The sequence below is a fragment of the Ursus americanus genome, chromosome 27 (genome assembly GCF_024610735.1).
Source record: "Ursus americanus isolate L20-20 chromosome 27, mUrsAme1.1.p, whole genome shotgun sequence".
NCBI classification, from domain to species: Eukaryota; Metazoa; Chordata; class Mammalia; order Carnivora; family Ursidae; genus Ursus; species Ursus americanus.
In genome coordinates, this window is record NC_142153.1 from 9,690,189 (window position 1) to 9,817,349 (window position 127,161).

General features: G+C 36.5%; 1 protein-coding gene across 1 annotated transcript; it reads right to left on the reverse strand.

The window, feature by feature from the left end:
* Positions 1-465: 465 nt before the first annotated feature.
* LOC123780383 (A disintegrin and metallopeptidase domain 3-like) lies at positions 466-119,414 on the reverse strand. Its single transcript, XM_087856328.1, has 20 exons — positions 119,357-119,414; positions 118,841-118,923; positions 108,028-108,083; positions 105,305-105,383; positions 87,898-87,974; positions 87,250-87,427; positions 78,811-78,876; positions 70,176-70,247; positions 69,775-69,941; positions 68,602-68,683; positions 66,432-66,568; positions 56,027-56,213; positions 36,952-37,050; positions 35,179-35,374; positions 34,630-34,717; positions 34,187-34,376; positions 23,588-23,674; positions 21,807-21,921; positions 3,822-3,984; positions 466-514 (listed from the first exon to the last, which is right to left on the reverse strand). Exons 1-20 carry the CDS (start codon positions 119,412-119,414, stop codon positions 466-468), a joined length of 2,229 nt encoding a protein of 742 aa, XP_087712454.1.
* Positions 119,415-127,161: the final 7,747 nt, after the last annotated feature.

Below are 127,161 nucleotides of genomic sequence, written 5' to 3' on the forward strand. Positions count from 1 at the left end.
GGGTAATCAGAGGGGAAATGAAGCATGAGAGACTATGGACTCTGAGAAACAAACTGAGCACTTCAGAGGGGAGGGGGTGGGGGAATGGGATAGGCTGGTGATGGGTAGTAAGGAGGGCACGTATTGCATGGTGCACTGGGTGTTATACACAACTAATGAATCATCGAACTTTACATCAAAAACCATGGATGTACTGTATGGTGACTAACATAATAAAAATAAAATAAAATAAAATGGAACAAACTACTCATACAAAAAAAATTTTAGCTAACACTAAATATTTGCAAATTAATGTAAAACAAAATTTTCAAATTCTTTCATTCTTTGTCTTAGTATACGATACTGATAAATAGGAATCAAGATGATGGAATATGGAATAATAGCGTGTTTACACTAAGGTATTAAAATTTTTAAATTATTTTATGAATTATACCATTTTCACTCATTTGATTCCTCAATTTACCTTTAACTTGATGACTGGTTGCTGTTACTACTGCCGTCTTCTGATACAGATCTGTAAAAAAGAAATGGCATTACTTTAGGGTTAGAAAACATTGTAATTTTATTTTTCTGTTTGAGTACAACTTAATTATTTGACAAGTTTATGCATTATGCTATATTCACCACAAGTGTGGCTACCACCTGTCCGATTATAGCACTATTACAATGCCATTGACTGTATTCTCTATGCTGTATCTTTTATTGCCTCGTCTTATTCATTCCATTACTAGAAGCCTACATCTTCCTCTCCTTTTCACCCATTTTACCCAACCCTCCACCTCACTCCCCTCTGACAACCAGCAATTTGATCTCTGTATTTATAGATCTGATTCTGCTGTTTGTTTGTTTATTCATTATTTTTTCCATTCATAAGTGGAATCATATGGTATTTGTCTCAGTCTGACTTATTTTATTTAGCATAATACTCTCCAGGTATTTTAAATTTTTGAGAAACCTCCATAATGTTTTGCACAGTAGCTGCTCCAATTTACATTCCCACCAACAGTGCACAAGATTTTTGTTTTGTTTCGTTTTCCTTCACATCTTTACCAACACTTGCTATTTCTCGGTTTTTGGATTCTAGCCATTATGACAGGTGTAAGTTCATATCTCACTGTGGTTTTGAGTTGCATTTTCCTAATGATTAGTGATGTTGAGCATCTTTTCATGTGTCTGTTTGGTATTTGTATATCTTCTTTGGAAAAATGTCTATTCAGGTCCTTTGCCCAAATTTAAATCAGATTATTTGTGGGGTTTTTTGGTGTTGAAATGTTCAAATTCTTTATATACTTTAGAGATTAACCCCTTATCTAACATATCATTTGCAAATCTCTTCTCACATGCAGTAGATTTCCTTTTTGTTTTCTTCATGGCTTACTTCACTGTGCATAAGTTTATTTTGGTGTAGTCCCAATATTTTATTTTTGCTTTTATCTCTTTTGTCTGAAGAGACATATCTAGAAAAATGTTTCTACCACCAATGTCAAAGTAATTACTGCCTGTGTTTTCTTGTAGGATTTTTATTGTTTCAGGTCTCACATTTAGGTCTTTCATTCATTTCGAGTTTATTTTTGTGTATGGTGTAAGGAAGTGGTCATTTTGTTCTGTTTTGTTTTAATTTATTTTATTTTATTTGCATGTCTTTTTCTCATTGCATATTCTTGCCTCCTTTGTCGCAAATTAATTGACCATATAGTTTTGGGTCCATTTCTGGGTCTCTTCCATTGATTGATGTGTCTATTTTGGTGCCAGGACCATACTCTTTTGATTACTACAACTTTGTACTTATATCTTGAAATCTTGGATACCTCTAGCTTTGTTCTTTTTCAAGATTGCTTTGACTCTTTGGGGTCTTTTGTGGTTCTATAAAAACTTCAGGATTATTTGTTCTGGTTCTGCAAAAAATGCCACTGGTAGTTTGAGGGAGATTATATTTAATCTGTAGACAGTTTTAGGTAGTATGGATACTAACAATATAATTAATATTAACAATATTAATTCTTCCAATCCCTGAGCATGACGTATCTTTCCATTTGTGTCACCTTCAATTTCTGTCATCAATGTCTTATTGTTTTCTGAGTAAAGGTCACTTGCTTCCTTGGTTAAGTTTATTCCTAGGTATTTTATTCTTTTTGTTCCAATCGTATATGGAATAGTTTTCTTGACTTCTCTGATACTTCATTAGGAGTGTATAGAACCACAACTGATTTCTGTGCATTAATTTTGTATATTTCAGCATTGCTGAATTCATTTATTAGTTCTAATAGTTTTTTCTGTAAGTTTTTCTATGCAGACTATCCTGTCATCCGCAAATAGTGACAGTTTTATTTCTTCCTTATCAATCTGGATATTTTTTTATATCTTTCTGTTTCCTAATTCCTATGGTTAAGACTTTCAGTACTATGTTGAAAACAGTGGCAAGAGCAGACATCCTTGTCTTGTTCCTGATCCTCAAGGAAGAGTTTTCAAAGTTTCATCTTTGAGTATGATGTTAGCGATGGGTTTTTCAGATATGCTCTTTTTTATGTTGAGGCACGTTCCTCATAAGTCCATGTTCTTGAGAGTTTTTTTGATGGAAGCTTTATTTCATTATGTTATCTTTATTTCTGCAAGTGGGAAACAGAGACATTTTCCTTTAGCATAGAAAATGAGACCCATTTATTTATTCTTTCTTCCACATTCCCTTTTCCCTAAATATCCCTGACTGAGCAAATTTGTGACTTGTATGGTGATATGGTAAAAAAAAAAAAAACTGTATGTAAGTGAAAGGAGTTAGATAAAGACAACTACCATATGATCTCACTTATGTGTGGGATCTAAATTTTTTTAAAATTTTATTTATTCATTTGACAGAGAGGGAGAACACAAGCAGGGGGAGCAGCAGGCAGAGGGAGAAGCAGACTCCCTGCCAATGTGGGGCTCCATCCCAGGACCCTGGGATCATGACCTGAGCAGAAGGCAGACCCTCAACCGACTGAGCCACCCAGTTTTTTTTTTGTTTGTTTTTTAAAACAAAAAATAAGCTCATAGATACAGATAATAAGTTGATGGTTATCAAAGGTGGGTTTGTGGGGTGAGTGAAATGAATGAAGGAGATCAAAGGTACAAACTTCCAGTTACAAAACAATTAAGTAATGAGTATATAATGTATAACATGGTGACTATAATTAATACTAAAATACTGCATATTTGAAACTTACTCAGACAATAGATTTTAAAAGTCCTCATCACAAGAAAATAAAATTTCAAAACTATCTATGGAGACAGATATTAAGTAGAATTTTTGTGGTGCCCATTTCAAGTACCTTAATTCTAATTTTAGAAATATATGAACAACACTAATTAAGTGTAAAATGTGCATTGTCCTATCTGTATTCTCCTTTTCATATGGGTTTTTTAAAAAACATTTTTCTCACCTTCTACATATTCAATTCACAAAATTTGTTTCCTTATCTCTATTAATTGCCTTGGTACAACTGAATGTCAATGCGAAAAAAATAAATAAATAAATGAGGTTGCTTAGGTGGTGGTCAGAGCCTGCTGATGCAATAGCACCCAGAATGGCTTTCAATTTGAAAGGCACTGTGAACTTACTGAGTAATTTCAGTTATTTCTGGACCTATAAGAACAAGAAAGATAACTTCTACATGAAATCTGAAAAAAAATTAGTATATATCAAGACTCAATATTTCTTTTTAACCCAATTCACCCAATATCCAAACACAACACTTTTAAGTCCTGTTTACAATATTCTGAATTACATTTTACTTCTTCCTCAATTGGATTTTAAAATTAATTTTACAAATAATTAATTTACTTACTCTCCACTTACTGTTCCCTCTCTGTTCCAAAATCTTATTTTATCCCATTTAAAAACGATGATGGCAGTTAAAATAAGGATGGGTAGAAAAATGTAGAAACTGATCAAGAGGCCATTTCTTTGAGGAGCAGCATATCGTTTTCTAAGTAAGCTTTCACCTTGAGCTGAAAACATGAAAGTACATTTTAAATTTATCAAAATGGAAGAGTTGGGGAAGAAAAAAGATGTCTGAGGAGTAGGGGACATTTTTTCAGCTGGTCCCCTGAATTGAGCCGGATATCTACCAGATCATCCTGAATATCCACAAAATCAGCCACAGACATAGGTAGATACATTTAGATCTCTACAAACCAATATCTCCAGTGCTGAGTATTGAGGTATGAAGCGGGGAGTGGTGAATCTGTGCACAGATATTGGAAGATAAACGGAAGGGGGAGGGAGCTGCCATGCTCAGGGGCCAGGAAGCAGTAGTCTCCTGCACCGGAGAGTGGGCAGGATTCATGGACTGGTAGCTCGTGAGAAAGCCAACTGAGACCGGGAGCTAGGGAGCACGTGCGTGACCAGACTGAAAACCAGGGATCCAGAGCACGCGTGAACCACACTGAAACAGGGATCTCAGTGGTGCGTGTGGGAACTGGGGGTGGCTGTAGGTGTTAGAAGCATAAAGGACAGAGACAGGCCAGCCCTGGGAGTGAGGTTTGGGAGAGAGGCTGTGGGGTGCGCAATCCAGGATACTGTGGGGTTTTTAGCAGCACCAACAGAAACAGAGTTAAAGGGGCCAGGAGAGCTGAGTGGAGAGCAGACTGCAAGACTGAGACAGTGGCTTGGATATGGCTACTGTGGCTCTGAGTCTCAGAGGAGTCACTGAAAACCACCAGGGAAAGCTGCCAAAGAACAAAAGCCTGAAAATACCAGTTCTCAATGTACCCATCCCCACCCCCTCTCAAAGGGGATGGGGCAACTCTATCCAAACAGGGTTGCCTGAGTATCAGTGTGGCAGGCCCCTTTCCCAGAAGACAGGCTGAAAAATCAAGAAGCACACATTGCTAAGGTCCCTAATAAAACAAATGCATATTGCTTGGGTCCTGGTCAATAATTTGGGCTCTGTGCATCCTTGCAACCTCTCCTCATCAGAATGACAAGGAGGAGGAATCCCTCCCAACAAAGAAAAGAAACAGAGACTGCGGCCTCTGCCACAGAACTAATGAATATGGATATAACCAAATTGTCAGAAATGGAGTTCAGAGTAACAATGGTCAAGATGATGTGTAGGCTTGAAAAAAATACTAGCGAAAATATTAACGAGAGTATAGAATCTCTAAGGGTGGAAATGAGAGCGAATCTGGCAGAAATTTAAAATGCTATGGATCAAATGCAGTCTAAACTGGATGCTCTGAGGGCCAGGGTAAAAGAGGCAGTAATACGAATTACTGAATTGGAAGATGAGATGAAAGAAAAGAACGAAAAAATGGGAACTTGACTCAATAAAATCCAATCTCAAGAATATACAGTATAGGAGATTACTAACTCAATGAAACGTTTAAATGTCAGAATCATCAGCATACCCAAGGGATGGAAAACGAGAGAGATCTAAAGAGATATTTGAACAATTATAGCTGAGAACTTCCCTAATCTGGCAAAGGAAACAAGCATTCATGTCCAAGAGGCAGAGAAGACCCCTCTCAAGATCAGTGAGAACAGACCAACACCATGGCACATAATAGTACAATTCACAAATCTTAGATGAAGGAAAAAATCTTGAAAGTAGCCAGGGGGAAGAGAATCCTCACCTACAGAGGGAAGAACATCAGAATAATGTCAGACCTGTATACAGAGACCTGGCAAGCCAGAAAAAAACTGGCAAGGCATATTCAGAGCACTAAGTGAGAAGAACATGCAGCCAAGGATCCTTTATACAGCAAGGCAGTCATTCAGAATGGATGGAGAGACAAGGACATTCCAAGAATGGCAGAAACTGAAAGAATATGTGACCACCAAGCCAGCCCTACAAGAAATATTAAGGGGGGTTCTATAAAAGTAAAAAGACCCCAAGAGTGATACACAACAGAGATTTACAATCTATGGAAACAAAGACTTCACAGGCAACATGACATCATTAAAATCATATCTCTCAATAATCACTCTCAATGTGAATGGCCTAAATGCCCCCATAAACACCACAGGGTTGCAGATTGGATAAAAAGACATGACCTAGCCATACGTTGTCTACAAGAGATTCATTTTGAACCTAAAGATACATCCAGACTGAAAGTGAAGGGAGGGAGAACCATTTTTCATGCCAACGGAACTCAAAAGAAAGCTGGGGTGGTGATTCTCCTATCAGACAGATTAGATTTTAAGCTAAAGACAGTAGTTAGAGATACAGAGGACACTATATTATTCTTAAAGGGTGTATCCAACAAGTGGATATGACAATTATAAATATCTATGCCCACAAAAGGGGAACAGCTAGATACACAAGCCAACCCTAAAACAGAATAAAGAGACATATGGATAATAATATATTAATAGTAGGGGACCTCAACACTCCACTCTCAGCAATGGAAAGATCACCTAAGCAGAGAATCAACAAAGAAACAAGAGCTTTGAATCACATACTGGACCAGATGGACCTCATAGATATATACAGAACACTACACATGAAAACAAAAGAATAATTCTTTTTGAATGCACATGGAACTTTCTCCAGAATAGACCATATACTGGGTCACAAAACAGGTCTCCACCGATACCAAAAGGCTGACATTATTCCCTGCATATTCTCAGACCACAATGCTTTGAAACTGGAACTCAATCACAAGGAAAAATTTGGAAGAAACTTAAACACTTGGAAACTAAGAACCATCCTGCATAAGAATGATTGGGTAAACCAGGGAATTAAGGATGAGCTTAAGCAATTTATGGAAACCAAAGAGAATGAAAACACATCAGTCCAAAACCTATGGGACACTGCAAAGGCAGTCCTAAGGGGAAAATACATGGCCATCCAAGCCTCATACAAAAGAACAGGAAAATCTAAAATACAGTTTTTATATTCTCATCTTAAGAAGGTGGAGCTGGAACAGAAGAACAGGCCTAACCCATGCACGAGAAGGTAGTTGATCAAGATTAGAGCAGAGATCAATGAATTGGAAATCAGGAGCACGGTAGAGCACATCAATGAAACTAGAAGGTGGTTCTTTGAAAGTATAAATAAGATTAATAAGCCACTGGCAAGACTTATTCAAAAAAACAGAGAAAGGACCCGAATTAATAAAATTATGAATGAAAAGGGAGAGGTCACAACCAACACCAATGAAATAGGAAGGATCATTAGAAACTTTTATCAACAGCTTTATGCTAATAAATTAAACAACTTGGAAGAAATGGATGCCTTCCTGGAAACCTATAAACTACCATGTCTGATGAGGCCAGCATTACCTTGATCAAAAAACCAGACAAAGGCCCACCAAAAAGGAGAATTACAGATCAATATCGTTAATGAATATGGATGCAAAAATTTTCACCAAAATACTAGCCAATAGGATCCAACAGTACATTAAAAGGATTATTCTCCATGACCAAGTGGGATTTATTCCTGGGCTTCAAGGGTGGTCCAACAGCTGCAAATCAATCAAAATGACACTCTACATTAATAAAAGAAAGGACAAGAACTATATGATCCTCTCAATAGATGCAGAAAAGCATTTGACAAATTACAGCATCCATTCTTGATTAAAACTCTGCACAGTGTAGGTGGAGAAGGAATATATCATAAAAGCCATATTTGAAAAGCAATGGCAAATAACATTCTCACAGAAAAGACTGAGAGCTTTTACCCTAAGGTCAGGAAAGGGATGTCCACTCTTACCACTGTTGTTCAACATAGTAATAGAAATGCTAGCCCCAGCAGACAGCAAAAAGAAATAAAAGGCATCAAATAAGCAAAGAAGAGATCAAACACTCAGTCTTCACAGATGACATGATACTCTGTGTGAAAAAAACAAAAGGCTCCAACTGAAAATTGTTAGAACTCATAAAGGAATTTGGCAAAGTGGCAAGATATAAAATTGATGCACAGAAATCAGTTGCATTTCTATACAGAAACAATAAGACAGAAGAAAGAGAAGTTAAGGACTAGATCCCGTTTACAATTGCACTGAAAACCGTAAGATACCTAGGAATAAACCTTACCAAAGAGGCAAAGGATCTGTACTCAGAAAACTTTAGAACACTCATGAAAGAAATTGAGGAAGACAAAAGAAATGGAAAAATATTTCATGCTCATGGATTGGTAAAACAAATAATTGTTGAAATGTCTATGCTACCTAGAGCAATCTAGACATTCAATGCAATCTTTATCAAAATACTATTAACATTTTTCTCAGAGAGGGAACAAATAATCTTAAAATTTGTATGGAAAAAGAAAAGACCCCAAATAGCCAAAAGTTGAAAAAGAAAGCCAAATTTGATGGCATCACAATTCCAGATTTCAAGCTATGTTACAAAGCTGTAATCATCAAGATGGTATGGTACTGGCACAAAAACAGACACATAGATCAATGGAACAGAATACAGAACCCAGAAATGGACCTTCAACTCTATGCTCAACTAATGTTTGACAAAGGAGGAAAGACTATTCAAGGGAAAAAAGACAGTTTCTGCAATAAATGGTGTTGGGAAAATTGGAAGGCCACATGCAGAAGAACGAAACTGGACCATTTCCTTACACCATACAGAAAAATAGACTCAAAATGGATGAAAGATGTAAATGTGAGACAGTAATCCATCAAAATCCTAGAAGAGAACATAGGCAGCAACCTCTTTGACCTTAGCTACAGAAACATCTGGGTAGACATGACTCCAAAGGCAAGGGAAACAAAGGCAAAAATGAACCATTGGGACTTCATCAAGATAAAAAGCTTTTGCAAAGCATAGGAAACATTCGACAAAACCAAAAGACAACCTACAGAATGGGAGAAGAATTTTGTAATATTTTATCAGATAAATGGCTAGCATCCAAAATCTATCAAGAACTTGTCAAACTCAATACCCCAAAAGCAAATAATCCAGCCAAGAAATGGGCAGAAGACATGAACAGACATTTCTCCAAAGAAGACATACAAGTGGCCAACATACACATGAAATAATGCTCAACATCACTCGACATCAGGGAAATACAAATCAAAATCACAGTAAGATATCATCTCATGCCAGTCTAAACGGCTTAAATTAACAAGTCAGGAAATAACAAATATTGATGAGGAGGGGGAGAATGTGGAACCCCCTTACACTGCTGGTGGGAATGCATGGTGGTATAGCCACTCTTGAAAACAGTATGGAGGTTCCTCAAAAAGGTGAAAATATAGCTACCCTGTGACCGAGCAATTGCACTACTAGGTATATACCCCAAAGATACAAATGTAGTGATTCGAAGGGATACCTGCACCCCAATGTTTATAGCCACAATGTCCACAATAGCCAAAGTATGGAAAGAGCCCAGATGTCCATCTACAGATAAATGGATACAGAAGCTGTGATGTATGATATATGATATCATAGAATCTTACTCAGCCATCAAAAAAATGAAATCTTGCCATTTGCAAAGACATGGATGGAACTATAGGTTATTATGGTAGGCAAAATAAGTTAATCAGAGAAAGAGAATTATCATATGGTTTCCCTCATATGTGGAATTTATGAAACAAAACAAAGAAGCATAGAAGAAGAGAGGAAAAATAAAACAAGACGTAATCAGAGAGGGAGACAAACCCTAAGAGACCCTTAACCATAGGAAACAAACTGAGGGTTGCTTGGAGGGATGGAGGTGGAGGGGATGGGGTAATAGGGTGATAGGCATTATGGAGGGCACGTGATGTAATAAGCACTGAGTGTTATACATAACTGATGAATCACTGAACTCACCTCTGAAACTAATAATACACTGTATGTTAATTAATTGAATTTAAATTTAAAAAATAGAGTAAAAAATTATTAAAAATGATATAATAAAGTTTTTGTGTAAGGTGATATTGTTCTAATTAGGAGTATACTAATTAGAAAACAGATATTCCCCTAAGTGTTATGAAGGCATTATGGGAAATTGGGAAAATGAATGAAATCTCAATTCCATTAGTCAAAAGAAATAAGCCAGATGACTAAAATACGATTAACTAAATTAAGGAATCAGAATTACCACCAAACAACTATGAGGATATTAAATACAAATGAATTTAATGCCCCCCAAAACAAAAATGCATTAATTTTAAATGCAGGCACAATCCAATTATAAGAATTGGTTTATCCAAAAAAAAAGTGACTCATGATGTTTTATGAATTATAGAAAATTGGCAAATATATGCAAAAATATTGAAATTAAGCAAATATGTAGCAGGCTTAACCTATGGTAAAACTCAATACTTTTAAAATTCTTCCTTGCCTCATCCATCAGAGAAGATCAACTCTCCATCAATTCACCTCAACGAAAAATTATATCATATTGGAAGTGGAGCTTCCTTATGTGCATAATTACTTCAGAGGCTGATTTAAGAAATTGGACTAATCATTACTGGATTAAATGGGCAATATCCATTTTTCTAAGGAAGAAAAAAAAGGCTTCCACTTTGGTCAAGATAAAGTGTTTTCATTAAATGGTGCCAAGCTAGTCCTGTATAATAAAATGATAAAATAGGACAAAACACACGAAGGAAATGATTTCTGGAAGTCAATAGGAAATGCAAAACTTTATGTGAAGGAAGGAAAACACGACATTGATTTTATGAAAATCCAATTCTACCAATAGACAATTTGCTCAGCTCAGCTCAGAGAATTGGAGTTGAGGGCAAACTACAGCATTTCCACTGAGCCGAGGAGGCAGAGGAAAGAATTCACAACAGTCGAAAAGGTTAGACTCTACAGGGTGTGGCACTGACAAAAAGATGCTCTATAGGTTAGAGACAGCAGAAGGGTTAAGAAGGAGCCTCCCAGGAGTTTTTGGCAAGAAAGATAAGATAGATGGATAGACAAAGAGATTATATATATAGAGAGAGAGAGAGAGAGGGAAAGAGACAGATTATCTATCTATCTATTTAGATAGATAGATGATGATAGATAGATAGATGATAGATAGATAGATAGATAGATATAATATATTATATATATAATATATAGCAGCCTAAAGCTAATTATACAGCTGATTACTGGGTTGAGAGTGGAAGAAGATACCAGAGTTGGAGCTGTGCTGGAGAGAGAGCACCAAGGAGAGTTCAATTTCTTCACATGCTAACACATGTTGCCTATATTTTTTATTATGATGATTCTAATGAGTGTCAAGTTGTATTCATTGTGGTTTTGATTTTCATTTTCCTAGAATGTTCACCATCTTTTCATGGGCTTATGGCCATTTATGTATCTTCTATGGAGATGTGTTTATTTAAGCCTTTTCCAATTTTATTTGGGTTGTCTTTTTATTATGAATTTATGTTCTTTATATATTCTGAATACAAATCCTATATGAGATACAAGATTTGCAAATACATTCTCCCATTTTGTAGTTGGTATTTCACTTCTTGTTGTATCATTTTCAGCACAGAAGTTTTTAATTTTGAGATTGCAGGAGATGGCAACAGTGTGGGAGGACCTTAGGCTTCCATTATCCCACAAACTCAACTAGATAACTATCAAATCATCCTAAATATCCCAGAAATCTATCTGAAGACAGATAGAACAAACTCCACAACTAAAGGTAAAGAAGAGGTCACACTGAAGAAGGTAGGAAGTACGGAGATTCAACTTCAGAGAGAAATGGATCATGGCCATTGGCGGGGGCATGAGGGAGCCAAGGATGAGGAGAACGGTGAGTGAATCTCCATAGCAATTGGCTTGGAAAGTGAGAGGGCCTGAATTTCATGAAATCTTGCAACCAGCAAGGCTTAAAGCCTATAGTTTTAACGGTCAGCATGTTTAGCTCTGGGAGAGTCCAGATCCATTGGGTCTGCTCTTGGAGAAAAGGCAGGACAAACAGCCTACAGACATACAAAACAGAAACTTTGATCTGAAGAATGCCTGGGGCACACAGTGGGAAGGTTAGTTGCTCATTTCTGAGCATGTTCCAAAGAAGCGCCATTAATGGATAGACCTTTCTGGGAACAAAGGAACTGGCAAGTGCCTTTTCCCTCCCCCATCCCTCAGCATAAAAACAAAGCCACTTGCAGAACCAGCACCAATACTTGCTACATAACTGGCTTATACAAAGCTCCACTTCCCTATGCTCCTTAAGAAATGCACTTCCCACTCATGCTAGCCTCAGTCCCAGCACAATGGGCCTCTTTCCCCAGAATACCAGCCCAAACCCCTGCCAACAGCTCTTCTTCTGATCCAGGAGTTTTGCAAGACCTTAGTTCCATTAGGGGCAATGACAGGTCTCATTTTACAAGCAGACCAGAGCACAACTAGTTAAAATTTGCCACATTCAGGCCAGGGACCAAACACTGCCTGCAACAGGCAAAGAGAGCTTCTGCAGATGATTGACCTAAAGGATGAAAGTGGCCAGCAGAGCACATGCAGCACACATTAGAGATACTCCTAGATGTGCCAGGCCCTGAAGAACAAGGAGACACTAAATTGCAGGGTATTACAGGACATCTTCTTCATAAAGCCCTTACCTGCAAGAACAGGAGACCTAGCTGACATTCCTAACAGAGAAACAGGCACAGAGACTTAGACAACATGAGAGGACAGAAGAATTTGTGTCAGATGAAAGAACAGGACAAGGCCATGGCTGGAGATGTAAGCAAAACAGATATAAGTAACATGCCTGATAGAGAGATTAAACAACAATCTAAGGATACTCACTGGACCTAAGAAAAGAGTGGAGGATATCAGCAAGACCATTAACAATGAGATGAGAAATACAAGCAGAGATAAAAGGCTCAATAAATGAAATGAGAAACAGGGTTGATGGAATGAAAAGCAGGTTGGAACAAGTGAAGGAACAAATTAATGACCTAGAAGACAGTAATGGAAGTTAATTAAGTTGAAAAAAAAGTTAAAAAAAAAAGAATTATACAAAACTAGAATAGACGTTGAGAATTCAGTGACTTAGTGACTTCATCAAATTTAATAACATTCAGACTAGGAGTTCCAGAAGAAGAGAAAGAAAAATGGGCAGAGAATTTATTTTAAGAAATAATAGCTGAAAACTTCCCTAATCTGGAAAAGAAAACAGATATCCAGATCCAGGAGGTACAGAAACCCCCCAACAAAATCAACAAAAGTAGACCCACAACAAGGGATATTGTAATTAAAGGGACAAAATATACTGAATAAAAAAATACTAGCCAGAGCAAGCAACAGAAGAAAGCTACATACAAAGATATACCATAAGGCTATCAGCAGTACTTTCAGCAGAAGCTGAATCAGTCAAGGAGGGGCACCTGGGTGGCTCAGTTGGTTAAGCATCCAACTCTTGGTTTCAGCTCAGGTCATGATCTCAGAGTCATAAGATCCAGCCCCACGTCAGGCTCTGCTCTCAGTGCAGAGTCTCCTTGGGATTCTCTCTCTCTTCCTCTTCCGCTCTCCTTCTCTCTCTCTTTCTTACTCTAAAATAAAATAAATCTTTAACATAAATTGGTCAAAGAACTCACAAAATAAAGAATGTAAAAATATGACACCATATATCGAAAATATGGAGAGAAAAGGAGTAAGAATGGGTTCAAACTTAAATGACCGTGAACATAATATAGATTGCTATATGTAGAAGATATTATATACAAACCTAAAGGTAATGACAAATCAAAAACCATTAATACGTAGGTAAAAAATAAAGAGAAAGAAATCCGAATATATACCTAAAGGTAACCAGCAAACCATGAAAGACAGAAAGACAAGAAATCATCAGACAAAATCCTCAAAAACAAAGACAAAAGAAGTAATAAAATGCCAATATCTATCAATAATTACTTTTAATTTAAATGGACTAAATGCTCTAATCAAAAGATAAAGGTGGGGCGCCTAGGTGGCGCAGTCGTTAAGCGTCTGCCTTCGGCTCAGGGCGTGATCCCGGTGTTCAGGGATCGAGCCCCACATCAGGCTCCTCCGCTAGGAGCCTGCTTCTCCCTCTTCCACTCCCCCTGCTTGTGTTCCCTCTCTCGCTGGCTATCTCTGTCAAATAAATAAATAAAAATCTTTAAAAAAAAATTAAAAAAATAAAAAAAAAAACAAAAGATATAGGTGACAGAATGAATAAAGAAAAAAAGACCCATTTGTGTGCTGCCTACAAGAGATTCATTTCAGACCTAAAGACACCGGCACATTGAAAGTGAGAGGATAGACAAATATTGAACATGCAAATGGATGTGAAAAGAAAGCCATGGTAGCAATACAATATATGGGACAAAATAAACTTTAAAACAAAGACTATATCAAGAGACAAAGAAGGACACTATGTCATCATAAAGGGAACACTCCCACAAGAAGATATAACAAATGTAAATATTTATGAGCCCAACGTGGGAGCACCCAAATACATAAAAAATTAATAATAAACATAGAGGAATTCATTGATAATGATACAATAATAGTAGGGGAATTTAGCACCACACATACAGCAATGGACAGATCATCCAAACAGAAAATCAATAAGAAAACAATGACTTTAAGTGACAAACTGGGACCAGATGGACGTAACAGATATGTTTAAAACATTACATCCTAAAACAGCAGAATACACATTCAAGTACACCTGGGACATTCTCCAGAATAGATCACGTGTTAGGCTACAAAACGAGTCTCAACAAATTCAAAAAGATCAAAATCACACTGTGCATCTTTTCTGACCACAACACTGTGAAACTAGAAATCAACAAGAAAACATCTGGAAAGATGACAAATACACGGAAGTTCAATAACATGTCACTAAACAATGAATGGGTCAACCAGAAATAAAACAAGATATCAAAAAGTAGATAGAAACAAATGAATATGAAAACACACCAGTTTGAAACTTTGGGACATAGCAAAAACTGTTCTAAGAGAGAAGTTTATAGCAATAAGGGCAAGAAAGACACAAGAAAAACATCAAATAAAGAGAGAAGTTCAGATGGCAGAGTAGTTGGAGGACTTTATGCTTGCCTCCTCCCTTGAACTCAGCTAGATAATTATCAAATCATTCTAAACACCCAGGAAATTGATCTGGGAGACACAGTTGGAGTGCATTTGTGAGAGGCAGCACAGCCTTTCAGGGGACAAGAAAGATGGCATGCACCATTGATCTGCCCTGTTCATTAGCATAAGGGCAGAGATGCCAGCTAAGGGCAGCTAACCCCGGATGCTCACTTTTTGCTACACTTTACTAGAAAATCCGAGCACCTGCATGGTCATGTGACTGCTTTTCTGGGACAAACCAGTATCAGCTGCAGTGTGATGAAACCCTCCCCCAGAGGATCAGTGTGGGTCCTGCCACACCATGTCCTTAAATATGGAGTTTTGAAACCAGCTGTGTGCCTGAGATAAAACACAGGAGCACTGGGCAGATGGCTAGGACATAGACAGGGTGAAGGCAGGGATCTGATGCAAGCCTGGGGCAAAGAGGTGAGATTTTTCACTCTTCTGTGAGGGCTTCCTAAACAACAGGAGGCACAAACTCCCCTCTCCAGGAAAGAGGGTGGGAAGATGACATTTTTCACCCTTCCCGTCAGCACAGAGGGACTTCAGCTAGCAGCACGGCACACACAGTGAAGGCTTGAGTTGCATGCACCAAGCCATGCCCCATTGTGCTCTTCAGGTGCCTTTTTTACTAGATAAAGCATGATTGAGAGTCTGAGCAGTAGCAGGCTCCTCCCACAGAAGACAAACACAACCATCCACACATACATGCACCGGGTCTTCAGTTTCTTTCCTGACTAAGGGTCTGTTCAAATTTTCTTTTTTCCTGTTTTAGTTTTAGCAGTTTGTATGTTTCTAGGAATTTATCCACAATTTCTTCTAGATTGCCCAGTTTGTTAGCATATAATTTTTCATAATATTCTCATAATTCCTGTGGCGATCATTCTGATCTCTCTTTTCTCATTCATAATTTTATTTATTTGGGTACTCTCAAAGTGCTACAAAGCTTCAGCTCTAGAAGAAATACATACAATCAGACACAGGCTTTCCTAACACACAAAAGACAGACCCATAGACAAAAATTGAGGAATTCGTACCAAGAGAAAGAACAAGAAAAGGTCATGGCCAGGGATCTAATCAAAATAGATATAAGTAATATGCCTGAACCAGAATTTAAAACAACAAACATAAGATACTAGCTTGGTTGAGAAAACCATAGAAGAAACCAGAGAGACCCTTACCATAGAGATAAAAGACCTAAAAACTGGCCAGGCCAAAATAAAAAATGCTATTACCAAGATTCAAAGCCAACTGGATGTAATGACTGCAAGGAATAAATAAATGACACAGAAGATAAAATTATGGAAAACAATGAAGGCAAAAAGAAGAGATAAAGAAAAAGATTGGATCACAAACGTAGACTTAGTGAACTCAGTGACTCTGTAAAGCTTAATAACATCCATATTATGGGGGTCCCAGAAGAAGAAGAAAGGGAGGGAAACAGGCAGAAGTTTTATTTGAGAAGATTATAGCTGAAAATTTCCTTAATCTGGGTAAAGAAACAGACATCCAAATCCGGGAGGCACAGAGAACTCACATCAAAATCTACAAAAGATAGCCAACACCAAGACAAATCTTAGCAAAATTTGTAAAATACCGAGATAAGGAAAGAATCCTGAAAGCAGCAAGGGAAAAGAAATCCCTGACCTATAAGGGAAGACAAATCTGGTTAGCTGCAGATCTCTCCACAGAAACTGGCAGGCAAAGAAGTGGCATGATATACTCAACGTGCTGAATGGGAAAAAACGTGAAGCCAAGAATACTCTATCCAACAAGGGTCATTAAGAATAGAGGGAGAGATAAAGAGTTTTCCAGACAAACGAAAACTAAAAGAGATTGTGACCACAAACCCAGCCCTGCAAGAAAATTAAAGGGGACTCTTTGAGTGGGAAAGAAAGACCAATACCAACAAAGACTAGAAAGGAACAGAGAAATTCTTCAGAAACAACTTTACAGGTAATACCATGGCACTAAGTTCATATCTATCAATAATCACTCTGAATGTAAATGGACTATATGCTCCACTCAAAAGACACAGGGTATTGGAATGGATAACAAAATAAGACCTATGTATATGCTGCCTACAAGAGACTCATTTTAGACCTAAAGACACCTACAGGTTGAAAGTGAGGGGATGGAGAACCATCTGTGATGCTAATCTCATCAAAGGAAAGTTGGAGTACCCATACTTAAATCAGACAAACTAGATCTTTTTTTTTAAGATTTTATTTATTTATTTGACAGAAAGAGACAGCCAGCGAGAGAGGGAACACAAGCAGGGGGAGTGGGAGAGGAAGAAGCAAGCTCCCAGCAGAGAAGCCTGATGTGGGGCTCGATCCCAGAACACTGGGATCACGCCCTGAGCCGAAGGTGGGCGCTTAACAACTGTGCCACCCAGGTGCCCCTGTGACAAACTAGATCTTAAACCAAAGACTTAAACAAGAGATGAAGAGGGACACTATATGGAAAACAAGAAGATCTAAAAATTGGAAATATTTATCCCCCAATTTGGGAGCACCAAAATATATAAAACAATAACAAACATAGAGGAACTCATTGATAATGATACAATAATATAGAGGATTTTAACACCACACATACACCAATGGACATACCATCTAAACAGATAATCAACATAGAAAACAATGGCTTTAAATGACACACTGGACCAGATGGACCTAACAGATATATTCAGAGTATTTCATCTTAAAGCAACAGAATGCACATTCTTTTCATGTGTACACAAGACATTCTCCAGAATAGATCACATACCGTGTCATAAATCAGCCCTTAATAAGTACAAAAAGACTGAGATCATACCACGCATATTTTCAGATCACTCGCTATGAAACTTGAAATCAACCACAAGAAAAATTGGGTGAGACCACAAATACATGGAGATTAAAGAATATCCTACTGAAGAATGTATGGGTGAACCAGGAAATTAAAGTAGAACTTAAAAAACATACAGAAGCAAATGACAATGAAAACACCATAGTCCAGAACGTTTGGGATGGAACCAAGGCAGTCCTAAGACGGAAGTATATAGCTGGTGTAAGGTGGTATCTCAATGTGGTTTTGATTTGAATTTCCCTGATGGCTAATGTCATTGAACATTTTTTCATGTGTCTGTTAGCCATTCGTATGTCTTCATTGGAAAAGTGTCTGTTCATATCTTCTGCCCATTTTCTGATTTGATTATTTGTTTCTTGGGTATTAAGTTTGAGAAGTTCTCGTAGATCTTGGATACCAGCCTTTTATCTGTAGTGTCATTTGCAAAGAAGATGTGGTCCCTATATACGATGGAATATTACTCAGTCATCAGAAAAAATGATTACCCAACATTTGCATCAATATGGATGGGACTGAAGGAGATTATGCTAAGTGAAATAACTCAAGCAGAGAAAGACAATTATCATATGGTTTCATTCATTTGTGAAACATAAGGAATAGCAGGGAGATGGTTAGGAGAAGGAAGGGAAAAATGAAGGAGGGGTAAAGAGAGGGGGAAATGAACCAGAAGAGACTATGGATTCCAGGAAACAAACTGAAGGTTTTGGGAGTGGGGATGGGCTAGCCCGGTGAAGGGTATTTAAGGAGGGCAAATATTGCATTTAGCACTGGGTGTTATATGCAAACAATGAATCATGAAAAACGACATCAAAAACTAATGATGTACTGTATGGTGAATAATATATCCTAAAAAAAAAAAAAAGGAAGTATATAACAATACAGGCCTACCTCAAGAAGCAAGAAAATTTTCACATACACAGCCTAACTTTACACCTAAATGAGCTAGAAAAGAACAGCAAAAGAAGCCTAAAGTCAGAAGCAAAAGGGAAATAATAAAGATTGGAACAAAAATAAATGATATAAAACAAACAAAAAAATGTAGAACAGATTGATGAAACTTAAGAGTTATTTCTTTGAAAGAATTAATAAAAATTGATAAACCCCTCCCCAGACATATCAAAAAAAAAAAGAGGAAGGACCCAAATAAATAAAATCATGAATGAAAGAAGAGAGATCACAATGACCACCACAGAAATGTAAACAATTAAAGGAGAATATTATGAAAAATTATATACCAACCAACTGGGCAATTTAGAAGAAATAATGGATAAATTCCTAGAAACATACAAACTGCTAAAACTAAAACAGGAAAAAAGAAAATTTGAACAGACCCTTAGCCAGCAAAGAAATTGAATCAGTAATCAAAAATCTTCCAACAAACAAAAGTCGAGGGCCAGATGGCTTCCAGGGGAGTTTTACCAGACATTGAAAGAATTAATACCTATCCTTTTCAAACTGTTCCAAAAAATAGAAATGGCAGGAGTATTTTCAAACTCATTCTACAAGGCCAGCGTTTCCTTGACTCCAAAACCAAAGACTCCATTAAAAGGGAGAATTATGGGCCAATATCCCTGATGAACATGGATGCAAAGATTCTCAAGAAGGTACTAGCAAATCGAATTCAACAATACATTAAATTAATTATTCACCACAATAAAGTGGGATTTATTTCTGAGCTGCAGGGGTGCTTCAGTACTTGCAAATCAATGAACATGAAATGCCACACTAATAAAAGAAAGGATAAGAACCACATGCTCCTCTCAATATATTCAGAAAAAGCATTTGACAAAGTACAGCATCCATTCCTGATAAAAATCCTCAACAAAGTGGGGATAGATGGAACATATCTCAACATCATAAAGGCCAAAGACAAAAAACACACGGCTAATATTATCCTCAATGGGGAAAAACTGAGATCTTTTCCTCTATGGTCAGGGACAAGACAGGTATGTCCACTCTCATCATTCTTATTCAATATACTACTAGAAGTCTTAGACTCAGCAATCAGAGAACAAAAAAAAAATAAAAGGCATTCAGATCGCCGAGGAAGAAGTCAACTTTCACTATTTGCAGACAACATGATACTCTATGTAGAAAACTCAAAAGACTCTACCCAAAAATTGCTGAAACTGATACAGGAATTCAGCAAAAATGCAGGATATAAAATCAACACACAGAAATCTGTTGCATTCCTATATACCAATAGTGAAGAATCAGATAGAGATCAAGGAACTGACCCATTTATTTACAATCACACCAAAAACAATAACGTACCTAGGAATATACCTAACCAAAGAGGTGAGAGACCTATACTCTGAAAACTATAGAACACTGATGAAAGAAATTGAAGAGGACGCAAATGGAAAAGCATTCCATGCTCATGGGTTGCAATAACAACTATTGTTAAAATGTCTATTCTGCCCAAGGCAATCTACACATTTAATGCAATCCCTATCAAAATACCAACAGGATTTTTCACAGAGGTAGAACAAACAATCCTAAAATTCGTATGGAACCCCAAAAGACCCCAAATAGCCAAAGCAATCTTGAAAAAGAAAAGAAAACCTGGAGGCATCACAATTCCAGACTTCAAGTTATATTACAAAGCTGTAGTGAAGACAGTATGGTACTGGCACAAAAAGAGAGAGTACTGGCACAAAAAGAGAGACATACATCAGTGGAAAAGAATAGAGAATCCAGAAATGGACCCACAACTCTGTGGTCAACTAATCTTCGACAAGCAGGAAAGAATATCCAATGGAAAAAAGACAGTCTCTTCAACAAATGGGTCAGGAGTACTGCACAGCAACATGCAGAAGAATGACACCATACCCAAAAATAAATTCAAAATAGATGAAGACCTAAAATGAAACTAAGGATACAATTGAATTACATCTTTGAGCTGCTGAAAGTAAAAATTCTCAATGCAGAATTCTCCTTCCAGTGAGAATATACTTCACAATTTGAGACATTTTTATAAAAACATTTTAAAGACAAAAGCTGAGAATAATTGGTCACCACAAGGTACATATATATATTGTATAACACATGTAATATATATATTATATAAAATATGAAGTGATATATATATATACATATATATATATATATATAGGAAGTTTTTCAGTGAGAAAGAAAATAACCCACATGGAAATTTGAACATGCCAGAAGTGTTGAAATGCCCTTGAAAACAGTAAATGGATGGGATGATGGAAATATTTATATTAAAAAATCTTTACCTTTCCATTGGCTATTTAAGGCACATGTTATAGTGTATTGTCATGTTTATATAAATATATAAGCATAAATACAAAAGCACAAATGATGGAAAGACATTAATGGAATTATATTCTAATGAGATTTTTATATTATAATATTTAGAAAACATGAATATTCTATGAAGAACATGAATACGTTTGTGAATGTTCACTAAGTAAATTTAAAATGTTTCATATCATTTACTATCCATATGCTATGGATATAGATTTTGTTACTTTTACCTTTCAATAGTATGGTCATTTGAATGATGCAACTACACATTACAATATTTAACATGTTAAACATTTAGCACATTACAGTAGTTAACATCCTTGGAATATACAGAGTATATAATAAAACTATCAGCTATTCTGTAATTTAACTGTATTTATCTATAAAACTCTGCTGTATAAACAGAAATGTTTGGGAACCATGGTTAAAATTAAAGGTAGGCTTTTAGCATGTTCACTTCTTGATTGGAACTAAAAGCATATACAAAATTTTGATTGATAGTATGATCTGGAGCTGTACTGTTTAATATAGTTGTCACTGGCTACAAATGGCTACTTAAATTTAAATTAAATAAAGTAAGAAATTTTAGTTCTTTAGTTGCACTATCGACATGTCAAGTGCTCAACAGCCACATAGTCAGTGGGCACCATTTCTATAAGTAGAGAAAGCTCTACTGAAGCACAGTGATCTAGATACTAACCCTGTGGATACCAAAACCCATCATCATAACTTCCTCCTGGTGATAATGGTGCTGGTTCACAAATTGGAGGAGAATATCCAACATCACAGTGACAATTAAGCAAATTATTGCAAACCTAAAACAAAAAAACAAACAAAAAATTATAAACATTTTAGGTACAATGCAAAAATTAAATACATCATTTGTGACTGTTAGTCAATGTAAGTTATTTAAAAATGATCACTTCATACATTATAGTTTTTATTTTAATGTGGAAATTAATTTTTACAATAAAATGTAATATAATAAATGTCTTTGCAATATCTTTTCAATGTCATAGACACTTCCTCTTTGTCTCTTCTATTTTTAAATAGCAATAAATAACACTCTGATACGATGAAAATGCCTTATTCTACAAAGGCATAGAAATTATGAATCTAGAAATTATAAAATAATGGGAGTTGGCATATATTATGAATTGTGCTAGATTTTTAAAAAATGCCTGTGGTAAGAGCCAACTTTTACAAAATATTGGGGGGGAAAACATAAAGGAAAAAACTTGCTTAACTAACACAGATAACAAAATGTATTTTGCTAGAAATAGAAAGGCCAGAAAATATCTATAAATGTGATCAGGTGGATGAATCAAAACGGTCAGAAGCAGAAGAGAGAATCTAGAAATAGATTCATGCAGAAATTAAATTTAAACTAAGTAAGAAAGGAAAGAAACAGAAAGGAAACTGTTAATGATAGGACATGTAAGTGATTTGGGAGAAAATTTTGATACAAATCATGCAGGGAGGTCAATGTTTTCCTACATTATTATATAAAATGTGAAGCAACAATATGGCAGGAGACACCAGTCACAAAGTTAAAGCCAAATGCAGACTTGGGAAAATCTACAAAATTTCTATACCCTGGTAGATAATTTCACAACGGTAAATATGAGGATCCTCCATACATGCTTAAGACCTGTAGCTTTATTTCTTACCTAATGCAAATTAACAATAGGTTTAGAATGTGAGAAGAGATTTTAAAAACTGAGAAGCTAGTCTGGCTAGAAGTTGAGAAAATGCACATTTTCATTCATGACAGTTGAGAGCAAAAACTGGTATAACATTTAAAAAAAAAATAATATTTCTGAAAATTTAAATGGTGCATAAATTTGACCCATCAGATTTCATTGCTAATAATTTAAGAAACCAGGTAATTGTGCAAGGGTGAATGTACAACAATGTCCATTACACCATTATTTCCATTAATTAAGTAAAAATTTGACATTATCTAAAAGTCCATTGGTAAATGAGGTTTCAAATATAGTATGGAAGAGACATACATGGAAATAAATTGAAGCTATTAAAGGACAAAAGAGATCTGAGTGGACAAGAAAGTCTTCTCTCACAAAAATATTAGATTATAATATGTGTAATATAAATATATTAAGTCTGTGTGTTTAAACATATCAGTACACATACATTCAATTATAAGCAAAATTTATATAAGCATGTATAAATAAACATTTGTAATGTTCAATAAACCCATTTCCAAAATTCATACTGGAGTATGTGCATACTGCCCTTTAGTACAAAGTTTGACATTTATTAACCGATGAGGCCTATAATAATCTGAACACATGAATCATATGCATACGTATATGTAATGGAATCCACTTTCCTTATTTAACTGTAAGTTTCTAAAAGAAATTTCCACATCAAATAATTCTGAACTTTATTACTATCCTGGAAAAAGTTCTGACATGGATATTAAACGTTATACGTAAAAATAAAGGAAATATTACATACCCCATGTCCACTGCAATTTCTTTCTGATTGACAGTTGGGTCTATTTGGGTAGCTACTGGCCTCTTGGCAGACTCCACGATAACAATACTAAAATGTTAAAACAAGCAACAACAAAATTTTAAAGTGAAGAGTTGAGCAATTGTACTTGGTACAAAAATCAGATGCACAAGATAGATAAAGATACAACACACACCCCCAACACACACACACACACACACACACACACACCAGATGAATCTGGATTTCATGACACCTACTCCTTCTAATAAAAGACACTGGGAGTCCAAATGGCATGTCATTACACTACCACATATAGAATTCTGAGAATGAGATACTATTTTTTCCCCATGAGGGAACACAGCTGTGAGTTTACTGATACTAATCGGCATAAGAACAAATATAGCCAACTTTTACTGACCATTTGTAATGAGCTAGGATCTGTCTCTGCATTTTCTATGCACTTTTATAATATATACTCAGATTGGCCCTATGAATAAGATGTTTTTATCCTCATTTTATATTTGATAAAAATAAATGTACTCTTTTAAGGTCATGCATGAGTTACTGACAGGCCCAACATTCAGTGCAAGAACCACTTTAGTCTCAGAGCCACATATTTATTGATCAATGCTAAATATCAGTGTTCCTGTCATTTTTATATTTATTTCCAACATTAACGACAGTGTCTCTTATCTTTCACATTAGCGGTGTGACCCAGTGCAAGTTATTTAATCCCAGCAATTTGTTAGACAGAAAAGGATAAAAGCAATGTTTGGCACATAGTAAATGCTCACTAATACAAGATACTGTTTAACTATTTGTTTATTTCCTTCATTTTCATGTAGACTTTAAGTGCTTATTCCTCTATCCAAATTTTAGTTTAATCTGAATATCTTTGGGGTATTTTCTAAGATTATCTGCTGGTTTTTCTCAGGTTATCTGATAGAGTATCCACTATACGATAAACAGTCTCAAAAATCATTATTTTCTATTACCATTAACTATTATCATCATAAAGAACAGAATATCAGCTTGTTCATTAACTGAAAGGGCTCTGATGAAGACAGCAAGAATAACAAAATGTTGGACAAGCCAGCATTACCTGTTCACAAAACCATCTTCATTCTAGTTCTCCTTTAACATGGTCATGAGGCAATAATAAACTAGTCATATTTCACTGGGTTGTCTTTAGGGGAAAAACAATCCAGGGAAAGTTAAGACCCATGCTTCTGATACAATTTCCTTCAAGTAAACAGTTTCTAGCTGGTTCCTTTGTAATGACAGCAAAAGCAAGAGACACTATAAAAGTACTTAGCCCTGGGCAATGGTTGGGGTGATGTTTTGAATATAAACTAATCTAGGAGACTTCCTTTTTGAACAAGAGACACAAAGAGTGTCCCAGAAGCAGTCACAACATGGTTCAAAGAAAAGGAAAAACAACAACAACAGCATAAGTAAATACATATTTCCTAAAGAGAAATGTCTAGATTATATAAGCATATTTTCTTATAGTCCCAGGTATGAGTAAGAAAAAGGCAGTTAATTTTATTTACTTATTCAATGATTAGCTTATCTAACTTTGGACAATTAAATGCCCCAAACATACCCTTCTTCAAGTTTAAAATGAATGTGCTGAGGTGTGTTTATTTTCCCTACCCTACTTATGTGAGCTAGAAATCACTTTGATAAAATATTCTTCTAAATCTTACAAATAATAAATAGAAAATAAAAAAAGCTTTCTATCATATCCAATATTAAGCAAACTTGCATTGTTGAAATAATGCTTATCTCCATGTAATGTACTTTTAAATGCTTTTAAATATTATCAATGCCACAATATCATGCTAGGACTCCTTCTAAAAACTTCATTTTTTACCTACTTCCAAAGCTAGAATTTCAAAGACACAAAGTCACAGTGCTGCTACAATCTTGGCTTGGGAAGGACCAGCAAGACAACTTAAGCCAAAAAACACAATCTACATCTTAGTAAAAATCACAATCCACAAAATTTCCATATGCAATCCAAACCATAGAAATGCATGTTTTGTAGGTTTTGCCCTGATTTCTCACTCATTATATTGGAAATATATGGCCACATCATTAAAATTATTCACAAATGTCACTGTACAAAGAAATGTAGTGTTCTGTTATCTTACCAACCTACAGTTGGCATTTAATGTCTTTGCTTTATTTTCTATTGTATGTCACATCATAATTGCTCTATACAAATGCATATTTCCTAATATCTAAAAATTTATTTATTATTACATTAGAAATGCATTGAAAAGTATGTTAATATATTAACTCTTTACACATTTTTTTAGGTAGGCTCCATGCCAAGGACAGGGCTAGAACTGGTGATCCTGGGATCACCCCAAGCTGAGATCATGAGTCATATGCTTACCTGACTGACCCACCCAGAAGCCCCACTCTTGACACATTTCTAAATCACTTCTCAGAAAGCTAATTTATACTTCTTTTAGGATGATAGTAAGTTATGCTTCTCACCATGAAATATTATTTTCAATGCCCAAATAACACAAAAATAATGGTTGGATATTCATTTGCTTTGTATTTATTTAATAACAAGTTAGGTGGAACATTTTCATATTCCTTAGTCATATGCTCAATTTCATGAGTTTTTTTTTTGCACTGATATGTATTGGGGTGTGTGTGTTTGTGCAAATGCACATATACATAATTTACACACATGCTGATATATATATATAGAGAGAGAGAGAGATATGTATATATATAAATATTATGATATACATATATGTTATGTAGTGTTTTCTTTGACACTAGCTGGGTGTCCAACAATTCCAAGTAACTCAATTCTGACACTATTTGGAGTTAAAATCACATTCCACAACTTAAAAACTCGGTGCCACAAGACTCACTCCATTTCAGATACCACATGCAAATCCCAGACTACCTGCATTTGTGACCATCTGGCTATAAACTGGAGGTTCCCATGGTGCCCTGCTCAGGTTTGATAATTTCCTTATTTGGCTCACAGACTCAAGAAATCATTTTACTTATGTTTACCAGTTTATTATATAGCATACAACTCAGCAACAGCTAAATGGAAGAAATGCATATATTGGGTGCCAGAGGGCAAGGAAGATGTCATAGCGTCCAGGACATCTGTAAACATCTCATCATTGCAGGAAGTTGATTTGTTCACCAACTTAGAAAGTCTCTGAATTTCAGTGTTCAAAACTTACTTTTTATCAAGTTCAATCTCCAGCCACACCACTTTTCCTACTTAGAGGTCTGTGAGTGCAGATAAAAGAGCCAACTCTCTAACATTTGGTCTTTTTGATAACCAGCCCATCCTAAAGCAATCTAGAGGTTCCACCCTAAGTCACCTCATTAGCATAAACTCAGGTTTGGTTGGGAGCAGACAAATAACAGAAAACATTCCTATCACACAGGAAGTTCCAAGGGGATTTAGATGCTCTATGCCAGAAACCAGGGACAAAGACCAAATTATTTTATTATTTTTATTTTATTTTATTTTATTTTATTTTATTTTATTTTTTTTTATTTTTTTTATTTTATTCTAATTATACAGCAATACTTGCCCTCCTTACTACCCATCACGGGGCCAAACCATCCACCACCCACCTCTCCTCTGAAACCCTCAGTTGGTTTCCCAGAGTCCATAGTATCTCATGGTTCATCTCACTCTTTGATTCCCCCCCTTCATTTTCCCCTTCCTCTCTTAATGTCCTCCATGCTATTTCTTATGTTCCACATATAAGTGAAACCATATGATAATTGTCTTTCTCTGCTTGATTTATTTCACCCAGCATAACACCCTACAGTTCCATTCATGTCGATGCAAATGGTGGGTATTCATGCTTTCTGATGGCTGAGTAATATTCCATTGAATATATGGACCACATCTTCTTTATCCATTCATCACCTGAAGGGCATCCCTGCTCCTTCCACAGTTTGGCTATTGTCGACAATGCTGGTATGAACATTGGGGTGCATTTGCCCCTTCTTTTCACTACATCTGTACCTTTGGAGTTAATACCCAGTAATGCAATTGCTGGATCATAGGGTAGCTCTATTTTTAACTTTTTGAGAAACCTCCAAACTCTTTTCCAAAGTGGTTGTACCAAATTGCATTCCCACTGACAGTGTATTAGGGTTCCCATTTCTCCACATCCTCACCAACATTTTTTTGTTTCTTGCTTTGTCAATTTTTGCCATTCTAACTGGTATAACGTGGTATCTCAATGTGGTTTTGATTTAAATTTCCCTGATGGCTAAAGATGTTAACATTTTTTCATGTGTCTGTTAGCCATTCATATGTCTTCTTCGGAGAAGTGTCTGTTCATGTCGTCTGCCCATATTTTGACTTATTTGTTTTTTGCGTGTTGAGTTTGAGAAGTTCTTTATAGATCTTGGATAGCAGCCCTTTAAATGTAATGTCATTTGCAAATATCTTCTCCCATTGCATGGGTTGCCTCTTTGTTTTGTTGACTGTTACCTTCACTGTGCAGAAGCTTTTTATCTTGATGAAGTCCCACAAGTTCATTTTTGCTTTTGTTTCCCTTGCCTTTGGAGACTTGTCTTGAAAGAAGTTCTTGTGGCCGTTGTTGAAGAGGTCAGTGCCTATGTTCTCCTCTAGGATTTTGATGGATTCCTCTCTCACCTTGACTCTTTCATCCATTTAGAGTTTATCTTTGTGTATGGTGTAAAAGAATCATCGAGTTTCATTCTTCTATATATAGCTGTCCAATTTTCCCAGCACCATTTATTGAAGAGACTGTCTTTTTTCCACTGGATGTTTTTTCCTGCTGTATCAAAGATTAGCTGCCCAAAGAGCCGAGGGTCCATTTCTGGGTTCTCTATTCTGTTCCATTGAACTACGTGTCTGTTTTTGTGCCAGTCCATGCTGTCTTGGTGATCACAGCATTGTAATATAGTTTGAAATCAGGCAACGTGATGCCCCCAGCTTTGTTTTTCTTTTTCAACATTTCCTTGGCAATTCAGGGTCTTTTCTGGTTCCATACGAATTTTAGGATTGTTTGTCCCAGCACTTTGAAAAATGCCATTGGTATTTTGATCGGGATGGCATTGAAAGTATAGATCACTCTGGGTAGTACAGACATTTTTAACAAGTTTGTTCTTCTGATCATAAGCAAGGAATGTTTTTCCATCTTTTTGTGTCTTCTTATATTTCTTTCATAAGTGTTCTGTAGTTTCTACAGTATAGGTCCTTTACCTATTTCCTTAGGTTTATTCCAAGGTATCTTATGGTTTTGGCTATTTTAAATGGAATCAACTCCCTAATTTCTCTTTCTATAGTTACATTGTTAGTGTATAGGAAAGGAACTGATTTCTGTGCATTGATTTTTTTATCCTGCCACATTACTGAATTGCTATATGAGTTCTAGTAATTTGAAAGTGGAGTCTTTTGGGTTATCCACATAAAGTATCATGTCATCTGTGAAGAGAGAGATTTTGACTACTTCTTTGCCACATTGGATACATTTTATTTCTTTTTGTTGTGTGATTGTTGAGGCTTAGACTTCTAGTACTATGTTGAACAATAGTGGTGAAAGTGGGCATCCTTGTCGTGTTTCTGATCTTAAGGGAAAGGCTTTCAGCTTTTCCCCATTGAGAATGATATTTGCTGTGGTCTTTGCATGGATGGTTTTTATGAAATTGAGGAATGGTCCCTCTATGCCTACACTCTGAAGAGTTTTAATCAGGAAAGGATGCTGTATTTTGTCAAAGGCTTTTTCTGCATCCATTGAGAGGATCATATGGTTCCTGTCTCTTCTCTTATTAATGTGTTCTCTCACACTGATTGATTTGAGAATGCTGAACCACACTTGCATCCCAGGGATAAATCCCACCTTGTTATGATGGATAATCCATTTAATGTATTGTTGAATCCTATTAGCTAGGATCTTCTTGAGTATTTTGGAGTTCATATTCATCAGGGATATTGGTCTGTAATTCTCCTTTTGGATGGGGTCTTTGCCTGGTTTTGGGATCAAGATAAAGCTGGCCTCATAGAATGAGATTGGAAGTTTTCCTTCTGTTTCTATTTTTTGGAACAGTTTCAGGAGAATAGGTATTATTTCATCTTTGAATGTTTGGTAGAATTCCCCAGGGAATCCATCAGGCCCTGGACTCAGTTTTTTGGGGAGGTTTTTGATGACCACTTTAATTTCTTTACTGGTTATTGATCTATTCAGATTGTCCATTTCTTCCAGTTTCAGTCTTCGTAGTTTATAGGTTTCTGGGAAGGCCTCCATTTCTTCCAGGTTGCTTAATGTATTGGCATATAGTTGTTGATAATAATTTCTAATAATTGTTTCTATTTCCTTGGTGTTAGTTGTGATCTCTCCCATTTCATTCATAATTTTATTAATTTTGGTCCTTTTTTTTTTTGGATAAGTCTGGCCAGTAGTTTATTGCTCTTATTACTTCTTTCAAAGAACTAGCTTCTAGTTTCATTGATTGGTTCTCCTTTTGTTCTCTATTTCATTGATTTCTGCTCTAATTTTTATTATTTCTCTTCTCCTGCTTCGTTTAGGCTTTATTTGCTGTTCTTTCTCCAGCTCCTTTAGGTGTAAGGTTAGTTTATGTATTCAGGATTTTTCTATTTTTTGAGTGAGGCTTGGATGGCTATGTATTTCCCCCTTAGGACCACGTATGCAGTATCCCATAGGTTTTGGACCAATGTGTTTTCATTCTCATTAGTTTCCATGAATTGTTTAAGTTCTCTTTAACTTCCTGGTTGACTCAAACATTCTTAAGCAGGATGGTCTTAGCTACCAAGTATTTGAATTTCTTCCAAATTTTTTCTTGTGATTGAGTTCTAGTTTCAAAGCACTGTGGTCTGAGAATATGCAGGGAACAATCTCAGTCTTTTGGTATCAGTTGAGAACTGATATGTGACCCAGTATGTGGTCTATTCTGGAGAAAGTTCCATGTGCATTTGAGAGGAATGAGTATTCTTTTGTTCTAGGGTGGAATATTCTGTATTTATCTGTGTGGTCCATCTGCTCCAGTGTGTAATTAATTCAAAGCACTTGTTTCTTTGTTGATTTTATGCTTAAATGATCTGTCTAGTGCTGACAGTGAAGTGTTGAGATCCCCCACTATTAACATATTATTATTAATATGGCTTATGTAGTTGGCTGCTCCCTTGTTGGGCCCATAGATAATTACAATTGTTAGATCTTCTGGTTGGATACACCCTTTAAGAATGGTATAGTGTCCTTCTGTATCTCTAACTGCAGTCTTTAGCTTGAAATCTAATTTATCTGAGATGAGAATTGCTACCCCAGCTTTCTTTTGAGGTCTGTTGGCATGAAAAATTGTTCTCCATCCCCTCACTTTCAGTCTGGAGATAACTTTAGGTTCAAAATGAGTCTCTTATAGACAGCATATGGATGGGTCACATCTTTTTATCCAATCTGCAACCTTGTGCCATTTCATGGGAGCATTTAGGTTGTTCACATTGAGAGTGACTATTAAAAAATAGGATTTTATTGTCATCATGTTCTCCGTAAAATCCTTGTTTGTATAGGTTGTCTCTGTAAATTTCTGTTCTATATCACTCTTGGGGTCTTTCTTCTTTTATAGAACCCCCCCCCCTTAATAAATTGCAGGGCCGGCTTGGTGGTCACATATTCTTTCAGTTTCTGCCATTCTTGGAAGCTCCTTGTTTCTCCATCCATTCTGAATGTATCCTTGGCTGCATGTTCTTCTCATTCACTACCCTGAATATGTCTTGCCAGCCCTTTCTGGCTTGCCAGGTCTCTGTGGACAGGTCTGCCATTATTCTGATGTTCCTCCCTCTGTACCTAAAGAAATCTCTTCCCCCTCACTGCTTTCTAGATTGTTTCCTTGGATCTAAGATTTGCAAATTGTACTATTATATGTCGTGGTGTCGGTCTGCTCTCATTGATTTTGGGAAGGGTCCTCTCTGCCCCTTGGACATGAATGCTTATTTCCTTCCCCAGATTAGGGGAGTTTTCTGCTATAATTTGCTCAAATATATCTTCTAGACCTCTCTCTCTCTCCAACCCTTCAGAGATCCCAGAAATTCTGATATTGGAATGCTTCATTGACTCATTAATCTCTCTCAGTTTGATCCCTTGGGTTTAAAACTGTTTTTCGCATGCCACCTCAGGTTCCTTCTTTTCTATCATCTTATCCTCTAGTTTACAAATTTGTTCTTTTGCCTCGTTTACCCTAGCAGTCAGATTATCCTGATTAGACTGTATTTCATTCATATCATTTTTCAGTTCATCTTGATTAGATTTCATTTTTGCCCTTAGAGATTCTATATTGTTGTTAATATTTTTCTCAAGCCTAGATATCACCCTCATAACTCTGAAGTCTATTTCTGACATCTTGGTTATATCCATATCCATTAGTTCTGTGGCAGAGGCCACAGTCGCTGCTTCTTTTCTTTGTTGGTGATTCCTTCTCTTAGTCATTCTGTTGAGGGATGGTTGAGGGAACGTACAGAGTCCAAAGAATTAAGCCCAACCAAGCAAGATGCACCTGTTTTATAGGGACCTTATGGTTGTCAGCCTCTTGTTCTTCCAGCATGTCTTCTGGCAGAGGGGCCTGCAGTGCTGTTACTCTGGCATCCCTGTTTGGGCAGAGTTGCCCTACCCACTGTGGGGGGGATGGGCTCAATGAAAACTGGTTTTGGAGGGCTTTTGTTCTCTGGTGGCTTTCCCTGGCAGCTTTCCATGTCTCTTCTGAGAGTTACAGTAGAAGTGACCACATCCAAACCTCTGTCTTAGAACAGAGAGATCACAGTCTGCTCTTCACAAGCTCTCCAGGCCACAGTGTCTCCGTTTCTGTCTGTGCTGCTAAACACGGCAGTCTCCTGACTTGTGCACCCCACAGCAGCACTCCCAGCTGTCACTCCCAGGGCAGGGCGCGTCTCTGCCCTTTGTGCTTCTAAAACCACAAGTTATCCCCGGTTCACACGTGTGCCCCCATAGCTCCAGGTTTCAGTCTGGGGGGCTGCCCTAAAAGCCTTTCCCTGCCACTACCGGTCTGCGAGTCTGTGCTCAGTCCCCAGCACAGGAGGCTTTGCCTTCCCCGTGCAAGTTCACAGAGGGTCCCTCCCCCCTTCTGTTTATCTTCTGATATCTACCCACAGAATCACAGCTCCCCGCTTCATACCGCAAGACCAACCGTCAGAGATATTGTATTTGTAGAGATCCAGATATAGCTTCTTATATCTCAGGCTGATTTCACAGGTATTCTGAATAGTCTGGTTAAATTTCCAGCTCAGTTCAGGGGACTGGTTGAAACAGGGTCCCCTACTTCCCCACCATCTTTTTTCCTCCCCTCTATGTGGATTTCTTGAGTATTGATGATGTACAACAAATTGTCCTAGAGGACCAGCTGGATGTCCCAGCAGCAGTGGGAGATCCTCAGCCAGCAGACCAAATTATTTTTGTGTTACACCACACACACACACACACACACACACACACACACACACACACACACACATGCACACACACACACACACTCTTAGTGTATATTAATGAATGATTAAATAAGTTAATAAATTTATGTATTTACTCCATCATAGTTATAGTAAATATTTTTTCAGTTTAAATTATCTTTGAAAGGATGACATATTACTATATAGTGTAGTCAGTTACTAGTATGTTCCTCTGCAACTACATCATCATTTTCATGTCAGAATAAACTTATCTCAAGTTTACTAGTTACTTCCATTTTCTGCTTTATTTTCATTTCTTAAAATATTATATCTCAAAGTAAATATTTAAATTAAAATGTGAGATAATTGTGTACTTTTCTTCCTTTGATCAACTAATTTTTTAATGGTACCAGTTTAAAAATATTTTATTCTGTTTCTGAAAATTTTTAAGAAAAAAATAGACAAAGCTTATACTCTGTTTTATTATTGTGTCTTGTGGAAAGGCCAAATTTTTAACATATATTATGCTTTTGGAGGAAAAATTAGGCAAGATGGCCAATGAGCAAATAAATGTTTTAGTTTAATTATAGTCAAATTAATTATCCTTGAGACTTACAGAAAGATGAAATTCTTGGTTTTTTTTTTTTTTTTGGCTTTCCTTGTTATTCTTATTAGTCAGGTTGTTCTCACATAGTTTCTTGGTGTATTATCTGTACTTTTATGTTCTTTGTTTACACAAATTTTTTAAAGATCAGATCCTGGCTTAACAGAGAGATTTAGATTCTCAAGTGTGAGAACACAAGTTTAAATATAGCAAAATTTATAATAAAACAATGATAGTGAAGCAATAAAAATTCTGATGTTTGAATTTGATGATCATGATACAGTAACCAAAATTTGTAACATTAATTATAAATGAAAACTCTTTAGGTCTCTCTCCTTCTCTCCCTCTCTCCAGGAGGAACAGTTCTATATCTCAGTGTAGATTCACTATGTCCATGGGAGGAAGTGAGTTCAGGGTTTTCCCAGACCGCCATCTTGGACGTCATCCTCTCTCTCTTTTTTTCTCTCTCTCATGCACAAGCACTTACATACACAGACACTCAGATACAAACATATATGGAATGAAGTAAAATTTTTTTTACCTTATTTACTCCACACATAGTGCCATTGTTCATTCTGGTAGCATCCACAACTGAACCTCTTGCTTCAGGTCTTAAATACCCTGACAAACAGATATGGCCTCCAAGGTAAGTATATTGAACATCATAATTTGTTACTAGTACTATTTTTGAATGTGTCCAGTGACAAACTATCGTTCCACAAAGGGTATTCCTGGCAATAAAAGGCAGAGAAAAAGCTCATATGTCACTTAGAGACACAATATGTTTAGTAAATAACAGTTCAAAGCATGAAGAGAATTCAAAATATTACTCAAATTGTAACATCAAAGTTATTCGGAGCATACATCATCTTATAAAGTATAACAAATTCATCTGTATATATGAGGTCCATCTCTCATTTGTATTAACTTATTTTTGAACACACACACATGCATTTGAAAAAGTAAGGTTATCTAAATACACACCCAAAATCACATTTTTTTCCACAGTTTCCAAAAATATCTTGTTGAAAATTCACTTCTTGTGTACATAGATAAGTAGAAACTTTAGCAACTGAAAATATAAAGTTACAATTACTCATTTTAATAAAAATTAATATAGGGACATCTAGACAGTAGCAGTGCTCAATCAGGGTCATCTACTATAAATTTTTAGTGTCGTCTCTGGCCATAAAAGGAGAAACACTAAAAACTACCCACTTGAGAAAAGGAAAATTATATCATAGGCAGAAATGATTAAGAAAGCAGTCATTTGCTCTCTTATCTACAATTCTAATATTCTACTCTTCTTCGCACCAATCACCTGAAATTTGATTAATACCTTTTTTTTTGTCCTGTACTTATTAGGTCTATTTTGCCTCTTTACATAGTTCAATGTCACATTGATTCACAATTTTAATTTCAAATTAGAATTTACACAAACAATACCTTTTATGATGGCTATTGGGTGGATTACTGACTTTAGAAAAATACAGTTTGAAAATGAACCCCAGAAAAAAAAGATACAACTATTACATTTTCCAAATAATTTTGCACACTGTACATCTGGATCTTGGCATACTCCTTCAAAGCAATAGGCAGTCTTATTATTGCATGGTTCTAAATCAGCAGATTTCACATCAGGTACACAAGCTGTAGAAGATCCATTGCAATATTCTGGAAAATCACATGGATCTGTCATTTTCCTACATAAACGTCCTCTTTCCGCTATCTGTGAGACAAAGAAAAATCAGTATTTTTTTAAAGTCGTAAACCAAAAATGTAAAAAAACTTAAGCAAGAGTAGTGTATTTCTGTCACTTCCATTATTATTACATTTTTACTTAAAGTCAAATTATGAATTTACTTAAAACCCCAGAGAAATAGATTGGAAAAAACCCAAATGTGAATCAGTGGATGAATAGATAGACAAATCGTGGTATATTCACACAATGGAATATTTTCAGCCATTTAAAGGAGTACTGATACATATGCTCCAAGGTGGATGAACCTTCAACGCTATGTTAAGTGAAGAAAGCCAGACACAACAGCTCACGTATTCTGTACTTTTACTTATATGAAATATCCAGAATAGGTTACTCCAGACAGAAAAAAATTGATGATTGCCAGGGACTGACGGGAAGGGAGAAAGGAGAACATGGGCTTAAAGGGCTAGGAGTCTCCTGTTTGAGTGAGGAACATGTTTTGGAACTAGATAGAGGTGGCAGTTGTATGACATTGTGAATGTACTGAATGCCGCTAAGTTGTTCACCTGAAATGGCAAGTGTCATGGTACATGATTTTCACTCTAATGTTTTTAAAGGCTCTGCCAAATGTAGGAATTATCCCGTGTCTAAGGGAAGGGCAAGGGACTGTGTAGAAAAGCTTTTGTGCTCAATCTTGCTGATTTGGAGACAAAGGCCAAGATGAGAGCCCTGGGGAAGGGAAGAGAGACAAGGTTTATTGCTAAGTAGTAGAAACTCTAGGCTTGCCTCTATATTCGTGCTTGAAGACAAGTGACCACTGGCTTTAATTACTAGCACACAGAATGAAGAAGAGCACACATAGAACGAAGTAGAATGACGTTAGAAGATATTTCATTGACAGAGAACCTGGCAAATCTGAAATCTGGCAATCAAGATCTCTAAGTAATCAGCTTCTATAATTGTCGCTGACTCCTGAACGTGACACAGAAAAGGCAAGGTGCTACAATGAAGTGATCCCCAAAAGACAAATCTTACTCAGTGTCCTTTCAGTGTAGCTATAAAGGAAAATTGAATGGAAAACTTCTCAAGGGAAGTCAAGGATTCAATCTACTTCTGGGGCCAGGAGTTCTTGCAAAGTTAAACCTCAGTATCAGACATGCTACATGTTGCTGACTATTTTACTTGGACTCCTTTTATGCTGTTCTCAAAATGAGATTATTATTGTTTGTTTATTCAAACGTTGTATGTCAACTGTGTGTTGGGTGGCTTATTTGTAATTTTGTCATAAGTTGTTTGATCATGAAGAGCTAAATTCAGGTATGACCAAGAGGAATTCATAGTGTCCAAATAATCTGAAATCAATATTGAATATCTGGATGGGGCCAGAGTAGATTAAAAATAATGCAGTGAAAAGGACAGCTAAGGAGGTTGAAGAGATTTAAAGATATCCTCAGAACATGGAAGTGAACTATGTATGAATCAGATATTTAAAGTTACATATTCAAAAGTTGTGTAAAAAAACAGTTTTAAAAATGCTACAAAAAAGAACACACAAGAACACAAAAAATTATGGAAGGAAATCATGTAGTATTTTGAAAGCTTACCAGACAAGTTTTTCTATCACAGCATGGTCCATTGCCACACTCTGCATATCCAATCAGAGTACAATCTACAGGGTTACAACATTTTTTATGAGTGCATTCCTACAAGCGAATATAAGAGTTACATAATAGGAATCTTCAATCAAATAAATAATTGTATTTATTGTCAAAATATACAACATATTTCACCAAGTTAATTACTTGGGGAATACTTTTCTATTTTACTAAACCTCCTCAAGATACCATCTTGGGAATACACAACAATTTATGCATGTGACAAAAATATAGAGATTCTAAATTATAATATCTTGTTATCATAAATAATGTTTCAAAGAAAAAAGTTTGTCATTATTTTTTTCCCTGTAAGACATTATATTAAACATTAATTCCAAAAATTATTAGATAATAGAGCACAAAAATATTAATAACTCTTCATAAGATACTATTTTCTTTTTTCCATATAGTAAACGAGTGATGTTTCACAAGACTGATAGTAATGTTTAAAAATTAGTAAAGTGGATAGGCAAAAATAACTGTTTATATTTGTTTCAATATTATTATTTTTGTTACTCGTGTGCTGAAAATTTTACATATCTGCACATTATGGTTTATTTTGTATTTCTGTGTCTATATTTCTGTTGATGAATTCCTCTATTTCCTTTATTTATAAGCTTTATATTAATGATATTAACTCCTGGCCACCAACATAGCATCACTACATTTTAAAATTTGTCATGACAATTTACTTTTGATTTTTTTTTCCTCTGCTAACTTCTTGATATTGTGATATTGTGAAAACCATAATTTTTTTTTCTGGTTTTGTTCTTTAAGATTATGGATAAAACTTACTCCACCCTAACCCCACTAAATATGTGAGTTTATAGTATGTGTGTAAAATGTTAGTGTTATATATACGTATTCATTTATTTTCATTTTACATTGAATTTTTTTATTTAAGTATAGTTCACAGAATGTTACATTCATTTCAGGTGTACAACTTTGTGCTTTGACAAGTTTATACATTATGCTAGGTCAGTAAGTGTAGCTACCATAAGTCCCCATACATCATTCTAACAGTATCATTGACTTTATTACTTATGCTATGCCTTTTATTCCTGTAACTTATTCATTCCATAACTGGAAACCTATATCTCTCTTTCGCATCACCCATTTTGTCCAACCATTCACCATCCACCCCTCTGGGAACCATCAGTTTGTTTCTCTGTATTTATTGGTCTGATTTTGCTTTCTGTTTACACATGTGACTTTCTTTTTTTTTTTTTAGATTACACTTATGAGTGCAATCATATGGCATTTGTCTTTCTCAGTCTGACTGATTTCACTTAGAAAAATGACCTCTAGGTATATCCATGTTGTCTCAAATGGAAGAATCTCAACCTTTTCACAGCTGCATAATATCCCATTGTGTGTATGTGTGTGTGTGTGTACACCATTTTTTCTTATCCATTCATGCATTGATGGACACTTAAATAGCTTCCATCTCTTGGTTATTGTAGATAATGTTGTGATAAATGTAGGGGTGCATGTATCTTTTTGAATTAGTGTTTTTGTTTTCTTTGGGTAAATGATAGTAGTGGAATTATTGGATCATACGAATTTCTATTTTAAATTTTTCAAGGTACCTTCATACTGTATTTCACAGAGCCTGCACCAATATAAATTCCCACCAACAGTCTACAAGTGTTCCTTTTTCTCCACATCCTCACCACTATTTGTTATTTCTTGTCCTTTTGATTGTTACCCATTCTTTCTGGTGTAAGGTCATATGTCATTGTGACTTTGATTTGCATTTCCCTGATGATTAGTGATGTTGAGCATCTTTTCATGTGTCCATTGGCCATCTGGATGTCTTCTTTGGAAAAATGTCTATTCAACTTTAAATCAGATTTTTTTTTTTGGTGTTGAATTATATCAATTCTATATATATTTTGGATATTAACTCCTTATCAGATATATCATTTGCAAATATCTTGTCCCATGAATAGGTTGCCTTTTTGGTTTTTTTCTTTATTTTAATTTCAGTATAATTAACATACCATGTCATATTAGTTTCAGATTCCATACATCACCCAGTACCTATCACAACAAGGGCACTCCTTAAGCCCCATCACCTATTTAACTCATCCCCTCACCACCTCCCCTCTGCTAAACATCTGTTTCTTCTATTTAGTTAAGAGTCTATTTCTTGGTTTTCAAGGATGTGGAGAAAGGGGAACTCTTTTGTACCATTGGTGGGAATGCAAACAGGTGCATCCACTCTGGGAAACAGTATGGAGGTTCTTCAAAAAGTTAAACATAGAACTAGCTTGTTACCCAGCAATTATATTACAAGGTATTTACTCAAAGAATACAAAGACACTAATTCCAAGGGATTCATGCACCAATGTTAATAGCAGCATTATCTACAATAGCCAAAATATGGAAGCAGCCCAAGTGTCTATTGATTTATGAATAGATAAAGGTGTGGCATATATTTATGGTGGAATATTACTAAGTCATGAAAAGGAATTAAATCTTTCCAATTGCAATGACATGGATGGATCTAGAGTATTATGCTAAGAGAAATAAGTCAGAGAAATAAAAATATATGATTTCACTTATTTATGGAATTTAAGGAACAAAACAAATGAACAAAGGGAAAAAAGAGAGAGAGAGAGAGAAACCAAGAAACAGACTCTTAACTATAGAGAACAAACTGATAGTTACCAGAAGGGAGCTGGGCAGGGTGATGTGTTAAATAGGTGGTGGGACTAAGGACTACACTTGTTTTGATGTGCACCGGGTGATGTATAGAATTGTTCAATCATTATATTGTACACCTGAAACTAATATTACACTATGTGTTAACTGGAATATAATTTTTTTAAAAAGTCTATCTTGGGGCGCCTGGGTGACTCAGTCATTAAGTGTCTGCCTTCGGCTCAGGGCATGATCCCAGCGTTATGGGATCAAGCCCTGCATCGGGCTCCTCCACTGTGAGCCTGCTTCTTCCTCTCCCACTCCCCCTGCTTGTGTTCTCTCTCTCTCTGTCAAATAAATAAATATAATCTTTAAAAAAATTAAAAAGTCTATTTTGTCTGATGCAAGTATTGCTACTTTGGGTTTCTTTTGCATTCCATTTGCATGATTAGTGTTTCTTTATCCCCTCACTTTCAATCTACAGGTATCTTCAGGTCTGAAATGAATCCCTTGTAGGCAGCATGTGGATGGGTCTTTTTTTTTTTTTATCCACTCTGACACCTTCTGACTCTTGATTGTTTAGTCCACTTATATTCAAAGTAATTATTGATAGGTATGTATTTATTACCATTTTGTTACTTGATTTGTGGTTGTTTTGGTACCTTTTCTCTGATCTCTTCTTTTTATCTCTTCCATGGCATGTTGGTTTTCTCTAGTGACATACTAAATATCTTTTAGTGAATATCTTACTCTATTTTTGGCATATCTATTACTGTTTTTTGATTTGTGTTACTATTCAATTTATATATAACATCTTCTGCAATTAGCAGTCTATATTAAACTGATGGTCACTTAATTTTGAATTCATTCTTCACTCCTCTCCCCTACACATTTCAGATATTTGGCACCATATTTTATATCCTATTATTTTATGAATACCTTGATTGACTTTTACAGAAACACTTATTTTTACTGCTTTTTTGTTTTATTTTCCATGTTCTTACTTATGGTCTTTCATTTCCATTCAACGGGACCTCTTTAATATTTCTTGTAAAGCTGGTTCAGTGATAATAAAATCCTTTAGTTTTTTATTGAGAAGGTACATCTCCTCTCTTCTGAATGATAGCCTTGCTGTATAGAGTATTCTTGGATACAGATTTTTCCCTCAGCACTTTGAATGCATCATGCCACTCCCTTCTGGCCTATGAAACTCCTGCTGAAAAGTCACCTTACAGCCTTATGGGGTTTCCTTTGTATGTAACTGGCTTTAATTCTCTTATAACCTTTCAAATTCTTTTTTTTTTAATAATAATATTTTTTATTATATTGTGTTAGTCACCGTACATTACATCCCTGGTTTTTGATGTAAAGTTCCATGATTCATTAGTTGTGTATAACACCCAGTGCACCATGCAATATGTGCCCTCCTTACTACCCATCACCAGCCTATCCCATTCCCCCACCCCCCTCCCCTCTGAAGCCCTCAGTTAGTTTCTATGAGTCCATAGTCTCTCGTGCTTCATTCCCCCTTCAGATTACTCCCCCTTTCTTTATCCTTTTCTTCTCCTACCAATCTTCCTACTTCTTATGTTCCGTAGATGAGTGACACCATATAATTATTGTCTTTCTCTGCTAGACTTATTTCACTTAGCATTATCTCCTCCAGTCCCGTCTGTGTTGCAGCAAATGTTGAGAAAACTTTCTTTTTGATGGCTGAGTATTATTCCATTTTATATATGGACCACATCTTCTTAATCCAGTCATCTGTTGAAGGGCATCTCAGTTCCTTCCACAATTTAGCTATTGTGGACAATGCTGCTATGAACATTGGGGTGCTTATGGCCCTTTTCTTCACTATGTCTGTATCTTTGGGGTAAATACCCAGTAGTGCAATTGCTGGGTCATAGGGTAGCTCAATTTTTAACTTTTTAAGGGACTTCTATGCTGTTTTCCAGAGTGGTTGTATCAGCTTGCATTCCCACCAACAATGTAGGAGGGATCCCCTTTCTCCACATCCTCTCCAGCAATTGTTGTTTCTTGCCTTGTCAATTTTTGCCATTCTAACTGGCGTAAGGTGGTATCTCAGTGTGGTTTTGATTTGAGTTTCCCTGATGGCTAATGATTTTGAACATTTTTCATGTGTCTGTTAGCCATTTGTATGTCTTCATTGGAAAACTGTCTGTTCATATCTTCTGCCCATTTTATGATTTGTTTATTTGTTTCTTCTGTATTGAGTTTGAGAAGTTCTTTGTAGATCTTGGATACCAGACTTTTATCTGTAGTGTCAGTTGCAAATATATTGTCCCATTCCGTGGGCTGCCTCTTAGTTTTTTTGACTCTTTCCTTGGCTGTGCAGAAGATTTTGATATTGATGAAGTCCCACAAGTTCATTTTTTCTTTTGTTACTCTTGAGTTTGGAGATATGTCATGAAAAAGTGTCTATGGCCAATGTCAAAGAGGTTGCTGCCTATGCTCTCCTCTAGGATTTTGATGGATTCCTGTCTGACATAGAGGTCTTTCATCCATGTGAAGTTTATCTTTGTGTATGGTATGAGAGAGTGGTCAAGTTTCATTCTTTTGCATGTAGCTGTCCAATTTTCCCAGCACCATTTATTGAAGAGACTGTCTTTTTTCGACCCGATGTTTTTTCCTGCTTTATCAAAGATTAGTTGCCCAAAGAGCCGAGTATCCATTTCTGAGTTCTCTATTCTGTTCCATTGGTCTATGTGTCTGTTTTTGTGCCAGTACCATGCTGTCTTGGTGATCACAGCTTTGTAGTACAGCTTGAAATCTGGCATTGTGATGCCCCCAGCTTTGTTTTTCCTTTTCAACAATTCCTTGGTGATTTGGGGCCTTTCCTGGTTCCACACAAATTAAAGGGCTGTTTGTTCCAGTTCTTTGAAAAATGTCATTGGTATTTTGATCTGAATGGCATTGAAAGTGTAGATTGCTCTGGGTAGCATGGACATTTAACTATGTTAACTCTTCCAATGCATGAGCATGGAATATTTTTCCATCTTTTTGTGTCTTCTTCAATGTCTTTCCATTTTTCCATCTTTTTGTGTCTTCTTCAATGTCTTTCCATCTTTTTGTGTCTTCTTCAATGTCTTTCAAGAGTGATTTGGGGTGCCTGGGTAGCACAGCGGTTAAAGCATCTGCCTTTGGCTTGGGCGTGATCCTGGCATTCCAGGTTCGAGCCCCACGTCAAGCTCCTCCTCTATGAGCCTGCTTCTTCCTCTCCCACTCCCCCTGCTTGTGTTCCCTCTCTCACTGGCTGTCTCTATCTCTGTCAAATAAATAAATAAATAATCTTTAAAAAAAAAAGAGTGATTTGTACTTTCTAGAATATAGATCCTTTACATCTCTGGTTAAGTTAATTCCAAGATAACGTATGATTTTTTGTGCTATTGTAAATGGAATCAATTCCCTAATTTCTCTTTCTTCGGTTCGTGTATAGAAATGCAACTGATTTCTGAGCATTGATTTTGTATCCTGCCACATTACTGAATTGCTCTATAACTTCTAGTAGTTTGGGATTGATTCTTTTGGGTTTTCCATATAGAGTATCATGTCATCTGCGAAGAGGGACAGTTTGACTTCTTCTTTGCTGATTTGGATACCTTTTATCCCTTTTTGTTGTCTGATCGCTGTTGCAAGGACTTCTAGTACTATGTTGAATAACAATGGTGAGAGTGGGCATCCTTGTCGTGGTCCTGATCTTAAGGGAAAGGCTTCCAGCTTTTCCCCATTGAGAATGATATTTGCTGTAGGCTTTTCATAGATGGTTTTTATGAGATTGAGGAATGTACCCTCTATCCCTACACTCTGAAGTGTTTTAATCAGGAAAGATGCTGTATTTTGTCAAAAGCTTTTTCTGCATCTATTGAGAGGATATGATTCTTGGCTTTTTTCTTGTTGATATAATCTATCACACTGATAGATTTGCGAATGTTGAACCACTCTTGCTTCCCAGGGATGAATCCCACTTGGTCATGATGAATAATCCTATAAATGTACTGTTGGATCCTATTACCTAGGATCTTGTTGAGAATTTTGGCGTCCATATTCAGGGATATCGGGCTGTAATTCTCCTTTTTGATGGGGTCTTTGCTTGGTTTGAGGATCAAGATAATATTGGCCTCATAGAATGAGTTTGGTAGATTTCCTTCTGTTTCTAATTTTTGAAACAGCTTTAGGAGAATAGGTATTATTTCTTCTTTGAATGTTTGGTAGAATTCCCCAGAAAATCCATCAGGTCCTGGAGTTTTGTTTTTTGGAAGGTTTTTAATCACTGCGTCAACCTCTTCATAATTAATTGGTTTGTTTAAAAAAATCAATTTCTTTCTGTTTCAGTCTTGGTAGTTTATAGTTTTCCAGGAAGGCCTCCATCTCTTCCAGGCTGTTTAATTTATTGGCATAAAGCTGTTGATAAAAGTTTCTAATAATCCTTCCTTTTTCATTGGTATTGGTTGTGACATCTCCCTTTTCATTCATAATTTTATTAATTTGGGACCTTTCTCTTTTCTTTTGGATAAGTCTTGCCAGTGGCTTATCTATTTTATTTATTCTTTCAAAGAACCAGCTTCTAGTTCTGTTGATCTGCTCAACTGTGCTCCTGGTTTCTAATACATTGATCTCTGCTCTAACCTTGATGAACTGCTTTCTTGTGCGTGTATTAAGCTTGTTCTTCTATTGCTGTTCCAGCTTCTTGAGGTGAGAATATAAAAACTGCATTTTAGATTTTTTTATTCTTTTGAGTGAGGCTTGGATGGCTATGTGTTTTCCCCTTAGGACTGCCTTTTCGGTGTCCCATACGTTTTGGACCATTGTGTTTTCATTCTTGTTGGTCTCCATAAATTGTTTAAATTGATTTTTGATTTCCTGGTTTATTGAATCATTCCTGAGCAGGATGGTTCTTAGTTTCCAAGTATTTGAGTTTCTTCCAAATTTTTCCTTGTGATTGAGTTCCAATTTCAAAGCATTGTGGTCTGAGAATACGCAGGGAATAATTTCTTTTGGTATCAGTTGAGACTGGTTTTGTGACCAAAACATGATCTATTCTGGAGAATGTTCCATGTACATTAGAATAGAATGAGTATTCTGTTGTTCTGGGGTGTAGTGTTCTATAAATATCTATGAGGTCCATCTGATCTAGTATGGCATTCAAAGCTCTTGTTTCTTTGTTCATTTCTGCTTAGGTCATCTATCTATTGCTGATAGTGGAGGGTTGAGGTCCCCTACTATTAACGTATTTTTATCTATATGTCTCTTTATTCTGGTTAAGAGTAGGCTTGTGTATCTTGCTGCTCCCCTGTTGGGGGCATAGATATTTATAATTGTCATATCCACTTGTTGGATACATCCTTTAAGAATAATATAGTTCCCTACTGTATCTCTAACTATAGTCTTTAGTTTAAAATCCAATCTGTCTGATTTTAGAATTGTTACCCCAGCTTTCTTTTGAGGTCCATTGGCATGAAGGATGGTTTCCATCCCTTTACTTTCAGTCTGGATGTATCCTTAGGTTCAAAATGAATTTCTTGTAGACAGCAAATGGATGGGTCTGTCTTTCAATCCAATCTGCCACCCTGTGGTGTTTTATGGTAGCATTTAGGCCATTCACATTGAGAGTGATTATTGAGAGATATGATTTTAATGATGTCCTGTTGCTTGTAAAGTCTTTGTTTCTATAGATTGTAACTTTCTGTTCTGTATCACTCTTGTGGCCTTTTTACTTTTATAGAACCCCCCTTAAAATCTCCTGTAGGGCTGGTTTCATGGTTACGAAATTGGTCAGTGACTGGTGATTCTGGAAGGTCCTTATCTCTCCATCAATTCTGAATGACAGCCTTGCTGGATAAAGGATCCTTGGCTGCATGTTTTTCTCTGAAAGAGCTTTAAAAATGCCCCCACAACCCTTTCTCTCATTCCAGGTTTGTATAGACAGCTCTGACATAATTCTGATACCTTTGCCTTGGTACATGAGAAATTTCTTCGCCCTGGCCGCTTTCAATACTGTATCCTTGGATCTAATATTTGCAAAATGCACTATGACGTGACATGGCATAGGTTTGTTGTGGTTGAGATTGGGAGGGGTCCTCTCTGCCTCTTGGACATGAATGCTTGTTTCCTTTGCCAGTTTAGTGAAGTTCTCAGCTACAATTTGTTCAAATATCTCTTCTAGACCTCTCTCTTTCTCCACCCCCTGGGGAATGCTGATGATTCTGACATTGGAATGTTTCATTGAGTCAGTAATCTCCCCAGTAACCTACATTCTTGAGATTGGATTTTTTTGAGCCACGTTTCTGTTTTAGCTTTCTATTCTACCAACTCATCCTTCAATTCACTGATTCATCTTCTGCTTCATTTAACCTTGCTGTCAGAGCATCTAGTTTTGACTGCATTTGATTCATAGCATTTTTAATTTCTGCCAGATTCACTCTCATTTCCTAGAGATTCTATATTCTCGTTAAATTTTCGTTATTATTTTTTACAAGTCTATACATCTTCTTGACCATTGTTACTTTGAACTCCATTTCTGATAATTTGGTCATATCCATATCCATCAGTTCCGTGGCAGAGGCCACAGACTCATTGTCTTTTCTTTGCTGGGGGGATTTCTCCTGCTTGTCATTGTGCTGAGGAGAAGTTGTGGATTGTCCAGAGCCCAGTTTATTGACCAGGACCCAGGCAGTGTGCACTTGTTTTATAGGGACCTTAGGGATGTGGGCTTGATTCTTCAGCCTGCCTTCTTGGGGAGGGGCCTGCCGCACAGATACTCAGGCCACCCTGTTTGTGTAGAGTCTCCCTGTCCTCTGCGAGGGGGGATGGGGATGCGCACACTGTGAGCCAGTATTTCCAGGCTTTTGTTCTCTGGCAGCATCCCCTGGCAGTTTGCTGTGCCTCTTCTGAGAGTCAGAGCAGCAGTAGCCGAATCCCAGGTTCTGTCTCAAAACAGAGAGATTGCAGTCCTCACTCCACTGAGCTCTTCTGGCCACTTTAACTCTGTTTCTGTTGGTGCTGCTAAGCCCTACAGTATCCCGGGATGTGTGCCCCACAGCCGGAGTCCCAGCCCTCACTTCCAGGGCTCTCATGTCTGTTCATTGTGTTTCTAACACCGCCAGCTGCCAGCCACCGCCGCGCGCACGCTCAGCAGCTCTGTTTCAGTGTGGTTCATGCGCACTCCGGAGCTCCGGTTTTCATTCTGGTCGCGTGCGTTCTGCGGCTCACGGTCTCAATCTGCTCTCTCGCTGGTGCCAGTCCGCGAGTCAGCCTGCTCCCCAGTGCAGGTGGCTACTGCTTCCCGGCGCTCGAGCACAGAGGCTCCCTCCCCCTTCTGTTTATCTTCCAATATCTGTGCGTGGATTCATGGCTCCCCGCTTCGTACCTCAATACTCAGTGCTGAGGATGATCATCTGTAGAGATCCAGATGTATCTTCCTGCATCTCAGGCTGATTCCGTGGGTGTTCAGGATGGTCTGGTACCTATCCAGCTTGATTCAGCGAACCAGCTGAAAAAGAGGACCCCTACTCCTCTGCCATCTTAACTCTCTCCCCGTAACCTTTCAAATTCTTTATCATTATTTTTTGCCATTTTAATTACTAGTGGCTTGGTATGGACTTTTTTGGGTTGAATTTGTCAGGGGCTCTCTCTGCCTCCTGAAATTGGATGTCTATTTCCGTCCCCAGACTTAGGATGTTTTCAGCTATTACTTCTTCAAGGACATTTTCAGCCCCCCTTTCTCTCTCTTTCCCTTCTGTTATCTCTAAAATGTGGATGTGATAATCCTTGATGGAGTCATCGAGTTCTCTAGGTGTATTCTCATTATCCAGTATTTGTTGGTCACTCCCTTGTTCAGCTTGATTGCTTTCTGTTCTATCCTCTAGGTCACTGATACATTCCTCTGCTTCCTGTAACCTACTATTTAATCCATTCATGTATTTTAAATTTCATTTGTTGAGTTCTTCATCTCGGATACGTTATTTTTTATCTTTTTGTCCGGGGTCTCACTGATGTCCTCCACTTTTTTCTGAAGTCCAGTGAGTATCTTTATAACCATTAAATTCTCTATCAGGCATATTACTTATTTCTGTGTCATTTAGATCTCCTGCTGTGATTTTGCCATGTTCTTTCATTTGGGACAAATTCCTCTATCTCATTTTGTCTACCTCTCTGTTTCTGTGTGTTAGGAAAGTCATCTATATCCTTTGCTCTTGAAAGTAGTAGCTTTATGAAATAGAAGAGATCCTGCAGCGCCCTGCAGTGCAGTGTCCTCTGTTCACTAGAACAGACTCAGAGGAGTCTCCTATGTGTGTTGCTTCTGTCCCACTATTGTGTCTCAGTATCTTTTCCTTTCAGACCAGACTTCTGTACTGATTCTCTTCCTGTTGTGGGTTGTGCTTGTTTTCTGTGGTGTTAAGAAAACCCAGGTAGTCTAGCTCTCAGGGTCATAATAGCAGGAGGGCTCACAGTGGGGTGGTGGTCTTAGCAAAATTTGCACTTAGCCGCTAGTCCTAGGCCTAGATTCCCCCAAAGTACAGCAGTGGCCAGGGCATGGTGCATGTTAGTGGCAGCATCCAGGGCACAGTGTGTATGGCTACCAAGGTGGCCAGGATCACGTAGTGGCTGGCCACCATGTAAGGCATCTGTGAGCACGGGGGCTGGGCGCAGAGAAAGGTGGTGGCTGGATAAGGCACTCACAGCATTAACAAAATTTGTGTTGAACCACTAGTCTGCTGAACCCAAAGCAGAGCGGTGACTAGGTTAGCAGCAGCAGATGGGGATGCAGTGTGGTGTCTCTCTCAATCGGATGGAGGCCCCCAAATGTGGGACAGTGATTGGGTGAAAACCAATGATTGGGCAGTGAAAGGATTCACCCAAGGCAGAACAAAGGAGGTAGAAGTTTATTGAATACACTGCAAGGAATAGGGGTGGGGGGAATACACAGCAAAGGAGAGGCTGTCTGCAACAAGGCAGTGGGTGGGGACCATATTTAAAGTGGGAAGGTGAGGAGGTCTTTTGGTAACTGTGCCTAGTTCTAAGTACCTTATTGGTTAGTTAGGGCCTCTGGATGTTTTGAGGTGGGTCACCTGATGGGCCTGTCTGTATTCAGCCAGGTGGTCACTGTGGGCCCTTTCTACTTTCCATTGTACAAGACCGTTTGCCTAAAAGCAGCCTCTACAGGTGGCATGCTGCAGTGGTGACAACCTAGGTCATGTGGTGTCTGTGTCCCTGGTGGCTGGGCATGAATTGTGGCGGAAGCTGAGGATTTGTGGTGTCTCTACCTGTAGTGGGTGGGTGGGGCACACAAAGCAGTGAGCAAATTCTGCACTGACCCATTAGTCCTAAACTGAATCCCCTAGGCAATGGTCACGCCAGGGGGGATGTAGTGCCTGGAGGCAGCGTTTGGACAGGGTGTGCAGCATTAAAACAATTCATGCTAAGCCCAGTTCTGAAGCTAGAAGGCTTGGAGTGGGCGTGTCCTCAGTGGGTGGGGCACAGTGTTAGCAGGTTAGGTAGCAAGTGCATATGTAGCACCACCTTCTGCCGCTGTCTCTCTGTCTATGCTGGGGGGTTGGGGAGGAAAATGGTAGATGCCAGCTCCTTTGTTCCCAGAGAAGACCCCCAACATGCTCTAAAATCCTTATAAAGAGATATCTCTCCCATTTGCCCCAGGTGTTGTGCAAACTGTCTATTCTATATTGCCTCTCTGCAGACTGTTGTCTTTTTAAGGGTGGGGACTTAGCTATCACTTGCCCTCCAGGCTAGTCCAGGGCTGAGTCAGCCGACTTTGAAAGCTCTAGGTTCCAAGCCCCCCTGGGTATACAAACTCACAGAATTCAGTCCCCACAGTTTTCAAGGCCAGACATTATGGGGATTCATTTTCCCCATGAGGGCTCGCTGGTGTTTTCCACTCTCCATGACTTCAACTCCCTCCTGCAGGCAGCTCCCAGCCACTGTTTCTGCCCTTTCTAACCTCTCAGGTTCGGCTTCTTCCCTACATTTAGTTGTGGAGTTTGTTCTGCCAGTCTTCAGATCACGCTCTGGTTTACTGAGTCAGATATGAGTGACGTCTAGTTGTGAACACGGGACAAGGTGAGCTTAGGGTCCTCCTACTCTGCCATCTTCCTGGAGCCTCTGTGCCTTTTTTTTTTTAATGGTTTCCTTGGCTATACATAAGCTTTTCATTTTGATGTAAGTCTCAAAAGTTTGTTTTTATTTTTTTCCCTTGACCTGAGGAGACATATCTAGAAAAATGTTGCTATGATCAGTGCCATAGCAATTACTACTGTAAACATCCCTTCTAGTCTTATTGTGGTTTCAGGTCTCACATTTGGGTCTTTAATTCATTTTGAGTTTATTTTTGTGTATAGTTTAAGAAAGTGGTCAAGTTTCATTCGTTTGCATTATAGCCATTCAGTTTTTCCATCACTATTTGTGTTGAGACTGTCTTTTCCCCATTACATAGTCTTGCCTCCTTTGTCAGACTAATTGACCCTATAAATGTGCATTTATTTCTGGGCTGTTGATTCTGTTCTATTGATTGATGTGTCTATTTTTGTGCCAGAACCGTACTGTTTTGATTACTACCTCTTTGTAGCATATCTTGGAATCTGGGATTGTGATACCTCCATCTTTGTTCTTCTCTCTCAAGATCACTTTGGCTATTCAGGGTCTTCTGTGATTCCATATAAATTTTAGTGTTATTCGTGTTAGTTCTGTGAAAAATGTTATTGGTGTTTTGATAGGAATTGTACTGAATCTGTAGATTGCTTTAGGTAATATGGACACTTTAACAATACGAATTTTTCTAATCCATGCTCATGGACTATCTTTCCATTTGTTTAGTATCATATTCAGTTTTTTTCATCAATGTTTTTTCAGTTTTCAGAGTACAGATCTTTCACTACATCTAATATCATACTCAATGTGGAAAAACTTACAGCTTTCCTTCTAAGACCAAACACAAGGATATCCACTCTTAACACTTTTATTCAACAAAGTATTAGAAGTCCTAGCCACAGCAATCAGACAAGAAATAAGAGGCATAAGTTGAGCTGCCTCCATTTGCAAATAACATAATATTATACTCAGAAAGTCCCAAAAATTCTACCAAAAAACTACTAGAAGTAATAAATGAATTCAATAAAATTGCAGGATCCAAAATTAATACCTAGAAATCAGTAGTGTTTCTATATGCTAATAACAAAACAGCAGAAAGAAAAATTAGAAAACACCATTTATAATTGCACACACACACACACACAAAAAAAACCCCAAACACCTAGGAATAAACCTGTACTCTGAAAACTATAATACATGGAATTATTTTAAGTGGTATATTGTAAGAGAAACTGTAATGAGGGATCTTCCAAAATACTAGATAAATTTATCAGGTGCCTTTATAAAACAATTTATTCCTGATCTTTGTAATACTGTGTTTATCATGTAATATTTTATATAAAATTAGATACAATGTCTTCAATTACACTAACTACAAAGTGTATTATTAAAGTATAGCAAACCTTTATTACTATATAACATGTTTTAAATTTACAGGAGTCAGATGATATTCTTTTTTCATTTTTGTATTTCAATATTAACAAAAGTGTGTTATGCTTCAGAATATAAATATTTTAATGAAAAATTATCAAGAGTATTTAGGGAAGATAGCAGATCAAATACACACTAAATATTAATGTGGGGGGGGACATAAATCAATGACATCACAGGGAATTCCAAGGCTAGTATCAAAGAGAGAGCCTATTAGTGGAGAGCAAGTTTTCCCAATACTCAATCAATAGTGTAAATCTAGACTAAATGACTGCCTTAGAAATTGACTTGTAAGGACACCTGTACTTTAGGAATAGAATTCTATCATGGGACTGGAAGCCAAAACTTTATAAAATAGGTAGCCAAAGTTCATCATTGAGAATTTAATCAAAAGGAAATTTTCTTTTCTCCTAGTTGTCCAAACCATTATCAAATTCTCTTCAATATGTAATATCTCACACTTTTTCTGTCTTTGTAAATTTAAAAATCTAAGTTGAAAAATACTGAAATGTTCCTCTATTTCTGGAATAAACTCCAGAAGCATATTCTTTTTCATATACTCATTTCAGTTGATAATTCTGATTCAGATATTTTATAAGTATTTTTCAAAATATAAATCATTCAAAATAACATTAACAGGAGGAATGTACAACTTTCATGATTTAATTCTATTTCTATATGCCTGTAAAAGATGCTGGGAATTAATATTTTTTATAAGTACTCACTTTACAATAACATTCAAAAACATGAAATATTTAGGGTTAACTTTAAGAATTAAAGATAGCTAAATAAATGGAACAATATGTCATGCTCACAGTTTGAAAATCAGAACATTATGAATATGTCCATTCTCCACAAATGCTTCTATAGATTTTTAAAAATCCCAATCAAAAATCCAGCAGAATTATGTTTTTTCTTTAGGGGGTGTAGTAGAAATAGAAAAGTTGATTCTAAATTTTACATAGAAATAAAAAAAGAAGATGTGGGGTGCGCACACACACACACACACACACACACACACATATATATAATGGGACATTACTCAGCCATGAAAAGAATGAAATCTTGCCATTTGCAATGATGCAATGATGTGGATGGATCTAGAGAATATTATGCTATGAGAAATAAGTCAGTCGGGGAAAGATAAATGCCATATGATTTCCCTCACATGTAGAACTTAAGAAATAAAACAGTGAACTTAGGGGAAAAAACAGAGAGGCAAACCATAAAAGAAACTCTTAACTATAGACAATAAATTGAGGGTTTATGGAGGATAGGTGGGCAGCGGATGGTCTAAATGGGTGGTGGGTATTAAGGAGGGCAGTTGTTGTGATGAGCACTGGGTGTTGTATGTAAGTGATGAATCACTAAATTCTACTACTGAAAATAATATTACATTGCCTGTTAACTAACTGGAGTTTAAATGAAAATTTGGAGAGAAAAAAAATTTCACACAATTTTAACAATATATTATGTAGATTTCTGAATTTCAGAATTATTATAATTTTCTAAGAAAGAAAAATACACATTTGATGAGATGGACTAATAAATCAACATTCCATCCAAAAGCAGCAAGAATACATATTTTTCTCCAATGCATATGAAACGGTCTCCATTTTAGATCATGTGTTGTCCACAAAGGAACTCTCAGTAGTTTTAAGAAGACTAAAATCTTGTCAAACACCTTTTCTGACAAAGTTATGAAAGAAGAAATCTATTGCAAGAAGAAAACTGGAAAAATTACGAATATGTGGCGGTAAAACACTATGCTAGTGAATAACCAATAGGTCAATGAAGAAATTTTTAAAAAATCGAAATACATGTTGAGACAAATGAAAATTTATATGCAACACAGAAAACTGTATGTGATGCAGCAAAAGCAGTTCCAAGTGAGAAATACACAGCAATATAGGCTTATCTCAGGAAACAAGAAATATCTCAAACAATCTAACTTTATACCTACAGGAGGTAGAAAAAGAAGAACAAGTTAGTAGAAGGAAGAAAATTAAAAAATCAAATGGAAATAAATTAAATGGAGACTGAAAAGCCAATAGAAAAGATCAACGACACTAAGAGCTGATTCTTTCAAAAGATTAAAATTATGACAAACTTTAAGCTAGACTCACCGAGAAAATGAGAGAGAGGTTTCATAAATAAAATCAGAAATGGAAAAGGAGAGGTTACAACTGATACCAAGAAATACAAAGGTTCATAAGAGAATACTATGAACAATTAGACGTCCATAAATTGAACAACTTAGTAGAAATGGATAGATTCCTAGAAATAGATATACCAAAACTGAATCATGAAGAAATCGAAAATATGAATAGATTGACTACTAGTAAGGAGATAGGGTCAGTAATCAAAAACCTAAGACCAAGACCAGATGCCTTCACTGGTGAATTCTTCCAAACATTCCCCAAACGTTCAATACTTACTTTCCTAAACTCTTCCTGAAAACTGAAGAAGAGGGATCATTTTCAAACTTACTGGATGAGGCCTGAGTGCAAATTATTCAGGAGCTTGTTAAGTATCTATCCATTACACACTTTACTCATCTTTCATGCATATATTTCATGTGTATAAAATGAGAAGATGAATATGACATAAGTATTTATTGTTGAAGTGGGCAGAGAACTTCTTTTCAAGAGAACTAAAATATACTGCAGTATATGAAGAAAGAGAATATAATTTATTTTTTTTAAACAGGAGTCTTGTCTTTTTTTTTTAAGATTTTATTTATTTATTTGGCAGAGAGAGAGACAGCCAGTGAGAGAGGGAACACAAGCAGGGGGAATGGGAGAGGAAGAAGCAGGCTCCCAGAGGAGCAGGGAGCCTGACTCGGGCTTGATCCCAGGACCTGGGATCACTCCCTGAGCCGAAGGCAGATGCTTCACAACGGAGCCACCCAGGCGCCCCAGAGAATATAATTTAAATGAAATCCTTTCAGAAGGGAACTGTGACATGCAAAGAAATACTAATAACCAAAAGAAACAAAAGGTAAAGTAAAGGAAGTATTTTCAGAATAAAGTCTTCAGGGTATTTCCTAATGTAAAGCACTGAGGTGACAGAAATGCAGTATTTACCAAAATTTTATGTAAGTTAAATCCCATTATTTTGGAGGCAGCCTAGATATGGTTACAACTTAAATATGTATGCTAAGGATGCAAGAATAATCACTAGAGGAAAATAAAAAGTGCAGATCCACTATATTGTTGCAATAAATGGTGGAAGAAGGAAAAACAAAGCATACAGATTCAAAAGAAATGAACAAAAATTCAATTAAAAAACAAATGTGGCAAAATGAACATAGAAAATATTGGGGCGCCTGGGTGGCACAGTGGTTAAGTGTCTGCCTTTGGCTCAGGGCGTGATCCCTGCGTTGTGGGATCAAGCCCCACATCAGGCTCCTCTGCTATGAGCCTGCTTCTTCCTCTCCCACTCCCCCTGCTTGTGTTCCCTCTCTCACTGGCTGTCTCTATCTCTGTCGAATAAATAAATAAAATCTTAAAAAAAAAAAAAGAAAATATGAACATTTTGAAACAACTAAAATTATAAAAAATATGCAATCTAGAGGAGTGTTAAGGAGTCATAACAGCTAAATGTAATGAGGTATCCTAGAGAAGTCCTGGTACAGAAAGAGGCTATTTGGTAAAAAGAAAAGAAATCTGAATAAATTATGGACTTCAGTTAATTAAACATTAATTACAATAATGTTTAAGAGGATAATCTGATAAATCCAAGGCCGATTGGATAGTAAATTAAAACCCAGTGTAGATCTTGAACTACTAGTGGAGAAAAACTAAACGAGAAGAGAGAAATATCAGGGGAATACTGATTGAGAGAAGCAAGTATGTGCATAGATATAAGATATGTCAGACCAAACAGACTTTAAAACAGAAAGCAACATTAGAGATAAAGAGATTCAGCATTTGAAAACAAAAGTTAAATTTCTAGGAAGATATAACAATCATAAGTCTCCACTATATAAAACAGCTTCAAAGACAGAAAGCATAAATTGAACAATGTATGTTGAGAAATAGGCAAATCCAACTGCATAGTTGTAGGTATCGATATCATCTCTCAGGTACCAAGAGTTCAGGCATATGACATTTATAAAAATACAGAAGATTTGTGGCATTCACTTAAAAATTATCATGTAATCAGGTTGTATAGAATTTGGTTTCTAACAATTCAAGAGTTTACATTTCTCAAGCAAACATGGAACATTCCAAAAAATCACCATGCATAAGTATATGAAAACAGGCACAACAAAAATGCAATGATTAGCCATTTTACCAAACACAACTTAAAAAAAGGCTAACAGCAAAAAGCTAAATATAACAATAACAAACCAAGAATTATTATTAATCCAATTCTGTGAAGTCAAGTTAAAATAAATGAAGTTTCCCCAGATGCAAGAATTGAGATTAGGAGATGAGAAGGTATACAACTACATACACGTAGTAATTTAGTGAACCAGTGCAGGCACTTTGAGGAATTCAGATGCTTGAGGTGAATATTACAGTATTGACGTCACCGATGTTTATGATGCAGAAAGGGGGGTATTACTATTAATGGTTAAACCATAAAGAAAATCTTACCTCTTTAATCCATGTTACACTTACCCTTTACTTAAACTTTTCAAATGCTTCAAATTCAGGATGAGTCCGTTACCACAAGCCCCATATCTCTGTACCTTGGGTATTTAATAAAATGGTGCCGCATTTCAAAAAGAGTCCTCCTATATCACATCTATAGTTATAAGATTACGTAAGAAACACAAAACAAATCTTTAGATGAGTTGTAAATGTTTGCCACTAACCTCTGCAAGGCCACAATCACATTGTTCCGGCGGTTCCAAAATTCCATTGCCACAAGTTGCAGTTCTTCCTTGGTAAACCACTTCTGGAACTGTTCGATTCTGAAGGCATTCAAATTCAGGCTGTGAAACCATACGTTTAAATTCATCCATGCTGCAACTGCTAAAAAACTTTACACCATGGGAACGTCTAAAAATAAATTATATTCCTCAGATAAATGGAATAAAATCACTATCAAAGTAACACTCTATGAATTACTGAAAAGTACCGTTAATTCTGTACTACTGCACTTACAGAGGAGCCAAGAAGGAAGGGAGAGAACTTTTATCTTTAATACAAGTTGTAAATAAAAGCAGTAAGTTTATTTCTGCTGTAATTCAATGTAATAGACATCTAGCAACTAGAGGAAGTTAAGGTGACATGAGTTAAAATATATTAAAGCACAAATAATATTCGCCACACAAAAAAACTCTCTTTAAATATGTCCTATTATTATTTTCATTATGATTGCCAACATCACAATTATAATCATTATTATAAGCACTAATTTTAAGAAAATGAAATACTAGAAAATATATGTGGAAAACTGAAGAAATAACAATGGTTGATAATGTTACAGGAAAAATCAGAATCATTTGTACTTTGGTAACAAAATCAATTAAAATATCTCAATGTTAATTATATAAAATGTGAAAGCCCTACATTCTTTTATTTTATTACCTTTTGAAATATTTCTGTACTTCTATGTGTACTATTTAATGGATTTTTATGTAATTTTGTAACAATCTAAAACTTAGAGAAATGATACAAAAATAGACCAAAAAATAAATTTTTCCCAAGCAATGACGAATAAGTTGCCAAATATGATCCTAATAACTCTAAATATTTTAATGTATAATTCCTATGTAGACATTAATTCCAAAAAGGACCCTTCAAAATCAGGAAATAATTATATACTACTATTATCTAATCTTCAGATGTCATTCAAATTTAATTATTACAACAATATTGGCACTTTATAGCAAAAAGCTCCAGTTGAAAGTCAACCGTTGCTATTATTTATTTTTTCCATTTTTTTCTCTCCAAATTTTTATTTAAATTCTAGTTAGTTAACACGCATTGTAACATTGCTTTCTGCTGTAGAATTTAGTGATTCATCACTTACGTGAAACACCAAGTGCTCATCACAACAATGCTTTCCTTAATATCCATCACCCATTTAACCCATCCCCCCACCCAACCTCCCCTCCAACAAACTTCAGGCTGTTTTCTATAGTTAAGAGTCTCTTTTATGGTTTGCCTCTCTTTTTTCCCCCTCAGTTCACCGTTTTATTTCTTAAATTCTACACGTGAGGGAAATCATATGGCATTTGTCTCTCTCTGACTGACTCATTTGGTATAGCATAATACTAGTCTCTAGATCCATCCACACCATTGCAAATGGCAAGATTTCATTCTTTTTATGGCTGTGTAATATCCCATTGTGTATATATACCACATCGTCTTTATCCATTCATCAGTCAATGGCCACTTGGGCTCTCTCTCCATAATTTGGCTGCTGATGATAATGCTGCCATAAACCTCATAGTGCATGTATCCGATAAAATCAGTATTTCTGTATCCTTTGGGGAAATACCCAGTACGCAACTGCTGGATCATAGTTCAATTTTTAACTTTTTGCAGAAACTCTGTACTATTCTCCAGAATGGCTGCAGCAGTCTGCGTTCCCACCAACAGTGTAGGAGGGTTCCCAACTCTCTGCATCCTTGTCAACACCTATTTCTTGTGTTGTTAATTTTAGCTATTCTGACAGGTGTGAGGTGGTATCTCATTGTTGTTTTGAATTATATTTCCCTGATGATCAGTGATGTTGAGCATCTTTTCATGTGTCCATTAGCCATCTGGATGTCATCTTTGGAAAAATGTCTGTTCATGTCTTCTGCCCATTTCTGGATTGGGTTGTTTGTTTTTGGGTGTTGAGTTCATTGATAAGTTCTTTATAGATTTTGAATACTAACCCTTTATCAGGTACGCCCTTTGCAAATATCTTCTCCCATTCCAAAGGTTGAATTTTAGTTTTGTTGATTGTTTCTTCACTGTGCAGAAGGTTTTATCTGGATGAAGTCCCACAATAGTTCATTTTTGCTTTTGTTTCCCTCGCTTCTGGCAACGTGTCTAGTAAGAAGTTGCCATGGCCGAGGTAAAAGAGGTTGCTGCCTGTGTTCTTCTCTAGGATTTTGATGGTTTCAGGTCCCACATTTAGGTCTTTCATTCATTTTGAGTTTATTTTTGTGTATGGTATAAGAAAGTGGTCCAGTTTCATTCTTCTGCATGTTGCTGTCCAGTTTTCCCAGCACCATTTGTTAAAGAAACTTTTTTCCATTGGATATTCTTTCCTGCTCTGTCGAAGATTAGTTGACCATAGAGTTGTGGGTCCATTTCTGGGTTTTCTATTCTGTTCCATTGATCTCTGTATCTGTTTTTGTGCCAGTAGCATACTATCTTAATGACTACAGCTTTGTAATATAGTTTGAAGTCCAGAATTGAGATACCTCCAGGTTTGCTTTTCTTTTTCAAGATTGCTTTGGCAATTCAGGGTCTTTTGTGGTTCCATAAGAATTTCAGGACTCTTTGTGTTTTGGTGAAAAAGGCTGTTAGTGTTTTCACAGGGATTGCATTACATGTGTAGATTGCTTTGGATAGCATAGACATTTTAAAAATATTTGTTATTCCAGTCCATGAGCATGGACTGTTCTTCCACTTCTTTGTGTCATCTTCAATTTCATTCATTAGTGTTTTATAGTTTGCAGAGTACAGATATTTTCCCTGTTTGGTTAGGTTTATTCCTAGGTATCTTATGGTTTCTGGTGCAATTGTAAATGGTATTGATTCCTTGATTTCTCTTTCTTCTGCTTCATTATTGGTGTATAGAAATGCAACAGATTTCTATATATCGATTTTGTATCCTGCCATTTTATTGAATATGTGTATCAGTTCTGGCAATTTTTCGGTGAAGTCTTGGGTTTTCTATATAGAGTATCATGCTGTTTGCAAGGAGTGAAAGTTAGACTTTTTCCTTGATTATTTGGATGCCTTTTATTTGTTTTTGTTGTCTGATTGCTGAGGCTAGGACTTCCAGTACTGTGTAACAATGTTGAGAGTGGACATCTCTGTCTTGTTCTTGACTATAAAAGAAAAGCTCTCAGTTTTTCCCCATTGAGGATGATATTAGTGGTGGGTTTTTTGTATATGGCCATTATGATGTTGAGGTACATTCCCTCTATCAAGAATGGATATTGTACTTTGTCAAATGCTTTTTCTGCAACTATTGAGAGGATTATATTGTTCCTCTCCTTTCTTTTATTAGGGTGGTGGATCACATTGATTGATTTTTGAATGTCAAATCACCCCTGCAACCCAGTAATAAATCCCACCTGGTGGCGGTGAATAATCCTTTTAACGTACTGTTGAATCTGATTAGATAGTATCTTGTTGAGAATTTTGGCATCCATGTTCATCAGGGATATTGGTGTGTAGTACTCTTTTTTACTGGAGACCTCTATGGTTTTGGAATAAGGCTGGTACTGGCCTCATATAATGAATGTGAATGTTTTCCTTTCATTTATATTTTTTGGACTAGTTTGAGAAGAATTGGTTTTAACTCTTCTTTAAATGTTTGGTAGAATTTGCCTTTGAAGCCATCTGGCCCTGGACTTTTGTTGGGAGATTTTTGATTCCTGTTTCAATTTCTTTGCTTCCTTTTAGTTGTTTTAGTTTTCTATTTCTTCATGTTTCAGTTTTGGTAGTTTGTATGTTTCTAGGAATTTATCCATTTCTTCCAGGTTGTCCAATTTGTTGGCATATTCTTTTTCATAATATTCTCTTATAATTGTTTGTGTGTTTATGGTATCGGTTCTTATTTCTTCTCTCTCATTTGTGATTTTTTTAATGTGGGTCCTTTTTCTTCTTTTCTTGAAAAGTCTTGCTAGGTGTTTTTCAATTTTATTAATTTTTTCAAGGAACTGGCTCCTGGTTTCACTTATCTATGTTTTTGTTTCTGTATCATTTTTTCTGCTCTAATTTTTACTATTTTCCCTTCTTCCATTGGCTTTAAGCTTCATTAGTTCTTCTTTTTCTAGCTCCTGTACGTCCAAGATTAAGTTGCTTACTTGAGATTTTTCTTTCTTCTTGAGGTAGGCCTATATTGCTCTATAATTCCCCTTATGACCACTTTCGATACATCCCAAAGGTTCTGGACCATCGTGTTTTCATTTTCATTTGTTTCCATGTATTTTCTTATTTCTTCTTTAATTTCCTCGTTAACCCATTCATTCTTCAGTAGCACGTTCTTTAACTTCCATGTATTTGTGGTCTTTCCCAATTTTTTCTTGTGGTAGACGTCAAGTTTCATAGAGTTGTGGTCAGAAAATATGCATGGTATGATCTCAACCTTTTTATACTTGATGAGGGCTGATTTGTGATCCAGTATGTGATCTATTCTGGAGACTGTCTCATGTGCACTTAAAAAGAAAGTATTCTGCTGCTTTAGGATGAAATGTTCTGAATATATTTGTGAAGTCCATCTGGTCCAGTGTGATTCAAAGCCATTGTTTCCTAGTTGATGTTCTGTTTAGATGTCTATTCACTGGTGTAAGTGGGATGTTAAATTCCCCTATTATTATTGTATTATTATTAACGAGTTCCTCTACGTTTGGTATTAATTGTTTTACTTGTTTGGGTGCTCCCATGTTGGTGGAATATATATCTATCTTTGTTAGATATTTTTGTTGGAGAGTTCCTTTGCTTAGGATGCCCTTCTTCATCTCTTGTTATAAGTTCAGTTTAAAATCTATTTTGCCTGATACAAGTATTTCTACTCTGCCTTTTTTTTTTTTTTTGATGTCCATGGCATGATAAATGGTTTGCCATCCCCTCACAATCTGCAGTTGTCTTTAGGTTAAAAATGAGTCTCTTGTAGGGAGCATATAGATGGGTCTTGTTTTTTATCCATTCTAACACCCTGCCTTGTGATTGCACTGTTTAATCCATTTACATTCAAAGTATTATTGATAGATATGTATTTAGTTTCGTCATTGCTTCTGGAGATTTTCTCTCTTCCTTTCTAGTCTTTGTCACTTTTGGTCTTTCCATCCTACTCAAAGAGTCCCCTTTAATATTTTTTGCAGGGCTACTTTAGTGGTCAAGAACTCCTTAATTTTTGTTTATCTGGGAAACTCTATCTCTCCTTCTATTCTGAATGACAGCCTTGCTGAATAGAGAATTTGCAGCTACAGATTTTTCCCATTCAGTGTGTTGAAGATATCATCCCTTTTCTTTCCAGCTTGCCACATCTCTGTGGAGAGATCTGCAGCTAGTCCTGCGGGTCTTCCCTTTTAAGTTAGAGACTTCTTTTACCTTGCTGCTTTAGGATTTTTTTTTAAATCACTATATTTTGCAAATTTAACTACAGTTGTCTTAGTATTAGCCTGTTTTTGTTGATTTTAATGGGAGTTCTCTGTGCCTCCTGGATTTGGATTCCAGATTAGGGAAGTTTGCTTCCCCAGATTATGGAAATTCTCAGCTATTATTTCCTCAAATAAACACTTTGCCCCTTTTCTGACTACTCGTTTTCTGGCACTCCTCTGATATGATTGTTATTACATTTGGTGGAGTCCCTGATTTCCCTACGTCTATCTCATGATCCATAATTATTCTCTCTTGTTCAGCTTCATTTTTTCCCCATTATTCTCATTTTGGTATCACTTATTCATACCTCTGCTTCTTCCATGTTTGTGGTCCTTACATCTAGTTTGTTTTGAATCTTGCTTATTGCATTTTTCATTTCTGATTGTTTTTAAGTGCTTTTATCTCTGTGGTGAGGGCCTCCCTGAAATCTTCCATTCTTTTCTCAAGGCCAGCAAGTATCCTTATGATTGTTCTTTAAATTCTCCATTAGGGATATTACTTATATCTGTTTCACTTAGATATCTGCCTGTGACCTTTTCTTATTCTTTCTTATGAGATGAATTCCTCTTCTGTCTTGGCATTTTGTCTAAGTCTCTTTTCTTCTGTGCATTACAGAAGCCTGTTATGTTTCCTGCTCCTGAGAGTAATGGCCTTATGAAGAAGATGTCATATAGTGTCCAGGGCGTGGTGCTTCAAAGAGTGTCCCTGGTGTGTGCTGCATATACTCTGCTGCTGTGTTTTGGCTGCTCTATCCTTCCAGGAAGTCATCTGCAGAGGCTGTCCTTGGTGGGAATGGGCAGTGTTGGGCCTTGTCCAGAGTGCAGTAAGTTTTAACTAGGTGTGCTCTGGTCTGCTTGTTAAATATGACCTGATGCTACTTCCACTAGGACCAAAGCCTTTCAGAATTCTGTTCGGGAGATGCGGTGCATGCTGGTTTTCTGGGGAAGGGGCCCACTGGGCTGGGACTTAGGCACACTTGCCTGAGAAAAGCAGTACAAGCAGAGCGCAGGTGGGTGGGACTTGGTGTGAGCAGGTTAGGCAGCCAGTATCAGTGCTGTGCAGTTTCCTGAAGCTGGTTTACGCTGTGGGGCTGTGGAGGGAAATGGCACCAGCTAGCTCCTTTGTCCCCAGAGAGAGTCTCCGTGCTTGCTCTCAGGGAAGCACTCCCAGAAGAGCAAATAATCTCCCCTCTCAAGTGCTGGGTGTTTTTCAGACTGCTCTTTTCACACTGCCTCTCAGTTGCTTGCCTGCCTGAAGCAGGACGGTGCACTTTGGGCTCTATCACAGTGAAGCCTACTGACTTTTAAAACTCCAAACTTTAAGGATGTGCTATGGTGAGGGGCTGCACTGGTCTTTTGGGTGAGGGTCTGACCCTGCTGGGATGGATGTAGGTTTGACTGAGAAGAGCAGCCAGACCAGAGTGCAGGGACATGGGCTTTGGAGCAAGCAGGCTAAACAGCCAGTATCCATCTGGGTTAGCCTCCCCCAGCAGGTGTCTCTGTGCCTATGCACTGGTAGGGGGATGGGGGCTTGGGGGTGTTGGGGTTGAGCTGGGAAATGGTGCCTGCCTGCTCTTTTGCCCCCAGAGGGTCATCTCTGTGACCACCACCTCTCACAGATGAGCTCCAAGAAGAGCGAACAGTCTCTCCCTTGTGCACCTTTGGGTGATCCTTCCAATCACTTGCTGTCTGTCTCCAGGGTGCTTGCCTGCCTTTTCCCCAGGAGTAGGGCAGCACCCTCAGGGATCTATCCCAGCTTTTCTGGCCATCCTCTAAAATTCGTCTTTGAACCCTGCTGATTGCAAAACCTCACAAAAATTAGCCCCTCTGGTTTTCTCAGCCAATGGTTTTGGGGAAGGGTTCTCTCTGTTTGTTTCCCTGTATGTTCCCCACCCCCTCCTTTACCTGCTACCATGGCTCCCTCCCCTCTCCACACCCTGGAATCCTGTTCTCCCCCAAACCACATCTCCATACCTCCTACCATCCTCCATGTGGCCTCTTCTCTCCCTGTAGTTGGGCAATTTGTTCTGTCAGTTGTCAGGTGGATTTCTTGAGTGCTCAGAATGATTTGATAGTACCTGCTTGTGTTCCAGGGACTAGACAAGCCTACGGTCCTCCTAGTATACTGCCATTTTAGCTCCTCAAACATTGCATTTGATTCTCATATCTCCTAAGTTTAGTTACCTACATCTTGTTCTTGTTGTTGTTGGATTACACGATCATGGAAAGTTTTCTGATTACAGACTGATTATTTGCTAGACTGTCCCTCCGTTTAGGATTATAAAATGTTGCCTTATAATTAAACAGAGGTTATGTACTCATCTTGGCAACAGTATCATAGGAGTGTTGCTGAGTCTGCTTCATTGCATCCTAACAAATGGCACAGGATTTCAATTTGTTCTATTACTGATGATAGTCATTTTGATTAGTTGATTAAGGTATTTTCACTCTAAAATTATTTTTTTCTTCTTATTAGTTAAAAATTATCTGGAGAGAAATACTTTGGTTTTATGTTAATATCCCATTCCTTCATTATGTTTTCAATTTATTCATTCGTGTATTTATATGAATATGAAATCATGTTTTCCTATCATGTTAAATGGGTTATAATCCGTTACTGTCACTATTATTTATAACATTCAGATTCCCACAGATTTGATTATTGGGAACTGCAATTGTGTCCCTTTGATAAATCTCCATAATTCCTTGAACACCTCCTAATTTTCTCATACAACATGTTCCAAGCTCATTTTTATTTTCTTTGCTTTAGATCTGGAATCAGTCATTCCTTCAAAATGCCAGTTCTTTTTTGTGAGGATTAGTATTTCTAAAACATGATCTGGGTGATACATGTGCTATTGTTACTAGATTTTTTTTTTAAGAGCAGACATCAAGGCCACGCTAGCATCTTAAGAAATGTTCACAGCCCCTTTGCTCTTACCTACAATTTGCTATATCCTCACCAGTTCTGGCTCCTGCAATGGCATGAGCTTACTAATATTTCAGTCTCAGTAGGGGCAACTTCTTATGCTATGGCTTAGCCAATGATTTCTAAGTTCCCAGGTCAGTAAGATTTTTAGAGTTCCTATTGTCCCCCTATTTTATTTGCTGCTACACAGCTACTTCATGCTACTTAGTTCTTTGTTAGTAGATTGGTCCCACCTGCTGGTATTTTTGGTGCATTTCAGTTTGGGAAACTTGTGGAATATGCTTTTGCTTTTTTGTTTGTTTTCCTAGTTTCACTCTGTATTTTGTGAGAGAACTGGGGGAGGTTGAAATACCATGCTGATACTTTCACCATTTGATTTCCATCCTCCCCCTTATTCTTAAAACATATTCTTCCCTAGGTAAGACTCCATCTTATTTTGGTCCTTGTTTCTAATATTTACTTCCTTCCTGTTTCTTCTCACCACATGTCACTAGTTTCTCCTCAATTACTCAGCCTGTAAATATGAGAAGTACCCTTATCACTCTTTCAACTTCTTTCTAAATGACCTGTTCATGGTTTTAACTTCTACCAATAAAGAGATGGTTCACACATTTTAAATTCTTTGTCCTCAGATCAGGACCTATGTAACTGTGCATTTAATTCTAATGGATGATTCAGAATCTCCAAATTAACATAAACTGCCCTCAAGACTTCTCATTTTTCTGCTTTCCTAAAATATTTGCCTTTTTCAATATCTGTTAGTAATTATGATATCAAAACTCCTACAAATAATTCTTCACATCTCCTTTTCTCTCTCAGTCTTAATAAACTGGTATAGATTATAATGAGAATCATTTCTAAATATTACTATATTATTGTTCCCTCTGATAGATTTTACACTCATTTTAAGATAATTTTTACTACCCATACTGCATAAATCAACTTAAAATGTAGTTGGTTAACATTTATCACAAAGCCCCAACTCTTGAGTCATGATTGCACAGACTCATTCATACACATTCCTGAATCACCTGGCCTTCTTTCCCTTATGCTTTAGCCTCAATGTATTTTACTTTCTTTTCCTTAGGTCCAAAACATTCTTCCTTATAGTCCCAGCTATTTCTTTTCTTTTTTTTTCTTTTTTATCCTTCTCTCAATATCCTTATTCTTGTCTGTTGAGCTTTTCAAGCTTCCCTCTATTCAAGTATCACTTCATTTGTTGGCCTGAAGTTTTCAACAAGCTCTTTACATGACCATATTCATATCCCTCATAACTATTTCCTCAGAAAACTTTTCTTTATCAGAAAGTTTCCTCTCCCCATGTATTCCCTATTTATTGCCTTCCTGACACCTATCGTAAGCTGTTCATACTTTGTTTATTCTTAGGTCTACTTTTAAATTTTCAGACCCTGAGAGGTTAAGATATTTATGACAGATCTATCTTGTTAGCCATATATAAGACTAACACAATCCTGCAACACAGTAGACATCTATTACGTATTCTTTGAATGAATTTCATCTCAAGACTCTAGTAAACCCTCAGAAAGTCATCAGCAATATTCACTTTCTCTGTAACATTTAATGTAGAAATACTAAGTACATTTTCTACAATATCAAATACTCCTCTTTAAATAAGATAAAAACAGAGAGGGAGGCAAACCGCAAGAGACTCAACTCTAGGAAACAAACTGAGGATTGCTGAGGGAGAGGTGGGTTAGGGGATGAGGTGACTGGGTGATGGGCACTAAGGAGGGCACTTGATATAATGAGCACTGGCTATTATATGCAGCTGATGAATCGCTAAATTCTACCTTTGAAACTAATAATACAGTGTATGGTAACTAAATTGAATTTAAATAAAAAATTAAAATAAACAAATAAGTTTAAACAAGTACATTATGTATTTAATAAAAATATTCTTACTCAAGTTGCATTGCAAGATATTATATAACAGTGACTGTCACAAACGTTTCCCAGAGGAAGACATAGATTTGATAAAAAATAAAATCTTACATTGCTTCAGAATTCATTATGCATGTAATTCCTGGACAGTAACAACTGTAGATATTATCATATGTTAATCCCACATTAATTCCAATCAACTGCACCATAACAACTGAAAATGCATCTAAAGTTATCATCTGTGGGTACTAAATGCAAAAAACAAAACAAAGCAAAACGGAATTATTGCCTATTTCTTCACCTCCTTGATCTTTTCTTTTTGGCCATAATACCTAAATGCAAATACAAATTTAAGAAACTACTCTGTCAAAGCTCATTATTTTCTTAGGGATATGGAAAATGAGAAAAAAAATAGGTAAATTTTGATTATCTCTTTGAGTTATTGTATTTCTAATCCAAATGGCACTGACATAACAAAATAAGATTAATGCTGTCATATGTTTTTATTATGTATTAAATTCCAATAAACTAAAAGTTTTTTGAGAATGTGCACTGTTTCAGTAACTATATTATTTTTTAATGAACACTTAGAAAAAAATACAGATTCTTAAGGGTTGAATTTGCAATCAGTTTTGACTTCAGAAATAGTTTTGTGAGAGAGTCAAATTTTTTTAAAGGCAGAATACTATAACACTTTGTAAGTAACATTTTTTTCTTCAAAAACCAAACAAACGAACAACAAACAAAAAACTTGGGAAGTAACGCTGGCAGCAAGACACTAACCCCTGGCAACCTATAATCTTTTTACTATCTCCATAGTTTTTCTTTTTTCAGAAGGACATATAGTTGGACTCATACAGTATGTAGCCTTTTCAGATTGGCTTTTCTCACTAACCTCTATGCACTCAAGTTTTTTCCATGTCTTTTCATGGTTTGATGCTTCACTTAAATAAAAAAATCATTGGATAGTATTCCTTTATATCAATTTATTCTAGTTTGCTTAACCATTCCTCTGTTAAAGGACATCTTGGTTGCTCCCAATCTTTAGCAATTATGAATAAAACTGCTATAAACTCATCTGTAGGTTTTTGTGTGGATATAAGTATTCAACTCATTTGGAAAATGCCAAAGAGGACAACTGCTGGATTATATGGTTAAAAAAAAAGAAAAAGAAAGAAAGAAAAAACCAAACTATGAACTTGAATAGATATTTTTCCAGAGATAATATACAAAAACAAAAAGCATATGAAAAGATGTTCACTATCACTAGTAATCATAGAAGTGCACATCAAAACCACAACGACTATCACCTCATACCACTAAGGATGGCTGCTATTAAAAACAACAAGAATAGAAAACAATGTGTGAGTAAAGATGTGATGAATACAAAATGTAAACAGCTGGTGGGATTATAAAATGGTCCAAACACCCTGAGAATAAGTATGATGGTTCCTCATAATATTAAAAATAGAACTACCACATGATCCAGCAGATACCTACTTCTGGTCTATATCCAAAATAATTGAAATCAGTATCTTGAAGAGCTATTCACACTCCCATGTTCATTGCAACATTACTCACAAAAGCCAAGGTACAGAGATAACCTGTGTCCACTGACCAATAAATGGATTAAAAATGTCATATATATGTATATATATGTATACACACACATATATACACATACATATGAATATTCACATATAAAATAAACTCACATATAGATAAATATTATTCAGTCATAAAAAAGAATGAAATCCTGCCAATTGCAACAACATGGATGAACCTGGATAACCTGGATGAAATCATGCTAAGTGAAACAAGACAGACAGTAAAGACAACTATAATATGATTTCTCTTATATGTGGAATTTAAAAATATCATACTCACTGTATGATATGAAACAGAGAGTAGAATGGTGGATTCCAGGGGCTAGATTGTCTGGAATGTGGGGCAAGTTGGTCAAAAAGTACAAATATTCATTTATGCAAGATGAAAAGTTCTGGAGATCTATTTCACAACAATGTGAACATACTTGGCACTATTGAATTGTACACTTAAAACTGGTAAAAATGGTAAATTGTATGTTATTTGCATTTTACCACAATAGCAAAACACTTTTAAAATTATAACATTTGAGTTTGAAAGTCTTAAAAAAAAAAGAATATTCTTAGAAAAATTTGTCAAAACGTCATGGCAGATATACTATACATATTTTCTTCTTTGAAGTGGCTGTTTCAAAACATGATATTAATTAGTGAATAGATGGGAATAAAATGCATACCAGAGCAATTCCTGCAGCAAACTTTGGATTGCATGCCATTCCATGATATGTTGCTCCCACATAATTAAGATGGTCCCTGTAACTAAATAATAAAATTTTTCTTTTGAATAAATGCATTTTAAATTATTACTAACTTGATGACATTGTAAGAATTGGATTTCTCAATAAAGCTATTTTTTAATACAAATATTACATATCACATCTCATGCTTTCAATCAGTTCGTATTTGGGTAATCTCCCACAGTTCCTGAAAAGTTAAGTTCTAAAGTCTACTTTAACATTATAGGATACACAGCCCAAAATCCGGCAGTGCCTAATCACTCCAAAACAATCACCACTGTTGTCACCACTGGATAGATATAATTTGAAGATGTACAAGTCAGGATAGCTTACTGCCATGATTTGCTCATAGTGAACCCCTAATGCATGTAAAAAATGCTGGATTGGAGGACAGGAATACAAAGAGACAGAATACTCAGTAGACTCCTCAAGAAAAAAAGTGCTAGAATGCAACAAGTGTCCTCATACATTTCAGTCCTTAGTTATTGCAGCCCCTGAGTCCCCAGAACTGACCCTAAATTCCACAGGAAACACCAATAGATTTATAAATCTATTGCATATTCTTCAGATCTTCAGAATTTTTATTATTTCCATCTCAACAATCAAACTGTCAACAGAAACCTATATAAAGACTCTGGGAAAAAAAATAGTGCAAGTAGTTAAATAGCTACACCTCGTGTCAGTATAGCTATACCGACCGTAACCACATTACTAATTTGATATATTGTATTTTAACCTGCATTATATGCAATTATTGCATTCTGTTAACTAATGTACATTGTGTTTAAAGTTCAAATGATAGTTTCAATTATTTACCTCTGAGAAAAATCCTTAAAACCATTGGGTTCCCCTGTTTATCTCAAGGCTTTCCAAATTTTCAAGTTTCTTACATTTCCATAGATAAAAAGGCTAGTGGAGAATAATGACTTACTGCGACTTAGTGTCTTACATTGTTTTCAGAATTTTATATTTTGCATTTTGTCAACACAGAATGCATGTAATCCTTTTTTGAAGTGTCTTGTCATTACATATAACACAATTTGTATATAATCTTGATAGCTAACATATGAAATAATTTGACAAACCCTATGTCAATACAAATACAGTACTTACATTAATAAGTATGCCATATCATGGGACCTTTGAAACAAAAATTGTTCTTTCCATGACACAAATCTTTGTAGTACTTCATTTGCATCCCCGCTAAGTGAAATCTTATTTTGATCTGACCAGAGCTCCAAAGAAGTTAGTATAATTGTCATGTTGAGCTGGGAAAACATCTGCAAATAGAAGATACATAATATACAGTATTTAGGTAATCATAAATATAACATTACATCTCTATACATAATGATAATACATTCAATTTACTCTCTTTTGGAGATGAAATTCATTCATTGATGATGAAACCAGTTGGTAGGATTACATTTTTTAAAAACTGGATATGCTATTTATACAAACAATATTACTGCATTAATAGGAAAAGTTTCTTTAAATGAAACGTAAACACTTACCGTGTTGATTAGACCAAAGATATGGACAACTTTCTCAGCTGCAACTGCCACTTCTGAGCCCATATAATCAAACTGAAAGACAAATTTTGTTTCTTAATCGCTAGTGAAAATTATTGAACTATCACACTTTAAATGGATATAAAATGTTAATGGAGTGCTCAACCCAAAGGAGAAAAAAGTTAAGATTTACCTAGTATTAGCAAGTTTCCGATATAAATCTAGAGAATTTATATATTAATCAATAATCTCAAAATAAGAAGGTTGTGATTAACTTCCTCTTCACACATACAGAAATTAAGAGTCAAAACTTAAGTTTACAAGATTGCAGAACTACTGAGAGTAAAAACCAGAACTCAAGGCCCAACAAACTAAACTACTATGTCTTTTTTTTTTCTCCTATAGTATGCTGCCATCATTTGTCTTCATCCCACTAAGAGATGACTATATATCCTGGATAAGCAGTGTACTTTCTAAACACAGAGCTCTGAGGACCATTACAGTGAGTAATTTCAAGAATATGTCTCCATTCAAAGGAACAGAAGTCATAATATTTTCTCTAAAAATTTCTAATTATGTGTATGTACACATTTCTGAGTGTTAGCAAAAAACATAAAAAGTGGCAAATTTTATCTTCAGTACTCTTCAGCAAGTCTGCCAAAACTACTAACAGAAAATAAAATGTAATGGATAAGGTTTTCTGATTTGGACAAAAGAGATGCTATTCTCTTAGGTCCTTACAGACTTCCTATACTTTGTTATTTCTCTGTAGGTAACCCTTCCCAATAAACTATATTATATATTTACACGATGCAGCATGGGTGATATGAATGAAGGTGATCCTTTGCAAAACTGAACACATGAAAAGCAAGACAAAAGAATATAAATATACGACTATGGAAATAAACCCATATATGTCAATAATCACAAATTATCAACAGACCAAATACTAGGTAAAGGGCAGAAACTTTTAAAAAAAATCCACTATACACAAATTAAATTAAAAACTTCTAAATTATGAGTACATAGAGATATTGAGTCAAGCATGAAAATATATACCAGGAAAATAATAGACAAAAAGCATATGTTATATGATCATTACATTAATATGAAAAAGGCTTAAAATCAAAAAGTGCACATAATAATTATCACAGTGCATTAATAAAATATTCAATTATCAAGAAAGATGGAAGTATTCTAAACTTGACTATAACTAATAGCAGAGCAACAAAATGTATAAAACAAAATTTAACAAAATTGTAAGTAGAAATTGACTGTCATAGTGAGGGCTTTTTACATAGGTCTCTTAATCTTTAATAGATCAAGCAGACAAGTTAAGAATAAATTCAAGAGTTTTCAAATTAAATAAAACTTTAGATATACTATGTACATATAAAAGCTTATATAAAACGAGACAACTTTTTTCAAATATCCATGGAGGTTTTATATAAATTGACATATTAGGCCATAAAACAGTTTTTTGACTATAAAACATAGGTGTCACTTAGATCACATTGTCCAACCACAATGAAATTCAGATATAGTAATACTTAGTGTTATTTGATAAAAAATACTTACAGTAATACTTGATAAAAAGTATTTTAATGATGTTATTTTTACTTACATGGATAACTCTATAAAAGCTCCATGATACAATTTACAACTTGCTTTCAAATAGAGAACACACATGATAATAGGATTAATGTTAAACAGTAAATCTAAGAAAAGAGAATATAGGTGTTCTTTCCTTATTCTTATTCTTACAACTTTCATGAAAGTTAGAAAATATTTCCAAATAAGACGTTTAAAAAATGAAGATAAAGGGTGCCTGGATGGCTCAGTCAGTTAGGCACTCTGCCTTCAGCTCAGGTCATGATCTCAGGATCCTGGGATCAAGCTCCTCATTGGGCTTCCCTGATCAGTGGAGAGTCTGCTTCTCCCTCTCCCTCTGCCTGTCCCCCTGGTTGTGCGTTCTCTCTCTCAAATGAACAAAATCTTTTAAAAAATGAAAATAAAATGAAGATAATCTCATATGAACAAAAGCTGAAGAGATTTCATCAACAAGCTAAACAAAAATATCAGAAACACAGACCTACAAGAAGGAATGAAGAATTTGGGATATGTTAAAATGGGGGGGGGGGGCGAATGAAATGCTTTTTTCCTTTCCTTAATTTCTTTAAACAATTGAATATCTTAAAATAATTCATCTTGTGGTTTATAACATATGAAGAAGTAAAAATATATCACACTAACATCGTGAAGGAGTTCTATGGAACTTTACTGTTGTAAGGCTCTTGCATTGTATGTGAAGTGGTATAACATTAATTCTAGACTGTAACAAGTTAGGAATGTTCATTGGAAACCCCAGAGAAGCCACTGGGGTAAGAGGTAGGGGATAAAGGGGCATAGCAGAAAAAAACAATATAGCAGATAAAAACAAATGCTGAAAATGACCCACTAATCCAAGGGTAACAAAGGAGGGACAGAGGAGTAAATCACAGGTGGCACAAATAGAACACTAATAGGACAGCAGCACTTAACCTGCATCCATTGTTACCAGTAATTTTGGTGTACACACTTCAACTGAATGTTCTAAGGAAAGACAGAGTTTATCTGACTGAATTTCAGAGAAAAAAAAGCCTATTAATATTTGTTTACAGAACCACACTTTAAAATTGAAGACAGATAAACTAAACATAAGAGAAGAAATACTAATCATGGCAAATTTTAAGGAACTCTTGGAGTTTTTTGTCATTGTTTTGGGTTTCTTTGTTTTGTTTTCTTTTGTTTCACATGATGTCATTTGCATTGAAAATGCCTTCTGTTGTTATTGGAATGGTTAAGAAGGTATCCAGCTAAGTGAGGAGAGGAAGATAAGCTGTCTAGATTTAATGTTAGCAAGCTCATGGGACTGGCTGTGGCAAAGCATAATTCCACTACTTGTGATCTCAGTTTTAGGCCAAATAGTATTATTCCTCCTGTAACAACAAAAGTCGAAATCTAAATGCTCCCGGGGTCAGTTAAGATGGCAGAGTAGTAGGAGGACCCTATATTTGCCTCATTCCTGGAACACAGCTGAATAAATATTGGATTATTCTGAACACCCAAGAAATGGATCTGAGGACTGACAGAAAAAACGGCACAACTGGAGGGAGAGAAGAGGTCACATCATGGAGAGTCGGAGGTGTGGAGACATGATTTTGGGGAGAAAAGAATCACGGGTGCTGCAGAGGGAAGGGAGCCCTGACTGTGGAGAGAGGAAAGAGAGAGAAAGATGGACAGACAAACAGGCAGAGAGAGAGTGGGAGAGAGAGGTCCACAGGGGATTACAGAAGGAAAACTCTTCCCCAAAGTCATGGACTGGGAAAAGAAGAGAGGCTGATTATGCTAAGTGTTTACAACCAACAGAGTTCAAAGACTGGAGTTTTATAGCTCTGTGCTGTGGGTCCTGTGGAGCCCAGTGGGTGCTGCAGTGCTCCTGTGGAGAAGGAGGTTAGATGCCAAGAGCTGATGCTGCAATCTGAAGATCCCCAGGGATACACTGGGAGAGACGTTCCCCCTTTTTGGAGTGTATCTGGGAGGGGCCTTTGCCTGTCAGAGTCAAAGAGCTGATGGGTGCCATTGTGCTCCCCCCTGCCCCTTAAGCATGGCGCACAGACACGGCCAAGGGTGGCTAACCTGGACTCAGGCTTTTTGCTGTGTGTTACTCTAAACTCCCAGTTCCTATGCATTGGTGTGACTGCCCCTTTGGGACAAACTGGCACAAGCCCCAGCCTAACAAGGCTCTCTCCCAGAGGACCAGTACAGGTCTGTACCACAACAAGTTCCAGAGGTTTGGAATTTTGAAACTTATCCAGTGTGTCTGAGATAAAACACAGGTGCACTGCACTGCCTGGCAGGCAGATAACCCAGACACAGACAGGGAGAAGGCAGGGATCTGAGGGATGCCTCTGACACACAAGAGAAGACTTTGCTCCTCTGTGAAGGCTTCCTGGATGGCAGTGGGTGAGAATTCACCTCTCTGGAGACAAGGGAGAGGGTCAGCACCACTTTTTTCTCATACCCATCAGCGGAGATTGACTTCAGTGAGCAGCATAGCCCCATCAACAATGGACGCCTGAGCCGATTACAACAAGGCATGCCTGCTTACATTCTGCAGGTGCTTCTTAACTAGGGCAAGTGTGCCTGACAGCAGAGGTCCCCTACCCCAGAAGACGAGCAAAAACCTCAATTTGCACCAAGTCTTCTGATCATAGTGCTGTAAAGATTCAGCTCTAGTGGAAATATCGTCAGGCCTCTTTTAACAGGAACACCAGAGCACACCCAGTTAGAACTGGTCACATTCTGGACAAGGTCCAAACACTCCCCACTGTAGGCAAGGAGAAACTGCAGAGGACTGACATGAGGAAAAGACAGCCAAAATATAGCAGCAGAGTGCACACAGCATATACTAGAGATACTTCCTGAAGCACCAGGCCAGGAACAGTATATGACCTCTTCTTAACAAAACCATTACTCCCAGAAGCAGGAAACATAACAGGCTTTCCTAACACAGAGAAAAAGACAGACACCTAGACAAAATACCAAGATTTCTTTCATCCCAAAAGAAAAAAACAAGAAAAGGCCATGGGATCTAATCAAAACAGATATAAGTAATATGCCTGGCCCAGAACTTAAAGCAACAATCATAAGGATATTAGTTGGGCTTGAGGAAAGCATAGAAGACACCAGGGAGTACCTTTCCACAAAGATAAAAGACTTAAAAATAAGTCAGGCTGAAACAAAAAGTGCTATAACCTAAATGCAAAACCAACTGGATGTAATGACCACAAGGATGGAGAAAGCAGAAGAATGAAGAAGTGATACAGAAGCTAGAATAATGGAAAATAATGACACTGAAAAGAAGAGGGAAAGAAAAATATTGGATCATGAATGTGGACTTAGGGAACTCAGCGACTCCATAAAATGTAATAGCATTCATATCATACACGTACGAGAAGAAGAAGAGAGGGGAAAGGACAGAATGTTTATTTGAAGAAATAATAGCTAAACTTCCCTAATCTGGGGAAGGAAACAGAGATCCAAATCCAAGAGGCACAAAGAACTCCCATCAAAATCAACAAAAGCAGGCCAACACCGAGATGTACTGTAGTAAAATTTATAAAATATAGAGGTAGGGAAAAAATCCTAAAAACAGCAAGGAAAAAGACATCCCTAACTTGCAAGGGAAGACCAGTAAGGCTAGCAGCAGATCTTGCCACACAAACTTGGCAAGCCAGCAGACAGTGGCATGATATATTCAATGTGATGAATGGGGAAAATATGCAGCAAAGACTACTCTATCCAGTAAGGTTATCATTCCGAATAGAAGAAGAGATAAAGAGTTTCCTAGACAACCAAAAACTAAAGGAGTTCATGACCATGAAACCAGCCCTACAAGAAATATTAAAGGAGACTCTAAGAGTGGGAGGAAAAGACCAAAAGTGACAAAGACTAGAAAGGAACAGAGAAAATCTCCAGAAACAATGACTTAAAAGGTAATACAATGGCATTAAATTCCTATCAATAATCACTCTGAATGTAAATGGAATAAATGCTCCAATCAAAAGACATAGAGTGTCAGAATGGATTAAAAAACAAGACACATCTCTGTGTTGCCTACAGGAGACTCATTTTAAACCTAAAGAAACCTGCAGATCAAAAGTGAGGGGATGGAGAAAGTATCCTGAAAGGATCAAGGGGTAAAAAAGTCCTTAATCTACATGGGAAGACAGATCAGGTTCACAGCACATTTGTCCACAGAAATCTGGCAGGCCAGATGCATAGGGCAGGATATATTCAATGTGCTGAATGGGAAAAATATGCAGCCAAGAATACTTTATTCAGCAAGGCTGTCATTCAGAATAGGAGAGATAAAGAGTTCCCGAGACACATAAAAACTAAAGGAGTTCATAACCACTTAACTAGCCCGGCAAGAAATACTAAGGGGGACTTTTTGAGTGGGGGAAAAAAGACCAAAAGCAGCAAAGACTAGAAAGGAACACAGATAGAGCTAGTAAATTAGCTAGTAAATTAGATTAAATGATTTTAAATATATTAATTGGACACGATGTGAACTTCAAAATTAAATTGAAATAATATATTTCATTCATATGTGGGAAAACATTATAAAATAACTTATAAAATAGCATATATAAAACAAAGTCATATGAATATACACATGTATACATAAAAAAACAGGACAGTTCTGCATATAATTTTTCACCTGATTATAAAACTATGTGTGTTTTTCTTTATTATTTTTTGTCTGTCTATTCTTTACTGTTACTGATTTTTTTAATTACTTAAAGATCTAAATATTTCCTTTTATTTTTAAAAATATTTCCTTTTATGAACAAAATCATGACATTATTATTAATCATTGACACAGTTTATGCAAAAATATCAGTGATAAAGGACAAATCTGATTAACTTGCTACTCATATGACTTTGCTCAAACTGACCGTATAAACAAGAATTTCCATAATTAAATGGACTTTCCAATGAATAAATCTCATTTTTGAAATACAGAACTTACACTAGAGAACCCAAGCAATTATACAGCATAAAATCATCACATAAAAGATAATATTTAACAACAAGGATCTATAATTGAGTAATAAAATAGCTTGTTTTAAAATGGAAATCCATCCCAATCAAAATACCAATGACATTTTTCAAAGATCTGGAACAAACAGCCCTTAAATTTTGTGGAACCAAAAAGGCCCTGAATCGCCAAGGAATTGTGAAAAAGGAAAAACAAAGCTGGGAGCATCAATTGCCGGATATCAAGCTATACTACAAAGCTGTGATCACAAAGACAGCATGGTACTGGCACAAAAACAGACACATAGACCAATGGAACAGAATAGAGAACCCAGAAATGGACCCTTGGCTCTTTGGCAACTAATCTTTGACAAAGCAAGAAAAAACATCCAGTGGAAAAAAGACAGTCTCTTCAATAAATGGTGCTGGGAAAATTGGACAGCTACATGCAAAAGAATGAAACTTGACCACTCTTTCACACCATACACAAAGATAAACTCCAAATGGATGAGAGACCTCGATGTGAGACACGAATCCATCAAAATCCTAGAGGAGAACATAGGCTGTAACCTCTTTGACATCGGCCACAGCAACTTTTTTCATGACACATCTGCAAAGGCAAGAGTAACAAAAGAAAAAATGAACTTGTGGGACTTCATCAAGATCAAAAGCTTCTGCACAGCCAAGGAAACAGTCAAAAGAACTAAGAGGCAGCCCACGGAATGGGAGAAGATATTTGCAAATGACACTACAGATAAAAGACTGGTATCCAAGATCTACAAAGAACTTCTCAAACTCAATACAAAAGAAACAAATAAACAAATCAAAAAATGGGCAGAAGATATGAACAGACACTTTTTCAATGAAGACATACAAATGGCTAACAGACACTTGAAAAAATGTTCAAAATCATTAGCCATCAGGGAAATTCAAATCAAAACCACTTTGAGATACCACCTTACACCAGTTAGAATGGCGAAAATTGACAAGGCAGGAAACAACAAATGTTGGAGAGGATGTGGAGAAAGGGGATCCCTTTTACACTGCTGGTGGGAATGCAAGTTGGTACAGTCACTTTGGAAAACAGTGTGGAGGTCCCTCAAAAAGTTAAAAATTGAGCTACTGTATGATCCAGCAATTGCACCACTGGGTATTTGCCCCAAAGATACAGACGTAGTGAAGAGAAGGGCCATATGCACCCCAATGTTCATAGCAGCATTGTCCACAGTAGCTAAATCGTGGAAGGAGCCAAGATGCCTTTCAACAGATGACTAGTTTAAGAAGATGTGGTCCATATATACAATGGAATATTACTCAGCCATCAGAAAGAACAATTACCAGACATTTGCAGCAACATGGGCAGGACTGGAGGATACTATGCTAAGTGAAATAAGTCAAGCAGAGAAAGACAATTATCACATGGTTTCACCCATTTATGGAACATAAGAAATAGGAAGATTGGTAGGAGAAGGAAGGGAAGGATGAAGGGGGGGTAAACAGAAGGGGGAATGAACCATTAGAGACTGTGGACTCTGGGAAACAAACTAAGGGCTTTGGGGGGGGATTGGGATAGGCTGGTGATGGGTATTAAGGAGGGCACATATTGCATGGTGCACTGGGTGTTATATGCAAGTAATGAATCATGGAACATTGCATTAAGAACTGGGGATGTACTGTATGGTGACTAATATAACAAAATAAAAATTATTAAAAAGTAAATAAATAAATTAAAAAAATAAAATTGAAATCCATTTAAAGGAAAGAGTTCACCATGATATGGAGTGGATTCAGAAATATCTATAGCTAGTTGGAATCCAAAAGATTATAGCGTAGTAGAAATTGCATACATACAGAGTTAAACATTATTGCAAGGATTCTCTTGGTCCCTGTATGTCAATGTAAAAGCAACTCATAACATTTTTTTATGTCTTGCTATCCTGAAATACATATTGTGAACAGAGGGAAATATCTATATTACAAACAAGGCAAGTTTTTTCATATTCTCTTTGAACTTAAACACAAAGATATGATGGCATATATCAATAATACATACCAAGGCTTTATCCATAACAATTTGTATTTTCAGAACTCTTTTCAATAGTGCAACATCTGACTTTTCCTGTGAAACAGAGGACATGAGTGAAATAAAACATTTTTTAAATTCTTAAATTGTTTGTAATTGTCATGAACATTATGTACGTGTGTGTATATATACATATATATACACACACATATATATATACATACCCAAAGAAAGGTATACATAAAAAAAAAAGGTTCATCAAGATATAGATAATAAGAAAATAAGAGAATCAATGCCCACTGAATAAATAAGCAGATTCCAAATACAAATTTTAGGAACAAATCAGAAGATTTTACCTATATTCCTGATATAGAATCCTCAAAAAGTTACTGGAGAGAGAACCCACGTTTCCTTCCTCTCAAAACCTTCTTCTGGAATCATATAGTGTGTACTCTTTTATACCTGACTTTCTTCACTCACATTCCCCCATGTTGTTGTGGTTATTAGTAATTCATTAGTTTTTATTGCTAAGTAGTGTGCCATTCTAGAAATACCAGATTTTGTTCCTACATTCACCTGTCAATGATGTGAAAGGTGGAATAAAATGGGGTCACTTACGTCAAGGGGTTTTAAAATGGAACTGGGAGGCCATTAAGTAAAGTAGGCCATTTAAAAATCCTCATGGATAGAACCAGGAACTTCTGAACTGGGCCCAACCTTAAATATTCCTAGGACTCTGCACAAACTTACCTGCAACTTGTATAGTAACAAATTTTTGTTTCGTGACAGCCTTAGGAATCAATTATGTTTAACTTAATTTACTTGTCTGCCAACAACAATCAAAATCTTTGTTAACAACATATGCAAGCATCCCCTTTTGTCTTTAAAAGAAAACCCTCACTTTTGTTCCCTAGGGGGACACAATTGGGTTGCTATGAAATCTGTGCTCAATGAATTGTAATTCTGAGACACCAATAAATGCTTTTGTTTTATTTCAGCTTTTTTCTGTCAACAACAATATTCTGCATTATTTGGACATCTTAGCTCTCATAAACAAAGCTGCTATGAATACCCATGTACAGAACTTTGTGCATTACATTCATTGTTCTTGAGAAATATTTAGAATCCCTGAGTCGTATGATAATTGTGGGTGTGTAAAGTAATACAAAAGTACCAGATGGCTTTCTAAAGTAGTTTGATTATTCTGCATTGTCACCAAGAATTAATGAGTGCCAACAGTCCTGCATTTTTGCCTATATTTGGTTTGTCTTTTCCATCATTTCCATTCTTGTTGGTCGGTGCTGATATCTTACTGAGGTTTTAATTTGCATCTCCCTGATGATTAATGTGGAACAGGTTTTCACATGCTTATGGCTCATTGTTTTGGTTTCTCCTAAGTTCCCTACTAGAACTTTTATATTTAGATTTGACATTTAAGTCTACACTCTAATTCAATTTTGTGAATAAGGGTCAAGATTCATTTTATTCCCTACAGATGTCCAGTCTTCCAACAACATTTCTTGAAGAGATTATTCTTTGGCCTTTTAAAGTCCCTCGCACCTTTGTGGAAAATCAATCCGCCAATATCATGTGGGTCCCCTTCTGATCTATTCTGTTCCACCGATCTACATGTCTATACTTACACCAATAACACAGTATATATCTCTACAGCAGAGGTCAGCAAACAATGATCCAAGGTATGGCCACCTGTTTGTAAGAAATCTTTTACTGGAACAAAGCCACGCCTAGTTGTTTATGTATTGTTGATGCTGCTTTCATGCTACAAAGGTAGAGGTAGTGGTTGCAACAGATCATATACCTCACAAGCCTAAAATATATACTATCTGGCCCTTTAAAGAAAAGTAATGTAAGTCCTCCATTTGTTCTCTTAAAAACTGTTTGACTATTCTAAGATCTTTACATTTCCTTATGAATTTGAGAACCAATATCTATGAAAATGTTTCTTGGAATTATCAAAATTGGGATTACACGGAACCTACAGATCAACTGGGGAAAATGAACATCTTAACCATGTCAATATCTCTGTTTCCTGTGACTTTGCAAGACACTCATAGTCCTGATAGCATTGGAAGAGTTTCTTTCTGATCTACACACAGAATTAGATCACTAAAAGCATAAGGTTATTTTTTTCCTTTAAAAAATGTACGCCAAAAAAAAATAATAAAAAAAATAAAATAAATAAAAAATGTATGCCATTGGGGCGCCTGGGTGGCACAGCGGTTAAGCATCTGCCTTCGGCTCAGGGCGTGATCCCGGCGTTATGGGATCGAGCCCCACATCAGGCTCCTCCGCTATGAGCCTCCTTCTTCCTCTCTCACTCCCCCTGCTTGTGTTCCCTCTCTCGCTGGCTGTCTCTATCTCTGTCAAATAAATAAATAAAATCTTTAAAAAAAATGTATGCCATTTATTATTATTCTTTTTCCTATTGTACTATCCAGAAACTCTAGTAAAACCCTGACTGGAAATAGTGAAGGCAGACACTTTGACTTATTCCTAATTTAGGGTCTGTTTTAGTCGGTTCAGGCTATAACAAATATACCATAGACTAGGTGGCTTAAACAACAAACACATTTCTCACAGTTCTGGGCACAAAATTGAGGCATCAGCAGATGTGGTGTTTGGTGAGTGCAATCTTCCTAGTTTGCAAATGGCCATCTTCCTTTCTTATGCTCACAGGACAAAGCAGAGAAAGAGAGAGAGAGATCCCTATCTCTTTCTTTTTTTTTAAATAAAAGCATTAATCCCATCAGGAGGGCCATATGCTCACAAAAGACCTAATTTAACTCTAATTATTTTTCAAAGGCCTCCTTGTGCCATCCTACTGGGGGTTAGAGTTTTAACATACGAATTTGGGGAACACAGCATGTGGTCCATAACAGGGCCAAAACATTCAGTCACTTAGATTCATTATGTTAGCTATAGATACTTATAGATGTTCATTAGATCAAAGAAGTTTCCTAATCCTAGATTTTATCACAAATAGGTATCAAATTTTGCTAAATGAAATTTCTGGAATTACTGATCAGATCTTATGGCTTTCTACATTAACATGTTAAATTGTTTTATTTAATTCCTCTTTTCTTATACTGATTTAAGTAATAATGCCTCAAAGTCCCATAGTCAGAATTCTTGAAAAAGCAAGAATATTTTTATACCATAATGGCAACTGGACTGGGTTAAAAAAAAAAAAGTTAGGATATTGAATACCCCCCAAAGAAGCCATTCTCTACATCCCCTAGACATTCTTGACTATCTTATAAGCACTTCATTTTGGCAAAGGCTAAAGCCAGTCTGAATTTTTCCACCTTTGAGGTTGACTTTCTTTGATGCCAAGATTCCTATAGAATTATTCATTATTTCTGAAGTCCAGCATATTAACCACACTATCTTAGTGTTCCTAGTTTTTATCAGGGTTTCTTGAGAAAATTTTCAAATTCAGGACTCTTTTATTCAATAAAGATTTATTCTTTAATAACCTGGAATATTTGGGGTGCTATTTTACTCATGAATGGCAATTTCAAACATCTTGAATTTCTCTTATCAGTCTCTCACACTCCATTAGTTAGGATTCCCCAGAAAAATAGAACATTTATTATAATTTGCTACAACTAGATTTATTAAAAGGAATTGGCTCACATAATTATAGAGGCTGGCAAGCCCAAAATCTACAGAATGGGCCAGTAGGCTGGAAACCTGGAGAGAGCTTATGCTACATTTCCAGTCTGAAGGTAGTTCGCTGGACAATTCTGTGGGAAGTTCCAACCTTTTGTCATATTTAGGACATCAACTCATTGGATGAAGTCCATCCACATTATGGAGGACATTTCTGCTATATTCAAAGTCCACTGATTTAGATGTTAATCTCATTTAAAGACACCCTTGCAGAAATACCCATAAAACCTGACCAACTTTCTGAGCGATATGCCCCAGCCAAACTGACAAAAAATTTCCCATCACACATTCTTAGGTTTTTCTCTGCCATCATTTTTATATAATTGCTTTCTACTCTTGAATCTATGATATCACATATTGGGGTTTACCACAGTGTCTATTCTGTTATTCACTAGTCTTTTTATCAATAGCTTTCATTTTTAAAATAGCTTTATTTTTCTCCTACATTTATCTCCTGAGCTCTTCCAAGGATCTTTTAAACAGATCATTAGACTGCTACAGAACATATCTCTGGGGTCAGATTACCTGGATTTGAGTTTTAATGCTACACCTTAACAGAGAATTTCCCAGGATATTTTATTTATTTATTTATTTAAAATTTTTTATCCATTCATTTGACAGAGAGAGAGAGAGGGAGCACAAATCAGGAGGAGCAGCAGGCAGAGGGAGAATGAGCAGCAGCCTCCCGCCAAGCAGGGAGCCCAATGTGGTGCTTGATCCCAGGACCTTGGGATCATGATCTGAGCCAAGGGCAGACACCTCACCGACTGAACGACCCAGGCGCCCCAGGATAATAATTTAAACTCCTTAAATCTCTTTCCTGATCTGGAAAGGGGACAACCATACTAACTTTTAGAATTGTTTGAAAAATTGGAAATATGGATATATGTAAACCTCTTAGAACAATATGTAGCTCCTGTGAGGCACTACATGAATATACAAGTTTTTTTATTCACTTTGGATTTTGTGTTTTTCTATCTTACATTTTATATTTATATTTCTTATAATCCATGTTTATTCATTTCCAAGTATTATTATTTTAGAATACACGTAGACTTTCAAGTCAAACCGTTCTTGAACAATGGGTGGGGATTAGTGACTTTTATTAGACTTTTGTTTTATTATAAGAAATGGTCAATTATCTAAAAATAAGTCTGTTCCCTTCTCCAAGAGAAAAGATGTCAGTGAGACACCTATCTAGGCTCAGCTGTATTGAGGTGGGGATGCACACACACTTTTCCCCTTACTCTGACTAAATTCAAATAATCTAGTAGGGGACTCTTGCAGTCCCCGAGTCAGAGCTAGGAAGGGAGTCAACCAGGAGAGTTTCATCCACTTTGGTATTTTCATGAGCAAGACATAAACCTGTTAAGCCACTGACAGCTGGAATTGTTTGCTTCAATATCTGGTGGAAGTTGACCTAATAGTGATTGTCATGAAAAATACAGATTGAGGACAGCTGTTTGCACAGTTCTTCCATCTTTTCATTTGGTTGAAAGTTCACGATATTTGGCAGCTATTGTTTGTGAATTTGGTTGTGACTGCATCTGGCTACTATCTTCAATCAGGATGTGAGTAGAGTCTGTTTTTTTCTGTTTGTTGTTTGTTTTATTTGGGAGCAAGAACATTTCACATTAGGTGGAAAAGAAATTTTAAAAATTAATAAAAAAAATCTCAGTTATGTAGCTCTGGCTTCGTACAGACTTACAGACTGGAATTACTTTGCCTCACTTTACGTAATTGTGGTATTGCCTTTCAACTTCCACTATTGCTGCTGGGAAATTTCATGCTATTCTGCATCTTGACCATATATAAGAAACCAGATTTTTAAAATATCAGTTCAGAAACTCACCTTAAATAATTCTGAGAATTTTTCTTGGATTATTTTGTGATTCATTCAATTCAATTCCCTGTTTATTCATACTGGGATCTCCTATTGTATTACCCAAATTCTTATTTTAATTTAACTTTCTTATCTCTCAAATTTCCCTATCATTTGTCATTGTACTTTACTTTTTGTGCGATTTCTGGAATTTCTTTTTTTTTCTTTTTTATTATCATACTTTTAAATGTCTAAGAACTACTACTTATCTGCTGAGTGTTATTTTTTAAATAGCACTCCATTCTTAAACTTGTGGATGAAATATTTTCTCTTACTCCTTGGAGGATATTGCCATTTTGTTTTCTTCGCCCTCTGTATTTTTTGGTACCTCACACTTTAAAAATTGGATTTTTTCATGTCTCTATCTTCCATATTAAATTGTTTCATCCTATGTCTAGTGCGCCTTCATATTAACAATCAAACATTTAACAACTTATTCCAACATCTCTATGGCCACATATGTTTATGGACTATTGTCTTCAGAGAAAGCAATGTGTCTGGGTTGTAAGTAGGGAAAACACTGTCAACATGAATAGTTTTTATTCTTTTGGCTGGTTTAATTCCTTCCTGAAGAGGGGTCTTTCAATACACTTCCTAGAATGTGTAAGTCTGGTTCCCAGTATCCAACGTGCCAAGTGTAAATTAAACACACTAGTTTCAGTATGGTATTCCTCTTCTATTGGGAAATACAATAGAACATCTGTGACTGGCGTCCCCATTTCATAGACTCCCCAAGGAAAAACAGGCTTCAATGATCTGTCAGTCTACAACAGAAACAATTCGTTAGGACAGAAAAATAAGATTGCTAAATACACAACTTATTTCAACCAATTATCTTAAGTCCACCTTTAAAATCACTTCCTATTGCAATTCAAGAAACATCTGAATAGTACTGCAGTACATGTCAAGTTTCCCAGAGCCTATTCCAATTACTGTTTCAGGATTTCTTTTCCTTTAGTGCCTGGGGTTCTTGGCTGCACCACTTCAAAGAATGAAGAGGTAGACCAGATGAAGAGTGATGGGCAGCAAAGCAAAGTTTATTGAGCAACAGTACAATGCTCCCAAAGAGGGAGGGGACCCGAGAGGGTTGCCATTTTGGTGTTCAAATCGAGGGTTTTTTATAAGCTCTTTTGCAGAACTATTTTAGGTAACCAGAGTGTGGGTCCCCTGCAGATTGACTGCTAAGGCATGCCAATCAGGGTTTCGATCATGCCCCTATCTACGTATCAGGTTAATGTTTATGTGCTGATGAACTTTGGGGGCTGACATCTGAAGACTCACGTCTTAACTGCCTCAGCTCATGACAGTGACAAATGTTTTATGGTCAGGAGCGCCTGGGTGGCACAGCGGTTAAGCGTCTGCCTTCAGCTCAGGGCGTGATCCCTGCGTTATGGGATCGAGCCCCACATCAGGCTCCTCTGCTATGAGCCTGCTTCTTCCTCTCCCACTCCCCCTGCTTGTGTTCCCTCTCTCGCTGGCTGTCTCTATCTCTGTCGAATAAATAAATTAAGAAAATCTTTTTAAAAAATGTTTTATGGTCAATTGTTGCATCTCAGGATGTTTTGCCAAAGTCATTTTTACAGAAGTGCAAAATGGGATGCTATTGCAGTCTTATCTAAGGTATAAAATAGGATGTTAGTCCAGTTTTGTCTTGGCTGTCCTGGATCCCTGTTTTCTTGTTGGGGACCCTGGCCCTGACTACTTAATTGTCCAACTAACTCCTACCATTACCAGGTCAGGATTCTGCTTTTTAGGGGCTAAATCAGCTATCTGATATTTAATGTCCGTTGTTGTTTCTCCTCTCCTGTTCTGTTCGTGTTTGTGTGTTTATGCCATTTTAAAAATCCCTTTTCATTTAGTGAGTTTTTAAAAAGGGACAAGAGTGATAAATGCATGTGTTTAATATGCTTTTAGTAGATAAGCCCTTTACAATATTTTGTTTGGTTTCTGTTCTATTTTTCAACTCTGAATTATAATGAAGGTGTTCACCTTGTTTATAAGTTTGTGTTTACTTTCATGAATGTAAGAATATGCCTAAAATATGTCTTTACATTATTTTTTCTGTTCTTTTAAAAAATCTGATATATTGAAGATACTCATTCTCTTTATTCATGCTCGTAAAAGCCCTAGTCATGTGAAACATGCTTAACTAAACTTAGAGAGCTAAGCCTATCAAATTCAGGATGAAAAGCAATTTTCAAATTATTTCATAAAATAAAATTCACAAACATATATCAATACTGACTTATCCCCATTCCTGCAATGATATCCCTGGTTTTTTCTTTGGTTCTGAAACTTTTGTTTCTATTTTACTTCATTACTTCATTTTGTTTTGTACCCAACCTTCCATAATGACTTCCAATTCCTTTGATCCACTACATTAGAAAATATGGTAAGCAAATAATAACAGCTATTTTTACTGGTCACTTTATTTGCTTACATACTATGTTAAGTAATTTCCATTTATAAACGTATTTAATCTTTGAAATAACTGTATGAGTTAGGTATTATTTTTATTATTTTTTTAGAAGTAAAAAAATTTTCACACAGAAAAGTTATGTTACTCGCCGAAGTTTTAGCCACAAGTACTTGTGTAACATTAGTAGAATGTTAATTGAAAAACAGTGCAAATACGTATATATGCATCAACATACTTGCAATTAGGAAAATGAGAGAATTTTGATTTCTTAATTGTGTGTGTATATCTATTACATTTTCTTACATCATATGACTAAACATAAAATTATATTTAAAATAAATATCTTGGAACAGAAGATTTTAATATAATTTTAATATAATATCACTTAAATTTGTTTTCCAAAAATAACAATTCCAATGTGAATAAACTGATCAAAGATAGCATAAGTGAAGACAACATAGAAGTGGTTACTTACTTCCGATTTCACAAGAATCCTGTAGGACCGATCTACCAGTTGGGGCATAGGATAATTTTCTTGTACAGGGGAAAAATCAATTTTATTATTCTTTATTTTATAAAGCATATGCTCATATGCAGCTGCAGATTCCAATGGCTCAATGCCATAACTGACGTTCTGCAACAGCAATAATCCCCTAGGTATTTAAACACATAAAAAAGAAATAAAAAGATAATTAACATAGGCTACCCATTGAGAAATGTAAATCAATCTTAAATTAAAAAAATTTGTAAAAATTTAACAGTAGTCTTTGTGGCCTAATATCTAAGAACCATCTCTTCTCCCTTGGGTAAACTTTCAAACACAATTTTACAGCTTCTTCTCTCTATTATTACATTTACAAGTCATTGTGGTGCTAGTGTGGCTAAGACATGGAACACTCTTCATACCAATGGAAGCTTTTCCTGCATAAGTTTTGTGACTGCCAGCCTGGGATAGAGACAAAGAGAATAGGAAGAATGATAAGATGAGGAGGAGGAAAGGAAAGTATATGAGAAGAAACACAATCTATTTTCTTTGTCTTCACTCTATCTTTCAAGATGTTTCTAAAACATAATGGGTCACATAAGATTTCCAATCACGTACATCTCTGGAATATGCCATTACCTGAGTCCAGTACAGGTGCTAAGTGTCACAACTGATTTTGGAACCTCTGCGGCATATCCTTGATAAAAGCATTGGCGCTAAACAGGAGTATACAAAGATACATTCATGAATGATCTGGGTTTTTTTACTTTTTTATTTAAATTCCAGTTAGTTCAGCACACAGTGAAATATTAGCTTCAGGTGCACAACACAGTCATTCAACACTTCCATACAACACCCAGTACTCATCACATCAAGTGCATGAATGATTTGTAAATAAAGTTTTTGGTTTATCCTTACTTCCTAGATATCAGTAAACATTTAGACTTAGCCATTACCATAATATTGTCTACAAGATATCTCATTATCTCCAATCTCTTCCTCTTAAATATTTTTGCCTAAGAATAGTTATGACTCCTATCCTTCCCCAAACAATTCTTGCTTTAATTCTAAATATTTGACAAACAAGTTTCTTATCTGCATCTTTTCTCTCTCAGCCACATTTCTTTAATGTATATTTATAACTACTAACTTCATGTAATTCACGCCATTCATTTGACTTCAAATGTGAACTTTTCACTTGTTTTTTTTTTAAGTTACCCAAAAGTATATTAACTGGAATGTCTTTTTTTTCTTTTTAATATCTCACTAAGTAAGTCATCCTTAGTTCCAGCTCTCCTCCCCATGGACTTTCACAGTATTAATCTTCCCAGGCTCTCCCCTAATAATCTTTTTCAGTGAATAGTCCCTTCTCTTCCCTTCAAAGTCTAGTGATATCTGCAGTCAGTCCTGTTCCTTTGCTAATGCTGTGTTATGAAAACTTTAGTATCATCACATTTGTTCATATAGATTTGTTTCTATGTTATTATTATATGTTATTAGCTGTGATACATATTATTTCCATCAGTTCCAGATATGAACTTTCCTCACTGAAGGGGGACTAGCAAAAATAGAGTGAGAGACACACTGACATCCGGTGGCTGGAGTACAGCCAGAAGAAATGCTGTCCATCCCATTGATCCTTCATCATCAGACCCCACCAAGCAGTACAAGGTGGCCCAGGTAAGTACCTCTTACCACCACAGGCTGCAATAGCAGAAGTCCAGCAGAGCCAGAAGAACAAACCTCAACAGAATAACATTGAAAGCTATAAGAAAGCTAAATGGTCATTGGAACAACACACCACACTAAATCTAAACTTAAACTGGGTGACTGCTTCAAAAACAGATTTAAACGTCAAGGATACAAGTGAAAATCACCCACTATACCAAGAACTAAAAAAGAAATCACAACAAAAATGAGAAAAGACAACCAACTGATGCCAGTATTGAGATAAGCCACATGTTGGAACTATCAAGGATTTTAAAGTAGCCATGGAAAATTGCTTCAATGAACAATTACAAATTACCTTGACACAAATGACAGAATAGAAATAAAAGCCAGAACTAAAAAAGACATACACATAAAATAAACGTCTGGATGGGCTCAAAAGTAGACTGGAGGTGACAAGGCATGGAATCAGTTAACTTGAGGACAGATCAGTAGAATTTACTCAGTATGTAAGACAGAGAAAAATGAGCTAAGAAAGTGCATAGAGCCTCAATAACCTGTGGAACAATACCAGATCTAAAATACATATCAGAATCCAAGAACGAAAACAGAAAGAATGTGGAGTTGAAAAGCACTCAAAGAAACAAAGGCTGAGGGGTGCCTGGGTGCCTCATCAGCTAAGCATCTGCCTTCTGCTCAGGTAATGATCTCGGGGTCCTGGGATCAGGCTCAGCAGGCGGGGCATCTGCTTCTCCCTCTCCCACTGCCACTCCCCCACCCTCACCCCACCCCCAGCTCATGCGCGCTGTCCCTCTCTCTCAAATAAATAAACAAAATCTTAAAAAAGGAAAAAGAAATAAAGGCTGATTTTCTGGTCAGGAAGAGTGGAGTAAGAAGCCCCGGGCCTTCCATCATGGAACAAATACACCAATTCAGCAACAATTCATGGACAAATTCCCTTTACGATTGATCAGAGATTAGTTGAAAGGCACACCCTAGGAGAAAGCAAAATCAAACTCACCAAAGCCAATATGAAGATTTGGTATACCTTTCACCAGGGTCACACGCAGAGCACTGCCATATGATCCCAAAGAGACTCTCTGGCTCCCAGCTTGACCAGAGAAGGAAAGCGGTTTGTTCACAGGTCAAGTGCCCCAATTGTTCTGAGGGGGCAACCCAGAGAACTAGTATCCATATCGCCAGTCTTAGGAGTCCTGATAAGCTCAGCACAGTCTTAACCACCCAGGCAAAATAGAGGTAGTGACTCGGGCTAGTACAAAACATTGATTTGTAACCCCCGCAACTCAGCACAGAGAGTGAATGAAAAAGCCTAGCTTTCTGCTTCTCACTGGAAAAGGAAAAAATTGATCCACACATGTAGTGCCTCCACTTCACCAAAACTGCCCATGGAATTAGCATCTGTCCCATGAATCCTGGAGCACTGATAGATCTGGCAGAATCTAGTTGCCTGCAAGAGACCAAGGCATCAGCTTGAGACAGTACATACTATTGATCCTCCCTCCTGTCTAACACAGAGAGAGCAGGACAAAAACACAGGTGCCTCCTCCTCCCTAAAGAGATAAAAAGTTAGTAGAGGCCCCCACAATCAATGGCAAGGCTGATCTGGGGAATCTACTTCTGCACAAGGCCAGTTGGTGAAGACTGGGAGAATTGACTGCTTTGACTATGAGCCAACAACAAAACAATGAATCAAGTAAAATGAAGAATCAGGAAAAGATGTTTTAAACAAAGGAACGAGATAAATCTCCAGAAATTGAACCTATTGAACTTAAATGATTTACTGTACAGAGGAGTAAAAATAACTCTCATATACAAACTTGCTACTATAAGATGGTAAGTAATGGGGATGTAATGCACAGCACAGTGACTACAGTTAATAATACTGCATTGCATATTTAAAGTTGCTAAGGGACTATAAAATTCAGTAACTGTATGGTGAGAGATGTTAACTAGACTAACGGTGGTGATCATTTCACAGTATATACAAATATTGAATTGTGTTGAACATCTGAAATGAATATAATGTTAATGTCAATTATACCTCAGTAAAAAAAGAACTCTCATAAAGATACTCACTGAGGTCAAGAAAACAATGCACAAACTAAGTGAGAATTTAAAAAAGAGATAGAAAAATTCACTGGAAAATTTCAACAGCAGATGAGAATAAGCATAAGAAAAAATAACTGAACTCAAAGACAAGTCTGAGGAGCAAAAATAAGAGACTGAAAAAGTGAAAAAAAAGGTTAAAAGACTTGGAACACTACCAGGAAGGACACTATCTACATTATGGAAGTCTCAGAAGGAAAAGAGGGAGAAAGAAAAGAATAATTATATGACATAATAGAGGTGTTAGCTAACACTAATGTGGTAATCATATTGTAACATATGAATGCATCAAATCAACACACTGCACACCTTAACGTTATACAATATTATAGTTGCATATACTCAATTAAAAAACAGAAAGCTTGTTCAAATAAATAATGGCTAAAACATCCCAAACCTATAGAAAGAAATGGATATCTATTTCCAAGAAGCTCAAAACACCAAATAAAATGGTGCTAAAGAAATCCACACTCAGATATAACCTAATCAAATTGTTCAAAGTCAAATGTAAATAAAGAATTTTGACAGCATCAGGAGAAAGTCATTTCTCATATATGATGGAACAGCCTTATGAGTTTCCATGGATTTTTCAGCGGAGACCTGGCAAGCCAGAAGGAAGTGAGATGATATATTCAAAGTGCTGACTGAGGGGGAAAAAGTCAACCAAAAATATAATGTCCTGCAAAACTAAATAAATGAAGAGGCTGGTTTCTAGTTATACATGTGAGGAACTTATATGTATATGGAAGTTACCACTCCATGCTAACTATAGTTAAAAAGATTAACAGACTGAAAAATCAACATTTCTTACATCTGGGAGAGAGGTGAGGACACAGAGCAAACCATAGACCCCAAGAGTGGGGAGGTAGACAGGGGAACACAGGGAGCTACAGCTTACTGAAGCAGAAGTAGTAAAAAGTGCTGCTGGAATAGTGCTCAGGTATTTAATCCTCACAGTAATTGATGAAATGCTAGACAATCAGTGTGGACAACTCTGAGAAGTAAAAATTCCAGAGAACTCTAATGAGGTCCCCACAGTGTAGTGACATTTACATCCAGAAGCTTGACCAACATGCCTTAGTAAATATCAGAGAAAAATCCCTTATGCTTTCAATAAGGGGATGAGAAAAGGGACCATTTTGAAATACATCAGAGCATTCTGTTCTTAGCAAGGCCTGATTTCAGTGGAACCATTTAACTAAAGATGAATTTGCTGGGAAATTATCAAAGCCTAACTGACATGGGGAAGGGAAATACCCAACTCCAGCCCACTCAGGCCATTCTGTCCCACCCAAAGGGGAAGGGGAAAAAAACTGAGAAAGACTTCTGTTGTGAACAGTCCAGAGGCACAGGCCAAGCAAAAAACTGAGGCTTAATCACATGAATGCAGAACACTTCCTCTCTCCCCATACCTCAACACACTACATTATAGCAGTTCCCTTTACCTGGTGCATCATTTCCAGCTATCCAAAAAAATGCCAAAAGCAAAAACTCAATTTGAAAAAACAGAGCAAGCATCAGAATGAGACATGGCAGGAATGTTGGAATTATCAGATTGAGAATTTAAAACAACCATTAATTATGGTTATGCTAAGGGCTCTACTGGATAAATTAGACACCATGCAAGAATGGATGAGCAATGTAATCATAGAGATAGATATCCGGAGAAAGAATCCAAAATAAATACTAGAGTTAAAAAAAAAAAACTGTAACAGAAATGCAGAGTGCCTTTGACGGTCTGGTAGATGGAAGTGGCTGAGAAAAGAATCTCTGAACTTGAGGATATATCAACAGAAACTTCAAAATCTAAAAAGCAAGAAAACAAAGACAATAAAACGGAAGAATATATTCACAGACTATGGGACAACTTCAAACGTTGTAACATACACATGATGGGAATATCAGAAAGAGAAGAAAGAAAAAGGGAAAGGAACATAAGAAATATCTGAAGCAATAATAACTGACAACTTCCCCAAATTAATGTCAGACACCAAATCACAGATCCAGAAAGCTCAGAGAACACGGAACAGAATATGTTTAAAACACACACACACACACACACACACACACACCTTGGCATATCATTTTCAAATTATAGAAAAGCAGAGATAAAAAAAAAATCCTAAGAAAAGTCAGAGGGAAAAAAAGCCTCACCTACAGAGGAACAACAGTAAGAATCACATATTTTCTTTTCATAAATCATGCATACAAGTAGGGACTGGAGTGAAATATTTAAAGCATGGGGGGGACCCCACAAACCTAGAATTCTATACCCTGCAAAATTATCCTTCAAAAAGGAAGAAGTAAAGATTTTATGAGACAAAAATTGAGGGAATTTATTGCTAGTAGATATGTTTACAAGAAAAACAGAAAAAAATTCTATATAGAAAAGGAAAATGATATAGGTCAGAATCCTGAATTTTCATAAAGGCAGACTACTGAAGAAGGAATATGACAATAAAATAAAAACTTTTATTTTTCTTATATTTTATATCTTATATAAATATATATCTTATATATCTTTTCTTATATCTTTTGTTTTTCTTCACCTACAGACTACCTCATCCAAAAATAGCAGAATACACATTCTTCTCAAGTCCATATGAAACATTCACCAAGACAGACATTCTGACCCATAAAAAATACCTTAAAATACTTCAAAGAATAGAAATCATACAATGTCTGCTCTCAGACCACAGTGGAATTAAACTATAAATCAATAAGAAGAAGATAGCTTGAAAATCCCAAACACATGAGATTAAAGACATTCTTATAAAGGACACATAGATCAAAAAGAAATCTCAAAAGAAGTTTTAAAATTTTTGTAACTAAATGGAAATAAAGCACGGCTTTTCAAATTGTGTGAGATGCGGCAAAAATAGTGCTTAGGAGGAGGTTTATAGTGCATTCAATGCATATATTAAAAAAGAAGAAACACCTAAAATCAACAATCTAAGTTTCCACCTTACATAACTAAAAAAAAAAAAAAAGAGCAAATTAAATACAAAGTGAACTGAAGAAATCATAAGAATTAGAGTAGGTCACCCATCCAAGTACTAACCAGGACTGACCCTGCTTAGCTTCCGAGATCAGATGAGATTGGGCACGTTCAGGGTGGTATCAAAAAATGGTCAGAAGTTATGAACAGACACTTTTCCAATGAAGACATACAAATGGCTAACAGACACATGAAAAAATGTTCAAAATCATTAGCCATCAGAGGAATTCAAATCAAAACCACACTGAGATACCACCTTATGCCAGTTAGAATGGCAAAAATTGACAAGGCAGGAAACAACAAATGTTGGAGTAGACGTGGAAAAAGGGGATCCCTCTTACATTGTTGGTGGGAATGCAAGTTGGTACAGCCACTGGAAAACAGTGTGGACGTCCCATAAAAAGTTAAAAATAGAGCTACCCTATGATCCAGCAATTGGACTACTGGGTATTTACCCAAAGATACAGATGTAATGAAGAGAAGGGCTATATGCACCCCAATGTTCATAGCAGCATTGTCCACAATAGCTAAATTGTGGAAGGAGCCAAGATGCTCTTCAACAGATGACTGGATTAAGAAAATGTGGTCCATATATACAATGGACCATCAAAAAGAACGATTTCACAACATTTGCAGAAACATGGACGGGACTGTAGGTGATAATGTTAAGTGAAATAAGTCAAGCAGAGAAAGACAATTATCATATGGCTTTACTCATTTTTGGAACATAAGAAGTAGGAAGATCGGTAGGAGAAGAAAGGGGGTAAACAGAAGGGGGAATGAACCATGAGAGACTATGGACTCTGGGAAACAAACTGAGGGCTTCAGAGGGGAGGGTGGTGGGGGAATGGGATAGGCCGGTGATGGGTATTAAGGAGGGCACGTATTGCATGGTGCTCTGGGTGTTATACGCAAGTAATGAATCATGGAACTTTACATCAAAAACTGGGGATGTACTGTATGGTGACTACCATAACATAATAAAAAATTATTATAAAAAAATAATTAGAGTAGAAACCTTTGACACTGGAAATAGGAAATCAAAAGAGAAAATGAATGAAACCAAAAGCTGACTCTTTGAAAATATCCATAAAATCAACATGCCTTTAGCCAGACAAACTAAGTAAAAATGAAAGAACAATAATTACTAATATCAGAGTTAAAAGGTGGCATAAGTACAGATCCCATAAATATTAAAAAGACAATAAAAGAATATGATGAACAACTCCACACCCACAAATTTGAAAATGTAGATGAAATGGACCAATTCTTTTAAGGACACAATTTGTCAACCCTCACACAAGATGAAATATACAATCTGGGGGTGCCTGGGTGGGTCAGTCAGTTACGCATCTGCCTTCAGCTCAGGTCGTGATCCCAGGGTCCTGGGATCAAGTCCCACATCAGGCTCTCTGCTCAGCGAGGAGTCTGCTTCTCCCTCTCTCTTTCTCTCAAATAAATAAATAAATAAATAAATAAATAAATAAATAAATAAATAAAATCTTTTTAAAAAAAGGGAAACATGCAATCTGAATGGGTCTATATTAGAGAAATCAAATAAAAAATTAACAATCTTCCAAAACAGACAACAGAAGGACAAGATGGGTTCACTGTTGAATTCTTCCAAACATTTAAGGAAGAAATTATACCAATTCTTCACACGCTCTTTCAGAGTATAGAAGCAGTCTATAATTCTAACTCATTCTAACACATTATCTGGGAACAGTATTACCCTAATACTAAAACCAACAAAATATTAAAAGAAAACTTCAGACCAATATCTCTCATGAATATATATGCACAAATCCTCAACAAAATTACCACATCAAATCCAAAAATGAATAAAAAGAATTATAAACCACAACCAACTTGGATTTATCTCAAGTATGCAAAGCTGGTTCAACATTTCAAAAATGAAGTAATATAAGCAGTCACAGCAACAGGTTAAAAAAGAAAAATCAGTAAAATCCGTAATGTTTTAGGAAGCAAAATCAACATGCAAAAATCAGTTGTGATTTTATACAATAACTATCAGAGAAATTAACCCCTTATCAAATAAGTGATTTGACATATTTTCTTCTGTTACATAGATTGCCTTTTCATTGCATTGATTGCTTCCTTTGCTGTGCAGAATCTTTTTAGTTTGATGCAGTTCCATTTTTAAATTTTTGCTTTTGGTGTCAAATCCTCAAATCCAAAAAATGATTTCCAAGACCAACATCAAGGAGGGTTTTCCTATGTTTCTTGTAGTTTTATAGTTTCACATCTTATATTTAAGTCTTTACTCCGTTTCAAGTTAATTTTTGCAAGTGGTGTTATTTTGCATGTGGATATTTAGTTTTTCCAGCACCATTTATTAAAGAGACTATCTTTCCCCATTATGTATTTCTGGCACCCTTGTGAAAGATTAGATGATGTTATATGTGTAAGTATATATCTAGGCTCTTGATTCTGTTCTCTTGGTCTATCTGCTGGTTTTTAAGCTGATATACTTTTCTGATTACTATAAATTTGTCTTAGAGTTTGAAATCAGGAATTGTGATACCTCAGCTTTCTCCAGATTGCTTTGGTTATTTGGGGTCTTTTGTGACTCCATAAGAATTTAAGATTATTTTTTTCTGGTTCTGTGAGAAATGTCAGTGAATTAGGGGTTGCACTGGATTTGTAGATTGCTTTAGGTAGCATGGACACTTAATAATATTAATTTTTCCAGTCTCTGAATGCAAGATATCTTACCATTGAGTCTTCATCAATTTCTTTCATCATTGTATTATAGCTTTTAATGTATAGGTCCTTCACCTCCTTTGTTAAATTTATTCCTATTTTATTCTTTTGGCTGCTATTGTAAATGGGATTGCTTTCTTAATTTCTCTGATGGTTACTGTATAGAATCACAACCAATTTTTACATGTTGATTTTGTTTCCTAAAACATTACGGATTTTACTGAGTTTTCTTTTTTTGGAAAATGATATGGAGATCCCTCAAAAAATTTAAAATAAAACTGAAATATGATTCAGCAATCCTACTTCTGGATATACATCCAAAAAAAGGAAATCAGTTTCTCAAAGAGATATCTGCACTCATATATTCATTGCAGAATTATTCACAATACCCAATATATGGAAACAACTTAAGTGTCCAAGGATGGATGAATGGGTATAGAAAATGTGATACACACACACACACACACACACACACACACATATGAATATTATTCATCCATGAGAGAGAAGGAAATCCTGCCATTTGCAACAACATGGATGGACCTAGAGGACATTATACGAAGTGAAATTAGCCAGAGAAATACAAATGCTATATGAGCTCACTTAGGTGTAAAATCTAAAGACAAAAAGTTGAACTCATCAAAACAGAGTAGAATGGTGGTTACCAGGTGGTGGGTTTTGGGAGAAATAGAGAAATGTTAGTCAAGGGTATAAGCCTTCAGTTATAACATGAATAAGCTCTGGGGATCTAATGCACAGCATGGTAACTACAGTTAATAATACTGCGTTATATACTTGAAATTTCCTGCAAGTAAACCTTAAGTGTTCTCAACACACGCACATACACACACACACACGCACATACACACACACGCACACACACACACACACACACACACACACACACACACACAAAACTACTTGAGGTGTGATGGATGTGTTGATTAACCTGATCGTGGTAACCATTTTATAAGGTATATGTACATGAATCAATCACATTTGTACACTTTAGATACACACATTTTTATTTGCAAATTATACCTCAAAAAGCTAAAAAGTTATATCCACACAAAAACCTGCAAACATGGCTTATAGAAGCTTTATTCATAGTTGTAAGAAAACTCAGAAGCAATATAGATGTTCTTCAAGGTGAGTGGATTAATAAACTGTGCTATGTGCAGACAATGGATTATTTTTCAGTGCTGATAATAATGAATTATCAAGCCACAATAACACATGGAGGAATCTTAAATGCATATTACTATGTGAAAGAAGCCAATCTTAAAAGGCTTTTATGGTATGATTCCAACTATGTGACATTCTGGAAAGGGCAGAACTTTGGAGGCAGTAAAAAGATGAGTAGTTCTCAGGATGAAGGGAGGACAAAAGGTTGAACAGGTGGAGCATACAGGATGTTTAGGACAGTGAAACTATTCTGTATGATGCTATGATGGTGACACATGTCATTATATGTTTGTGCAGTCCCATGAAATGTACAAAACCAAGAGGAAACCATAATGTAAATTATGGACTTTGGGTAATTATGACATGCTCATGCAGCTACCTCAATTGTAATAAATCTATTACTGTGGTTGGGGATGTCACTAACAGCAGAGGCTGTGAACATGTGGGTCCCGGGGATATTTAAAAATCTCTGTACCTTCCTGTTAATTTTGCTGCCAACCCAAAACTGCTCATTAAAAAAATTAGGCTTTTTAAGAAATGAAGAGATGAAGACTTTCCCAGACAAAACCGAGGCTATCTCACGACTGTATCTGCATTACAGGAAATATGAATGGGAGTTCTTCAAATTGAAACAAAAGGGTGCTAAGCAGCAACATGAGCATGTAAGAATGAAAATCACTAGGTAAAGGTAATATATAGAAAATGCTGAATACTAAATTAATATAATGAGAGTGTGTAAATCACTCTTAATTTTAGTGTGAAAGTTAAAAGACAAAATATTAAAAATAACTATAACTAAAAATATGTTAAAAGATACACAATATGAAATGATGTAAATTGTGCCATCAATAACACAAAACGAATGTGAGGGGGAGTAAGAAAATTGCAGATTTTTGTATGTGGTTGAAATTCTTATCAGCTTAAAATACACTATTATAGCTATACATTTCATGTAAGCCACATGGTAACGAAAATGAAAATACCAATACAAGTTACACAAAAGAAAAAGACCAAAATATCAAAATATTTTTTTAAAAAATCAAAGAAACACAATAGAAGAGAGTAAGAGAAGAAAAGACAGAAAAAATAACTACAAAAAACCCACAAAACAATTAACAAGAGACAATAGTAAAAAACTCCCTATCAATAATAACTGTGTAAATGGATTAAACTACACAAACAAAACACATAATAAGAGTGTTGAATGGGAAAAAAAGGCAATATCCAACACTACACTGTCTGAAAGAAACTTGTTTCAGATTTAAGGGCATAGATAGGCTGAAAGTGAAGGCATAAAAAAAGACATCCCAAGCAAATGACAACGAAAAGGGAGCAGAGGGAGCTATACTTGTATCAGACAGAATAGACATTATGTCAAAACCGTCACAAGAATCAAATAAGGACATTTTATAATGATCAAAGTGTCAATTCGCCAATAAGAAGTCACTTCCCACCACTTAGGATGACTATAATCATACCAACAAATAACAACAAGTGTTAGTGAGGATGTGGAGAAAGTGGAAATGTTCACACTGTTAGTGGAAATACAACATGGTGCAGTTTCTAATGAAAGCAGTATAGAGATTCCTCTAAAAACTAAAAATAGAACTACCATATGATCTTGAAATGTCACTTCTGGGTATTTGCCAAAAGGATGGGAATGAGGACCGCAAGGAGATACTGGATCTCTTATGTTCACTGCAGCATTACCCATAAGAGCCAAGATGTGGGAATAACCCAACCAGGCATCAGCAGATGAGTGGATAAAGAAAATGCGGAGCACATTCAATGGAATACTATTCAGTCTCAAAAAGAAGCAAATTCTGCAATATGTGATAACATGGATGAACCCTGAGCACATCATGCTAAGTGATTCCAGGCAGAGAAGTCAGTCACAGAAACACAAATACTGCACGATTCCATTTATATGAGACATCTAGAATAGATTCATACCATCAGAGAGTGGAACGGTGGTTGCCACGAGCCGGGGAGAGGGAGAAATGGGGAGTACTAACTAATGGGCACAACATTTCAGTCAAGCAAGGTGAATAAGCTCTAAGATCTTCTGTAAAAATCATACTATAATTAACAAAAAAGTATATGTAAAATTTCTTGATTGTAAAATTCACATTTAAGTATTTTTACCACAAGAAAATAAAATATAAATTAAAAATAAGAAAAAAGAAATAAGGTTGAAAACTTCACAACACTGATGGATGGCATATAAACATTTAGATTCCAGAAGCTAAGCAAACTGTAAAGAGAATGGACCCAAAGTAACTCACAATAAATGGGTTATCATAATTAAAATGAAAGCAATAAAAATACTTTTAAAGTAACCAGAAGGCATTGTCACATAAGCTATAGGAGAACACCAAGTTGAATGACAGCAGATCTCGCATGTGTAGTCATGAAGGCTAAGAGGAAACATCACAGCAGTTTTCAACTGCTGAAAGAAAAGTACAAGCAAACATGAACTCTATATCTCACAAATTCACCCTTTAAGAATGGAGGGGAAAAAGAGACTTTCTCAAAAAAGGAAAACTAGATTTTATCACTAGCACACATACCCCTAAAAATGTCAAAAAGAAACTCCAAAAAACAAGGTAGTAACATCACATGAAGGCCTGGAGCATCCTAAGGAACTGGGAAAAACAGAATGGATTGAAATAGTGGTAAATATAACAGGCAATCTTTTCCCCCATGAGTTTGTTAAAACACATTTGGTGGCTGAAACAAAAATCATACATCATCCGATGCTCAATATATGTAAAGGAATTTTTAATCAATTGTATTTTAAAAGTGCAGAGGATAAAGAAGCCCAAACAGAAGTACGGTTTCAATATTCTACTAAAATAGTAAAAATTCCACATAATAGTAAGCTATATTGTAAGTTATTTATGATATATTTTAATACCTACAGCAAACACTAAGAAAACTATAGTAAGGAAAATATTTTAAAACACCATAAATAAATCACAATGGAATCCTAAGAAAATGTCCAAATACCCAGAAGAAGGCAAGAAGAGGTGAACAAAGGAATGAGAAACGTAGAAAAAAAGAAACAAGCCAGTAGGGTTATGGTAAACAAAAACCCTAATATTTCAATAATTACTTTAAATGTCACTAGTCTAAAAATACCAAATAAAATACTGTGCGTCAGGGTAAATGGGAGAAAAAGAAATACACTATGGCTCAGCTAAATATTCTTTTAAGGAACTCATTTCAAATATAACATAGGTAGACTGGAATTCAAAGAATGGACAAATATATATCATGTGAGTATTCATAAAAATAAAACAAAGTGGCTTTATTAATATCAAAGTGGACTTAGTAAAAAAATCTACTTCGGACAAAGAGTCATTACCTAATCATAACAGCATCAATCCATCCAGAACACACGGCAATCCTAAATGTACTAGGCATCAAAGAACAGAGCTTCAAAATACGTGAAGCAAACACTGATACAACTGAAAAAGACAAAACAAAAAACAAAACAAAACAAAACAAAAAACCCAATAATAACTGATGAATTCAATATGTAGCATACAATTATTGATAGTATTAGACAGAAAATCAGTAAAAACACAGAAGTGAACATCAGTCAATATGATCTACATGACGTTTATGGAAGACTCCAGCCCAACAGCAGAGTACACACACTTTTCAACTCTTCAAGAGCACTCATCAACACATACAGTATACTGGATCTTACCCAAACCTTCACCAATTTAAAAGAATTGAAATCATACAGGATATATTTTCTAACCATAATGAAATCAAACTAGAAATCAGCAGACAACAGGAAAAATCTCCACACATTTGGAAATTGAACGACACACTTTTTAAAACTCCACAGGTCAAACAAGAAGCCTCAAAGGAAATTGTGTTAAAATGAAAAGATTACATTCTGTTGTAGGCTGCACATTGAACAGTGCTGAGCAGGAAATTTTAGTACTAAAATGCTTACAACAAAAAAGAGGAAAGGTCACAAATTGATAATACATTTTTCCCTCAACAAACTAGAAAAAAGAAACTCAAAGAAAGGTATAAGGGAGACAATAATAAACATAAGCGCTAAATGCCATGACATTGAAAATAAGGCAACAGTACGGAAAAAAAACAAGAAAAAGCTGACTCTTCGATAAATTCAGTAAATTGAAAAATCTCCAGCCAGACTGACAAAGAGGAGAGAAGACAGCAATCATTGATGTCAGAAACAAAATACTCCTGCAGTCTTTGGGGACAAATCACTGTGACAAAATTACACCCCTAAATTCCACACCTGAGATGGAATGGACCAATTCTTTAAAAACCACAAACCACCAAAACAATACATATGACACAATAAGCAAGATACTCCAAAACTATTAAATAACTTGAGTCAGTAAATAAAATCTCCCCCCGCCCCCGCACAAACACACAAATCCACAGGCCTAGTGAAGACACTAAAGAATTTTACCAAACAGCTTAAAAATTAGCATGTTCTTTATACATCTTCCAGAAAATAAAATAAGAATTAACACTTCCAAATTTATTTTATGAGACCAGTATTACTCTACTACAAAAATTAGACAAAGTCAGTACAAAAAAAGAAAACCACAGACCAGTATTTCTCATGAACTTTGACCAAAAAATCCTCAAGAAATTACTAGCAAATCAAACCCAGTCATGGATAAAAAGTATTACCCACCAGGACCAAGTTGTAGCTTTTCTAGATATGCACTACTGTTTTAATGTCTGAAAATCAATCAGTGCAATCCATCATATCAATAGGCTAAAAAAGAAAACTCATATGATCATATCAACTGATACAGAAAAGTCATCTGATACAATTAAACACATACCCCTTGATGGGGGGGGGGCAGAAATCTTAGCAATCTAGAAATAGAGAATTTCCTCAAATTTGTAAGGAATATATGGGGAAAAAAAAAACCAAACCTACAGCTCACATTGTCTTCAATGTGGAAAGAATGAATATTTTATCCCTAAGATGGGGAACAAGGTAAATCACTATTGTAATTCAGCACAGTACTGGAAGCTGTAACAAGCACAGTAAGGCAAAGCAGAGAGATAAAAAGCATACAGACTGAAAAGGAAGAAAGAAAAATGTCTGTATTTATAAAAGACACATCTATGTAAAAAATCTCAAGGAATCTATCTAAAAATAAAAAACATAGAGTATGTGACTTCAGCAAGGTTGTAGGATACCAGATTAACACAAATCCATTGCATTTCTAGATAACAATATATGGAAATTGAAATTAAAATACAATACCATCTACAGTTGACCCAAAGAAAATGAAATGCTTCGGTATAAACCTAAAAAAAAACTATGTACAGGATATGCATGCTAAAATTACAAACTATTTTTGAAAGACACGAGGAAAAACAAAAATTCAAATAAACGGAGAGTCTCACTGCATTCACAGATTAGAAGACTCAACATAGCGAAAAGTTCAATTCTCCCCCAAATTGAGCTACAGGGCCAACACAATGTCTATCACAATCCCAGCAAGTTTGTCTGTATCCATGAAGTAATTTAGTCTGAAATTTATATGAAAAAGCAAAATACCTATGATGGTCTAAAAATCTTGAGAAAGAATAAGGTAGGAGGAATCACTGTGGTCTATATAAATGCTTAATTTACATGTTAACTAAAGAAGACAGCATGGTAGTGGCAGAAGAATAGACACATAGAAAAACTGAACAGAATAAAGAACCCAGAAATATACCCATAAAAATATGCCCCACTGACTTTTTGACAAAGATGCAAGAGCAAGTCAGTGCAGGACAGCCTTTTCTATCAGTGACGCTGAAACATATGAATGCAAATCCTCAGCCAGAAGAATAAACCTTGATCCAAATCTCCCACCTTACACACAATTATCTCAAAGTGGACATACAATTAAATGTAAATAAAGCTGTAAAACTTTTAGGGGAAAAAAACATAGAATCTTCAGGAGCTAGGGATAAATGGAGTTCTTAAGTTTTATACCGAAACCTCCATTCATAAAAGGAAAAGTTGATAAATTAACTCTCATCAAAATTAAAAATTTCTATTCAATGAAAGGCCTTATGAACAAGATGAAAAGACAAATTACAGACTGGGAATATAAATATGGGCAAAACACATTATCTGGCAAAGGACTTGTATTTAGAATACATAAACTGCTTAAAAATCGACAATAAAAAACCAACCAATCCAATTAGAAAGGATGGATAAAGGACATTAATAGACATTTCATTTCATGAAAATATACTCAACATCACTGGATATTAGGGAAATGCAAATTAAAAATTACATGAGCTATCACTATACATCTATCAAAATGACAGAAATTTAAAAAGATTTTAAATACTGATCAAATGGTGGCAAACAGGCAGACACTCTATCATTCCTCTATTGCCAGTGGAAGTGTAAAATGGTACAGACACTGGAAAATAGCTAATAATTTCTTTTAAAAAATAAACATATACTTACCGTAGGACCTGGCAATCATATTCCTGGGCATGTATCCCAGAGAAATAAAAAATGTGTCCACACAACAAATTGCACATGAATGTTCATAGAAATATTACCTTAAGTAGTTAAAGATTGGAAAAGGGAAAGTGTGAGAACATGTGGACCTGATGTTTCTTTGTGGGAATGTGATTGTTTCGAAATTTAATTTCTTTTTTTTAAATGGATATTTTTTATTTAAATTCAATTAACCAATGTATAGTACATCATTAGCTTTTGATAGAATGTTCAAGCATTCATTAGTTGCATATAACATCCAGTGCTCACCATATCACGGGCCCTCCATAATGCCCCTCACCCAATTACCCCATCCCCTTACCCATCTCCCTTTCCACAAACTTCTGTTTCCCGGAGTCAAGAGTGTCATATAGTTTGTCTCCCTCTCTGATTTCTTCCCCTTCAGTTTTACCTACCTTCCACTATTGTCCTCTGCACTATTCCTTATGTTCCACTTATGATAGAAACCATATGATCATTGTAATTTCCACCACTTCCTCTGTCCTATGACATCTCAATTAAAATGACCCTGTATTTAGGGGCCTCTTATTCTTAGCTCCTTAACCCACTTTCTTTCTCTCTCAGACCCTGCTAATGCTTCTGGTAGTTTAAACAACCTTTTTGGATAAGAGATTCCGGAGCTCCAAATTTGAAAAGTAGTTGTTCTGTTCAAACTACCTTCATCGTGACTGCCGCATTATATTTGGGCTTCTGATCTGTTTGCCCGATAATTCTGGGTGGTAGAAAGCATCCTTTTGCTTCCTGCCAATGGCACCTTAATGATACAGAAAACGTAAATCTACAGAGCATAAAGGAAAACTTACCTTTATAAATGAAGAATCTGGATACAATGTTCCTGATTTGTTGTATGCATACACCAGGAAATGAGGGTCTAAAAATGACCTAATTCAACCAAAGTAATGACACTTCATTGCAATAGTAACATTAACAAAAACAGAATCATGACATTAAAATTCACTTTCAATTTTACAAACTCAAATATTCAAAAATTAAATGGGCTCATCTCTCCATTATCTCATTTCCTTTTGGGTAGCATATTTTGTGTAAGAAAAAATACTAAGCAGTATAACCGATAGCAGTAGGGACATTAAAATGACATAGATTTACATATACTAGAAACCAGGACTTCCGGATTCCCACAGCAAAGTTTTCTTTTAGATTCAACAATCAATAAATCTCATAGCAAAAATATTTGCTAATTTGTTAACATTTGCTAACAAGTAGCCATAGATTAATAAACAAAAAATATATCCTTTTCCCATTAGTTTTCATGAAATTATACTGTGGTGAGAAAAACCCCAAACTCTCAATGCCTCAAAACAACAATGAATGTTCTTCCCAAGTTTACTGCAGGTTCAGCTCCACACTGCCTTCCTTCTGGAACCTGGGAAAAGACATACCTCCTACCCCTTGGAACATGCCTTTCTTGTAGCAGAAGGAGAAAAGAAATTGTAGAAGCATACAATAGTTCTTAAAGCCTTCATTTAGAAGCAGGAGGCTAGTGCTTTGCTCAAATTTCATAAGCTAAATGAATTCTATAGACAAGTCTCATATACATGGTGCCGAAGTGTAATCTTTTCACAGAGAAGATTGCGATTATTACAGAACAATCTTACACCAGTATTTAGTGCCGGGAGACCAGGCTTTCTCAAGGAATCCAAACACTAAGGGACAGTCCAAGGCCAGAATCAGAGAGGACCTAGAAAGTTCATTCGTCCTGGATCCTCAAAAGTATACTTTTGCTTCTACAAAAAACAACAAAAAGATCTGCCTTGATCAGTGAATTAATAGAAATACCCATGACCACTCACTGGAAAACAACATCCAGTGTAAGGAAAATGAACAACAAAAGGGCAGAAGGCAAAACATAAAAGCAAGTTCCTAACGAAGTTGAATGAAGAATTTGGTTAAAGAAAATAATCATTATTTCAAGAAAAGTTAAAAAAGTTAATAAGCTTTCAGAGCAGATCATTTCAAGTAAAAAGAAGACACTCTGAAACTAAAATGATGACAGATGGAAAATAATAATTCAATAAATGTGTCAGAGAATTTGTTTGCTAAGAACAGAAATAGAGTCCTAGCTAATAAAGACAACACATTTTGCTAATAAGAAACACAGCCAAAAGAAAGATTTAAAAGTAGTTGGAGGAAAAACTACACTATAGAGGGCAGATCCATAAGACCCAATAGGAAACCACAGATTTCCATAAAATTTCTAAGAATGTGTAGTGACTTAAAACCAAAATGAAAAATTTAGGGGTTTATTTAATTGTGAGAACAACTGAATAAATATAAGTTAACACAAAGATGCACTGTAGTATTTTAGCACATCTGCATGCTTTTGAAAATCTAAACTGCTGCTGTCTTCTCAGAAACACAATATCTCTCAAAATTCTAATACCAAATGCGAGTAACAAGGAAGGTTGCTGTGAAATTTACATCAGTTACTACACGCAGATTGCTTAGAAATATGCCTGGCAATTGCTACGTGCTCCATGAATGCCAGTTACTTTGGTGGTTTTTGTTCTTGTCACTATTATCACTATTATTACTATTATTCACACTGCTTGATCCAGAAACCCATTTCTTGGTATTAAGCCCACAAAACAAAATATCTATTACATAAGAATATACGTATAAGGATGTTTATTAAAGGACTCCATAGTGAAAATTCTTGGAAATCACCTCATTTCCTATCAACATGCCATACTACAGACCGTTACCTGTTAAAGAATGAGGAAGATATACACATAGAGGAAGAAAATGAACACCATTATTAAATAAAACCTACTGATTGCAAAACAGTGTTTCCATTTCTCTAAAAACAAACCTTTTTGGTAGGTTTCTACATATTTCATTTAAAAAAGGTGAAATGTGGAATAGAAAATGGTGGCAAGATAGATACAAGGGTATTAATATTGGTTCCCTCACAGAGTAAAAATTGAAGATATTAAAAAACGTTGGTGGGGGGCGCCTGGGTGGCACAGTGGTTAAGCGTCTGCCTTCAGCTCAGGGCGTGATCCCGGCGTTATGGGATCGAGCCCCACGTCAGGCTCCTCTGCTGTGAGCCTGCTTCTTCCTCTCCCACTCCCCCTGCTTGTGTTCCCTCTCTCCCTGGCTGTCTCTATCTCTGTCGAATAAATAAATAAAATCTTTAAAAAAATAAAAAATAAAAAAATAAAAAATGTTGGTGGAATATCAAGGAAATGCTTAAAATCATATAAATGTATAAAATGACATGATGAACAAAATTAATTGTTACAGTTGTGGCTATATTTTGAAGAGTTACATAGACTAATTTTCATTTATCTGGCATACATTAATTTTGCATGATGAAATTAAAATTTGGCTTGAATATTAGATGTAAAACCTCAAGATGAAGACTTGGAATTCTAGTCTGACTTGAATTACAAAGATGTAACATATTAAATATAATAGTCATGCTCTAGTTTAGGCTCAAGTTTAGGGTAGCGACTGTAAAATTTTCAGAAACTAAAACTGTATGAAAAGAAGAATGGCCACTTACTGTTTTTCAAGATGGAGAGTGTACATTTTCTGGTCAAGTTCGATGGCATAAGTGACCTACAGCAAAGTATTCAAGAAGAACATAATTATTAGAAATTCTGAATTCTTAAAAATCAAAAGCCATAACTTCTTAAAATGTATTTACTCTTTCGTTTAGACATAGATCATAACACATGTCTCAAATAATATAGATATATATAATATAGACATATATAATTGTAATCCTTCAATCTGGGAATGTATGACAGAATTAATCATAATTAAATTTAAATAAAATCAAAGAGTCTCTATCTATTTCAAAACTAAGAGTACTAGTCACAAAATTTCATAACGAAATTTCAATTTAAAATGGTTACATTTAGAAATGTTGAGTAATCTTTGAAGAAACTTGAATTGTATTATCTTTTTTCTACTTCGCAATTTCTAGCCCAAATATATTGAAAAATTAAAAATAAAACACAGGTTCCCTTTTAAGATTAAAGGAAGTGTCCCCTACTCTTCATCTCCCTGTTCCCTTTAGGAATTGCCTCAGCTACAGACGGTCACCTCACACCAAGTCACAACTTTCTGAGACAGCCCACATTTAATGACAAGTTCCCTCACCTCAACTCCAGATACTAATGGGCCATGCTAGCTTCACACTATGTTAAGATGTGACTGAGTCTCTGTCTCCCCCTTCTCACTTCCTCCACTCCCGTTCCACAGGGGCTCATCACAAGAGCATACCCTAAAAAACTGCCTTCCCAGGAATCTTCTCAGAGACTATATCCCCAATAACCCTTATCTGTGACATAATCATAAAACGTACACGTTCTTCATGGTGTAGCACATGGTCAATGTGGGTACAATTTCTGCATTTGCAAAGAATTTGAATTCCGTCATTGGGTATAATTTTCTGCATAAGTCATTTTATTTATTTTTGGTTGTGTATATATTTTATTCATGATGAATGCATAAGAGTTCTTGCATTTTAAATTTATGTGTTTTTTAAAATAATTTTTATTATGTTATGTTAGTCACCAAACAGTACATCCTTAGTTTTGATGTAGTGTTCCATGATTCATTGTTTGCGTTTAACACCCAGTGCTCCATGCAATATGTGCCCTCCTTAGTACCCATCACTGGCCTATCATAATTCCCCACCCCCCCCCGAAGCCCAGTTGTTTCCCAGAGTCTATAGTCTCTCGTGGTTCATTCCCCCTTCTGTTTACCTCCCCTTCATTCTTCCCTTCCTTCTCCTACCGATCTCCCTGCTATTCCTTATGTTCCATAAATGAGTGAAACCATATGCTAATTGTCTTTCTTTGCTTGACTTATTTCACTTAGCATAATCTCCTCCAGTCCGTCCATGTTGCTGCAAATGTTGGCTAATCTTTCTTTCTGATGGCTGCGTAATATTCCATTGTATATATGGACCACATCTTCTTTATCCATTCATCTGCTGAAGGTCATCTCATCTCCTTCCACAGTTTAGCTACTATAGACAATGGTGCTATGAACATTGGGGTGCCTATAGCACTTCTCTTCATTATGTCTGTATATTTGCGGTGAATACCCAGTAGTGCAATTGCTGGGTCATAGGGTAGCTCAATTTTTAACTTTTTGAGGGACCTCCACACTGTTTTCCAAAGTGGCTGTACCAAATTGCATTCCCACCAACAGTGTAACATGGTTCCCCTTTCTCCATATCCTCTCCAACATTTGTTGTTTCTTGCCTTGTTCATTTTTGTCATTCTAACTGGCATAAGGTGGTATCTCAGTGTGGTTTTGATTTTAATTTCCCTGATGGCTAATGATTTTGAACATTTTTTCATGTGTCCATTAGCCATTTGCATGTCTTCATTGGAAAAGTGTCTGTTCATATCTTCTGCCTATTTTTGTGAATTGATTATTTGTTTCTCATGTATTGAGTTTTAGAAGTTCTTTGTAGATCTTGGATACCAGTCTTTTATCTGTAGTGTCATTTGCAAATATATTCTCCCATTCCGTGGGCTGCCTCTCAGTTTTTTTGATTGCTTCCTTGGCTGTGCAGAAGGTTTTTATCTTGTTGAAGTCCCGTGAGTTCATTTTTTCTTTTGTTTTTCTTGTCTTTGGAGATGTGTTATGCAAGAAGTTCCTGCAGCCGATGTCAAAGAGGTTATAGCCTATGTTCTCCTCTAGGATTTTGATGGATTGCTGTCTCAATCTAGGTCTTTCATCCATTTGGAGTTTATCTTTGTGTATGGTGTGAGAGAGTGGTCAAGTTTCATTCTTTTGCATATAGCTGTCTAATTTTCCAGTACCATTTATTGAAGAGACTGTCTTTTTTCCACTGGATGCTTTTTCCTGCTTTGTCAAAGATTAGTGGACCATAGAGCCAAGCATCCATATCTGAGGTCTCTATTCTGTTCCATTGGTCTATGTGTCTGTTTTTGTGTCAGTACCATGCTGTCTTGGTGATCACAGCTTTGTAGTATAGCTTGAAATCAGGCAACGTGATGTCCCCAACTTTGTTTTTCCTTTTCAACAATTCATTGGTGATTTGGAGCCTTTTCTGGTTCTACACAAATTTAAGGGATGTTTGTTCCAGTTCTTTGAAAAATGTCATTGGTATTTTGATTGGGATGGCATTGAAAGTGTAGATTGCTTTTAGTAGCATAGACATTTTAACTATGTTAATTCTTCCGAACCATGAGCATGGAATATTTTTCCAACTTTTTGTGTCTTCTTCAATGTCTTTCAAGAGTGATTTGTAGTTTCTAGAGTATAGGTCCTTTACGTCTCTGGTTAAGTTAATTCCAAGATAACATATGATTTTTGGTGTTATTGTAAATGGAATGGATTCCCTAATTTCTCTTTCTTCAGTCTCATTGTTCATGTATAGAAATGCAACTGATTTCTGAGCATTGATTTTGTATCCTGCCACATTACTGAATTGCTCAATAAGTTCTAGTAGTTTGGGGGTGGATTCTTTTGGGTTTTCCATATACAGTATCATGTCATCTGTGAAGAGAGACAGTTTGACTTCTTCTTTGACAATTTGGATACCTTTTATTCCTTTTTGTTGTCTGATTGCTGTTGCAAGGACTTCTAGTACTATGTTGATAATAATGGGTATCCTTGTCATGTCCTGATATTAAGGGAAAGGTTTTCAGCTTTTCCCCATTGAGAGTGATATTCGCTTTAGGCTTTTCATAGATGGTTTTTATGAACTTGAGGAATGTAGCTTCTATCCCTACAGTCTGAAGGGTTTTAATCAGGAAAGGATGCTGTATTTTGTCAAAAGCTTTTTCTGCATCAATTGAGAGGATCATATGGTTCTTGATGCTTTTCTAATTGATGTGATCTATCACACTGATCGATTTGCGAATGTTGAACCACCCTTGTGTCCCAGGGATGAATCCCACTTGGTCATGATGGATAATCCTTTTAATGTACTGTTGAGTCCTATTAGCTAGGATCTTGTTGAGAATTTTGGCGTCCATATTCATCAGGTATATTGGTCTGTAATTTTCTTTTTTGATGGGGCCTTTACCTGGTTTGGGGATCAAGATAATACTGGCCTCATAGGATGAGTTTGGTAGTTTTCCTTCTGTTTCTATTTTTTGAAACAGCCTCAGGAGAATAGGTATTATTTCTTCCTTGAATATTTGGTAGTATTCCCAGGGGAACCCATCAGACCCTGAACTCTTGTTTTTGGGGAGATTTTTGATCTCTGCTTCAATCTCTTTATAATTAATTGGTCTGCTTAAATAATCAACTTCTTCCTGTTTCAGACATGATAGTTTATAAGTTTCCAGGAAGGCATTCATTTCTTCCAGGTTGCTTAATGTATTGGCATATAGTTGTTGATAAAAGTTTCTAATGATCCTTCCTATTTCATTGGTGTTGGTTGTGATATATCCACTTTCATTCATAATTTTATTAATTTGGGTCCTTTCTCTGGTCTTTTGAATAAGTCTGGCCAGTGGCTTATTGATCTTATTTACTCTTTCAAAGAACAAGCTTCTAGTTTTGTTCATCTGATCTGTGCTCCTGGTTTCTAACTCATTGATCTCTGTTCTAATCTTTTCTTTTTTTAAAAGATTTTATTTATTTATTTGTCAGAGAGAGAGAGCACACAAGCAGGGGGAGTGGCAGAGGCAGAGGGAGAAGCAGGCTCCCCATTGAGCAGGGAGTCTGATGTGGGACTTGATCCCACGACCCTGGGATCATGACCTGAGCCAACGGCAGAAGCTCAACCACCTGAGCCAGTCAGGCGTCCCTCTGCTCTAATCTTAGTCAACTGACTTCTCGTGCATGGGTTAGGCCTGTTCTTCTGTTCCAGCACCACCTTCTTGAGGTGAGAATATAAGAACTGCATTTTAGATTTTTCTATTCTTTTGTATGAGGCTTGGATGACCATGTATTTTCCCCTTAGGAATGCCTTTGCAGTGTCCCAAAGGTTTTGAACTGATGTGTTTTCATTCTCAATGGTTTCCATAAATTGCTTAAGCTCTTCTTTAATTCCCTGGTTTACCCAATCATTCTCAAGTCGGATGGTTCTTACTTTCCAAGTGTTTGAGTTTCTTCCAAATTTTTCCTTGTGATTGAGTTCCAGTTTCAAAGTATTGTGGTCTGAAAATATGCAGAGAATAATGTTAGCCTTTTGGTATCGGTGGAGACCTGTTTTGTAACCCAGAATATGGTCTATTCTGGAGAAAGTTCCATGTGCGTAGTGTTCTGTATATATCTATGAGGTCCCTCTGGTCCAGTATGTCATTCAAAGCTCTTGTTTCTTTGTTGCTTTTCTGCTTAGGTGATCTGTCTATTGCTGGGAGAGGAGTGTTGAGATCTGCTACTATTATTTTATTATTATCTATATGTCTCTTTTTTTTTGGTTAAGAGTTGGCTTGTGTATCTAGCAGCTCCCCTGTTGGGGGCATATATATTTATAATTGTCATATCCACTTGTTGGATACATCCTTTAAGAATAATATAGTGTCCTTCTGTATCTCTAGTCTTTAGTTTAAAATCTAATCCATCTGATATGAGAATTGCTACCCCAGCTTTCTTTTGAGGTCCATTGGCATGAAAAATGGTTCTCCATCCCTTCACAGTCTGGATATATCTTTAGGTTCAAAATGGGTCTCTTGTAGACAGCAAATGGATGGGTCATGTTTTTTTATCCCATCTGCAACCCTGTGGCATTTTATGGGAGCATTTAGGCCATTCGCATGGAAAGTGACTATTGAGAGATATGATTTTAATGATGTCATGTTGCCTGTGAAGTTTTTGTTTCTATAGATTGTAAATTTCTGTTGTGTATTACTCTTGGGGTCTTTTTACTTTTATAGAACCCACCCCTTAATATTTCCTGTAGGGCTGGCTTGGTAGTCACATATTCTTTCAGTTTCTGCCAGTCTTGGAAGGTCCTTGTCTCTCCATCCATTCTGAATGACAGCCTTGCTGGATAAAGGATCCTTGGCTGCATGTTCTTCTCAGTTAGAGCTCTGAATATGCCTTCCTAACCTTTCCTGGATTTCTAGGTCTCTGTAGACAGGTCTGACATTATTCTGATATTTTTCCCTCTGTAGGTTAGGATTCTCTTCCCCCTGGTCTCTTTCAAGATTGTATCCTTGGATTAAATATTTGTGAATTACACTATTATGTGACGTGGTGTAGGTCTGTTGTCATTGATCTGGGGAGGGGTCCTCTCTTCCTCTTGGACATGAATGCTTGTTTCCTTTGCCAAGGTAGGGAAGGTCTCAACTACAATTTGTTCAAATATCTCTTCTAGACCTCTCTCTTTCTCCACCCCCTTGGGGATGCCGATGATTCTAACATTGGAATGTTTCATTGAGTCAATAATCTCCCATCTACATTCTTGAGATTGGATTTTTTTAGCCAAGTTTCCATTTTTTCCTTCTTTTCTATCATCCCATCTTCCAATTCACTAATTCGTTCTTCTGCCTCATTTACCCTGGCCCTCAGAGCATCCATTTTAGACTGCATTTCATTCATAGCATTTTTAATTTCCTCCAGATTCACTCTCATTTCTGCCCTTAGAGATTCTACATTCTCATTAATATTTTTGTTAATATTTTTTTCAAGCCTACACATCATCTTGGCCATTGTTACTCAACTCCATTTCTGACAATTTGGTTATATCCATATCCATCAGTTCTGTGGCAGAGACCCCAGTCTCTGTCTCCTTTCTTTGCTGAAGATTCCTCCTCCTCGTCATTCTAATAAGGAGAGGTTGTGGGGATGCACAGACCTCAAATTATTGACCAGGACCCAGGCACTGTGCACTTGTTGTATAGGGACCTTAAGGATGTGGGCTTCTTGATTTTTCAGCCTGCCATCTGGGGGAGGGGCCTGCCACACTGATACTCAGGCCACCCTGTTTGTGTAAAGTCTCCCTGCCCCCTGCGAGGGGGGATGGGGATGCGCACACTGTGAGCCAGTATTTCTAGGCTTTTGTTCTCTGGCAGCATCCCCTTGCAGTTTTCTGTGACTCTTCTGAGAGTCAGAGCCACAGTGGCCATATCCTAGCCTCTGTTTCAGAACAGAAAGATCACAGTCCACTCTCCACTGAGCTCTCCTGGCCATTTTAACTCTTTTCTGTTGGTGCTGCTAAAGACCTCATAGCATCCTGGGTTGTGCTCCCCATAGCCACTCTCCCAGTCCTCCCTACCAGGGCCCATCCATCTCTGTCCTTTGTGATTCTAACACTGCCAGCTGTCCCCGGATCCCCACGTGTGCTCCCAAGCTCCCTGTTTTAGTGTGGTTCTCGTGCACTCCAGAGCTCCGGTTTTCAGTTTGGTCGTGTGTGCGCTCCCAAGCTCCCGGTATCAGTCTAGTTCGAGTGTGCACTCCAGAGCTCCGGTTCTCAGTTTGGATGCGTGTGCGATCCCAGGCTCACGGTTTTGGTCTAGTTTCAGTGCGTGCTCCGGCACTCCGGTTGTCAGTCTAGTGGTGTGTGTGTTCCCAGGCTCCTGGTCTCAGTCTGCTCTCTCGTGGGTGCATGCCAGTCCGCCAGTCCGGCCTGCTCCCCAGTGCAGGTGGCTACTGCTTCCAGCACCCGAGCGTGGGGGCTCCCTCCCCCTTCTATTTATCTTCCAATAACTGTGCACAGGTTCACGGCTCCCCGCTTTGTACCTCAATACTCAGCACTGGAGATGTTCATTTATAGAGATCAAGATGTATCTTCCTATGTCTAGGGCTGATTTCATGGGTGTTCAGGATGATCTGGTAGATATCCAGCTCAATTCAGGGGACCAGCTGTAAAAAGAGGTCCTCGACTCCTCCACCATCTTTTTCCGACCTCCTAAATTTATCTGCATAAGTCATTTTAATCCTTCTCATGTTCAGCCTTCTGTAAGTTTACAGCTATTGAAGAAAGTGTGTTGGGGCATATGGGTGGTGCAGTTAGTTAAGCATCTGACTCTTGATGTCAGCTCAGGTCATGATCTAAGCTCCCTGAGCCTGGAGGTGTGAAATGGAGCCCCATGTCCAGCTCTCCGCTCAGTGCAGTCTGCTTAAGACTCTCTCTCCCTCTGCCCCTTCCCCTTCTCTAAAATAAATAAATAAATCTATAAAAAAGAAAAAACAGATGTGTCAACATCTCCCTAAATTATTGATATTATTTCTTTCTCCTTTTAATCTGTAGTTTTCTTCATTACATATTTTGTTTGGGTGTAAACAGGAGTAAAATTAACAAAATTGCAAACAATTATAAAGTATGCCTCTATGTCATCTTCAGAATATGACTTGAATTTGGGGTTGTAATTCTTCTATTTCATCCATTATCATTTAATATACATTATGACTTAGGATTTCTTCTTCAACCCATGAATAATGTAGAAGTGTATTTTTAAATTTCCATATACATTTTTAGAACTTTTAAAGATTTAACTTAATTGAATCGATACCAGATACTGTATTGGTAATATTTGATTTTTAACGATTTTTTTCCTTTTGTCAATTTTGTTGAATAATATGCATATTCCTGAGAAGAATGTGCATCATTACTGTAGAGATAAAGTTGAATTGTAGTTGGATCAGAAAAACACTATCTTTACCTCTGGGGTTTGCCTAGAACTCTGGACGTTTCTCACTTTCAGCTAAGACAAAGGCAGTGAGATTTGTAAGGTACTTTTTCAGGTTCAAGTACTCTCTTGGCCAAGGTTAACTTCTTTAGTGTTTCCCTACCTAGGCTGACAAGGCTGGCTTGGCTACTGAGAGTCACTGAAAGCTTTTTAAGGAGCTCTCTGAAAGCCAAAATTTCCCCCATAAGTCTCGCTACTTCAAGCCAGGGACTCAGCATGTTCCAGAAGCAGAGTTTGGGTTCATAGGAATGTTTCTTGAATTCCTGATATTTGCCTGAATTCTCTTTCTCTTGCTGTATCATATGCTTTGCCATTACATAAAAGCCTCACGATGATACCCTATAGAGTCTAGTGAGCCCTAACGAACAGCAGAGAGGAAAAAACAATATATTCAGGGTGATGGGTTCAATTCTATATAAAGCCATCAATAAAATATTTTATTGTTCAAATTGTCTTTATGAATCTTTTTATGATTTAAAAACCAACATTTGAGAAAAGATCTATGAAAATGGATTTGAAAAATTTTAAGATCTATGAACATAGATTTGAAAATTTCTCCCTCTACTGCAATCAGTTCTTACATATGCTGAGAGCATTTTTAAATACATACAAATTTAGAATTTTTATATGTTCCTAGTGAACTAAATATTTTATTAAGTAATGATGCTTATCTCTCACAATGGTGTACTGGTGTGTGTACTAAATGTGGATTTTTTTCTGTTTTTCTCATGGATACTTGTGTTTGCTTTTGGTTAGCATTTTCCCAGTAGTTGTCATACTCCTCTTAACATTTTAAACTCTCTGGATATTTATTTTCGGTGTAATAGCTTTTACGAACACATAATCACCAGATTTTTTTGGTGCCATAAAGGGAGACAGTCGAACAGACCACTCAGTCTATAAAACCTGCCCCACTGTCTAACAATTTTCCAGTTAGTAATTCAATGCTCCTCCTAGATTTGGCCACTGAGGTTCCAATACTTGGATTCCTAGCAGATGCCTCTGTGTCTTTACATCAACCTTCTTTCTTGAAATCAAATTGTCCTAACCAAAACTTCTAATTCATATAAAAAGAAACAAAATCAGTAAGAAATTAACAAGAGAAACAAACTGAGGGCCTCAGAGGGGAGAGAGTTGGGGGAATGGGATAGACCGGTGATGGGTAGTAAGGAGGGCACGTATTGCATGGAGCACTGGGTGTTATACACAACTAATGAATCATCGAACTTTACATCAAAAACCTGTGATGTACTGTATGGTGACTAACATAAAATAATAAAAAAATATTATTATAATTATAATTAAAAAAAAGAAATTAACAAGAAAGAAAAGATTCAAATAGGCAATATACATCAAGGCATGTTATCTTAAGACTTAATTAAAAAATGCCAGTTAAAAGTGAAGCATTCATTTTCATGTTCATGTTAAAAGAAATGAGAACTAAGCCTGGAAAGCCCTCAAGTAGGTAAGTGTCATTATTTTTTGTTAATGGGAGTCAACTAACACAACTTTTATGAGACATTTTGCAATATTTATCATTTTTTTTTAATGACTTGCCCATCGATCCTATGGAAATGACTATCCAAGAAGGCTTATAAAACTACATATTTGGGTGCCTGGGTGGCTCAGTCAGTTAAGCGGTTAAGCACCTGCCTTCCACTCAGGTGATGATCCCAGGGTCTTGGGATCCAACCCTGCATCTTCTGGCTCCTTGCTGAGCGGGGAGTCTGCTTATCCCCCTCCCTCTGCCCCTCGGTCTGTTGCCTCTGCCTCTCCCTCCGCTCATGCTCATGCTCTCTCTCTCTCGAATAAATAAATATTTTTAAAAACTACATTTTTAAATTTGACAAAGAATGATGTTACATCCATATAATGAGATGATCATGCAGTTATGAAAAATAATGACAAAGCTGTATTTATGATCATCAAAGTAAATTCTAACTTTATAAATAAATTAAAAGTCAATGAGCACACTCATATATTATTATTAAAAATATATGTGCAGGAGTGTGCACGTCTCTAAAAATTAATTCAGTTCAAATTTACTACCTTTAGAAACCAAGGCAGACATTCACTTCTTAACAACTCTGTGTGCTCTCTAGATTTAATTTTACAATGTATGTGCTTTACTTTTTAATCAGATTATATATGCAAATATAGGCATGAAGAAATTCTTTATATAGTCATTTTAAAAATCATGTTACAAGGTAAATATTACTGTGACCTCATATACATGGAATAAATATTTAAATGCACATATTTTCTAGAGAAAAAGTCCGGTAATCTGTATATATTATTTTGTGTGACAGGAATTTGGGGTACGTTTTTCTGAGTTGGTTTTTAAAAAGTTTCATAGTGTTTATTAGGAAATGAAAAGAAAAATCAAACACTTTCATTGAGACAAAATGACTCTTTAACACAGTAATTAGAACAAAAAATTTCAAAGGAATATGCATGAATTGATTTGGGTCATGTAGTCCAATAAAAATAAAGTATTCATTTTAAAAAAGGGATTTCCACAGGATGCCTGGGTGGCTCAATTGGTTAAGCACCTGAATCTTGATTTCAGCTCAGGTCACAATTTCCCGTCGAGATGGAGCCCCCCATCAACCTCGGCCCTCAGTGGGGAGCATGCTTAAGATTCTCACTTTTCCTCTGCCTCTGTCCCTCCCCCTTAACTCGCACACTCTGTCACAAAAATAAGTATAAAAGCACAAATTAAAAAACGGATTTCTTAATTACATGCGTTTCTGAAACTTCACCGTCGCTGCTGTTTGTCCCAATCTTCCGCGGCACTGTAATTTGTAGAAGTGATGTTTCAGGATCTACAGCAAGGAAAACATGTGTGAGCATTCCCCAGTGCCTGGCAGCGTCCTTATTCTTCACTTGTCCTCTCACATCACGTCACTCTTCCAACTTAACCACTTTGGAGCATGACCCTCCACCATCCAGAGCCTTTTGGGACATGTTGACCTCAGCCCCAGCAGGCGAAGAAGTGCTGCTCTGGAGGCCCCACCTCCCAGAAGATGTGCGCCCTCTCTTCCAAGTGCAGGGTCAGGCAAGTGAGGGGCAACTGTCCCAGTCCCGCTCTGAGCCCTCCAAGCAGCAGGCCCAGGAGGATCTGACTCTAGGCGGGCTCTGACAAGACGCTGGGCTCTCCCCAACCAGACCCGGGGTTCTGGAGCGAGGTTCTGGGGCCCGCCACGCCCAGAGGCTCTGGGACAAGTGGCCCTCTATGGAGCAGGGTCCTTCACTCACGAGGGCCCGCGGAGGTCAGCCGGCTTAGGCCTGAGAGGATCAGCAGGAGAGACAGCATTGTGGGGCCTGCCGGCCTTGCCACGGTGGTGGCTGTTGGCTGCCCAACCGCGGCGGCTCGCGCGGGACCTGCTATCCCGGCCAGTGGGGCGGGTGTCTGCGCTGGCAGCCAGGAGGCGGGGGAGGGGGTGTGGCTGCTCCACCCACCCCGCCCCCTCTGCGGACCCCGCGCGCAGCCGCAGTCTCCAGCACCCACCCACCGCCCACTGCGCGCTTGAAGCACAGGCTTACCTGTCCTGGTGCACTCGTGGGTTTGGGTTTAATTTTCCAAAACGCGGACGTTGGAAACTAGTTCAGGAATGATGTAAGGGTCATAAAGTGCATTTTCTTCTCTGGAAATGGGCCATTTGCTGGTGAAGCGCTTGGCAATGTTAGTAGTCCAGGTCATAGTTTTCTGGCACAATGGCTGAATTACTGTAGTGAAGGAAAACAGAAAATGGAAGTTCGCAGTGTGTTTGGTAACATACAGTTGCCTATTTTAACCATATCTACTGCTGGATTTCTAATTTAAGCCGCAGGTCAAAACACATACACATACGTGCAGACACATGAAGAGTAAAAAAAGTGGTATCTAAGGTCTTCATTGGTAGATAACTTTGTTTCTTAGAAAACTCTCTGGTTATCTTTGTGTATGGTGTGAGGGAGTGGTCAAATTTCATTCTTTTGCTTGTAGCTGTCCAATTTTCCCAGCACCATTTATTGAAGAGACTGTCTTTTTTCCACTGGATGTTTTTTCCTGCTTTATCAAAGATTAGTTGCCCAAAGAGCCAAGGGTCCATTTCCGGGTTCTCTATTCTGTTCCATTGGTCTATGTGTTTGTTTTTTTGCCAGTACCATGCTGTCTTTGTGATCAACTCTAAATGGATAAAGACCTCGATGTGAGACAGGAATCCATCAAAATCCTAGAGGAGAGCATAGGCAGCAACCTCTAAGACATCGGCCACAGCAACCTTTCTCAAGACACATCTCCAAAGGCAAGAGAAACAAAAGAGAAAATGAACTTGTGGGACTTCATCAAGATCAAAAGCTTCTGCACAGCCAAGGAAACAGTCAAAAAAACTAAGAGGCAGCCCACGGAATGGGACAATATATTTGCAAATGACACTACAGATAAAAGACTGGTATCCAAGATCTACAAAGAACTTCTCAAACTCAATTCATGAGAAACAAATAATCAAATCAAAAAAATGGGCAGAAGATATGAACAGACACTTTTCCAATGATGACATACAAATGGCTAACAGACACACGAAAAAATGTTCAAAATCATTAGCCATCAGGGAAATTCAAATCAAAACCACTTTGAGATACCACCTTATGCTAGTTAGAATGGCAAAAATGGACAAGGCAAGAAACAACAATTGTTGGAGAGGATGTGGAGAAAGGGGATCCCTCCTACATTGTTGGTGGGAATGCAAGTTGGTACAGCCACTCTGGAAAACAGTGTGGAGGTCCCTTAAAAAGTTAAAAATTGAGTTACCCTATGATCCAGCAATTGCACTACTGAGTATTTACCCCAAAGATACAGACGTAGTGAAGAGAAGGGCCATATGCACCTCAATGTTCATAGCAGCATTGTCCACAATAGCTAAATTGTGGAAGGAACCGAGATGCTCTTCAACAGATGATTGGATGAAGAAGCTGTGGTCCATATATACAATGGAATATTACTCAGCTATCAAAAAGAATGGTTTCTCAACATTTGCTGCAACATGGACGGCATTGGAGGAGATAGTGCTAAGTGAAATAAGTCAAGCAGAGAAAGACAATTATCATATGATTTCTCTCATCTATGGAACATAAGAACTAGGAAGATCGGTAGGAGAAGAAAGGTGTAAAGAAAGGGTGGGTAATCAGAAAGGGGAATGAGGCATGAGAGACTAATGACTCTGAGAACCAAACTGCGGGCTTCAGGGGGGGTTGGGGGAATGGGATAGGCTGGTGATGGGTAGTAAGGAGGGCACATATTGCATGGTGCACTGGGTGTTATACGCAACTAATGAATCATCGAACTTCACATTAAAAAATAAATAAATAAAATAAAATAAAATATATGAACATGTAACAGTGAAAAAAAAAGAAAACTCTCTGATTAAGGAAACTCATTGAAAAGCTAAATATGGAATGGGTGTGTATATGTGTTTTACTGTCTCAGTATGGTTTTGGACTTAAAGTATCAGGCCAAAAAAAGAAAAGAAAAAGAAAGAAAAGAAATCACAACTATGAAATGATCCTGTAAGAACAACTGTATTTTCCCATTATTGATTTACTCCATTGTGTATAACTTGGCTTCTTAGGAAAATCTGGCTAGTAAAAGGTTAAATGTAAACTTTTTCCCCTATCAGTATGGCAAAGGGAATAACTAGGAAAGAGCAGTCATTTTTTTGGATAAATATGCAAGTTGTGACTTGCATAATTTCAGTTTGCAAGGACTTTTTTGCTGGATAATTCTTGAGTACTCCTTCCTGGGAACACTTCTGCTTACCTTCCTTACATACAATATTTATGTGCAAAATCAAATGATTGTTTTCTCAATTTGTAAAAGGAAAACAAGAGTAAATGGAGAAGGCTAGCCTTTTAAAAATATATATATTCCTTTTTAATGATTTTTTCAAATCTAATTTTAGTGTCTATTTATCAAGAAAATATTGGTACAGGTAATAAATGATAACAGAAGGAATTTAACTTAAAAATAGCCAATTCTGCATATTTCACCGAAGTATTTATAGCCTAATCAATTAGTTTGGCTGTGATCCATGTTGTATAGTGCAGTTAATTTATTTGAATACTGCCATGTACCTTAAAGTTAGTATTTTTATCTTTTTTGCCAAATTATATGAAAATTGATGGGATTAACATATAAAAATTATGTTACTCTTAAACTTTCTTCCTGGTTGTCTATAACCTGATCAAACTTTTGAAGTCTTATATATATGTTATTGAAGGGATAAGTATTAAAAGATTGTTCCTAGTTCTACTAAAAATCTCCGTGTTCAGTCAAGTAACCAAAAGGGGAAATACATATTTATTACTTAAATTCATTACTGTATTTGCACCGTTGGTATTGAATGCCCTTTTTTTTCTTTTTTTTGCTGGACATCATAATTTACAGGCATTCTCAACATTTGAATTTAATTCAACAAGTATTTTTTACATGCATAGTAGAAGCATGAAACCAAACAGATATCAAAATATGTGTGACAACATCCTTGTCTCTTTCTTGGTTTGCCTCCCCCACCCCCTGCTCATTTGTTTTGTTTCTTAAATTCCACATATGGGTGAAATCATATGGTATTTCTCTTCCTCAGACTGACTTATGTCACCTAGCATTATACTCTCTACCTCCATCCATGTCATTGCAAATGACAAGATTTCATTCTTTTTTACGGCTGAGTAATATTCCATTGTATATATAGACTATTTCTTCTTTATCTATTCATCAGTCAATGGACACGAGCTGTTTCCATAGTTTGGCTATTGTAAATAATGCTGCTATAACATTAAGGTGCATGAATTCCTTTGAATTCGTATTTTTGTATTCTTTGGGTAAATACCTAGTATGTAATTGCTGGATCATGAGGTACTTCTATTTTTAACTTTTTGAGGAACCTCCATACTGTTTCCCACAGTGGCTGCACCAGTTTGCAATCCCACCAGCAGTGCAAGAAGGTTTACTTTCTCCGCACCCTTGCACCACTTTCTTCACAACCTTGTGTAGGAAACACCTATTGTTTCTTGTACTGTTGATTTTTGCCGTTCTGACTGGTGTGAGGCACTCTCTCATTGTAGTTTGGCTTTGCATTTCCCTAATGATCTCTGATGTTGAGCATCTTCTCATGTGTCTGTTGGCCATCTGTATGTCTTCTTTGGAAAAATGTCTATTCATGTCTTCTGCCCATTTTTTAATTGAATCCTTCATTTTTGGGGTCTTGAGTTGTATAATTTACATATTTGGATACTAATCCTTTATCAGCTGTGTCGTTAGCAAATATCTTCTCCCATTCCATAGGTTGCCTTTTAGTTTTGTTGGTTGTTTCTTTCACTGTGCAGAAGCTTTTTATTTTGATGTAGTCCCTTTAGTTTATTTTTGTTTTTGTTTCCCTTGCCTCAGGAAACATATCTAGAAAGATGTTGCTATGCCCAATGTCAAAGAAGTGACTGTCTGTGTTCTTCTCTAGGATTTTAATGGTTTCCTGTCTCTCATTTAGGTCCTTAGTCCATTTTGAATTTATTTTTGTGTGTGGTATAAGAAAGTAGTCCCGTTTCATTCTTTTGCATGTTGCTGTCCTGTTTTCCCAATAGCATTTGTTGAAGAGGCTGTCTTTTTCCACTAGATGTTCTTTCTTGCTTGGTTGAAGATGAATTGACCATATAGTTGTGGTTTAATTTCTCGGTTTTCTATTCTGTCATTGATCTATGTGTCTATTTCTGTGCAAGTACCACACCCTCTTGATGACTACAGATTTGTGATATAACTTGAAGTCCAGAATTGTGATACCTCCAGTTTTGTTTTTCTTTTTCAGTATTGCTTTGGCTATTCGGGGGCTTTTGTAGTTCCATATAAATTTCAGGATTGTTTGTTCTAGCTCTGTGAAAAATGCTGTTTGTATTGCAATAAATGTGTAGGTTGCTTTGGGTAATATAGACATTTTAATAATATTTGTTCTTTCAGTCCATGAACAAGGAATGTCTTCCCATTCCTTTGTGACATTTTCAATTTCTTTCATCAGTGTTTTATAGTTTTAAGAGTATAGGTCTTTCACCTCTTTGGTTAGGTTTATTCTTAGTTATCTTATGGTTCTTGGTCCAATTGTGAGTGGAACTAATTCTTTATTTTCTTTTTCTGCTTCTTCATTATTGATGTATAGAAATGCAACCAATTTCTGTATGTTGATTTTGTATTTTACAACTTTACGGAATTTGTTTATCAGTTCTAGCAATTTTTGATGCATTCTTTAGGATTCTCTACATATAGTATCATGTCATCTGGGAATAGTGAAAGCTTTACTTCTTCCCTACTGACTTGGATGCCTTTATTTCTTTTTGATTTTTGATTGCTGAGGCCAGGACTTCCAGTTCTATGTTAAAGAATAGTGGTGAGAGAGGACATTCTTGTCTTGTTCCTGACTATAGAGGAAAAGCTCTCGGTTTTTTAATATCTCATTAAGGATAATATTAGCTGTGGGTTTTTCATAGAGGGCCTTTATTGTGTTGAGGTATGTTCCCTCTAAACCTACTTTGTTGAGGATTTTTTCATGCATGGATATTGTACTGTGTCAAATGCTTTTTCTGTATGTATTGAGAGGATCATATGGTTTTTGGTCTTTCTTTTATTAATGTGGTATTTCACATTAATTGATTTGTGAATATTAAACCACCCTTACAGCCCAGGAATAAGTCCTACTCAATCATGGTGAATGATTTTTTTAACGTATTGTTTTTGCATCCATTTTCATCAGGGGTCTTGGCATGTAGTTCTCTTTTTTAGTGGAGTCTTCGTCTGGTTTAGGAATCAGGGCATTCTGCTAGCCTCATAATAGGAAGTGGGAAGTTTTCTTTCCTCTTCTATTTTTTGGAATTGTTTGAGAAGAATAGACATCAACTCTCCTTTAAATTTGTGGTGGAATTCCCCTGTGAATCTGTCTGGCCCTAGACTTATTTGTTGGGAGATTTTCAATTAGTGATTCAATTTTTTTGCTAGTTATTGGTCTGTTCAAGTTTTCTATCTCTTCCTTTTTCATTTTTGTTAGTTGATATGTTTCTAGGAATTCATCCATTTCCTCCAGGTTGTCCAATTTGTTGACATATAGTTTTTCATAATATTCTCTTGTAATTGGGGGCACCTGGGTGGCTCAGTCTGTTAAGTGTCTGACTCTTGGTTTTAGCTCAGGTCATGATCTCAGGGTAGTGAGATTGAGCACCTTGTCAGGTTCTGTGTTCAGGATGGAGTCTGCTTGAGATTCTTTCCCTCTCTCTCTACCCATTCCCCAGCTCATACACTCTCTCTCTCCAAAATAAAGAACTAAAACTCTTTTAAAAAATATTCTCTTATCTTTGTATTTCTGTGGGGTTGTTTGTTATTTCTCTTCTCTCATTTGTGATTTTATATATTTGGGGTCTTTCTCCTTTCTTTTTTTTAAAGATTTTATTTGTTAGAGAGAGAGAGAGAGAGAGAGAGAGAGAGAGAGAGAACACAGGGTGAAGAGGGGCAGAGGAGAGGGAAAAAGTCCCAAGCAGACTCCACACTGAGTGTGGAGCCCAATGCAGGGCTTACTCTTGCTCCTGAGATCATGACCTGAGCTAAAACCAAGAGTCAGATGCTTAACTGCCTGAGTCACCCAGGCACCCATCTTTTCTTTTTGATAAGCCTGGTAAGGGGTATATCAATTGTATTAATTTTTTTCCAAAGACCACCTTCATGTTTCATTGAACTGTTCTATTGTTTTCTTTAGTTTCTATATCATTTTTTTCTGTTCTAATTACTATTTTCTTCCTTCTGCTGGCTTTAGGCTAGCTCCTTTAAGTGTAAGGCTAGGTTGTTAATTTGAGATTTTTCTTGCCTTTTGAGGTAAGCCTGTATTGCTATCCTTCTTAGGACCATTTTGCTGCATCTCAAGGTTTTGGACAATGGTGTTTTCATTTTCATTTGTTTCCATGTATTTTTGTTGTTGTTGTTCATTGTTTAGTAGTATGTTGTTTAACCTCCATGTATTTGTAGTCTTTCCAAATTTTTTCTTTGGTTGGCTACTAGTTTCATACCATTGTAGTCAGAAAAGGTGCATGGTATGACTCCAATCTTTTTGCATTTGTTGAGACCTGTTTCATGACTTAATATGTGATGTGTTGTGGAGAATGTTCCATGTGCACTTGAAAAGAATGTATATTCTTCTGTTTTAGGGTGGAATGTTCTGAATATATCTGTTAAGTCCATTTTTCCAGTGTGTAATTTAAAGCCATTGTTTAGGGGTGCCTGGGTAGCGCTGTCGTTACGCGTCTGCCTTCGGCTCAGGGCGTGATCCTGGCGTTGCGGGATCGAGTCCCACATCGGGCTCCTCGGCTGGGAGCCTGCTTCTTCCTCTCCCTCTCCCCTGCTGTGTTCCCTCTCTCGCTGGCTGTCTCTCTGTCACATAAATAAATAAAATCTTTAAAAAAAAATAAATAAATAAAAAATAAAGCCACTGTTTATTTTCTGCTTAGATGATCTGTCCATTGATGTAAGTGGGGTGTTAAAGTCCCCTACTGTTATTGTGCTATATTCAATGAGTTCCTTTATGTTTGTTTAGTTGTTTTATATATTTGGGTGTGCTCCCATGTTGGGGGCACAAATATTTACAATTGTTATATCTTCATGTTGGATTATCTGCTTTATGATTATATAGTGCCCTTCTTTGTCTCTTGTTACTGTGTTTGTTTTAAAGTCTGATATAAGTATTGTTACTCCAGCTTTGTTTTGACATCAATTTGTGTGAGAAATGTTTCTCCATCCTCTTACTTTCAATCTTTAGGTCAAAAATGAATCTCTTGTAGATAGCATATGGATGTGTCTTGTTTTTTAATCCATCCTAACACCCTATATCTTCTGATTGGAGAGTTTAGTCTGTTTACATTCAAAGTAACTATTAATAGATAAGTATTTGTTGCCATTTCATTCTTGTTTTGTCATTATTTCTGGAGATTTTCTTGTCTTTGTCACTTTGGTCTCTCCTTTTCACTGAAAGACTTACCTATAATATTTCTTGTAGGATTGG

Excerpts from the sequence above, each read along its gene's own strand:
- LOC123780383 (XM_087856328.1), bottom strand. The coding sequence starts at position 119,414 with ATGCTGTCTCTCCTGCTGATCCTCTCAGGCCTAAGCCGGCTGACCTCC. Across the intron at positions 68,684-69,774 it reads GATATGGCATACTTATTAAT|TTACAGGGACCATCTTAATT; the intron begins GTAAGTACTGTA and ends TTTATTATTTAG. Across the intron at positions 515-3,821 it reads GAGGGAACAGTAAGTGGAGA|ATCTGTATCAGAAGACGGCA; the intron begins GTAAGTAAATTA and ends TCTTTTTTACAG.